The sequence below is a fragment of the Ranitomeya variabilis genome, chromosome 5, assembly GCF_051348905.1.
Source record: "Ranitomeya variabilis isolate aRanVar5 chromosome 5, aRanVar5.hap1, whole genome shotgun sequence".
NCBI classification, from domain to species: domain Eukaryota; kingdom Metazoa; phylum Chordata; class Amphibia; order Anura; family Dendrobatidae; genus Ranitomeya; species Ranitomeya variabilis.
In genome coordinates, this window is record NC_135236.1 from 682,885,065 (window position 1) to 683,006,960 (window position 121,896).

The 121,896-nt window shown below is 46.8% G+C and overlaps 2 protein-coding genes and 1 long non-coding RNA gene across 8 annotated transcripts; 2 read left to right on the forward strand and 1 right to left on the reverse strand.

Annotated features, from left to right (window-relative positions):
- Positions 1 to 8,642: 8,642 nt before the first annotated feature.
- Positions 8,643 to 103,284, reverse strand: LOC143777130 (serine protease FAM111A-like). Of its 3 annotated transcripts, none has more exons than XM_077267183.1 (8): positions 103,214 to 103,284; positions 51,354 to 51,412; positions 51,168 to 51,263; positions 50,572 to 50,622; positions 47,986 to 48,075; positions 46,547 to 46,621; positions 31,448 to 31,543; positions 8,643 to 11,569 (listed from the first exon to the last, which is right to left on the reverse strand). In XM_077267183.1, the coding sequence occupies exons 2-8, from the start codon at positions 51,378 to 51,380 to the stop codon at positions 9,548 to 9,550; spliced, it is 2,457 nt and encodes an 818-aa protein (XP_077123298.1). In that variant the 5' UTR covers positions 51,381 to 51,412; positions 103,214 to 103,284; the 3' UTR covers positions 8,643 to 9,547. The 3 variants fall into 3 exon arrangements, with proteins under 3 accessions (XP_077123298.1, XP_077123297.1, XP_077123296.1); XM_077267182.1 differs by lacking the exon at positions 103,214 to 103,284 and adding an exon at positions 80,181 to 80,225 and having other exon boundaries at positions 51,354 to 51,413; XM_077267181.1 differs by lacking the exon at positions 103,214 to 103,284 and adding an exon at positions 52,981 to 53,315.
- LOC143777132 (uncharacterized) lies at positions 53,171 to 55,121 on the forward strand. Its single transcript, XR_013215976.1, has 3 exons — positions 53,171 to 53,319; positions 54,613 to 54,705; positions 54,789 to 55,121. It is a non-coding gene; the product is annotated as an uncharacterized LOC143777132 (long non-coding RNA).
- A 146-nt stretch (positions 103,285 to 103,430) lies between the features above and the next one.
- On the forward strand, positions 103,431 to 119,975 carry KRAS (KRAS proto-oncogene, GTPase). Of its 4 annotated transcripts, XR_013215975.1 has the most exons (7): positions 103,431 to 103,588; positions 111,368 to 111,489; positions 111,620 to 111,798; positions 112,201 to 112,360; positions 116,985 to 117,108; positions 117,514 to 118,123; positions 118,187 to 119,975. XR_013215975.1 is itself a non-coding variant. In XM_077267184.1 (6 exons), exons 2-5 carry the CDS (start codon positions 111,379 to 111,381, stop codon positions 117,102 to 117,104), a joined length of 570 nt encoding a protein of 189 aa, XP_077123299.1. In that variant the 5' UTR covers positions 103,431 to 103,588; positions 111,368 to 111,378; the 3' UTR covers positions 117,105 to 117,108; positions 117,514 to 119,975. The 4 variants fall into 4 exon arrangements, 3 of the variants coding, with proteins under 3 accessions (XP_077123299.1, XP_077123302.1, XP_077123301.1); XM_077267184.1 differs by having other exon boundaries at positions 117,514 to 119,975; XM_077267186.1 differs by lacking the exon at positions 103,431 to 103,588 and adding an exon at positions 108,904 to 109,055 and having other exon boundaries at positions 117,514 to 119,975.
- Positions 119,976 to 121,896: the final 1,921 nt, after the last annotated feature.

Below are 121,896 nucleotides of genomic sequence, written 5' to 3' on the forward strand. Positions count from 1 at the left end.
AATGCTTTTGTATTACTTTGGCTATGAAAGTGTTGCTGTATGATGAGCGGGGGTGACGTGTTTGATGAGGGGATGGAGAGGTTAAAGGAGCATCTGAAGAGATTAAAGGAGCAGCGCATTTTTTTTTTCCTTCCCCCTTAACTTTGTGATTCCAGCAATCAATCAGGGCACAGAAACCATCTACAACATCATGACACAAGGTCTTCTGTGATTGGCTGCTAAAGTCACATGTCCCTGGCCATCTAAAAAGTGGACATCTTGTTTTGCTGGCGCCATTTGCTCAGTGTCACAGTGCAGCAAGGTCACTCCTGCGCTAGTGCTGCTGCTGAAAGTGAACTTGTCAGTGAAATAAATAAGATCCTGTACTGTGTGAAATTGATCTTCTAGCATTGAGGTAGATTGTGCAAAAACTGTGTGGCAGTCTCCGGAAACCCCATTAGATACTCCAAATCGTTCGTTCTAAAACTGTGTTTCAGAGACAAATCAGAAGGCCAGATTTCCACTTAAAAATCATTAGGCATAACAGTGTTCAGGCACACTATCTAAGAAAATTAATAGTAATTGTTCATTTAGTGACAGGAGACTGACAGCTGTGGGCCTAAGTTTTGTGATGCAGGGTACAAAAGGGGAAGGCGACTTACAACATGAGTGGGGAAAAAGCGAGGTCGGGGTGAAGGGGGAATAGGCTTAGTGTTCGATGTGCATGTGAGTTAGGGTACCGTCACACATAACGATTTACCAACGATCACGACCAGCGATACGACCTGGCCGTGATCGTTGGAAAGTCGTTGTGTGGTCGCTGGGGAGCTGTCACACAGACCGCTCTCCAGCGACCAACGATGCCGAAGGCCCCGGGTAACCAGGGTAAACATCGGGTTACTAAGCGCAGGGCCGCGCTTAGTAACCCGATGTTTACCTGGTTACCAGCGTAAAAGTAAAAAACAAACAAACCGTACATACTTACATTCCGGTGTCCGCCAGGTCCCTCGCAGTCTGCTTCCCGCTCTGACTGAGTGCTGCCGTAAAGTGAAAGCAGATCACAGCGGCGACGTCACCGCTGTGATCTGCTCTCACTTTCCGGCCGGCAGTCAGTAAGAGCGGGAAGCAGACGGCAAGGGACCTGAAGGACACCGGAATGTGAGTATGTACGTTTTTTTTTTTTTTTAACTTTTACGCTGGTAACCACGGTAAACATCGGGTTACTAAGCGCGGCCCTGCGCTTAGTAACCCGATGTTTACCCTGGTTACAAGCGAACGCATCGCTGGATCGGTGTCACACACACCGATCCAGCGATGACAGCGGGAGATCCAGCGACGAAAAAAAGTTCCAAACGATCTGCTACGACGTACGATTCTCAGCGGGGTCCCTGATCGCTGCTGCGTCACGGATCGTACCATCGTAGCGACAAAAGTGCCACTGTGAGACGGTACCCTTAGGTGTAAATGTGAATGAAAGCTCAACTGAACAAACACCGTCTCTTTCTATCAGAAGACCACAGACAACAGCTGTTACTGGCCAGCCTACTCGACTCTTCTTTGGCAGCCGCACTACGGTATGCCTTGTAGATGCGGCTCAGAAAGAGCATGTGCTCCAGTGAATGGCAAGTGCTGCATCAAGTGGCCTCTCCTCCTCTTCCTCCATCTTAACATCACACATAGTACAATCCTCCGAGGTGGCAACCCAATCACCCTTGTTTTTCCCCGTGTCACAAATTTCCAAATACCCAACTGATTGTGGGGAACCACAGGGGGGCCATTCTGAATTCCATGGGCATCAGAGATCTGCTTCAAAGAATCACAGAATCCAGGTAAGGAAAACATCTGCACTGATGCTCAATATGTTTTCATGTTGGATCCGGGGCTCGTGTCAGGCTGTCTCACCGAGTTTACCTTTTGCAGCATTGCTCAGCACTGCTGCTTCTGCAAGTGGTTTACATTTGGCTTTAGGTGGGAGTGTCTGGTCTCTGCAGGAATTTAACACTGCTGTATCCTGCAGAGATTAGGTTCTCTGGCTTATCCCATGCCAGCAGGGTCTATATTAGGCACCTCCTCCCACCACTCTTGGCCCAAAAGTTGGTTACTAGTTACTTCATCTGCTAGTGTCTCGTTTACTGGTTTGTTTGTATTGATTCTCCCATTATACCCATTCTGTCTGACATCTCGCTCCTGACCTTGGTTTTGTACTCCGATCCTGTGCTGCCTGCCCCGATTAGGGACCATCTAACTACGCCTCTGTCTTGCCCTCCTGTACCCCACTCCCACGCCCTCCAGTCAGCTGCTGCAGTCCCTCAGACTGCCCTGGAGTGTTACCTGGTGTCTACTGGCAGCCCAGCCTATCCTCACCATCAAAGGTGTTGTGAATTCTGCTCTTGGGCTCCCTCCGGTGGTTATAAGTGGTAGTGCTGCTGTCTTTGGATCGAAGCATTCATCAGGTGTGTCCACTTATTGCAATTCTGACTGGGCTATTTAGTTTTGCTTGATCCTTTAGTCAGTGCCAGTTGTCCATTGTTTTTGGAGGATTCACATCCCTGCCTGGTTTCTCCTGCTTTGCTGTCCAAATCAACAAAGATAAGTTCTAGCTTTGTTTTTGCAGTCCACATGCTGTGGGCCTTATAGTTCAGTTCATTTCCATGTTTTGTCTTGTCCAGCTTTGTCTGTGTAAGGATTTATTCAGCCAAGCTCGTATCTCTGGAGATGCAGATATATCCTCCATATCTTTAGTTAGATGTGGAGATTTTGTATTTTCTGTGGTGGATATTTTCTAGTGTTTTAATACTGACCGCATAGTACTCTGTCCTATCCTTTCTATTTAGCTAGAGTGGCCTCCTTTGCTAAATCCTGTTTTCAGTCTGCGTATGTTATTTCCCTCTCCTCTCACAGTCAATATTTGTGGGGGGCTGTCTATCCTTTGGGGATTTTCTCTGAGGCAAGATAGTTTTCCCGTTTCTATCTATAGGGGTATTTAGTCCTCCGGCTGTGTCGAGGTGTCTAGGATTGGTAGGTACATCCCACGGTTACTTCTAGTTGTGGTGTTAAGTTCAGGGTCTGCGGTCAGTACAGGTACCACCTTCTCCAGAGTACGTCTCATGCTGCTCCTAGGCCACCAGATCATAACACAAAGGCTCTCGTGAATACACGGTAGACATTTAGCCACGTCCCTCCGGTGTAAGTCCGGCCCATGGTGCAGTGGGTCCACACCAACCAGCGTTGGTTTCACTGTCAGCTCTTTGATGCTTATATAAGCAGTGGTCTTATTCTCCACCATTTAGTACATATAATTGATTGATTAAAGCCTGGGTTGCTATACAATACCAAATAGGAGCTAGATCAAACTTATATGGAGCAGGGAACGGATTCTGTTCTTATTTCACCCCCCTAAAATAAAGCTTTAATTGAGTTTTAAGAGAAGATACATTAGGGAGGGCGAAGGAAGCAAATAAATTTTTTTATTGTAGCATAAGTATATCAGAAATATAATCCTGAAATAAACCATCACTGATTTAACAAGTGACATATCCTTTGTGCATAGCAGAGACATTCACACCAGTCTGGTCAGTTATCACATATACTGTACATGTTTTATTTAAAAAGGATCTGATAATTCTATAAAAGAGCGTTCTGGATTCTAGTAGAGTTTAAAGGATAATCCCATCTTCATATATGGATATTTTGGATAGTTCATGTAAAAACAAGCACTTTTGCAACTTACTGTTTATTAAAATTCTTTTTGTGAACAGCTCATTGCCTAGGGAACAGACCACTGCTGCTATGAGTTTATAAGCACTGCACTCAGGCTGGCTGGAATTAGGAGGCAACTGTGCTCCAGGCCAGCTTCAAAACACTGCCTAAAGACACTTGCTCAAAAGACTATGTAAGCCCTGTGCACAGAGGCATATTGCCCATAGCGACTGACCACGCAGCAGCTATTGGGCAATGACCTGGGGGGCCCAATGCCGAGTGGCACCGCCATCCCCCACCCCCTAACACCAGGCATTCCGAGCCATCGACCATCAAACTGTGCATCTCAGCGCAGCAGGCACGATGAAGTCACTACATCACGCCCACTGTGCGGAGCGCTGGTCTCCACACAGCACAGAACAGGGTTACGTTTCTTCTATTATTTGTCGATCAAAAGGAAGATACTGTGGGGCATAATACTGTATGGGTGACTGTGGAGTCCATCATACACGGTGTGGACAACTGTGGGGTTCATCATATATGGTGTGCACAGCTGTGTGGCCCTTGTACATGGTGGGCGCAGCTGTTGGAGCCTCCTTAGTAATGTGGGAGATTGTGGGGGTCTCATACATGGTGAATGAGGGTGTAGGGACCTCATACATAATGTATGAGAGTGTGCGGGCCTCATATATGGCATAGACAGCTCATACATACATGGTGCTGGGGGCCCCATTCTTGGGGAACTGTGGCATTCATAATACTGTGTGGGGGGCTGTGAGGTCCATCATACATGGTGTGAGTCCATCATACTGTGTAATGGGTTGTGGGTGCTGTTGAAACTATCATATTGTATGGCGTACTGTGGGGCTATCATAGTGTGGGGACCATCATACATGGTGTGGGGGGCTGTTAAGGTCATTATACTGTACAGGTGGCTATGGGGGCCATCATAGATGGCGTGGTGTCCATCATACTATGTGGGGAGACTATGGGTGCGTCATATCCTGTGGAGTGAGCTGTGGGGTCCACCAGTGACTGTGGAGCCATCATACTGTATGGGGGGCTATGCGGTCCATCTCTCGGTTTGTGTAACTGTGGGGGTATCATACAGTGCGAGTGGGCGCACTTGGTTCATAATAATGAGGGGGCGTAATACAAGGGGGGCATGCTGTGGGGTGGCCATATTGTGTTTGGGGGTACTGTGGGGACCAAATTGTGTGGGAAACTCACAATTACATATCATATCGCATGCAAGGGGGCATGTTGGGAGGCATCATACCCTATGGGCGCTATAAAAGGGATATCATAGTGGATTTGAACATCATTCTGTGTACATGCATCAAAACATGTTCCCCTCTTTGTGATTAACTGTGATTAACTCTGTAACTGCGCCTATGTTGATTTTTTTTATTCTTGGGAGGGGGCAATAATATGGACTCTTGCTATTGGACCCCATGATTTCTATGTATACCTCTGACTGTGCATGTTTAGCCAACACTGCTAGACAGCAGAGGTAGTCTGTCTCCAAGGCTACAAGCTGTAAAGAAAAGTGTTAATTTCTCAAGAACGACTGAAAATTTTAATAAGCAGTAATTAGCAAAATTGCTCATCTTTTAAGCACTCTCTGCGACAGTAGCCATTTATGACGTTGGCAGTTTCCCTTTAATGAACACTGAAGGAATTCCTGATGTGCTGTGTTCTGCCTGGTTCAGGGGATCTGGTCCTTGTGTTCTCCGTCTCATGCTCTGCCCCCTCTGACTTGTACGATACTTAGAGGATTATTGTTCCCTGAGTTTTCCATTACATAGATGGCAATTGTAAAGATAAGAAACTTCCTAAAGTTATTTCTGTGCGATGACAATGTGGCGAGTTGTGGGCAGTGATCTCCCAGCACAGGGCAAGGGCAGAATAAAAGGCAGAGCTCCAACCACACTGCGGTCCCATCTACATTACGTGGCTAACATTGTTAAAGGGGTTTTTCTGGGCTCCACATAAATCTCTGGTCACTCTAAGCAGATTTCAGGCTGCTGACTGTGGTATATGTAACTGTCAGGATTTCGCTCTTTTGTCAGCTTGAGCGATCGCACGTGAATTTGCAACTTTTCCTTTCTCAAGTTTCTATTGAGAGAATCAGATGAGAATCTTATCAGAAAGCGACCACAAATATGGAAATGACAGACGATCAGTCACGTGACGACCGATCATAAGGTGCAGACGATGGACACTGTACATACTGCACTCGCAGGATTCGGCAGCCTGTAATCAGATTGAGTGACTGCAGAAATGTATGAAGAGATCAGAAAATCCCTTTACATCAGATACAGGGGGAAATACATCTGCATTTTTCAGCTCTGGTGCACTGCAGCCGGACTCTGCTCTTACTGGTGACATATTGTATACATAGGACTCCATATATATGGAGTAATGCAGTGATAGCCGCCACTTGTGGCCCCTGAGATCTCAGCCTTCAGATGGTGCTGATATTAATACACCACATATAAGAATTGCAAAACCATTATAACATATAAATGAGATATAAAACCATGAAATGCACATGGGGGTTTACAGACAATGATACATCATTATTAATATCCGTTACATTTGCAGTTAAATTATTACAAAATCATATATATTTCCTATAGTAATTCCTATAAGCACACTTGCTGCAGGCCCCTATGACTGCCATCTTGGTACTCCTGTGAAGCCCAGGCCTTCAGATGAGCCTGTGATGTATACTATATACAGCATTACTGTGGTTTTGCAGTATATTGTATCATCAATCCAATGATCGCAGGTTCAAGTCCTCTAAAAGGATTCAAAAAAAGGTTTATTTATTTTTAACCCCTTCATGACCCAGCCTATTTTGGCCTTAATGACCTGGCCGTTTTTTGCAATTCTGACCAGTGTCCCTTTATGAGGTAATAACTCAGGAACGCTTCAACGGATCCTAGCGATTCTGAGATTGTTTTTTCGTGACATATTGGGCTTCATGTTAGTGGTGGTTAGTGGTAGGTCGATAATTTCTGCGTTTATTTGTGAAAAAAAACGGAAATTTGGCGAAAATATTGAAAATTTTGCAATTTTCACATTTTGAATTTTTATTCTGTTAAACCAGAGAGTTATGTGACACAAAATAGTTAATAAATAACGTTTCCCACATGTCTACTTTACATCAGCACAATTTTGGAAACAAATTTTTTTTTGCTAGGAAGTTATAAGGGTTAAAATTTGACCAGTGATTTCTCATTTTTGCAACAAAATTTACAAAACCATTTTTTTTAGGGACCACCTCACATTTGAAGCCAGTTTGAGGGTTCTATATGGCTGAAAATACCCAAAAGTGACACATTCTAAAAACTGCACCCCTCAAGGTGCTCAAAACCACATTCAAGAAGTTTATTAACCCTTCAGGTGTTTCACAGCAGCAGAAGCAACATGGAAGGAAAAAATGAACATTTAACTTTTTAGTCACAAAAATTATCTTTTAGCAACAATTTTTTATTTTCACAAGGGTAAAAGGAGAAACTGGATGACGGACGTTGTTGTACAATTTGTTCTGAGTACACTGATACCTCATATGTGGGGGTAAACCACTCTTTGGGCGCACGGCAGGGCTTGGAAGGGAAGGAGCGCCATTTGACTTTTTGAATGAAAAATTATCTCCATCGCTAGCAGACACCATGTCACGTTTGGAGAGCCCCCGTGTGCCTAAACATTGGAGCTCCCCCACAAGTGACCCGATTTTGGAAACTAGACGCCCCAAGGAACTTATCTAGGTGCATAGTGAGCACTTTAAACCCTCAGGTGCTTCACAAATTGATCCGTAATAATGAAAAAGTACTTTTTTTTCACAAAAAAATTATTTTAGCCTCAATTTTTTCATTTCCACATGGGCAACAGGATAAAATGGATCCTAAAATTTGTTGGGCAATTTCTCCTGAGTACACTGATACCTCACATGTGGGGGTAAACCACTGTTTGGGTGCACGGCAAGGCTCGGAAGGGGAGGCGCGCCATTTGACTTTTTGAATGGAAAATTCGCTCCATTCGTTAGCGGACACCATGTCGCGTTTGGAGAGCCCCTGTGTGCCTAAACATTAGAGCTCCCCCACAAGTGACCCCATTTTGGAAACTAGACTGCCCAAGGAACTTATCTAGATGAGCACTTTAAACCCTAACCCTAAGTGCAACCCTAACCCTAAGTGCAACCCTAACTCTACCCCTAACCCTACCCCTAGTCCTAACTGCACCCCTAACCCTAACCCTAATGGAAAAACAAAAATAAATATAATTTCTGTATTTTATTATTGTCCCTACCTATGGGGGTGATAAAGGGGGGGTTTATTCACTATTTTTTTTATTTTGATCGCTGTGATAGGTTCTATCACAGTGATCAAAATGTACCTGGAAAGAATCTGCCGGGCGGCAGATTCGGCGGGCGCACTGCACATGTGCCCACAGTTTTGGAAGATGGCGGCGCCCATGGAGAAGACCGAGGGCACCGGGAGGGACATCGGAGCTCGGTAAGTATGGGGGGGTGCGATCGGAGCACAGGGGGAGCAGACAGGAGGACGGGGGAGTGGACAGGAGGACGGAGGGGAGCATGGGACATGACAGGACGGAGAGGAGGAGATCGGTGGCGGGGGGGGGGCAGATCGGGGTCTCCAGCCATGGCAGATACTATTGCAGCATTGGCCATGGCTGGATTGTAATAATTCACCAATTTTCATAGGTGAAATATTACAGATTGCTCTGATTGGCTGTTTCACTTTCAACCCTGGGCCACCAACCCTGGGCTGAAGTACCACTCCCCCTGTCCCTGTAGGTCGGGTGAAATTGGAGTTAACCCTTTCACCTGACCTGCAGGGACGCGATCATTCTGTGACACAGCATATGTCACAGGTCAGATTGGCACCGACTTTCATGACGCATACGCTGTGTCACAGGTCGGGAAGGGGTTAAAATATATTTATTTGGACATCAAATGTGACAGACTACTTTAAAAAAAAAACAATAGCAGAGTGGCTTTTTTTCCCCCATTTCGTCCCAATTGGATTTTTTTCCCCATTTTCAGTACACTGAAAGGTGAAATGAATGATGTCATTGAAACTACAACTTGTCCCGCAAAAAACAGTCCTCACTCGGCAATGTCAATGGAAGAATAAAAAAAGTTACGCCTCTTTGAAGTTGTGGAAGTAAAAACAAAAGTACAAAACGTTTTTTAAGGCGTTAAATAAACACAAGAATGCACATTTTTTGGGGTAAAATCCTTTCCAGTTAGGTCTGGGGTCTATTAACAATTAGGGGCCAGAATCCTTTGGTGAAAATAATTATTTTGCATACTTCTACTGTGCAAGGTGCCTAATAAACACCGTGACTAAAACTCTAGGAAGGACATATTTTCCCGAAAAAGCTGATAAATTATTTAGAGGATGTTCCTATGTAGGCAGAATGTTGTTTTCTTCTGAGCAGGAAATCTGTTCAGTTTAGCAGTTCAAGCAAAGTGCATGTGATTTCATCAAAAACTCTGGACACCGTGCATTTAAGGACATGATGAACTGTGCATTTTGTTATTGCTTTTTTCCTTATAGGCTTCTATGTGAAGCCTGGAAAACACAGAATTTCTCTACTAAAGAATACATGAAACAATGTTGCATCAAAGACGCATAAAAAGGGGGGAAATGCATCAAAAAATGTCAGAAAAAACGCGATAATTAGATCAGATTGTTATTGTGTATTTTGGTGCAAACACCAACATGAAACAATGCAGCAGTTTTGCAAGTGGGAACAAAGACTAAGATCAAGATAGCAGGTTATACTTATTGGAAAGTCGGCTGAGTGTATCCCCAAGCTACGGTACATGCCTAGTTCACGAGATTTCCATTGGCGAGTCCGGTATATCATCGACTTCAGGATCCCGCTCCAGTTGGATTTTACTTTCTTCCCCTGGCTCTGTAGGTTGTGTGATGACCGGCTGTATATTTTCTGGGTGCCCCTCAGGATCCGGCTCCAATTGGTTGTCACTAACTTCCCCCAGCTCCATTGATTGTCTGACAACTGACTGCATCATTATCGGGTGGCCCCCAGAACTCGGCTCCTCTTTCTTGACACTTTCTTCACTAGAATTCGGCTCCTCTTTCTTGACACTTTCTTCACCAGAATTTGGCTCCTTTTTCTTGAAACTTTCTTCCCACAGCTTTTGAAGCTGTCTGATAACCGGCTGCATCTTTACCGGATGGCCTCCGGGTTGCAGATACTTTGACAAATCTTCTTTTTTATTTACAAGGTCTCTGAAAGTGTCAGAAAGTTCTTGTAATTTAACGGCCCCGTGGATAATGATGTCCACAGCACTCCTTCCATACTCTATCACACTCTTCTTTTTTAGGGATGTGTTAGCAGGATACCCCCCTATGTGCACCGCTACAAGCTCTCCATGATCATTGAACACCGGAGCGCCTGACGCTCCCCAGTACAAGCAGGAATCGTAGGTCGTCAAGGTCTCGTCAGACATACGTCTGAAGCTGTGTTGTGTCAGTACGTGAACATAGGATCGGTCAGACAATAACGTGCCAAAAATCGATTCAGCTCGCTGAGAAAAGGCGATCACTGAACAGTTGAGATCGATTTGTTTGGGCTCCTCATTGGGATGACCGGTGACGCAGACAGCGCCCTCCTGTGGTGGAGGAGCTAAGTGTCCTAACAAGCCTGGAGGAGATGGGGATATCTCAATCCGCAGAATAGCGCAGTCAAGCTTCTGATCTGACCACAGAACCTTCTTGTATTTGCCATAGAATGGATTTGGATTTTCTTTACTTTCATAATTGAATATAACTTGAACATTTTTAGCGGTTCGTGACTTAATGAGCAATTTCACCACATGGTAACAGGTGAGACCCAGAGTCTCAGTAAGAAGGAAGAGGGTGCCTGAATGTCTCCTGCCATCAGTGTCATATGTGAGTAACGCGACATTGTCTAGATGCTGAGTCAGTAGTCGGAAGGTTGTCGCCGACATTGGATCCTTGTACAGAACATTTTTTCTGTAATTATTTACAAGTTGAGACTCTAGCTCTCGCTCCCCAATGGTTGAAACAAGTTTTTGGAAATCATTTGAAAATTTGAAGCTGAGACGTGAAGAGACAAGTTGGTCAGTGGGGTCCACACATGGCTCAGACCGAGGGGCTGATGTGCCAGGTAAGGGAGATGTGCGGCCCTCCTCCTTATTTTGTACATCTTTCTTTGCCAAGGTTTTCTTTGGCAATTTGTTATTAGGCTCACTAAATGTTTCTCGTCTGAGCATGACAATGGTGTATGTGTCAGATGTAGAAAGCTCAGACAATAATACATCACCGCTATGTCTGGTGCAATGTGAATCTTCAAGGCTGAACTGACCATTTATTGTAAACCTTTTATCGTTTTGAAGAGCCTGACTGATTGTCTGACCCCGGAAGCCAAAAACAGCCATGGGATTGTGGTTACAGTAGTACTGACTGTGCTGGATGATTTTCACTGTTTGCCCCCCATCTGTCTTCCCTTGCTGTTTCACTTTAAAAAATAAACCATTATGAAACGTGGGGTATTTAGAAGTCTCCGGGCCTATAATCTCATCAGCACCTTTCATTTTCTTGAAGCTTAACTCCAGTAGCTCATCTTTTTCCACGGCTCCACATGGTACCCAAGGGTTGACAATTGCATTAAGTTTCTGGGCTAAGATAAAGAGGTAACCGGACTTTTTGGTTTGTGAACGTTTTGCTTTAAGAAGAGTTTTTTTCACAAAGTCAATTATAGGTGTGTTAAAACCTGTAATGTCGTGCTCTTTGCCTTTGTTTTTCCATTTGTAGGACACACAGACTGACCCATTCTGTTCTGTTGTCGTAGGTTCTGTTCTCACTTTCTGCAACAAAACAAATGGAATATAAAATCACGATTCAAATATTATTGTCATCAGGCAGTGATTGTCTGCAGCAGTGAGGGACAGCGCGTCAGAGAAACATCCGATGAAGCAGTGTTCAAGCCACATCACTGCTGCAGTAATATATACACATATATATATATATATATATATATATATATATATATATATATATATATATATATATATATACATACATACACATACACATACATATATATATATATTTATTAACATGATTTATTATTATAGCGCTATTTATTCCATGGCGCATTACATGTGAGGAGGGGTGTACATAATAAAAAACAAGTACAGTAATTGTAAAAGGAACCTGTCACTAGTTTTGGCTAATATAAGATATGGCCATCACCTTTCAGAGCTTATCTACAGTATTCTATACTGCTGTATAGCTGTATATCTGCCCCCAACCTGACCTGCTGGAGAAGAAAGATAACTTTTATAATACTCCCCTGCGGGGCGGTCCAGTCCGATGGGTGTCGCTCTTCCTGGTCCGGCCCTTCCCATCTTCTTGCAATGCCGCCTTCCTGCTTGCTTCATGTGGATGACGCGTCCCTGCTTCATCCTCACAGTCTCCCTGGCATTGGTCTCCTGTGCAGGCGTATTTATCTATCCCATTGAGGGCAGAGTAAAGTACTGCAGTGCGCAGGCGCCGGGCCTCTCTGACCTTTCTCAGCACCTGCACACTGCAGTACTTTGCTCTGCCGTCAACAGGGCAGATAAATACACCTGCACAGGAGCGCAATGCCAGGGAGACTGTGTGGATGACGCAGGGAGACTGTGTGGATCCATCCTTGCCTTATCTCCTGAGTTAGCCCTCCATCTGTTGTCTTCCCCCACCCAGGGAAGAGCGACGCTACTGTGCACCATAGTACACCAACCCGACAAACAAGGCAACACCAACAAGGGTTAACAGAAAACTCCAGGCATACCAAATATTCACTCACGTATAACAAAGGAATGCACCAGGGAATGTAGGTAGTGGAATAAACCAAAATAGAGAAGGATAGGGAATTATCACACATACAAACCAAGCAACAGTCACAGATAACTCCTTCAACTCTCCTTCTCATAAGAACTCTCCCTTCGTTAGCCATGCAGCAAATGCTAGCTCTGACAAGGATTAGTAACAGAGCACAGATTATAAAGGGGAAAGGAGTGACTGACTGAGCTCAGCTGTGAGCACAGCTAAGTTATATATGGAGATGGCTACTCTTAGTTTGCACCTGTTCACACCTGTTCTTTGTTTGAAAGTGACAACCAGTCTTTGATAAATATATATTCACTGCTCAGAAATAACTGTTACTATGCATCAATGTATATAGTCATATGCAGGAAATTTGTGCTACTTTTTTTTTTTCGCAACACGATTTTTATTAAAAAACAAAATCAGTAATCTTGCAAAGTTCACACTGGGCCTCTATTACTGTTACACACCAGGCCTGGGTATCCCGGCTCTTCTTCCTTCCCTGAAGGCCTCTTTCACGTGTCATTGTGTCCGGTACATGTGGTGATAGTTTTCACAAGTACACACATAGACCCATTCAACTGAATGGGTTTGTGCATATGTCAGTGTGTTTCCACGGACCATATGTCCTTGGGCAAAATATGCTGACATGTCTGTTTTTTTAACAGCAGCACAGGTCGCAAAACGTCTCACACATGTATGAGACACGGATGATATCCGTGTGTCATCAGTGTGACAAATACTGGCGCCTGGGAAGCAGCGGTACAATTAGCACTATTCCCCGGCCAGGCGCTGAAGATTGCTCTCATCATTCTCCCCTGCTCTGCCGGCGATCAGCACGAGCAGGGGAGAATGATGATATTCAAGTGATAACAGTGAGAGCAGGCGACAGCTGATGGGACTATTACTCCCATCAGCATACACCTGCTGCCGCTAATAAAAGTGAGAGCAGGAGCGACTGATGGGAGTATTCATCTGCCAGCACCTGCACTATAAATAAATAAAAAATCTGGCGTGGGTTCCCCTGTATATTTGATAACCAGCCAGGAAAACTGACAGCTGCAGGCTGCAACCCTCAGCTATCAGCAAGGCTGGTTATCAAGAATAGAGGAGTCCCTACGCTGTTTTTTTAAATCATTTAATTAAATAATTTTAAAAAAGACGTGAGGTTCCCCCTATTTTTTACAACTAGCCTTGCTAAAGCAGACAGCTGGAGGCTGGTATTCTTAGGTTGGTAAGGGACAATGGATATTAGTCCCCCCAGCCTAAAAATAGCAGCCCGCAGCTGCCCAGAAAAGTCACATCTATTAGATGTGCCAATTCTGGCGCTTTGCCCAACTCTTCCCACTTGCCCTTTGACGGTGGCAGGTGGGATGATATTTGTGGGGTTGATGTCACCTTTGTATTGTCTGGTGACATCAAGCCCACGTGTTATTAATGGAGAGGCGTCTATAAGACACCTATCCATTACCAATCCTATAGTTGTACTGAACTCACTTAGCTGAACTGTGGTGAATTCAGTGACTTTTGCTCCTGCTCTCACTGTTATTAGCGGCAACAGGTGTATGCTAATGGGAGTAATAGTCCCATCAGCTGCCGCCTGCTCTCACTATTATCACTTGAAAATAACTCTCATCATTTTCCCCTGCTAGCGCTGATCGCCGGCAGCGCAGGGGAGAATGATGAGAGCGGTCTTAAGCAATAGGCGCCGGGGAACAGCGCTAACTGTACCGCTGCTTCCCATGCGCCGGTACGTGTGGTACTGATGTGGCACACGGTTGCCACACGTATGCCACAAGTAAGACACACACGGACACAGGCGCTGGTATGTGTCACACTCATGACACAGGGATGTCATCTTTGGGTCATCTGTGTACATGTGTGTGGGACGTTTTGTGGCCCGTGCTGTTAAAAAACTGACATGTCAGCATGATTTTCCCACGGACTCACGGTCCGTGGTAACACACTGACATGTGCACAGACCCATTCACTAATAGATGTGCCTTTCCTGGGCGGGAAGGGAGCAATATCCATGACCCCTTACCAGCCTGAGAATACCAGACCCCAGCTGTCTGCTTTAGCAAGTGGTTGGTTGTCAAAAATGAGGGGGGCCCACGTCACTTTTTAAAATTATTTATTTAAATAATTAAAAAAACAGCGTGGGAATTTTTGTGAATATTTTCTCACGCTCGAGTTCATATGAGGTTATGCCAGCAGGGGGCGCAGCACCGCAAGTCTAGGTAGCTACGTTCCCCTGCTTTCAATTCATTCCCCAGATTTTACAGGCAGGAGCACAGCTGCATTAGCTTGTAAAATTATTTAACCCCTTCAGATGGATTTACATCAAGGGACATGACTGTAACGACGGAAGGTATGGGATATTGTTGTTTTTTTATTTTTCCTTTTTTACAGAACGAGGGTCGTCATTTGGATTAAGAGTATAATAAACTATTACAACACCCTGTGTCTTTATTTCATTAAAATACTTTATTCCTAATGTGTGTGTGTTTTATTAACCATTTACTACTATTGGATTAATAATGGATAGATGTCTTATTGACACCTCTCCATTATTAACCAGGCTTAATGTCACCTTACAATAGCAAGGTGGCATTAACCCTTTATTACCCCATATCCCACCGCTACAGGGGAGTGGGAAGAGAGAGGCCAAGTGCCAGAATAGGCGCATCTTCCAGATGTGCCTTTCCTGGGGTGGCTGGGGGCAGATGTTTGTAGCCAGGGGGGGCCAATAACCATGGACCCTCTCTAGGCTATTAATATCTGCCCTCAGTCACTGGCTTTACTACTCTGGTGGAGAAAATTGTGCGGGAGCCCACGCCAGTTTTCTACGCGATTTAACCCTTTATTTTAACAGAGCCCCCAAATATTGCACACACACTACTAACGTTAGTAGTGAGGAATATGCAAAAAAAAAAAAAAAGGGATATGAAAAGGTTTGCTGTATGTAAACCATGTCTCAGATCATGTCGGGATTGGGAAGGCGATAGCAAAAGCCGGCAATTGAATTACCGGCTTTTCTGCTATCTAGCGCTGCATGAAATATAAATATATGTATATACACTCACTGGCCACTTTATTAGGTACACCATGCTAGTAACGGGTTGGACCCCTTTTGCCTTCAGAACTGCCTCAATTCTTCGTGGCATAGATTCAACAAGGTGCTGGAAGCATTCCTCAGAGATTTTGGTCCATATTGACATGATGGCATCACACAGTTGCCGCAGATTTGTCGGCTGCACATCCCAAAGATGCTCCATACAAGGCAGGATGGATCCATGCTTTCATGTTGTTTACGCCAAATTCTGACCCTACCATCCGAATGTCGCAGCAGAAATCGAGACTCATCAGACCAAGCAACGTTTTTCCAATCTTCTACTGTCCAATTTCGATGAGCTTGTACAAATTGTAGCCTCAGTTTCCTGTTCTTAGCTGAAAGGAGTGGTACCCGGTGTGGTCTTCTGCTGCTGTAGCCCATCTGCCTCAAAGTTCGACGCACTGTGCGTTCAGAGATGCTCTTAGGCCTACCTTGGTTGTAACGGGTGGCGATTTGAGTCACTGTTGCCTTTCTATCAGCTCGAACCAGTCTGCCCATTCTCCTCTGACCTCTGGCATCAACAAGGCATTTCCGCCCACAGAACTGCCGCTCACTGGATTTTTTTTCTTTTTCGGACCATTCTCTGTAAACCCTAGAGATGGTTGTGCGTGAAAATCCCAGTAGATCAGCAGTTTCTGAAATACTCAGACCAGCCCTTCTGGCACCAACAACCATGCCACGTTCAAAGGCACTCAAATCACCTTTCTTCCCCATACTGATGCTCGGTTTGAACTGCAGGAGATTGTCTTGACCATGTCTACATGCCTAAATGCACTGAGTTGCCGCCATGTGATTGGCTGATTAGAAATTAAGTGTTAACAAGAAGTTGGACAGGTGTACCTAATAAAGTGGCCAGTGAGTGTATATGTATGTGTGTGTGTGTGTGTGTGTGTGTGTGTGTGTGTGTGTGTGTGTGTGTGTGTGTGTGTGTGTGTATATATATACACACACTGTATATATGTTTTCACGAATATTTGAGCCCATGGATCCATTCTATGTCCATTTTGCAAGCCGGCGAGAAAATCTTGCAGTACGGATACCATTCGGATCACATACGGAGGATGACATGCGCAAAATACGCTGACACACCCTGCCTACGGATGACATACGGATCACTGTTTTGGGATAATTTCTGCGTATTATGCATGTAAAATACGGACCGTATTTCCCTACGCTGAGTGTGACGCCGGCCTTACTCTCAAGATTCTCCACTGTTCGAGCTGATTGCCGGCAGAGCAGTGGAGAATGATGAGAGTTTTCTTCACCACCCATCGCCGGGGAACAGCTGTCACGATCCATGTTTGGATCTGTGGCAGATCTGGTTTCCCTCTGATTAAAACCTTTTTCCTTTCTGGTCGTTGGCGGTTAATGCAGTTTTCCTCCCCCGGTGGCTGCTGGTGTTATTGCATTTGCATTGCTGCTGGGTCAGCTGATGAGGGTTATGACCACTCCCACCATCCTTCAAAAGGTCACCTGATGCATCAGCTGACTGTTGGTTATACAGGTCCTTTTGGTGACCAACCTGGGAAAAGCAGGAGATTGCTGAGTGCTGTGGTTCTTCATCTGAATTGTTATCTGGTGCCTTACTCTGCTAAGTGTTGTTTTCTTTTACCTTGTTTGTCTTACCTTCCCTTGCCTTGGTGTTTTATTAGTGCAGCGGTGGGACCAGTGCTCTCACTTGCCAATTCCCTACCCAGGGATAGGTGCAGGGCGAGTGAGGGCTGAGGTATCCAGCTCGGTGACAGGTTGAAAGAACCTGTATAGGGACGTCAGGAAGATTAGGGCACATCCTTAGGAGAGTCCAGGAGGAGTCCATTTTCCCCATTCCCTATCGCAGGGCCCACCATTGTTGTGTCCCCGGTGTTCCCTTGTGAGTTTCGCAGTTTTGTGACCAACCATCCGTTGGGGTTTAGTCCATGAGCCAAGAACCAAATTTGACGATATCGGTACCAAGCGGAGTGACTAATTCTCTTTGGTATTTTTAGGTAGATGCATGTCTGTAGTTTATTTTTTGATATGATAGCCCTTACATATACGTAGCTTATTAACCCCTTCAGCCCTAGGCCTATTTGTACCCAAGTGCCTAAGCCAATCTGACCTGTGCCACTTCATGGGCTAATAACTTTGGAACGCTTTCACCTATCCAAGCCATTCTGAGATTGTTTTCTCGTGACATATTGTACTTCACGTCAGTGCTAAATGGGAGTCAATATATTTTACCTTTCTATATAAAAAAATGCTAAATATTCGGAAATTTTGGAAAAATCGGCAATTTTTTAACTTTGAAATTCTCTGCTTTTTACAAAAATACTGATACCCCCCATAATAGTTATTAATTTACACTCCCCACATGTTTACTTCATATTGGCATCATTTTGAAAATGAAACCTTATTGTTTTACGACGTAATAGGGCTTATAGTTTTATGCGCAATTTTTCACATTTACAGCAAAACCCACTTTTCAAAGGACCAAGTCACTTCTGAAGTCACTTTAAGGGGCTTACATAACAGAAACCACCCATAAATTACCCCATTTTGCAAACTACACCCCTCAAGCTGTTCAAAACTCATTTTTAAAAACTGTTAACCCTTTAGGTGTTCCACAGGAATTTTAGCATGAGCCAAGAACCAAATATGACGATATCGGTACCACCCGGAGTGACTAGATGTAGTATTTGTAACAAAATTTAATCCAAGTTATGTAAATACACACTGAACATGTCATGTGCATATATATATATATATATATATATATATATATATATATATATATATATATATATATATATATATATATATATATATATATATATATATATATATATATATGTTACTCCATAATATCTTCAACATCGGACTCTGAATCTGACTGTTGTTCTACTGGCTCGTCTTCAGTACCCTTGTTCTGGCATGTCTGTAATCTGCACATGTCTGTGCACTTCAGGCCATTGCTGAGGCAAGTACACTGAGGAAGTTCACATGACCGCACACACTTGCAGGACAGTAGCTGTATAATAGCTTCTGGTGCTGGTGCCCCTTGCATCCACTTGACAACAAGCTTTCCGTCGTTATCTATCATCCAACCGCAGTCTGTTGGGTTTGCAACCCATGGCTGGCTCTGCAGACTTCTCCTCCAGATCGCAGCCTGGTAGTTTGCACGCAGTGCATGCATGAAAAGGCAGTCCTGGCAAGGAGGGAGTTGACTTGACTCTACCACTCCACGTCTGGCACAGAACAGCTGATAACGGAGCCTGTTTACCTCAGTTGTTTGGGTAGTTGGCAGGTACATGTGGCAGGTGATTTCCTGTAACTTCTCAAAAAGTTCGGTAGACACTTCCCATGAACGACCAACTTCCTGAAAGGCATCCTGGTATGTCTTGTTCATCTTCAACTGCTTGAGTGTCGTCATCTTCCCACGGCCAGCGAATGCACTGACGGTGTCACAGCCTGTAAATGCATGCATACCAATCAATGAATCACATACGCTGCCTCCCAATGTTCGGCTCAGAGTGGTGATATCCAGGAATCTTGTCCGGTTCTGTGTACCGCATTTCTGGAACAGGTGGGATGGGATTTTGTGGCACATGCCCAGACACAGGACCATGACATCAGTATCCTCCGAAGTGATGATGACCGACTTGTAACCAGATTCTGCTGCATGAAGAGCATGGAGAAGGAGGCGTGTGTCTGCTTCTTCTTGATTTGACTTAAGGTCAGCAGCCTCTTCCCACTGTTCTTTGGTGATCTTAAAGCAGAGCTGCTCACATGTGACATACAGCTCCTTCTCCTCAAGCTTCTCCCTGTGGTGTTTCGCCTTCCATTCTTCTACCAGAAACTTTATGAGACTTGCCTTGTTGGAGGAACTACTTAGAAGCTTTTTCCACTGCTGGATGTTGTGCCCATGTTGAATGTTCTTGAAATGGATCCCTGTGCCTTCATATCTGTTGACTCTTTCTGTATCTTTGATGGATGTCTCCTTGTAGACGTCAAAGACAATATCAATGCGCTTGCTCTTAGCACCCTCATGGATAGCGCGACTCATTGCTGTGCCTGCTAGCTGGCCAAATGTTGCATTGTTTCCCTTCAGTTTCTGAACCAGGCTCATCCCATCAATGATGGTTGCAGAGGGCTCGGGGATCACTTCTGCAGGACGAGCATTCCTCTCCAACTCCCTTGCGAGGGCAGCCTTGTTGGTCTTGCGGATAGACCCATCACCATTGGCAAGTGCCCATGGCAATGGACCCAGGGGATGAGTCAAGACATCACTCATTTGTAGCTTTCTGTTCTCAGCTACAAGTATCATCTGGCCAAATAGGTTTCTGTCAGCCTTCAAAATTACCTCCTTGCCAAGACCTTGTCTGCGTGTCTTCATTTGGATGTTAGAGAACGTTTTAAGTTTGTTCTTCGTCATCTTGTCATGAAACAATGTAGTTGGCTTATCGGTACCCAAACGCTCATCCTTGAATGTTTGATATGCATCCTCTCCTATACTGTATGCCCCTTGAAGGTCTTTGGCTACATCTGGTGGTGCTACAGTCGCTGTTGACAAACTGATAAGTTCACCATTATGCTCTTTGTTGAAGGGGTTCACCCAACCTGTCTCCAGCAGTTGAACGAAAGATTGGACATCGGCTTCATCTCTTCTAATCCTAGACACCTGTAGGTCTGAATGGCTGAAGTCAGTATATTGTTGGCCTACCAGGGCCCTCAGCTGCCTCAAGTACATACTGCGGTACTCTGATGTCAGGTAGAACCTGGAAACAGCTCCAACTTTGAGGCTGAAGCCTTTTGTGCCCCCTGGTGTCTGGGTGTCTTTGTTGATTGTCTCTTCAATGGTCTGGTCCACAGGAATTCGTCCAAAAGGATTCTTGCTACCGATCTGGACCGAAAAGCCACCTTGCATGAAGTATTCATGGACCTCTGGGTGTTCTATGGGCAGCCGAGACATTGTGGCATAGTAATAGGTTAGGTATCGGGCATAGTTGACCTTGTCATAGGCAAAACACCATGGTATCATCTGTCGGATTGCTCCTAGGTGAAGCATCCAGTTGCCTTCTCTTGAAGCTCGAACCAGGGCCAGCATGGTCTCGACCATGTCCAAGTATGACATCCAGAATGCTGAGAGTTGTTCATTTCTGAGGGTCTCAAGATAAACTTGAAAGAGCTTCAGGGTAAGTGTGCAAGATTCATTATCCAAGAGCTTTTCGAAGGATCCCTGCGACACACTGATGTTCAGCACAGAACGTGTATGTGTCAGTGTGTGTGCGTGTGTTGGGGCACCTCAGGGTGTCTTCAAATGTGACATAGCCCCCTAGATTTCTTCCAGTAAAATTTGCACTCCAAAAGTCATTTGGCGCTCCTTCCCTTCCGAGGCCTGCCGTTCCCCAATACTGCAGTGTACGACAACATATCGGGTGTTGTTGTGTTCGGGAGAGATTGGTGAACAAATAGTGGGGTGCATTTTTTGCTGGTACACCTCTTAAAAATAAAAAAATGAGCCTAAAATGACACCTTCATGTAAAAAATGCACTTTTTCCATTTTCTCAACCAAGTGTTTCCAACTACTGTGAAACACTGGTTGGGTCAAAGTGGTCACTATACCCCCTAAAAGATTCCTTGGGGGTGTAGTTTCCAAAATAGGGTCACTTTTTGGGGTTTCCACTGTGGGGGTACCTCAGGCAGCCTTCAAATGTGACATGGCCCCCTAGATTTCTTCCAGTGAATCCGCCACCCAAAAACCACATAGCGCTCCTTCCGTGTTGAGCTGTGCTGTGTGCCCATACTTTAGTTTACGAGTACATGTGGGGTGTTTCTATAAACTGCAGAATTAGGGTAACCAAGTTTGGGTTTGCCGTTAACCCTTGCTAGGTTGCAGGTAAAATTGGATTACAATGTAATATCTGGAAAAAAAATGAAATTTTGAAATTTCGCCTTCATTCTGCTAAAATTCCTGTGGAACACCTAAAGGGTTAACAGTTTTTAAAAATGAGTTTTGAACAGCTTGAGGGGTGTAGTTTGCAAAATGGGGTAATTTATGGGTGGTTTCTGTTATGTAAGCCCCTTAAAGTGACTTCAGAAGTGACTTGGTCCTTTGAAAAGTGGGTTTTGCTGTAAATGTGAAAAATTGCGCATAAAACTATAAGCCCTATTACGTCGTAAAACAATAAGGTTTCATTTTCAAAATGATGCCAATATGAAGTAAACATGTGGGGAGTGTAAATTAATAACTATTATGGGGGGTATCAGTATTTTTGTAAAAAGCAGAGAATTTCAAAGTTAAAAAATTGCCGATTTTTCCAAAATTTCCGAATATTTAGCATTTTTTTATATAGAAAGGTAAAATATATTGACTCCCATTTAGCACTGACGTGAAGTACAATATGTCACGAGAAAACAATCTCAGAATGGCTTGGATAGGTGAAAGCGTTCCAAAGTTATTAGCCCATGAAGTGGCACAGGTCAGATTGGCTTAGGCACTTGGGTACAAATAGGCCTAGGGCTGAAGGGGTTAATAAGCTACGTATATGTAAGGGCTATCATATCAAAAAATAAACTACAGACATGCATCTACCTAAAAATACCAAAGAAAATTAGTCACTCCGGGTGGTACCGATATCTGGCCCGGCTCATGGACTAGTTCTGGGCCTCGGCTCAGGTACAGGCTCAACCAGAACCCAAGATATCTCTCCCTGACAGGTTCTCTGGTGGGAGATAAATTTGGGGTTTTTAAGGAGGCCTGCAAACTATACTTCAGGCTCTGCCCTCGTTGATCAGGGAGTGAGGAACAACGGGTGGGAATAGTTTCCCTTAAGGGTTATCCCCTATCCTGGGCTTTCTCTCTGCCGATTGGTTCACCATCCCTACGGTCGGTGGACGAGTTTTTTACGGCTCTGGCGCTGGTTTATGGTGATCCTGATGGCGTCTCCCTGGCGGAATCCGGACTCCGTAAGATCAAGTAGGGGGGCCGGCCGGCTGGCTGAGTATTGTTCAGAGTTTAGGAGGTGGGCCACAGACACACAGTGGAATGACCCTGCCTGTAGGAGCCATTTTAGGCAGGGTCTGTTCCCAAGCTTGCAAGATACTCTGGTGCAGTACGCCGCCCCCAGGTCATTGGAGGCCGCCATGTCCCTTGCCATCCGGGTGGATAGACGCTTGAGGGAGAGGCATACACCAAATGTGCCCCCTGTAGTCCTTGCTAGGTAGGAGGACACACCTGGGCAGGTGGACGAACCTATGCAGGTGGGAGGAGTTGGTTCCCAAACGGGGTTGCCTGTGGTTCGCCGTGGAGTGGGGGCAAGTTTTTACTGCGGGCAGACCGGTCATTTTATCAATGTCTGCCCAGCACGTGCCAAAGTACCTGCACCATCTAAAGAGCCGCGTCCCCCCTGGTCGTATGGAGGGAGGCGACCAGGGTGTGTATATTTCCTCCATTTTCTCGTCTCTGTGTACCTTACCTGCTGAGGTGGTTGTTGGCGGGGTAACTGAGAATTTTCCGGTGCTTGTGGACAGTGGAGCAGGAGTCAATTTGGTGGATGCTCATTTTGTCCAGACCCATGGCCTGATGAGTAGGACGCTAGCAAGACCCCTAAGTGTCCAGCAGGGCCGGTTTTAGACAAAGTGGGGCCCTAGGCAAAAATTTAAAGTGGGGCCCCAAATGCTAACATTGTAAAATCACACATTTAGGTTACATTACATGAGCAGGATGCGGATACAGTTGGTGGAGGGGCCTGGAGCCAGTGCTCACACTGTGGCCCCCATATTTAGGGGCCTTATATCGGCCAACAGGTCAGCCACTGTTAGCTGTATGCAGAGGCGTTGCTAGGGTCAGAAAAGATTGGGGGCCCAAGCCAGAGTTGCCCCCAACCCCCTCTTAATTTTTTTTTTTTTGTAACACCACAGATAATACAGTGATAACTCTCTGAGTACAGATAATTTAGTTTATATCACATGCAGTACTGTGTAACACCACAGACAGACATAGCGTTTCAGAGTAAGACTATGTTCACATGCAGCATTTTTTTTCAGTAGCCAAAACCTTTTCTATTAGCAGTAAAAACGTTGCGTTCAAAACACCTGTTTTTCCGCTTGTTTTGTGGTGTTCTTCACACTTTTTTCAGCTTTTTTTTGGAGTGAGGATGTTTGCTTTGTCTACAGTATGTTTAAGACCACATTCATACGATCAGTATTTGGTCAGTATTTTACATCAGCATATGTAAGCCAAAACCAGGAGGGTGAGAAATACAGAAGTGGTGACGTGTTTCTCAGGGTATGTGAACACGTTGCGGATTTTGCTGTGGCTCTGCAGCAGTTTTCCATGCATTGTATAGCATCATGTAAATGTATGGAAAATAAAATCCGCCGTACACATGCTGCGGAAAATACCACGTGGAAACGCTGCGTTGTATTTTCGGAAGCATGTCAATTCTTTGTGCAGATTCCGCAACGTTTTACACCTGCTCCATAATAGGAATCCGCAGGTATAAAAATGCTGTTGAAAACCGCACAAAAAAAACGCGGTAATTCCGCCGTAAATCTGCAGGTAAAACGCAGGACGTTTTACCTGCAGATTTTTAGGAATCTGCGTGGAAAAATCCACGGCAGATTCTGCAACGTGTGCACATAACCTCATTGTTCCACTGCTGTTTCTGCATTACAAATACTGAACATGTGAACGAGACCTAATAGTTTAATTCACCAAAACCACTTAAAAAATTGCAGTGAAAAATGCAGTTGCAATATCTGCAGCATTTTATTCTTTCATTGCTTTCTACTGGTGAAAACACACTGAAAGAAGTGACACGCTACAGATTTAAAAAGTGCTCCAGTTCTGAAATCTAGTCAGAAAAAAAACAAGCGCCTGCAGGAGATTTCGGAAATCTCCTATGTTTTGCTGGCACTTTGAAAAGCAGCTTTTCGCCATCTTCCTATGCAGAATTTTTGCAGCTTTTTCTTCTGCAAATAAGAAGTTTACAGCCAAGCAAAAACTGAGATTTTCAGAAATCTCCTGCACACCCTTTTATTTTCCGTTGACTGAATTTCACAACTGCAGCGTTTTTTAAATCTGCAGCGTGTCACTTCTTTCAGCAATTTTTTTCACCCGTAGAAAGCAAAGAAAAAGTTTAAAAAATGCTGCAAATGTTGCAACATTGTTTTTCGCTGCGTTTTTTGTGAATAACACTAACTTTATTAAACATGTACTGTAAATGCAGACTGTAAAGAACAAACAGCAAAAGCTCTAAGGGTGTGTGTCCACAATCAGTAAACGCTGCGGGTCGGCTGCTGTGTACTTGTGCAGCGTCCAAACCGCAGCGGCCAGATGTTACAGTGTAGTGGATGGGATTTCAAGAAATTCATCTCTACTATGCGCGCACCGACACCCGCACCTTACCCGCAGAGACGGACATGGAGCGCGTCTGTCCAGGCTGCAGCATGTCCATTTATATGGCGTAGACGCGAGTCTCCACAAGACAAATCTCTCCCCTGCAATGTATAGGACGCTGTGATTCCGCACAGATCAATGAACACATGCAGAATCACCTGTGTTCAAAAGATTTCAGCACTTTGGACGCAGCACATGTCCGCTGCATCCAAAGGGCTGCCATTTCCGGATCCTCTGCACATACCCTAAAAAATGAGTGTTGTGAAAGCAGTGATTTTACTGCCAAGAGAGCAGGTTTTGGCTGCAAAAAAAAATTGCACCAAAACCGCTGATTCCTATGCACACCTGTACTATATGTGTATAGTTTACCCTTATTATTTCACGTGGGAATTCATGTATTTCTATATAATAAATGCCCTGATTCAGCAGACAATATTCCTGTCTTGTGTCATCCAGACAGTAGTGACAGCAGGTCGCCCTGTCAGATTACAAGCAGTGACTGTGGTCAGAGCCTATGCTGATGGCTGCTGTGACTGTGAAACCTGATCCTACAGCAATCCGCACAGAGCTCAGGGACCACAGTGAGTAAATCACTGCACTGGGGGGTCTCAAGGGGGGTTTGGGAGACACGTTCTGGGACTACAGAGCAATGCACAGCATTATTCACTGCTGAAAACTCTCTGAGGACTTCATACAGGGGTTGCAGATGCAGGGGGCCCCCTTGTAGGTGGGGGCCCCAGGCGTCTACCTGGTCTGCCTGTGCCAGACGCCGGCCCTGGTGTCCAGGCCATTGACTCTGCCCCACTCAGCCAGGGGAGCATTATCCAAGTCGTAGACAATACACATTTACGTATAGGGGCTTGTCATGAAGAGTCCCTGTCATGCTACATCTTGGAGGGCATACAAACTTCCATGGTTTTAGGACACCCTTGGTTGAAAAGACATAACCCGGTCATAGACTGGCGGTCCAGGGAATTAGTCAGCTGGGATCAGTCATGTCAGGACTGCTTTCCTGGAGCTACGATCTCTGCCGTCCTTCTACAACCTACCCCTTCTACTCCAGTGGCAGCAGCAGAGGTGCTGCCAGGGAGTAGGGGCAAGACTCTACCCTCACTACATGTTAAACTGGTGGGTCAGAGACCTATTAGGAGGAGGGGTCAGGGGAGGGTGGTGGTTCCCTCTGTGCGTAGTGGGGGGGGGGTGTGACTTTGGTGACACAGGGGGACGCCTCTGTTGTCGGTTCTTTAAAGAATTCATCATCTTGTGGCAGACGTATGCGTGAAAATAAACGTTCACATCTGGACCTGTGTGTGAATGAATACGTATGGGTGTCCACCAAAAATCAGGTGGAAGTGTGGTACTGGTATCTGGAGTTCGAGGGTAATCGGGCCATATCGGGTGTCGGCCATTGTCAGCCCGAGGACTTACCAGTTGGAGTTACCCTCAGTAATGCCCATACACAACTCATTCCACATGTCGGCGCTCTGGAGATTTGTGCCACCAACATTCTCATCTCCATCGTGGTGCGTTCACCGTAAATCTGAGAGTCAGGTGACTGCCGAGGTGAACTCTGGTGGATCAAGGCGTCCTCACCATAGGTTGTTTACTGGTGAGGTCCGGTGTTGAGTGTCCAGAGGCCCCTCATTGAAAGGGGGGTACTGTCACAATCCATGTTTGGATCTGTGGCAGATCTGGTTTTCCTCTGATTAAATCCTTTTTCCTTTCTGGTCATCGGGGTTAATGCAGTTTTCCTCCCCCAAGTGGCCACTGTGTTATTGCATTGCTGCTGGGTCAGCTAATGTGGGTAGATAATACAGGATCCACCATTCACAATAGGTGATGTCACAGCTCACCTCCTCCTCCTGTACAATGACTGATAACACCTCTATATACAGTAGATAACACAGGATCCACCATACACAATAGGTGATGTCACAGCTCACCTCCTCCTCCTGTACAATGACTGATAACACCTCTATATACAGTAGATAACACAGGATCCACCATACACAATAGGTGATGTCACAGCTCACCTCCTCCTCCTCCTGTACAATGACTGATAACACCTCTATATACAGTAGATAACACAGGTTCCACCATTCACAAAAGGTGATGTCACAGCTCACCTCCTCCTGTAAAATGACTGATAACACCTCTATATACAGTAGATAAAACAGGATCCACCATTCACAATAGGTGATGTCACAGCTCACCTCCTCCTCCTGTACAATGACTGATAACACCTCTATATACAGTAGGTAAAACAGGATCCACCATTCACAATAGGTGATGTTACAGCTCACCTCCTCCTCCTCCTGTACAATGACTGATAACACCTCTATATACAGTACATAACACAAGATCCACCATACACAATAGGTGATATCACAGCTCACCTCCTCCTCCTGTACAATGACTGATAACACCTCTATATACAGTAGATAACACAGGATCCACCATACACAATAGGTGATGTCACAGCTCACCTCCTCCTCCTGTACAATGACTGATAACACCTCTATATACAGTAGATAACACAGGATCCACCATTCACAATAGGTGATGTCACAGCTCACCTCCTCCTCCTGTACAATGACTGATAACACCTCTATATACAGTACATAACACAGGATCCATAATACACAACAGGTGATATCACAGCTCACCTCCTCCTCCTCCTGTACAATGACTGATAACACCTCTATATACAGTACATAACACAAGATCCACCATACACAATAGGTGATGTCACAGCTCACCTCCTCCTCCTGTACAATGACTGATAACACCTCTATATACAGTACATAACACAGGATCCATAATACACAACAGGTGATGTCACAGCTCACCTCCTCCTCCTGTACAATGACTGATAACACCTCTATATACAGTAGATAACACAGGATCCACCATACACAATAGGTGATGTCACAGCTCACCTCCTCCTCCTGTACAATGACTGATAACACCTCTATATACAGTAGATAACACAGGATCCACCATTCACAATAGGTGATGTCACAGCTCACCTCCCCTCCTGTACAATGACTGATAACACCTCTATATACAGTAGATAACACAGGATCCACCATTCACAATAGGTGATGTCACAGCTCACCTCCTCCTCCAGTACAATGACTGATAACACCTCTATATACAGTACATAACACAGGATCCATAATACACAACAGGTGATGTCACAGCTCACCTCCTCCTCCTGTACAATGACTGATAACACCTCTATATACAGTAGATAACACAGGATCCACCATTCACAATAGGTGATGTCACAGCTCACCTCCCCTCCTGTACAATGACTGATAACACCTCTATATACAGTAGATAACACAGGATCCACCATTCACAATAGGTGATATCACAGATCACCTCCTCCTCCTCCTGTACAATGACTGATAACACCTCTATATACAGTAGATAACACAGGATCCACCATTCACAATAGTTGATGTTACAGCTCACCTCCTCCTTCTGTACAATGACTGATAACACCTCTATATACAGTAGATAACACAGGATCCACCATTCACAATAGTTGATGTCACAGCTCACCTCCTCCTCCTCCTGTACAATGACTGATAACACCTCTATATACAGTACATAACACAAGATCCACCATACACAATAGGTGATGTCACAGCTCACCTCCTCCTCCTGTACAATGACTGATAACACCTCTATATACAGTAGATAACACAGGATCCACCATTCACAATAGGTGATGCCACAGCTCACCTCCTCCTCCTGTACAATGACTGATAACACCTCTATATACAGTAGATACCACAGGATCCACCATTCACAATAGGTGATGTCACAGCTCACCTCCTCCTCCTGTACAATGACTGATAACACCTCTATATACAGTACATAACACAGGATCCATAATACACAACAGGTGATGTCACAGCTCACCTCCTCCTCCTGTACAATGACTGATAACACCTCTATATACAGTAGATAACACAGGATCCACCATTCACAATAGGTGATGTTACAGCTCACCTCCTCCTCCTGTACAATGACTGATAACACCTCTATATACAGTAGATAACACAGGATCCACCATTCACAATAGGTGATGTTACAGCTCGCCTCCTCCTCCTGTACAATGACTGATAACACCTCTATATACAGTAGATAACACAGGATCCACCATTCACAATAGGTGATGTCACAGCTCACCTCCTCCTCCTGTACAATGACTGATAACACCTCTATATACAGTACATAACACAAGATCCATAATACACAACAGGTGATGTCACAGCTCACCTCCTCCTCCTGTACAATGACTGATAACTCCTCTATATACAGTAGATAACACAGGATCCACCATTCACAATAGGTGATGTCACAGCTCACCTCCTCCTGCACAATGACTGATAACTCCTCTATATACAGTAGATAACACAGGATCCACCATTCACAATAGTTGATGTTACAGCTCACCTCCTCCTTCTGTACAATGACTGATAACACCTCTATATACAGTAGATAACACAGGATCCACCATACACAATAGGTGATGTCACAGCTCACCTCCTCCTCCTGTACAATGACTGATAACACCTCTATATACAGTACATAACACAGGATCCATAATACACAATAGGTGATGTCACAGCTCACCTCCTCCTCCTGTACAATGACTGATAACACCTCTATATACAGTAGATAACACAGGATCCACCATTCACAATAGGTGATGTTACAGCTCGCCTCCTCCTCCTGTACAATGACTGATAACACCTCTATATACAGTAGATAACACAGGATCCACCATTCACAATAGGTGATGTCACAGCTCACCTCCTCCTCCGTACAATGACTGATAACACCTCTATATACAGTAGATAACACAGGATCCACCATTCACAATAGGTGATGTCACAGCTCACCTCCTCCTCCTGTACAATGACTGATAACACCTCTATATACAGTACATAACACAAGATCCATAATACACAACAGGTGATGTCACAGCTCACCTCCTCCTCCTGTACAATGACTGATAACTCCTCTATATACAGTAGATAACACAGGATCCACCATTCACAATAGGTGATGTCACAGCTCACCTCCTCCTGCACAATGACTGATAACTCCTCTATATACAGTAGATAACACAGGATCCACCATTCACAATAGTTGATGTTACAGCTCACCTCCTCCTTCTGTACAATGACTGATAACACCTCTATATACAGTAGATAACACAGGATCCACCATACACAATAGGTGATGTCACAGCTCACCTCCTCCTCCTGTACAATGACTGATAACACCTCTATATACAGTACATAACACAGGATCCATAATACACAATAGGTGATGTCACAGCTCACCTCCTCCTTCTGTACAATGACTGATAACACCTCTATATACAGTAGATAACACAGGATCCACCATTCACAATAGGTGATGTTACAGCTCGCCTCCTCCTCCTGTACAATGACTGATAACACCTCTATATACAGTAGATAACACAGGATCCACCATTCACAATAGGTGATGTCACAGCTCACCTCCTCCTCCTGTACAATGACTGATAACACCTCTTTATACAGTACATAACACAGGATCCATAATACACAACAGGTGATGTCACCCACCTCCCATCACAATGACTTCTGCACACAGTCATTAGATTCTTCAATGTAAAAAATACAGTCAAACTCATTTAAAAAATTCCTGAAACAGAAAGTAGGAGTCTAAAGAAGCCACAATGGGCAATGTGAAAATTGTAAGATTTCTAATATTATAATAAAAATGTATATTTGTATAGCGCTGAAAGATTCAACAGCACTTTACAATTCAGAGGTAATTTGTACAAACAAGATAAGACATTACAGAATAACACATAATTCACCAAATACATAGAGGGGTGAAGGACCTAATCACAAGCCTGTAATATAAAAAAAAAAATGCTAAAAAATGAAATAGAAAATTAAATTTAAAGGGAACCTCATTTATGTTGCCCATACATCCCAGCGCTGCTCTAGCTGATGGACAGGTATCTGCGGATACACAGACACGTACAGTCATCTGCAGCAGCGCTGGGAGCAGACGCCCAGGGGTGGAGGTGGATTAGTCTGGTCTCCGGCTGTGGTCTCTGGGCCGGAACTTTATAGCATATTTTATCTGAAACAGAACTTTTCAACAAAAAATATACTGGACTACAATTGTGTCTGACTCTGATGCGTGTATCTTCCGTGAAAGAGAACGGCAGCGCTACATTTTACTTTTGCCCTATAGACATAAAAGTAATTTTGCTCTGCCGATGACTGGGTGGATCGTTTTCAGTCCAGTTAGTTTGGGGGTCTGGTGTGCTCCGGTTACTATACAATATAACGGCTCTACCTTTTCCGTAGGTTCTTGTTTATTCACAGTCTTTTCCTCTATGCCAGGACTAGGATGGCCTTGTTCCGTGCTTTTCCTCAAGTTTGATTGATGACCCTAACATAAAAATAACAAATTTACAATATTGGAGGTATAGAATTTGGAAATCCTGTGATGTTAAGGCTTTATTGTAATAGTTTAAGACACATAAATAATTCCTGATTTTTTCCCAGACTGAGCTACAGTCATATGAAAAAGTTTGGGCACCCCTATTAATCTTAAGCTTGTTTTATAAAAATTGTTTTTTTTGCAACAGCTATTTCAGTGTCATCTATCTAATAACTGTTGGACACAGTAATGTTTCTGCCTTGAAATGAGGTTTATTGTACTAACAGAAAATGTGCAATCTGCATTCAAACAAAATTTGACAGGTGCATAAGTATGGGCACCCTTATCATTTTCTTGTTTTAAATACAGGTCCTTCTCAAAAAATTAGCATATAGTGTTAAATTTCATTATTTACCATAATGTAATGATTACAATTAAACTTTCATATACTATAGATTCATTATCCACCAACTGAAATTTGTCAGGTCTTTTATTGTTTTAATACTGATGATTTTGGCATACAACTCCTGATAACCCAAAAAACCTGTCTCAATAAATTAGCATATTTCACCCGTCCAATCAAATAAAAGTGTTTTTTAATAACAAACAAAAAAACCATCAAATAATAATGTTCAGTTATGCACTCAATACTTGGTCGGGAATCCTTTGGCAGAAATGACTGCTTCAATGCGGCGTGGCATGGAGGCAATCAGCCTGTGACACTGCTGAGATGTTATGGAGGCCCAGGATGCTTCAATAGCGGCCTTAAGCTCATCCAGAGTGTTGGGTCTTGCGTCTCTCAACTTTCTCTTCACAATATCCCACAGATTCTCTATGGGGTTCAGGTCAGGAGAGTTGGCAGGCCAATTGAGCACAGTAATACCATGGTCAGTAAACCATTTACCAGTGGTTTTGGCACTGTGAGCAGGTGCCAGGTCGTGCTGAAAAATGAAATCTTCATCTCCATAAAGCATTTCAGCCGATGGAAGCATGAAGTGCTCCAAAATCTCCTGATAGCTAGCTGCATTGACCCTGCCCTTGATGAAACACAGTGGACCAACACCAGCAGCTGACATGGCACCCCACACCATCACTGACTGTGGGTACTTGACACTGGACTTCAGGCATTTTGGCATTTCCTTCTCCCCAGTCTTCCTCCAGACTCTGGCACCTTGATTTCCGAATGACATGCAAAATTTGCTTTCATCAGAAAAAAGTACTTGGGACCACTTAGCAACAGTCCAGTGCTGCTTCTCTGTAGCCCAGGTCAGGCGCTTCTGCCGCTGTTTACCTGGGGAATGCGGCACCTGTAGCCCATTTCCTGCACACGCCTGTGCACGGTGGCTCTGGATGTTTCCACACCAGACTCAGTCCACTGCTTCCTCAGGTTCCCCAAGGTCTGGAATCGGTCCTTCTCCACAATCTTCCTCAGGGTCCGGTCACCTCTTCTCGTTGTACAGCGTTTTCTGCCACATTGTTTCCTTCCAACAGACTTACCATTGAGGTGCCTTGATACAGCACTCTGGGAACAGCCTATTTGTTGAGAAATTTCTTTCTGGGTCTTACCCTCTTGCTTGAGGGTGTCAATGATGGCCTTCTTGACATCTGTCAGGTCGCTAGTCTTACCCATGATGGGGGTTTTGAGTAATGAACCAGGCAGGGAGTTTTTAAAAGCCTCAGGTATCTTTTGCATGTGTTTAGAGTTAATTAGTTGATTCAGAAGATTAGGGTAATAGGTCGTTTAGAGAACCTTTTCTTGATATGCTAATTTATTGAGACAGGTTTTTTGGGTTATCAGGAGTTGTATGCCAAAATCATCAGTATGAAAACAATAAAAGACCTGACAAATTTCAGTTGGTGGATAATGAATCTATAATATATGAAAGTTTAATTGTAATCATTACATTATGGTAAATAATGAAATTTAACACTATATGCTAATTTTTTGAGAAGGACCTGTACTCCTACCTACTTTTTACTGACTTACTAAAGCACTTTTTTTGGTTTTGTAACCTCATTGAGCTTTGAACTTCATAGCCAGGTGTATGCAATCATGAGAAAAGCTACTTAAAGTGGCCACTTGCAAGTTGTTCTCCTGTTTGAATCTCCTCTGAAGAGTGGCATCATGGGCTCCTCAAAACAACTGTCAAATGATCTGAAAACAAAGATTATTCAACATAGTTGTTCAGGGGAAGGATACAAAAAGCTGTCTCAGAGATTTAAACTGTCAATTTCCACTGTGAGGAACATAGTAAGGAAATGGAAGAACACAGGTACAGTTCTTGTTAAGGCCAGAAGTGGCAGGCCAAGAAAAACATCAGAAAGGCAGAGAAGGAGAATGGCGAGATCAGTCAAGGACAATCCTCAGACCATCTCCAGAGAGCTGCAGCATCAACTTGCTGCAGATGGTGTCACTGTGCATCGGTCAACTATACAACGCACTTTGCACAAGGAGAAGCTGTATGGAGAGTGATGCGAAAGAAGCCGTTTCTGCAAGCACGCCACAAACCGAGTCGGCTGAGGTATGCAAAAGCACATTTGGAGAAGCCAATTTCTTTTTGGAAGAAGGTCCTGTGGACTGATGAAACCAAGATTGAGTTGTTTGGTCATACAAAAAGGCGTTATGCATGGCGGCAAAAAAACACAGCTTTCCAAGAAAATCACTTGCTACCCACAGTAAAATTTGGTGGAGGTTCCATCATGCTTTGGGGCTGTGTGGCCAATGCCGGCACCGGGAATCTTGCTAAAGTTGAGGGACGCATGGATTCCTCTCAGAATCAGCAGATTCTTGACAATAATGTTCATGAATCAGTGACAAAGTTGAAGTTACGCAGGGGATGGATCTTTCAGCAAGACAATGATCCAAAACACTGCTCCAAATCTACTCAGGCATTCATGCAGAGGAACAATTACACTGTTCTGGAATGGCCATCCCAGTCCCCAGACCTGAATATCATTGAACATCTGTGGGATCATTTGAAGAGGGCTGTCCATGCTCGGCGACCATCAAACTTAACTGAACTGGAATTGTTTTGTAAAGAGGAATGGTCAAAAATACCTTCATCCAGGATCCAGGAACTCATTAAAAGCTACAGGAAGCGACTAGAGGCTGTTACTTTTGCAAAAGGAGGATCTACTAAATATTAATGTCACTTTTCTGGTGAGGTGCCCATACTTATGCACCTGTCAAATTTTGTTTGAATGCAGATTGCACATTTTCTGTTAGTACAATAAACCTCATTTCAAGGCAGAAACATTACTATGTCCAACAGTTATTAGATATATGAAACTGAAATAGCTGTTGCAAAAAAAAACAATTTTTATAAAACATTAAGCTTAAGATTAATAGGGGTGCCCAAACTTTTTCATATAACTGTATGTAATAAAACCACAGGCCATGTGCACCAGGCGTCCTTTAGACCATGGCGCAGTCGCCGAGGTTGCCTGGTGGTCATTTTCCTGACGTGGCTTCACCAGAGGGTTTGTCATAGTTCTAGTGGCATCTTTCCCTCTGTGCTGTGAACAGAAGCCGTCCCAAGAATGAACATGTCACGTCTTTCAACGTTTCTGAACAAAGAAGTGATGTGAGACGGACATGTGCACAGTCATTTTCACATACTGAATATAGATAGCTAGAGGGCACTACAATATTATATATCATATATAATAAGCAGATACAGGTGCTTCATCACGTAGACAAAGGACAATGTATATACAAAAGAGAAAAAAAACACTACATAGTGATGAGCACAGCTGAAGTAAAAAAACAAAACCCAAAAAGATCAAAACAAGATCTAAAAAGATTTAAAAAGACACATGCAATACACGCCAACACCAAAATCCTCTGATTTAAATATAAAGATTACAATATTAGTAACAGCAATATTGAAAATAAGTGCCGATATTGCAGTTAAAGCTGTAATATCCCACACAATAGATCACCGGTGGACGAGTTCACAATAAACGTGACCCAATGTAAATCATAGTAACAGTATGCCTTAATTACAACATTATGTTAGAAAAGGGTGTTCCACCTGGAGGAATGTTAACAGCTCCTATACAGATACTGTCATTCCATATGATGTAGAGACCCCCATGATCATAACAACTCCACTCTAAGGCAAAGGGCAGAATGTAACCGCACATAGGCTGCACCTCCAATACTCCATACCCCCTAGCTGCATGAGAAGATGGTACTGACAACCACTTGATTTTATGCATATATAAAACATGGTATCATTGATATACATTAAATTACAAAAGTCTAGCAGTGAGTCGTGAAGACAAGTGCTATATTCAAAAGGTGAGACCCATGATAGGGTATGGAGCCTCAGGAAACCTGTGCAAAAAGATGGAATATTACTTAGGCTACGTTCACACTAGCGTTGTGCGCCGCTGCGTCGGCGACGCAACGCACAACGCACGCAAAAACGCGTCAAAACGCACGCAAAACCGCTGCGTTTTGCGACGCATGCGTCGGTTTTTGCCGAAAATCGGACGCAAGAAAAATGCAACTTTTTGCGTTTTCTTGGTCCGACGCTTGCGGCAAAAAAGACGCATGTGTCGCACAACGCAACAAAAAAAAACGCATGCGTCCCCCATGTTAAGTATAGGGGCGCATGACGCATGCGTCGCCGCTGCGTCGCCGACGCAAACCCGACGCACATTAGCTTAACGCTAATGTGAACGTAGCCTTACTGGCACCTATGATGACAAGAACCTCGCAAGCAGGAATGAGCTAAGTAAGATAACAGCGGTATGGTGAGGCATGGATGACCCCACACGTATCGCTGTGACATGCACAACTTAGTCAGGGGAAATGCAGTCCATGCAACCCACACAACTTTAAGGTAACCTTCATGTCTTTGCAGCATGTAAACTGTCCCCAGTGCATTGCTAGTGATGCAATGTGCATCACTAAAACATGATTTTTTCATTAAAATGGCGGTCTATTAATGTGCAAAAAGCACTTTATATAGTTATCAGTACATGCTCATTTAGTCATAGGGGTGTGCTTCATTTCATTCAGTCATTGCTGTCGCCACCCATGAAATTGGAATGATGTTCCCGGGGATGTGCGGATGTCACCAAAATCCACTTTGAAAATTCCTGTGCTTGCGCAGTGTATCGTTGAGCCTGCGCAGTGTGGATAGGGGAGCTGCGTATGCGCTGTGACGAGCATCTCCCTGCGTGTGCGCGCTGAAGCTGTGTGTAGCACCCAGCTTCACTGACTATGCGGCCGGAGCCACTTGTCACGGCGCATGCGCGACTCCCCGATCGACACTGAGCAAGGGCGGCTCTATGATACACTGCGCAAGCAAGGGATTTGTTGTGTCCATAATATCATCGCTGGACACTTTAAGATTGTAAACTGGCTATACTTACAGCAATATCTGTTATAATAACTAGCGAGTCTGTGTTATATTTGGACCACTGACTAGCACAATGTCTGATTTTTATGATCGACCATTCTGAAGCATACATTTCTGCATGATCACATTATTGATCTATGCAGACATGACATGGGATCGGGGATCCTTTAGGCAGATCAAGGCCATCTATGATACTGTTATTGACAACTGTGACAAAGTCACTGCCAAGGTGCTGGAGGGGAGGTATGTTTCGCTGAGGTTAATGGCTCAGTAATGTAAAACCCAGATGTTTTCCTCCAGTACATTAAGTGTTGCAAGGGGTTAACTAGCCGATTTGTTTAAGGACTGGGTTTTTGCGGACAACCATAGAGTCCACCTTACGTCCACACTAGGGTTGGTCTGGGGCTTAATGCAACACGGTTCCCGGAGGCGGTACCACTTAGGAACACCTCAGCCAGGAGTATAGCCCTGCTCTTGTCCAAGGTAATGAGTTACATAAAGCCCTCCAGATTACCCAATTCAGGACATGTATGTACTATCCACAGACGGACAGCCTCACAGAAAGGTCCAACGAGACCTTAAAGTCTATGCTTAAGAAAGTTGTGAAGGATGGCCGGGACTGGGCTTGCCTATTACCATACCTTCTGTTCTCTATTACAGAAGTCCCACAGGCCTCCACGTGGTTCTCGCCATTCAAGCTGCTATATGATGGCACCCTCGGGGACTTCTGGACATTGCAGAGGAGACCTTGGAAGCGGCGGTAACACCCCACCAAAGCATCATTGAACATGTGGCCCAGATGCAGGACAGGTTTGCGAAAGTGATGCCAATTGTGAGGGAGAGCCTTCTTCAAGCACAAGAGGCCCAGGCAAGGGTCTACAATCAGTCGGTGAGACCAGGTGTTGGTGTTGAACCCCAAAGTGGAAAGTAAGCTCCTAGCCAAGTGGCAAAGGCAAGACGAAGTGGTCAAAAAACTGACTGATGAAAACTACAAGGTCGACCAGCCAGGGAGAAGAAAGCCGTATCAAGTGTACCGCATCATCCGGTTCAAACCGCGCCGAGACAGGGAATCTGTGGAAGATACATGCCTGGGGGCTAGTCCTGAAGCCAGGGTCGAGGATGTCAAAGTGGCAGAGAGAGTGTCACTGGCCCAGAAAAAACAGTGCCATGAGCTGCGTCAGCAGAACCGGGACCTGTTTAAGGAGTTACCAGGATGTACACAGGTTGTAGAGCAGCAAATCCTGACTGAGCCACATGTGAGGGTGAACTAAAAGCCATATCAGATTCCTGATGCCCGCGCGAGGTGATCTCCAAGAAGGTGAGGGGAATGTTGAGCGTAGGCGTCATCGAGGAGTTACAGAACGGCTGGTCACCTGCAGAAGGTCCAGGCGGTGCTGGATTCACTGAGGAAGGCAAGGTTTACCATAAACCCAAAGAAGTGTGTCTTGGGGAAAGAAAAGGCAAAATACTTGAGCTAAGTCATTGGAAGGGGCGAGATAAAGCCACAAATAGATGAGGTCGAGGTAATCCACAAGTAGCCGCAATTCGCCTCCAAAAAGCAGGTTAGGGCTTTTCTGGGAATTGTGGGATACTACTGTCTATTTATCCTGAATTTTGCCACGATAGCCGCCCCCTTGACTGATCTTCTCAAGGGCACAAAGATGTCGATGGCCAGATGGTCCTCTGAAGCAGAGATGGCATTCTAGGAGTTGAAGCTCACCCTATGCAATCAGCTAGTCTTGGTCGCACCTGACTTCACTAACAAGTTTGTGTGCCAGACGGGACGCCCCCGATGTCGGTTTGGGAGTTGTGTTGTGCCAGGAAATAGATAGGGACGAACATCCAGTCCTATACTTAAATAGAAAACTACTTTGAAAAGAACTATGCCATTGTAGAGAAAGAGTGCTTGGCCATCAAGTTGGCAATTGAAATCCTGAGATACTACCTGTTATTACAGAAGGTCAGGCTAGTGTCAGATCATGCGCTCCTGAGATGGCTGAGGGAAAAGAAGGGGAAGAATGCCTGCGGACAAGGTGGTTTCTAGCGCTCCAGGGCTTTAGTTTTCATGAGGAGCACAGGCCAGGGAAGTTACATGGTAACGCAGATGCCCTGTCCAGACTTCGCTGTTTAGTGAGTGAAGGTGCCAAAAGCCCCAACTTTGGGTAGAGGGGGAGGGGACAAGTGACAAAGTCACTGGCAAGGTGCTGGAGGGGAAATAGGTTTTGCTGAGGCTAGTGGCTTCAGTGATTTAAAACACAGAAGTTTTCCTCCAGCACATGAAGTGTTGAGGGGTTAATTAGTCATTTTGTTGAAAGGCTGGGTTTTTGTGGACAACCACAGAGCGGGTGGGAGGTTGTCCACCTTATCTCCACCCCAGTGTCTGGTACAGGGCTTAAATAGCCGGCCTCCAGAGGCAGTCAGTGTTCAGTAGGGCTGGAGAGAGGAACTTCAGCGTTTTGTGTCCGGAGGAGGAATAACTGAACCTGTGGATGCCAAGTTCTCCGGAGCTGGCAGATTGCCGCAGATGTAAGACTGTATACCATTTCATTTTGCTTTTCCTCCTTTGCCAGAAGGGCTGTGCCTCTTTTCACCTCACGTTGGTTTATGCTGCCTGTATAATAAACCAACACAAGATGTAAAGAGACAGTGTTCCCGTTTCCACCTCCGTGTACCACTGAGTGAGCTGATCTACCACACCTCTATGTGGATACCTTCTACACCAGCACCCCTCTCTGAGCGAGCTACCACAGCTTGTTGTACTGTGCGTAGAAACCAGGGAGGCCTCCCTAAGCCGCTAATTGAGCGACGGCTCAGAAACGGTCAGAGCAGAGCCCAATGTAGCGACATCATGCTGTGGTCAAAAACAAAAGGGATGTCCTTACCTTGCCCACAATACATGGAAATGGCAGCATCCCCACCACTGTATGAGGTACATCTACACAAGTCCTCAAGTCAGAATGTGCCCTGGGGTATAATAATAACTTGGAGGGAGTCGATTTCTTTGATCGAGTGCCATGCAGATAACAAAAGTGTGATACAAGCAGCCGGCCATGCACATGGTACAGATGGCACTGTATACCAATCATATGCTATCACAATGTGCAGGCCAGACAGGCACAGTACTTCAGTTTTAGGAGGTAGTGATCACCGTCCTAATATTTGCCAATCAGGAAGGGGTGGGCCACAGTACTTCTGGAACTGAAAGTGACTGTATAGTATCAGGAATACATTTCTTCAGAGAGGTCCCCAATTCTGAAAGAAAAGGAAGGTTGCAAAAAAGATGCAAATTGTGTTACAGTTATTCCTGATTTACCCTGTTATTACACCATCCTATTACCCCCGATGTACTCTGCACAACCTACAGGTGCCACCACATTATACATCCAAATAGCAAAACTCTATTTAACCCTTTCACCCCCAAGACTATTCACCTTCATGACCAGGCCAATTTTTACAATTCTGAACACTGGCACTTTATGGCGTAATAACTCTGGAATGCTTCAATGGATCCCACTGATTCTGAGACTGGTTTTTCGTGACATATTGTACTTCATGAAAGGCACAACATTTCTTCGATAAGACTTGCGTTTATTTGTGCAAAAAACAAAAATTTGTCGGAAAATTTTGCGATTTTCAAACTTAATTTTTATGCCCTTAAATCAGTTACCGTATGTCACACAAAATAGTTAATAAATAACCTTTTTTTTGGTTGGGACAGGGACAGTGACAGGTTGGGATAAGGGTTAATATTTGACCAGTGATTTCTCAGTTTTCCCAAAAAATTTACAGAACCATTTTTTATTTTAGGGACCACATCACATTTGAAGAGGGGCCCATATGACGGAAAATACACAAAAATTAACACCATTCTAAAAACTGCCCCCCTCAAGGTGCTCAAAACCTCATTCAAGAAGTTTATTAACCCTTCAGGTGCTTCACAGGAATTAATGTAATGTGGAAGGAAAAAATAAACATTTAACTTTTTTTCTCAAAATTTTTTTAATTTAGACCCATTTTTTTTTTACTTTCACAAGGATAACAGGAGAAATTACACCAAAAAAATTTGTTGTGTAATTTCTCCTCAGTGCGCCAATACCCCATTTGTGAGGGAAAATTACTGGTTGTGCGCACGGCATGGCTCGGAAGGGAAGGAGCACCATTTGACTTTTTGAATGTAAAATTTGCTGGAAAAATTAGCTGACACCATGTCGCGTTTGAAGAGCCCCTGATGTACCTAAACAGTGAAATCAGCCTGAACACATGTGGAGATTCCCTAACAAAGAGGCAATCCCTGCAAGTATTCCAGGCTGTCTAACAGCTGCAAATCATGCAGCCATGGGGACTCGAACATAATATACGAGCACGCCCAAGATAATCGGATAACACTCGAGCATGCTCGGATAAGACATAATCCGAACACGTTCGCCCATCACTACTAATTTTTCATTACTTTTTTCCAGTTTGATATTATGCTTGTGCAGCACCTTGAGCATTAACAAACTTCTTAAATGCGTTTTTAAATATCCAGAGGGGTGTCGTTTTTAAAGTGGTGACTTGTTTCAAGGTTTTATGACATATAGGACCCTCAAAGTCACTTCAAAAGAGAAGTGGTACCTTAAAAAATATGATTAGTAAATTTGTTGGAAAAATGAAAAATTGCTGTTAAACTTTTAACCCTTCTAACTTACTAATAACAAAAATAGGTTTCAAGATGACACTGACAAAGCGTACATGTGGTAAATGTTATTTATTATTTATTTAGTGCAGTATGACTGTTTTGAGGGCATAAACATTAGAAGTTAGAAAGATGCAGATTTTTCTAAATTGTCATCAAATTTCTCATATTTTCATATACACAAATCATGTCGACCTAAACTTACTGCTATTAGGCCAGTCTCACACGTCCAGATAATTCCGGTACCGGAAAAATCGGTACCGGAGTTATCCGTGTCCGTGTGTCCCTGAGCTCACGTGGGACATCAGTGTGGCACACGTGCGGCAGCCGTGTGCCGACTGGGTACCACACGGACCGTGCAGGAGACAGCGCTACAGTAAGCGCAGTCCCCCCAGCGTGTGGTGCTGAAGCCGCCATTTATTTCTTCTCCCCAGCAGCGTTCGCTGGAGAAGCAATGAAAAATCAATGTTTTTTTTAATTATTTTTGTGGTTAAAATAAAGATCCTTGTCCCCTCCCGCCTCCCACCCCTGTGCGCCCGCCCGCTGCCATTAAAATACTCACCCAGCTCCCTCTATGCTTCCTCTCAGCGCCGCAGCTTGTCCTGTGTGAGCGGTCACGTGGTGCCACTCATTACAGGGATGAATATGCGGCTCCACCCCTATAGGGGGTGGTTTGCACGTTAATGAGCGGGCCAATTTTTACAATTCTGACCACTGTCCCTTTATGAGGTTATAACTCTGAAGCTTCAACGGATCCCGGTGATTCTGACATTGTTTTCTCGTGACATATTGTACTTCATGATAGTGGTAAAATTTCTTTGATATTACCTGCGTTTATTTGTGAAAAAAAAAACAGAAATTTGATACATTTTGAAAATTTTGCAATTTTCCATCTTTGAATTTTTATGCCCTTAAATCACAGAGATATGTCACACAAAATACTTAATAAATAACATTTCCCACAAGTCTACTTTACATCAGAACAATTTTGGAAACAAATTTTTTTTTTGTTAGGGAGTTATAAGGGTTAAAAGTTGACCAGCAATTTCTCATTTTTACAACACCATTTTTTTTTAGGGACCACATCTCATTTGAAGTCATTTTGAGGGGTCTATATGATAGAAAATACCCAAGTGTGACACCATTCTAAAAACTGCACCCCTCAAGGTGCTCAAAACCACATTCAAGAAGTTTATTAACCCTTCAGGTGTTTCACAGGAATTTTTGGAATGTTTAAAAAAAACCAAAATGAACATTTAACTTTTTTTCACAAAAAATTTACTTCAGATCCAATTTGTTTTATTTTACCAAGGATAACAGGAGAAAATACCCCATATGTTGGGGGGACCACCGTTTGGGCGCATGGCAGGGCTTGGAAGGGAAGTATTGGTGTTTTGGAATGCAAACTTTGATGGATTGGTCTGCGGGTGTCATGTTGCATTTGCAGAGCCCCTGATGTGCCTAAACAGTAGAAACTCCCCACAAGTGACCCCATTTTGGAAACTAGACCCCCCAAGGAACTTATCTAGATGTGTGGTGAGAACTATGAACTCCCAAGTGTTTCACTGAAGTTTAGAACGCAGAGCCGTGAAAATAAAAAATCATTTTTTTCCCCACAAAAATTATTTTTAGCCCTCATTTTTATTTTCCCAAGGGTAACAGGAGAAATTGTACTGCAAAAGTTGTTGTCCAATTTGTCCTGAGTACGCTGATACCCCATATATGGGGCTAAACCACTGTTTGGGCGCACGGCAGAGCTCGGAAGGGAAGGAGCACTGTTTTCCTTTTTCAACGCAAAATTGGCTGGAATTGAGATCGGACGCCATGTCGCGTTTGGAGAGCCCTTGATGTGCCTAAACAGTGGAAACCCCCCAACTTAACTCCAACCCTAGCCCGAACACACCCCTAACCCTAATCCCAACCCTAACCATAACCCTAACCCTGACACACACCTAACCTTAATCCCAACCCTAATGCCAACCGTAAACTTAATCCAAACCCTAACCCCATCTCTAGCCCCAACCTTAACTTTAGCCCTAACTCTAACCCTAATGGGAAAATGGAAATAAATAATTTTTTTAATTTTATTATTTTTTCCCTAACTAAGGGGGTGATAAGGGGGGTTTGATTTACGATTTATAGCGGGTTTTTGTTTGGCAGCTGTCACAGGCTAAAAGATGCTTTTTATTGCAAAAAATAGTTTTTGCATCACCACATTTTGAGAACTATAATTTTTCCATATTTTGGCCCACAGAGTCATGTAAGGTCTTGTTTTTTGCGGGACCAGTTGATGTTTTTATTGGTACCATTTTTGGCACATGACATTTTTTTATCACTTTTTATTACGATTAGTGATGAGCGAATATACTCGTTACTCGAGATTTCCCGAGCACGCTCGGGTGACCTCCAAGTGTTTTTTAATGCTCGGAGATTACGTTTTTTTTATTTCCGCAGCTGAATGATTTACAGCTATTAGCCAGCTTGATTACATGTGGGGATTCCCTAGCAACCAGGCAACCCCCACATGTACTTATGCTGGCTAAAAGCTGTAAATCATTCAGCTGAGGCGATGAAAACTCAATCTCCGAGCACTAAAAAATACTCGGAGGACACCCGAGCGTGCTCGGGAAATCTCGAGTAACGAGTATATTCGCTCATCACTAACTACGATTTTTGGGAGGCAGAATGAATAAAAACCAGCAATTCATGAATTTCTTTTGGGGGGGCGCTTATACCATTCCGCGTTTGGTAAAATTGATAAAGCAGTTTTATTCTTTGGGTTGGTACGATTACAGCGATACCTCATTTATATTTTTTTATGTTTTAGCGCTTTTATACAATAAAAACTATTTTATATGAAAAAAATTATTATTTTTGCATCGCTTTATTCTGAGGGCCATAACTTTTTTTTATCTTTTTGGTGATGACGCTGTATGGCAGCTCGTTTTTGTGGGATAAGATGACGTTTTCAGCGGTACCATGTTTACTTATATCCGTCTTTTTGATCGCGTGTTATTCCACATTTTGTTCGGCGGTATGATGATAAAGCGTTGTTTTTTGTCTCGTTTTTTATTTAACTTTTTAACGGAGATTCATTGAAGGGGTTAATAAGTGGGACAGTTTTATAGGTTGGGTCGTTATGGACACGGCCAAACTAAATATGTGTACTTTTTCTTTATTTAGGAATTTAAAAATATATCTTTTTACACATTTTTTTTTTACTTTTTTACATTGTCCCAGGGTGGGACATCACTGTATAAAGTGAGATCGCTGATATGACACTTTGCTTAGCACTGTGTCAGGTCAGCGATGACAGGCAATGCAGGAGGCTTGCAGGAGCCTGCTCTCAGGAGGCACTGACAAGCCACCTCCCTGCAGGACCCGAAGAACCCCGCAGCCATCTTGGATCCGGGGGCCTGCAGGGAGGAGACTCTCGGACCAACACGATCATATCACGTTGTTCTGAGGGTCCCAGGGAAGCACGCTCCCTCTGCGATACTTCCCAGTGCCACTGGAATGCTGCGATCTTGTTTGATCGCAGTGTTCCGGGGGTTAAAGTGCCGCGATCGGCCGCGCTCTCCCCGTGATCGCATATGACGTACGTATCTTGTCCATGGGAATTAGGTCCCAGGTCACATGGATGGGATAGTACGTCCGATGGCAGAAAGGGGTTAAGGAATTTGAACCTGTGATTGACTGTTTGCTCTGTGCACTGTAATATAAATGTAATACAGTGAGTAGAGAAAATGACGGTCTCCTATGAAGCCAAACCATGAGCCACAAGCTGGTCTTCTCAGAAGCTGAATTGCCCCAGGCAGCTGTGACAGCCCATCACAACCCTGTGATCACTTCTTTTAAATGCCGTAGTCAGTGATTGACAGCAGAATTAAATGGCTGTGCAACACCCCAGATAACCGCTTGTTGCAGTGATGTTGCCTTCCTTTCCAGGAGGGTGATGTCACGCTTGGAGGCAAGGAGGATTCTCTTGACCAGGCAAGGCACTCACATACAACATATTCTGAATCCAGGCCAGAAGGGGGGAGCTCAGGACCCGGATTCAGGGGAGCTTCCTTAGACTTTATGTATCCTGGCCTGGAGGAGGAGCTAGTTAGTCTCCAGGAGGGAGAGATAGAGGAAGGACGTCTGGAGCAGACAGAGAGGCCTAGCAGCCATGTGGGAGCTGCAGCCTCTGGGAAGAGAGATAACCTGAAGGGTTGTATGTGGTGGATCTACAGAGGAAAGGAGCAGAGGAGAGATAAAGGGCTCAGAGGGGAACTGTGACCGGGCACCCTCAGAGCCAGAACGCAGCAACCGGGCACCGGGAGCCCGAGGCTTTAGTGGGACTCTAGGACGCATAGCAGAACCGGAGGGCTAAGAACTTTAGGTGATCGGCCCGCACCACGCCTGAGAAGCAGCAGCACCTGAAGAGCCTGGGTCATGATAGAGACCCTGTAAAACGGCTCAAACTGCATGTCATGCATGTACCTGTTCTAGGACAGGGTAAAGAGGACACCGTGACATGCCCTTTAAGACCGGACCCGGTACCGAGTACCCCACGGCACAGGTGGGCGACCCAGTTGCACTGCAGCAATCAGAGCAGGCACCGTTCACTGCAGTAAGAGGCAGATGCTATGTAACACAGGTGGCACCTGCCAGCTCAGAATCTGAGAAATCCGCAAGTATAACGCCCTGCGTTTTACCGTGGTTTTTATGCGGATTTCACCTGCGTTTTTACACCTGCAGATTCCAATTATGGAACAGGTGTAAAACACTGCGGAATCCACACAAAGAATTGACATGCTGCGGAAAATAAACCACAGGGTTTCCGTGTGGTATTTTCCGCAGCATGGGCACTGCGGAGTTGGTTTTCCTTAGGTTTACATGGTACTGTACACTACATGGAAAACTGCTGCCAATCCGCAGCGTCAAATCCGCAACGTGTGCAGATAGCCTCACACTTTTTACCTTTCCTGCTGCTTTTGCTCCTCGTTCTGCAGTCCACAGCTTTTTTCTTCCTGGGGTTTTCTTCACATTTTGAGTCTTTGGATAAAAAGATTCATGAGAATGAGTAGCCGGATATCTCTACTCTGTCAGCCAACAAAGATGATATTCACCATTTTTATCATATTGGTCATCATGTAAAATGGGCAGACAACAAATACACAGATCATGAGGATAATAAACAGTGAAATAAGGTGAAACACAAGGTGTATATAAACCGCTGTATGTATGGTAAGTGTGACAAATCTCTAACATATTATTCCTGCGCTTCATGTGAGATAAGTCTTTGTACTTCCATCCCCATAACACTCCTTGCCCTGCAACAGGGCCTTGTACAAAGATGGCAGATATGGCCGCCTTTATTGCACTCAGATTTGTGAAGTAAAACCACCTCGCTACATTCTCTAACTCACACAATTCTCAGTACGTTCCCACTTTGTGAATACATGGATTTTTCTTCTGTGTATTTGCATGTAGAAAACCCTTAGCATACTTCACACAAGGCAGAGAAAATCCGCTGCGTAAATTTGACTGAAATTGTAGTGACACAATGTAACATTGGCTGTACTGTTTTCCTGTGATGTCCCATTCCAACGTGTGACGCCAATGTTTCCCAATGTGTTAGACCTCTTTCACACATCAGTTTTTTGCCATCAGTCACAATCCATTGGCTCGACGAATTCGTCGTAGATTGTGAAAAACTGATGCGACGGATCAGTTTTGTCACCGGATCCGACTAGCTGATCCGGCTAATTGGATCCTAAAAAAATCGGAGCATGCTCAGTTTAAAAAAAACGGAATCCATCGCCGAATTCCATCATTTGACAGATCCAGCACTATAGGCTTCCATTCTAGCAAACGACGGACGGCGACGGATCCGTCGCTGTCCGTTTTTTCAACGGAGACAAAAAAAAGTTACTTTGTCCGTCATCTCTGGCCGCTGGATCGACAATTTTCGACGGATCCAGCGAACGATGGATGAAACGTGAGGCGATCCGTTGCAATCCGTCACTAATACAAGTCTATGAGGAAAAAACGAATCAGGCAGCATCAGTCGCTGGATCTGTTTTTTTTCAAAATATCGACAGATTGCAACTGATGGCAAAAACCTGATGTGTGCAAGGGGCCTAACGCGCTGTGACAGTCGCAGGTCACACACACTTGCCATAGACTACAATACAAGTGGCATGCGACTTATCTGTAACTTGGCCATTTTATTTACCCCAGAATCATAGCTATACAATAGTCAGGTGACGACACGGCGCAGACGGTTGCACAGTTGCTTTCGTCAGAGCACTTCTGTCTCCGTGTGGCCGTCGCCTGCAGTGAATCTCTCTCCACGTCCTGAATGTCGCCATGTGCAGTGAGAATCCACCGCCGAGCTCCTGCTGAGACCATTTTACCTTTTCGCTCTTTTTCTGTGCACTCTTCTTTCCCAAATCAGTTAACCACTTCGAATCATTTGGTCTTCCATCGTTGAGTTGTCCAGACACCTGAGGGGGTATTAAATAACAAAAGGCATTTGTACTGGGTGGTGTGGTCCTATGAACCGATAATAAATGCATAGGTACCACAATCTGGGGTTATTATTCCAGATGTTTTCCCAAAAGTAAAAAAAAAAAAAAAAAAAAAAAAAAAAACCCTCAAAAAACAAATACATCTTTTCCACCCTCTTCCGCTCCATGGAGCAGGTGTGTAGAAGCTGGTGACAGACGTAATCAGCTGTAGCCACTTCATTTATCTAGGCTGTTATTCACACACACGGTCATCCTGCAGATTTACAGCCCAGCAGTCCTGTGCTGCCGGAGTGTTTCCACTGGTTTCCAGCACAATCACTTAATGATGCACGGAAATGGCTTTTATATGATTCAGTTATTTTGCAGGAAACAGTGGAAAAACAGTGGTGTCAAAGGGCTGCTGGGCTGTAAAGCCGTAGCATGAGCACTGCGTGTGAACACCGCCTTAGGCCGGCGTCACACTCAGCGTATGAAAATACGGTCCGTTTTTTACGGCCGTAATATGCAGAAATGTTCCCAAAATAGTGATCCGTATGTCATCCGTAGTCAGGGTGTGTCAGCGTATTTTGCGCATGGCATCCTCCGTATGTAATCCGTATGGCATCCGTACTGCGATATTTTCTCGCAGGCTTGCAAAACCGACATCTATGGATTTTTGGGCTCAAATGTTCGTTAAAACATATATACAGTAATATATATATATATATATATATATATATATATATATATATATATATATATATATATATATATATATATATATATATATATATATATATATATATATATATATATACACACACACACTGTATTTATATTTCATTCGGCGCTAGATAGCATAAAAGCCAGTAATTCAATTGCCGGCTTTTGCTTTCTCCTTCCCAAACCCGACAGGATATGAGACATGATTACATACAGTAAACCATCTCATATCCCCTTTTCTTTTTTGCATATTCCACACTACTAATGTTAGTAGTGTGTATGTGCAAAATTTGGGCGTTCTAGCTATTAAATTAAAGGGCTAAATTGCAGAAAAAATTGGCATTGGCTCCTGCGCAATTTTCTCCGCCAGAGTGGTAAAGCCAGTGACTGAGGGCAGATATTAATAGCCAGGAGAGGGTCCATGGTTATTGGCCCCCCGTGGCTAAAAACATCTGCCCCCAGCCACCCCAGAAAAGGCACATCTGGAAGATGCGCCTATTCTGGCACTTGGCCACTCTCTTCCCACTCCTGTGTAGCGGTGGGATATGGGGTAATGAAGGGTTAATGTCACCTTGCTATTGTAAGGTGACATTAAGCCAGATTAATAATGGAGAGGCGTCAATTATGACACCTATCCATTATTAATCCAATAGTACGAAAGGGTTAATAAAACACACAGACATTATTACAAAGTACTTTAATGAAATAAAGACACAGGGTGTTGTAATATTTTATTAGACTCTTAATCCACCTGAAGACCTTCGTTCTGTAAAAAAGGAAAAGTAAAAAATCAACAATATCCCATACCTTCCATCGTTCTGGCACGTCCCACGATGTAAATCTATCTGAAGGGGTTAAATCATTTTACACCCAGGAGCTCTGCTAAAGCAGCTGTGCTCGTGCCTGTAAAAATATGGGGAATGAATGGAGTGCAGGGGAATATCCTATAGTTACCTCGAGTCGCGGTGATGCGCCCCCCTGCTGGATGAACTTATATGAACTCGAGCCTGGGAACTCTATCTATCTATCTATCTATATACACACACATTTATTCTACCTATTCTATTCTGTCAGTGTGATTTTACTGTACACTGCACTGAATTGCCGGCTTTTCTAACATCGGTGCGTATTTCTCGCAAGTCACACTGCTGGTCCGTGTGTAATCCGTATTTTTCTCGCACCCACACACTTTCATTGGCGATTTTTTTGCGCAATACGGTGACAAACGCAGCATGCTGCGATTTTCTACGGCCATACAAGACCGTATAATACGGATCAGTAAAATACGGCAGATAGGAGCTGGGACATAGAGAATCATTGTACCGTATGCAATCCGTATTTTCTGCACCTCTCATACGTCCGTAAAACTCGCTAGTGTGACGCCGGCCTAACATGGAGGATGTGTAATTGTTGGCATCAGTATAGGGAGGGTCTCAGACTGCGGCTTCCCCATGACGACTGCTCAGTTTGCAGTAGCCTCTTTGTTGAGTACAGGATGTTGGGGCTGAATATTAATGATGAGCCCGTATATCTTATACAGAGCGACTGCCCAAGCCTCTGTGTCCCACATAGTCAGGTGCCTGGGGGGCGAGAACACGGCCCAGTGATTGTCCGTGGTGGTCTCTGACTCCCTGCTCCATCCCCTCAGGACCTGCACTTGGTAGAACACATGTTGTCCACAGCATTTTATTCAATGTTGATCTGTAATAATTCCTCAAATTAGCTTTTATTTCCTGATTATGTTATTATTTTTCTGACTTGTAATTGTACCTTTCTTGTAGATACTGGAGAGTTTGCCACCACATTATATGATTGACTGTCCTATGGAAAGACAAGAAATGTGATTATTGAGTGCAGGATCCTAAAGAAGATTCTACCTGTGGATTTACACTGACTGATGATTGGGGACCAATGTTCCTGGGAACAATCTTTTCAAACTATCAGCCTGGATAAAAAGGTCACAAATCACCCAACAAATGAGCAAAACACTTGTTCTTCAAGTAAAATGATTTTTAATTTTGTTTAATAGTTCTCGGCAGCGCATCCTCTTATGTAAACATGTGCTGCCGAGAGCCTGATATTCTATGAGCACGTAACGGTCGCACATCGTGGACTCGGCAGTGCGATCAATGTGTATAAACGGCCTATTATATGCCGCGGGCATTGATGGCACATTTCAATATGCGCAGTATTGAAAGCGGGCTTCCATTAAAATTGCATTGTGATACAGCATGATGCGGAAAGTTGAGCTTCCCACATGAGATCACTGCGTAACAAAAAAAAACACATTTCAGGTGATATGCCAATGTGGAACCCTGGTGTAAGTCAGTGAAGGTGGAATCCCCATTTACAGTGGAGAACTTTACCTGCAGTGGAGTTAGTATTGGCATTAATGTCCGATTGGTTTGGTTTAGCTCCACTGAATTTGACCGGTTTTCCTTATCTAGGTGCGCACTTGGGTCCTATTCATGCATGAAAATAAACAGAATCATTGTCTTGATCATGTCCGTATATTATAATTTATAGATAAATCATATCTAACAAAGTCTCACCAGGTGGTTGCTGATCTGCTCGGCCATGAGGAACCTGTAAACTTTATTTGTGATGAAGTCTGGAAAAGAACAAGTAGATGATGTCAAGTCAAAATGGAAAAAGAACCAGGCACAAATGAAAAAGTTACAATGTTACAAATAACAAAGTCCAAATGCAGTGTTCATCCGGAGAGCGTTCATCAACTGAACTGACTGCACCATTATGAATATCATAATGCAAAAAACAGTGCGATGTCCAGGCGTTAAGTTACATCACACTAAGGTCATGTATATATATTATACAGTAGAGCGGCACAACCTGAGGATCACTATGTAGAGAGGCTGTGTGGGGGGATATTATGAAAAAGGGGCAGTTTAGGGGGCTATTTTAGAGAGGGGCAGTTTGTGAGGAATATTATCGTGAAGGGCAGTCTGTGGGAGAATATTATGGAGAGGGGCAGTGTGGAAGAATAGTATGGAGAGGGAGAATGTGGGGGAAATATGGTGAAGGGCAATGTGTGGGGGAGAATATTATGGAGAGGGGCCATGTGGGAGAATAGTATGGAGAGGGTGAGTGTGGGGAAATATTATGGTGAAGGGCAATGTGTGTGGGGATATTATGGTGAAGGGCAATGTGGGGGGGATATTATGGTGTGGGGGGATATTATGGTGAAGGGCATGGTGGGGGGGAATATTATGTGAAGGGCAGTGTGGGGGGAGAATAATATGGTGAATGGCAATGTGTGGGGGAGAATATTATGGAGAGGGGCAGTGTGGGAGAATAGTATGGAGAGGGAGAGTGTGGGGGAAATATTATGGTGAAGGGCAATGTGTGTGGGGATATTATGGTGAAGGGCAATGTGGGGGGGATATTATGGTGAAGGGCAATGTGGGGGGGATATTATGGTGTGGGGGGATATTATGGTGAAGGGCATGGTGGGGGGAATATTATGGTGAAGGGCAGTGTGTGGGGGAGAATATTATGGAGACGAGCAGTGTGGGAGAATAGTATGGAGAGGGAGAGTGGGGGGATTATGGTGAAGGGCAATGTGTGGGGGGATATTATGGTGAAGGGCATGGTGAGGGGGATATTATGGTGAAGGGCAGTGTGGGGGGCAGGGCCGGCTCCAGGTTTTTGAGGGCCCCAGGCGAAAGAGTCTCAGTGGGCCCCCCTTTAACACATACCACGAATCATGATCGCATATAACACAGCCATATAGTATATAACACAGCCCACATAGCATATAGCACAGACACGTAGCATATAACACATCCATGCAGTATATAACGCCCACATAGCATATAACACAGCCACGTAGTATATAACACAGCCCACGTAGCATATCACAGCCACATATTATATAACACAGCCCATGTAGTTTATAGAACAGCCATGTAGTATATAGCACAGCCCACGTAGCATATAACAGCCCATATAGTATATAGCACAGCCACATAGTATATAACATGCCCACGTAGTTTACAGAACAGCCATGTAGTATACAGCACAGCCCACATAGCATATAACAGCCCACGTAGTATATAACATGGCCCAAGTAGTATACAGCACAGCCCCCCTCCCACCAAGAATGGCCCCATAGTCCAGTACTCACTATTATAGTTACAAAAAAAACAAAACACTCCTCACCTCTCAAAGTTCCCGCGTCGCGCTGCTCCCTCCCTGTTCCGGTGGTAGAGGCTAAATCCAATGTAGAGGCTAAATCCAAGTCGGCTAAAGGACCTCTGCCGACGTCATGCCCATGTGACCGGAGGGGGCGGTGCCTCTTCCTCCATAGAACAGACAGAGCAGACACGAGGAAGCTGTGGATGTCATGGCGGGATTTCGTGCAGGATTTGGATTTGGAGTGTTTTGTGCAGGATTTGCCTCTTCCTCCATAGAGCAGACAGGAGGAGGCTGTGGATGTCATGGTTGGATTTCGAGCAAGATTTGTGGTATTTTGGGGTCATTCTCCAAAGTCACAATCAGGTAAGTGGGAGTCTGCCTGGGGAGAATGGGGTGATGTTGCTTGCATGGGTCTGCCTGGGGAGAATGGGTGATGTTGCTTGCATGGGGCTGCATGCTGGACGGGGGGTCCGCCTGGGGAGAATGGGATGATGTTGCTTGCATGGGGCTGCATGTGCATGCTGGTGGGGGTGTCTGCCTGGGGAGAATGTGGTGACGTTGCTTGCATGGGGCTGCATGTGCATGCTGGGGGGGGGGCTTCCTGGGGAGAATGGGGTGATGTTGCTTGCATGGGTCTGCCTGGGGAGAATGGGGTGATGTTGCTTGCATGGGGCTGCCTGGGGAGAATGGGGTGGTGTTGCTTGCATGGGGCTGCCTGGGGAGAATGGGGTGGTGTTGCTTGCATGGGGCTGCCTGGGGAGAATGGGGTGGTGTTGCTTGCATGGGGCTGCCTGGGGAGAATGGGGTGGTGTTGCTTGCATGGGGCTGCCTGGGGAGAATGGGGTGGTGTTGCTTGCATGGGGCTGCATGTGCATGCTGGACAGGGGGTCTGCCTGGGGAGAATGGGATGATGTTGCTTGCATGGGGCTGCATGTGCATGCTGGTGGGGGGGGGGTCTGCCTGGGGAGAATGGGGTGATGTTGCTTGCATGGGTCTGCCTGGGGAGAATGGGTGATGTTGCTTGCATGGGGCGGCATGTGCATGCTGGACGGGGGGTCCGCCTGGGGAGAATAGGGTGATGTTGCTTGCATGGGGCTGCATGCTGGAGGGGGGGTGCCTGGGGAGAAGGGGGAGATGTTGTTTGCATGGGACTGCATGCTGTAGGGGCCTGCCTGGGGAACGGTGACTGCAGCCTGGGGGTCTCAGTGGGAAGGGGGTCATGTTCCTTGCTAGCGGTGCTGGGTGTCTGTTGGGAAGGGGGGCTGCAGGTCTCTGGGGAAGAGAGGCCGTGTGCTGGAGTCTGTTGAGAAGGGGGTCATGTTGCCTGCGTGGGGGATCTGCGTGCAGGGGGGTCTACCTGCAGAATGGGGCTGATGTTACTCGCATGGGTCTGCATGGTGTGGGGGGCTGATGTCACGTGCTGTGCAGGTCAGTGTGTGTGATGTCACTTGCGGTGGGGGGTGCAGGGAAGTATAGTGCTACGTGTGTGGGGGCGAACAGGGGAGGGGATGAATGATGATGGAGATCTGAGGGATTGATATTACTTGGCATGAGAATCTCTGCCTGATGGTAAGGAGTTGGTCCTGTGTTTTTTGTTTTTTTTTTCAATACATAAAACGTTTTCTCATTAATATTATTGGGGACACCTGCTGTCAGGTTGATGACTGACCTATGACCTCTGGGAGCGAAACAGCTTTACAACAATGTCTCCAGATCCCTGACTTTATTCTCCCCTCGCACGCTGTGCTGGTCAGTATTAGCCCGGTGGCCACTGGTGTCAGCCACTACTTGTATCCAGTTTTCTGCATGATTTTTTTTTTGTTTTATTCTAGGTATTGTGACTTTTCCCCATCCTGTGCCCCCCAGAGCAGTGACCTCCCTGCAGATGTCATTTCATCACTGGACTTCTTTTCACCAAGTGGAATGGCGGTGCCCCCACAATCCATGTGAGGACCCAAAGGGATGACACTGTGGGCGTCTGATAATGTCAGATAGATGAGTATAATTACTAAAAAAAAACACCTTTTTCTCGATTTGCTCTCCCTCTGTCTCCCCGCTCTCCCTCTGTCTCCCCGCTCTCCCTCTGTCTCCCCGCTCTCCCTCTGTCTCCCCGCTCTCCCTCTGTCTCCCCGCTCTCCCTCTGTCTCCCCGCTCTCCCTCTGTCTCCCCGCTCTCCCTCTGTCTCCCCGCTCTCCCTCTGTCTCCCCGCTCTCCCTCTGTCTCCCCGCTCTCCCTCTGTCTCCCCGCTCTCCCTCTGTCTCCCCGCTCTCCCTCTGTCTCCCCGCTCTCCCTCTGTCTCCCCGCTCTCCCTCTGTCTCCCCGCTCTCCCTCTGTCTCCCCGCTCTCCCTCTGTCTCCCCGCTCTCCCTCTGTCTCCCCGCTCTCCCTCTGTCTCCCCGCTCTCCCTCTGTCTCCCCGCTCTCCCTCTGTCTCCCCGCTCTCCCTCTGTCTCCCCGCTCTCCCTCTGTCTCCCCGCTCTCCCTCTGTCTCCCCGCTCTCCCTCTGTCTCCCCGCTCTCCCTCTGTCTCCCCGCTCTCCCTCTGTCTCCCCGCTCTCCCTCTGTCTCCCCGCTCTCCCTCTGTCTCCCCGCTCTCCCTCTGTCTCCCCGCTCTCCCTCTGTCTCCCCGCTCTCCCTCTGTCTCCCCGCTCTCCCTCTGTCTCCCCGCTCTCCCTCTGTCTCCCCGCTCTCCCTCTGTCTCCCCGCTCTCCCTCTGTCTCCCCGCTCTCCCTCTGTCTCCCCGCTCTCCCTCTGTCTCCCCGCTCTCCCTCTGTCTCCCCGCTCTCCCTCTGTCTCCCCGCTCTCCCTCTGTCTCCCCGCTCTCCCTCTGTCTCCCCGCTCTCCCTCTGTCTCCCCGCTCTCCCTCTGTCTCCCCGCTCTCCCTCTGTCTCCCCGCTCTCCCTCTGTCTCCCCGCTCTCCCTCTGTCTCCCCGCTCTCCCTCTGTCTCCCCGCTCTCCCTCTGTCTCCCCGCTCTCCCTCTGTCTCCCCGCTCTCCCTCTGTCTCCCCGCTCTCCCTCTGTCTCCCCGCTCTCCCTCTGTCTCCCCGCTCTCCCTCTGTCTCCCCGCTCTCCCTCTGTCTCCCCGCTCTCCCTCTGTCTCCCCGCTCTCCCTCTGTCTCCCCGCTCTCCCTCTGTCTCCCCGCTCTCCCTCTGTCTCCCCGCTCTCCCTCTGTCTCCCCGCTCTCCCTCTGTCTCCCCGCTCTCCCTCTGTCTCCCCGCTCTCCCTCTGTCTCCCCGCTCTCCCTCTGTCTCCCCGCTCTCCCTCTGTCTCCCCGCTCTCCCTCTGTCTCCCCGCTCTCCCTCTGTCTCCCCGCTCTCCCTCTGTCTCCCCGCTCTCCCTCTGTCTCCCCGCTCTCCCTCTGTCTCCCCGCTCTCCCTCTGTCTCCCCGCTCTCCCTCTGTCTCCCCGCTCTCCCTCTGTCTCCCCGCTCTCCCTCTGTCTCCCCGCTCTCCCTCTGTCTCCCCGCTCTCCCTCTGTCTCCCCGCTCTCCCTCTGTCTCCCCGCTCTCCCTCTGTCTCCCCGCTCTCCCTCTGTCTCCCCGCTCTCCCTCTGTCTCCCCGCTCTCCCTCTGTCTCCCCGCTCTCCCTCTGTCTCCCCGCTCTCCCTCTGTCTCCCCGCTCTCCCTCTGTCTCCCCGCTCTCCCTCTGTCTCCCCGCTCTCCCTCTGTCTCCCCGCTCTCCCTCTGTCTCCCCGCTCTCCCTCTGTCTCCCCGCTCTCCCTCTGTCTCCCCGCTCTCCCTCTGTCTCCCCGCTCTCCCTCTGTCTCCCCGCTCTCCCTCTGTCTCCCCGCTCTCCCTCTGTCTCCCCGCTCTCCCTCTGTCTCCCCGCTCTCCCTCTGTCTCCCCGCTCTCCCTCTGTCTCCCCGCTCTCCCTCTGTCTCCCCGCTCTCCCTCTGTCTCCCCGCTCTCCCTCTGTCTCCCCGCTCTCCCTCTGTCTCCCCGCTCTCCCTCTGTCTCCCCGCTCTCCCTCTGTCTCCCCGCTCTCCCTCTGTCTCCCCGCTCTCCCTCTGTCTCCCCGCTCTCCCTCTGTCTCCCCGCTCTCCCTCTGTCTCCCCGCTCTCCCTCTGTCTCCCCGCTCTCCCTCTGTCTCCCCGCTCTCCCTCTGTCTCCCCGCTCTCCCTCTGTCTCCCCGCTCTCCCTCTGTCTCCCCGCTCTCCCTCTGTCTCCCCGCTCTCCCTCTGTCTCCCCGCTCTCCCTCTGTCTCCCCGCTCTCCCTCTGTCTCCCCGCTCTCCCTCTGTCTCCCCGCTCTCCCTCTGTCTCCCCGCTCTCCCTCTGTCTCCCCGCTCTCCCTCTGTCTCCCCGCTCTCCCTCTGTCTCCCCGCTCTCCCTCTGTCTCCCCGCTCTCCCTCTGTCTCCCCGCTCTCCCTCTGTCTCCCCGCTCTCCCTCTGTCTCCCCGCTCTCCCTCTGTCTCCCCGCTCTCCCTCTGTCTCCCCGCTCTCCCTCTGTCTCCCCGCTCTCCCTCTGTCTCCCCGCTCTCCCTCTGTCTCCCCGCTCTCCCTCTGTCTCCCCGCTCTCCCTCTGTCTCCCCGCTCTCCCTCTGTCTCCCCGCTCTCCCTCTGTCTCCCCGCTCTCCCTCTGTCTCCCCGCTCTCCCTCTGTCTCCCCGCTCTCCCTCTGTCTCCCCGCTCTCCCTCTGTCTCCCCGCTCTCCCTCTGTCTCCCCGCTCTCCCTCTGTCTCCCCGCTCTCCCTCTGTCTCCCCGCTCTCCCTCTGTCTCCCCGCTCTCCCTCTGTCTCCCCGCTCTCCCTCTGTCTCCCCGCTCTCCCTCTGTCTCCCCGCTCTCCCTCTGTCTCCCCGCTCTCCCTCTGTCTCCCCGCTCTCCCTCTGTCTCCCCGCTCTCCCTCTGTCTCCCCGCTCTCCCTCTGTCTCCCCGCTCTCCCTCTGTCTCCCCGCTCTCCCTCTGTCTCCCCGCTCTCCCTCTGTCTCCCCGCTCTCCCTCTGTCTCCCCGCTCTCCCTCTGTCTCCCCGCTCTCCCTCTGTCTCCCCGCTCTCCCTCTGTCTCCCCGCTCTCCCTCTGTCTCCCCGCTCTCCCTCTGTCTCCCCGCTCTCCCTCTGTCTCCCCGCTCTCCCTCTGTCTCCCCGCTCTCCCTCTGTCTCCCCGCTCTCCCTCTGTCTCCCCGCTCTCCCTCTGTCTCCCCGCTCTCCCTCTGTCTCCCCGCTCTCCCTCTGTCTCCCCGCTCTCCCTCTGTCTCCCCGCTCTCCCTCTGTCTCCCCGCTCTCCCTCTGTCTCCCCGCTCTCCCTCTGTCTCCCCGCTCTCCCTCTGTCTCCCCGCTCTCCCTCTGTCTCCCCGCTCTCCCTCTGTCTCCCCGCTCTCCCTCTGTCTCCCCGCTCTCCCTCTGTCTCCCCGCTCTCCCTCTGTCTCCCCGCTCTCCCTCTGTCTCCCCGCTCTCCCTCTGTCTCCCCGCTCTCCCTCTGTCTCCCCGCTCTCCCTCTGTCTCCCCGCTCTCCCTCTGTCTCCCCGCTCTCCCTCTGTCTCCCCGCTCTCCCTCTGTCTCCCCGCTCTCCCTCTGTCTCCCCGCTCTCCCTCTGTCTCCCCGCTCTCCCTCTGTCTCCCCGCTCTCCCTCTGTCTCCCCGCTCTCCCTCTGTCTCCCCGCTCTCCCTCTGTCTCCCCGCTCTCCCTCTGTCTCCCCGCTCTCCCTCTGTCTCCCCGCTCTCCCTCTGTCTCCCCGCTCTCCCTCTGTCTCCCCGCTCTCCCTCTGTCTCCCCGCTCATCAATGGTGAGCTAAGCCCACCAGCATCAGGGGCTTCTCTACAGCATTCTGTAATGCTGTTGTTAAGCCTCCAATGTATCCTAAAAGATGAGAAAAAGAGGTTATATTATACTCACACGGGCGGTCCGGTCCTGGGCCTCCCATCTTGATAGGATGACATCCTCTTCTTGTCTTCACACTGCGGTGCGCAGGCGCCGGGAAAGGTCAGAGAGGCCTGGGGCCTGCACACTGCAGTACTTTGTGCTGGAGCCGCAGCGTGAAGACACGAAGAGGACGTCATCTGATGAAGATGGGCATCGCGGGCTAGTCTGGCGCCTCCTATCGGACAGGACTGGGACTGTCCCAGGGTGAGTACAATATAACCGCTTTTTCTCATTTTTTAGGATACATTGGGGGCTTATCTACAGCATTACAGAATGCAATACAGAATGCTGTAGATAAGCCCCTGATGCTGGTGGGCTTAGCTCGCCCTCGATTTTGGGGGTGACAGGTTGCCTTTAAGCACCACAATGCAATTTTTGCAGCTAAAGCACGGGGACTTTGGTACAAAATGTGTTTTTCTTTTTTGTCATTAATCTGTCTTTAATGTTTAATTCATTGTTTTGATTTCTAAAACTCTTAATTATTGATTTGTATGTATGCATACTTACATATTTCTTTTTTATTTCTAACTATTAGACTTGTAATAAACTTGTTTGACGGCTATGAGTTGAAGTTTCATTTCCTTGCGGATTTACATTCTATGGGATAATGGGGAAGAGACAAAAGGTCGGGGGTGCAGCAGCTCGGGTGGTGGTGAGGGGCAGAATGGTCATTGCAGGCTGTAGGCTTTCCTGAAGAGGTGGGTTTTCAAGTTCTGTCTGAAGGATCCAAGGGTGGTGGATAATCGGACGTGTTGAGGCGTGTAATTCGAGAGGATGGGGGATATTGGGGAGAAATCTTGGAGGCGGTTGTGTGAGGAATGAATAAGTGTGGAGGAGAGTAGGAGGTCTTGGGAGGATCGGAGATTACGTGAGGGAAGATATTGGGAGATTAGTTCAGAGATATAGGGAGGGGACAGGTTGTGGATGGCTTTGTAGATCAGTGTTAGTAGTTTGAACTGGATTCGTTGTGGAGGGGAGAAACGGGAGTAGCGAGGAGAGAGGTGGACTAGTCGGGCAGCAGAGTTGAGGACAGACTGGAGTGGTGCAAGAGAGTTAGCGGGGAGGCCACAGAGGAGGGTGTTGCAGTAGTCGAGGCAAGAGATGAGGGCATGTACAAGCATTTTAGTAGATAGAGGGCAGAGGAAGGGACGGATTATGGCAATATGTTTTGAGTTGGAGGCGACAGGAGGTAGCAAGAGTTTGGATGTGCTGTTTGCTGGACAGGGCGGAGTCGAGAGTTACCGCGAGGCAGCGTATTTCAGGTGTGGGAGAGCGTGTGATGCCGCTTACCACAATAGATAGATCAGGTAGGGGGGATACGTGAGATGGGGGAAAGATGATGAGTTCGGTATTGTCTACATTGAGTTTTAGGAAGCGAGAGGTGAAAAAGGAGGATATGTCTGCGAGACACTTCGGGATTCTGGAGCAGAATCAGAGGTGAGAGAGAGAGGTGACATCTGGGCGAGAGAGGTAGATCTGAGTGTCATAAGCATACAGGTGATACTGGAAGCCATGGGACTTTGAGTTATCCTAGGCCAAGGGTATAGATGGAAGAAAGTAGGGGCCCCAGGCCAGAGCCTTGAGGGACTCCAACAGAGAGAGGGCGGAATGAGCCAATACAGTCTGCTGTGCCTGCGCAACGTCCGCAGAGTTGCCCAGATCATACCCCTACTGATTACTGGGTGGCCACCCTGCTGCGAAGACAAAGTACCATTATTACTTCCGTCACTGGAGCGGGATGGCAAAATGTGTGAGTACAAGCACATGCTGGTAGGGGCACTACTGACAGCATTCCCACCTGCCAGAAGAAACACAAGGCAGAGGAGGAGGAAGTCGCCAACATAGCTGGGGCACGACCTCGGAAGGGACGGTTAACATGGCTAAAATGTGAAAAACAATTCATCAGCATGACACATCATCCAGCACCACCATCTGATACGGTCTATACAACCAGGTGCCAGCGTTATAACAACATGGTGGAAGAGTACATGTCTATGTCCACACGTCTGCATGTACTAAGTGATGGGTCTGCCCATTTAACTTCTTGGTTTCCAAACTGGACACATGGCCTAGGCTTGTACTTTTTGACTTAGAAGTGCCGGCATGCCCCGTGGCAAGTGTAATGTTGGAACGTGTGTTTATCACAGCAGGGGATATAGTCACACATAGGCTCATCAACCTGTCCAAAGCCAACGTGGGCACTCTCGCATTCATTAAAAGAAACCAGGAGTGGAGTCCACAGGACTTGTCTGTACCTTTGGCAAACCAGACAAATGTACCATCTGCACCCAGACATTGTTATATTTTATTTGCCATTTGTTTTATTTTGGGGCCTTACCAAAAAGGAAGAGAAATAAAATCCACAAAAATAATGTTGGATACCATCAGGCCTGCCTCTTCCACCTACACTGCAATGTCCACCTCCTGCTAGTCCACCTACACCACCTCCTCCTCCACTAGGACATCCGACTACTGTATCTACATTGTTCTTTTTTTTTTAATTTTATTTTATACTATGTTCTTCTAAGTGCTGTCCCTAAAAAAAAAATAAAATAAATTAATAAACCACCCCCCCCCCCCAAAACAAAAAAAAACTTGGATACCTCATCCCCTGCCTCTTCCACCTTCATCGCCACATTCGCCTCAAGCTCATCCACCTACTACACCTCCTCCTACATTTTGACCTATGCCTCTTTTTTCAAGATTATTATTATTACTTTTTATTCTCTGTTATTTTATGTGATTTTACTATCCACATTTGTTTTCAGGGCTATTGTCCTGCTTTCCCCCTTTTTGTTCCATTTTTCACCTTTACCGCTTACTACCACCATTTTACAGCACGAAAGTTCGAGACCACATTGGCTGTGAGCTGGTCTCAGTATGCTGGGAAGGGCCCAATAAACATTTACCTTTTCAGCCTATTAATCAGTGCACAGCTGTCTGCTTTTTCTTAGCTGGTTATTAAAAAATGGGTGGACTCACCCAAAAAATTAATTGGGGCCCCCTCCATTTTTAATAACCAGCTACGGCAAAACAGACAGCTAAGGGGTGATATTAAAAAGCTGTGAAGGTCCATGGATATTGGCCCCTACCAACACTAATAACACTAGTCCTCAGCCTCACGAGAACTGGAGCATCTATTAGAAGCGCTAATTCTTGAGCATCGACTCAGCTCTTCCTGATTGCTTTTGTGCAGTGGCAATTGGGGTAATATATACAGCTCTGGCCAAAATTAAGAAACCACCACATCAAAACCCTGCCATGGGCAGCCCATTCTCCAGACCTGAACCCCACTGGAAACCTCTGGAATGTAATCAAGAGGATGATGGATAGTCACAAGCCATCAAACAAAGAACTGCTTACAGTTTTGCGCCAGAAGCAGTGTGAAACACTGCTGGAAAGCATGCCAAGATGCATGAAAGCTGTGATTAAAAATTATGGTTATTACACAAAATATTAATTTCTGAATAGTGATGGTCGAGCACTAAAATGCTCGGGTGCTCGTTGCTCAGGTCGAGTAAATTGGAATGCTCGGGTACTCGGCCAGAACAGCGAACCCAATATAAGTCTATGGGAGACCTGAGTATTTTTACCGCGATCCCCCCCCCCCCCCGGGGGTCCTTTTAAGGTCTAAGGCTACGTTCACATTTGCGTGGTGCGCCGCAGCGTCGGCGCCACAACGCAAACAAAAACGCGGCAAAACGCATGCACAACGCTGCGTTTTGCGCCGCATGCGTCCTTTTTTCTATTGATTTTGGACGCAGCAAAAATGCGACTTGCTGCGTCCTCTGCGCCCGGACGCGGGCGCCGCAGTGACGCATGCGGCGCAAAACGCAAGTGCACCGCATGTCCATGCGCCCCCATGTTAAATATAGGGGCGCATGACGCATGCGGCGACGCTGCGGCGCCCGACGCTGCGGCGCACACCGCAAATGTGAACGTAGCCTAAAAACATCTGAAAATGATGGAAACACTGCTCAAAAGACACAGGAACATCATGGGGATCGCCCCTGGAAGAATTCCTGACTCCTAGTGCACAGCCTTAATCATTTTTTTCCGAGATTCATGACATTTTTCCCGGTGCCACAAAAAACACATTAAAACGAAACCAAAACGGGTTTTGCTGGGAAATATGTCAAGGTACATCCTTTGCAGATTAATGACTTGCCTGTAAGGCCAAATATTTAACCCCAGACCAAAAATTTCCTCTCCCTCTTAGGCTTAGTTCAGACGCAGCGTTTTTGAAGCGTTTTTCAACTTTAACATTGCTTTCAACCACTACAAATGCATTCACTGGGAAATGTCATTGTAACATTTAACAACCCTAGCTGGCCATGTGGTGTGTGACATGTAACCCCCCTAGCTGGCCATGTGGTGTGTGACACATAAGCAGACCCATCTTGTTTCATTTACAAAGGAGGGACTCTTAAAGTCACAGGGCCTATTTTTACTGGTGCATCAGGCGGCATTAATCTTCTTAAAGGGCCAATATGAAACAGTGGGTCTCCTAAGCTGTTGTATCCTATGCTGTGAGTGGATGGGCTGCCAAGAATTACGACGCACCACAGTACCCATGTCATAAGATGTCCAGGGGGGACTCCTGAAAAAGTGTTGCATTGAATTCAAGGCCTGCCCTGCTACCAATTCATATGCACCCCAATAAGCCTTTGAACCCACATAGTGGATGGGACCATGAAAATCCACTTCACAATATGCATTTTGTACTCTACTCCTTTGTTTTACACATTGGCGGCGAGGCCAGCCCTGCTGCATAGTCATATGCACCCCATTAGGCCTTGGAACCCACATACTGGATGTGCCCATGAAAATCCACTCGTATTTTTTATGGTATGATGGTTCCCTCTTTGCAGAATTATTTACAGGAGAATTTGGCAATTGTGTTTGCCATGTTTTTAACACTAAGGTTCAGATACTGCTTTAAAAAAGTCTAATCCTTGCAATACAAAGCAATTTCATTGCAAACTACAAAATTCAAGGAATATTAAGATTGAATAGTGTGAGTGCGTACATTTTTGTATATGTTACCAATAACATACAAAAGTTAATGATTACATATAAGGATTACATAAATATACTGATTACGTATATATGAAGATTAACTTCATACAGTCTACTTAGATCATCACCAAGAGGCTTTTAAATATCATCTGTCTGGAATATCCGAGAAGCAACACCAAGACAGAGAACCCCTGGGAGATTACCTACACTGCATGGGCGTCCCCAATTCTGGTATCGGCACACTGTACATGTACAGGTACCCCAGTTTTGGCATCTGTCTTAGTCATGTTTCTCTGGTCTTATATAGTGATTTACACTATGTAGTAACTCTAGTTTCACCCAGACCTTCAAGTTGCCAGCTTTCAAGGTTGTATTAAACTGAGATATCATGGAGTCATCAGACGAGGGGCCATAAACCTCTAGAAAATAAAAGCAACAAGGATTTAGATCAAACCACCACAGGCAGAGTTTCAGTAAACCTTAATGTTTTACAATGACAAACAGCAAACATATAGAGGTTTTGAACTGTTTCTGAAGTGAGAAAACAAACATTTATCAAGATTGTGTCACTATGAGCATTGTCTGTCACATCTCTGAATGTTTTACCAGACATGCAGCTATGTGATTGTCTGAATGCATTCGGTGTACAGTATTTCAATCTTGTTTACAAATCGCCATTTGTATATTCGCCATTTGTACATTTGAGGCAGCCAAAGTTATGGCTCTCAAGGAGAGAAACTAATATAGTGGACAAAGAAATATTTGTAATAAACTACTGAGGCAAACTAAACATCATTGCATTATCAAATTTATATGAAGTGTATTGTGTCCAATTTGCGCAACCAGGCAACACAAAAAGGAGCTTTTCCAGTGAGCTCTTTAAGGTACACAAATGTGAAGTGTTTGCTATCAAGGATGTGGTTTCACCAATGGGGGGTACCTTTTTTAAAAATATACTATTGCCATCAGAGCCACCCATGCCCAAACTTTACGGGCCTATAACAATACAAAGCATGTTCACCCAGGTCATGTCGTCGGAGATAAGGAAGAGACATTGCAGGAGACAGAGTTAAGAATTAGGGCCAATGTAGTGGTGTGGGTCTCTGAGACTTGTAATGCAGTGCATGATCTGCCAAACAATTCCCCAATGGGGGTACGTTTTTTAAAAGTACACTAGTGCCATCGCATGCCCCTAGCCCAAATATCAACGGCCTATAACAGTACTGAGCACGTTTACCCTGGTGATCTAGTGGCAGGAACATTTTAGATGGCAGGAACATTTTAGATTGCAGGAGACCGAGTTAAGAAGTCGGCCCAATGGAATGTCATGCCCAATTCCCCAATGTGGGATCCTTTTTTAAAAAAATAAGAGTGCCATCACAGCCCCCTTGGCCAAAATGCACCGTACAGAGCACGTTCACCCTGGTGATCTACTGGCAGATACAGGACAGATTGCAGGCGACCGAGTTAAGAAGTAGGCCCAATGTAATGTCATGCCCAATTCCCCAATGTGTTGTCCTTTTTGGACTTAAAAAAATAGTGCCATCACAGCCCCTTTGCCCAAAATTCACTGGCCTATAACAGTACAGAGCACGTTCACCCTGGTGATCTACTGGCAGGTACAGGACAGTTTGCAGGAGACCGAGTTAAGAAGTAGGCCCAATGTAATGTCATGCCCAGTTCCCCAATGTGTTGTCCTTTTTAAAAAAATAAGAGTGCCATCACAGCATCCTTGGCCACAATGCACCGTACAGACCACGTTTACCCTGGTGATATATTGGTTCTGGATGAGGAGGATGAGGATAAGGAGGAGGATAAGAACAAACAGACCAAATCTGTAAGCGTATACCCACGTGGGGTTGTGAAGAGGTGCATGAGAATACGCCTCCCCAAAAGAGAGAATGTATTTGAGGTTATGTTTTGCTGTTTTCACTTGGTGGTGTACAGAAGTCTTTCCCAATCCAGGCCTTGTTCATTTTTATAAGAGTCAGCCTGTCAGCATTTTCAGTTGACAGGCGGATGCGCTTTTCTGTTATAATTCCACCAGCGGCACTAAAAACTCTCTCTGACAGAACGCTAGCAGCAGGGCAGGCCAGGACCTCCAAGGCATAGAGAGCCAGTTCATGCCACATGTCCAGCTTGGATACCCAATAATTCAAAGGCACATAGGAATCACGGAGGATGTTTGTACGATCTGCAAGGTACTCCCTCACCATCTTCCCAAACATTGCACTTTTTGTGACAGCACCCCTAGCCTCTCTGCCGCCACGATGGGAGTGTCTGAGAAAACTGTCCCAGAACTTGGCCATTGTTCCCCTGCCTGAGCTGGATTGTACTTCTGTCTCTCGCTTGGAGTCCTTGGTTGTACAACAAACTCTGACGTCTGCTGCCAGCGTTCTCACATGGGAATTTTCTAAGTAATTCCGCTACAAGGGCCCTGTGGTACTGCAAAATTTTAGTACACCTCTCTGCCTCAGGCAGAAGAGATTGAAAGTTCTCCTTGTAGCGTGGGTCTAGAAGTGTCACCAACCAGTAATGAGTGTCACCCAAAATTTTGATAATCCGAGGGTCACGTGAAATGCAGCGCAACATAAAGTCAGCCATGCGTGCCAGACTGCTAACAGGTAAGACTTCCGTGTCCTCATCAACAGGACGACTGACCATGCTGTCCTCCTCCTCCTCCCTGTCCTCAGGTCATCCCCGCTGAACAGAAGCTAATACAGATGTGTTTGTAGTACCGTCTATAGCACATGAAAGTAGCTCGTTCTTCCTCATCCTCCTGATTGCCTACCAATCCACATTGAGAAGACATGAGGCTGGGCTGAGTGTAATCCCCCTGTATGTTTCCTTGCTCCATGTCCTCGTGCTCTGCCTGCAATGCATCCTCTTTGATTGTGAGCAGAGAGTTTTTCAGAATGCTGAGAAGCGGGATAGTGATGCTAATTATGGCATCATCGCCACTCGCCATCTTAGTGCAGTCCTCAAAGTTTTGGAGTATGCTACATATGTCTGACATCCATGTCCACTTCTGAGGTCTTATGTGTGTTGTCTGACCTGAAATTCGACGGCCTTGTTGATGTTGGTAGTCACCAACGGCCCTCTTCTGCTCACAAATCCTTTCCACAAATATGCAGCGTAGAGTTCCAGCGCGTGGGGATGGGGACATCACACAATAGTCAGTGAGCTGGAATCTGAAAATGCTGCTGAAGCACGGCAAGGGCAGGTGAAGCTGTAGCTGACTTTCTAAAATGGTCAGACAGACGGCGTACTTTCACTAGTAGATCCGGCAGCTCCGGGTAGCTTTTCAGAAAATGTTGAACCAAGAGGTTAAGCACATGGGCCAAGCAAGGTACGTGTGTGAGCTCACCTTGCCTCAGAGCTGCCACCAGGTTACGGCCATTGTCACACACGACCATGCCTGGCTGTAGGTTCAGCGGTGTCATCCAAACATCTGACTGCTCTTTCAGCGCTGTTCACAACTCTTCTGCATTGTGCGGTTTGTCACCTATGCAGATTAGCTTCAGCACAGCCTGTTGCCGCTTGGCTGAGGCAGTGCTGCAGTGCTTCCAGCTTCTGACTGATGTGTTGATTTCAGAGATGGAGGATGAAGAGGAGGAGGAGGTGCAGGAGCTGTAGACTGTGGGGGCAACCCTAATTGACATAGGGCCTGCAATCCTCAGCGTGGGGAGGATGTGTTCCATCCCAAGGTCCAACTGGGTCCCGGCTTCCACTATGTTAACCCAGTGTGCCGTCATTGAGATGTACCGTCCCTGTCCACAAGCACTTGTCCACGTGTCCGTGGTTAGGTGGACTTTCCCGGTAACAGCATTGTTGTAATGTTGTGGGACACATGCTGGTGTAATGCCGGTACGGCACACCGGGAGAAATAGTGGCGAATGAGGACCGAGTACCTTGGGACGACCGCCCCCATCAGGTTGCGGAATGCTTCCGTCTCAACAAGCCTAAAAGGTAGCATTTCTAGCACAAGCAGAAGAGAAATATTAGAATTGAGGACTGTGGCCTGTGGGGCGTTGGCTGGGTATTTCTGCTTGCGTTCCAAAGACTGGGTTATAGACAACTGAACGCTGTGTTGGGTCAAGGACGTTGACGGGCTTGCTGATGGTGCTGCTTGACTGTGGGCCACAACAGGTGCAGGGCTAGAGGCATCTTTACATGCACGGTGTACTGGGGATTGGCTTCTATGCAAAACAGTGGAAGAAGCAGTGGTGCGACCAGCAGGCAGTGGTCCTCGAGCCTGGGGTTCAGCCCACAAAGTCAGGTGCTTTGCTTGCATGTGCCTGATCATGCTGGTGGTCAGGCTGGTTGTTTTGCTACCCCTGCTGAAGCAGGCATGGCAGGTGCTGCAAATGGCCTGTTTAGGGTTATCGGCAGAGTCTTTAAAAAATAGCCAGACTCGGGAAGATCTCACAGGTGGAATGGCAACTTCACTCATGTTGGTGTTACAGGGAACGGATGCATGCCTTCTGTCTGTGGCCACCACACTGCTTCTTCCTGCCTGTTGGGGGATATGCCTCCTTCCCCATTTGTGCTGCTGTCCTCGCTACGCATGTCCTCCTGCCAGCTTGGGTCAGTTACTATGTCATCCACCACCTCGTCTTCCACATCTGCACCCTGCTCCTCCTCCTGACTTTCAAGAAATTGTATCTCATCATGGTCCACCTCTTGTGACACTTTCCCACCATTGCCTTCGTGTGACTGGGGCTGGTCAAAGCTTTGGGCAGCTCTACATGCGATCTCATCTTTCCCCACTTCAAGTTGACAGGGAGAGATTTCTGAATCTTGAAATGGAAAACTGAACAGCTCTTCAGAGTGTCCAAGTGTGGGATCAGTTGTCTCAGGGCACTCCGCATGGTGGGAGGAAGGAGGATCAGGGTGAGGAATATCCTGGCCTCACTCACGGCTACTCAGACTTGACCGTGTGGAAGACAAGGTGGTGGTGGTGGTGGCTAAGTGACTGGAAGCATTATCCGCTATCCAACCAAGAACCGTTACACACTGCTCTGGCTTCAATAGTTGTGTGCTGCGGTACCCTAGAAACTGGGACAGGAATGTCGAGCGAGAAGATGTGGGTCTTTGTTGTTGCCCACTTTCACCTTGCCTACGGCCTCATCCTCTGGATGCACCATCAGCATCACGTCCACTTCCCCATCCCTAACCCCTTGCCTTAACCATTTTAAATGGACTACTGCACTATTTCAAATGCTCAACACAAATGTCTTTATTAGTAGCAAAATAATATGTGATCAGTATGCCTGCAAATCTATGATTTTTCAAACCCAAACACCAGGCAGGCCTCAGCCTGACCTAACAGACTCTATTCAAATTTTTTTTTTTTTAAGTTAATTTATGCAAAATAGTGCTGTATAGAATTTGAGTATCACACAGCCAAAAAATAAGTACACCGGCCTCCAATGCCCAAACTTGGAGCACAGAGATATATGACGGCTGTAACGGAAATACCACACTGGCAAATCTGTGGCCTTTGAATTTTGTTGATACGAAATAGTGCTGTATAGAATATGACTATCACACAGTCAAAAAATAAGTACACCGGCCTCCAATGACCAAACATGGACCACGCAGATATATGAGGCCTTTTTCAGTGAATTTAAAACACCAAACAAAAGGGAGCACAAGGGTCGCACGGACAACTATGCTACGTATGCCTGACAAACTATTACTTTTCAACAGGCCTCAGTCTGACAGAACAGACTGCATTTTTTTTTTTTTGGGGGGGGGGAATTTTTGGGAAAAAAAAAAGAAGGAAAAATAGGTATATAGACAGTAAATAAACTGCAGCAGGCAGTTATGGAGCTTTGGGAGGGATGCAGTGGGACTAATGTACTCACATACAGTGCCTGCAGGCCTTGCACTGATGTGGATATGCTGTGCCCTGCCTGCCTAGCGCTGCAATCTCGGGGCCCACAAATTAGCCCTAAAAAGGACTTTTGGTTTCTGAGGAGTTGTGGATGTAAGAGTTGCAGACCTACACTACCTCTAAAACCACGATTCTGACCCGATCTCGGCAGCAGCTCTCCCTATTCTCGCTGAAACAGGAACAGAATGCGGCGAGCAGGGCGGCGCCAGGTCTCTTATACTCGGGATGATGCTGTACGGCCCAGCCAATCACTGCACGACACAACAAAGATGGCTGCCGTGTTTCATGGCCTGGCAGACAATCCCTGCACCGTGATTGGGTCTCTAAAGTCCGCCAAAACTGCTGGGTGGAGACTGCAGTTACCGCCGAATAGTACCGGAAATGCTCGCTGCTCGCCGAGTACCCCGATACTCGGGCGAGTAACGAGTAGTGGCAAGCACGTTCACTCATCACTATTTCTGAACTCTTCCAAGGTTAATAAATTAGTACTGTTGTTTCTAAATGATTATGAACTTGTTTTCTTTGCATTATTTGAGGTCTGAAAGCACTGGGTTTTTTTTATTTTGACCATTTTTCTTTGTTAGAAAAAAATACTAAATTTATTGCTTGAAAATTCTGAGACATGTCAGAAGTTTATAGAATAAAAGAACAATTTACATTTTACTCAAAAATATACCTATAAAGAGAAAAATCAGACAAACTGGACATTTTGCAGTGGTCTCTTAATTTTTGCCAGGGCTGTAAGTATAATTACAACTGTGATTTGTCAAAAATCACAGCTGACATCAAGCCCAGGGTTAGTAATAGAGAGGTGTCTATGAAACACCCCGATTACTAACACTGTAAGTAAAAATAAAGAAACACAGATTAAAAACATGTAATTAAAATATAAAAACAGACACCCTCTTTCACCCATTTACCAAAAGAAAACACCTGCAGGTTCAATGAGATCCACAAGGTCCAGCGTAATCCACATCAAGGTCCCAAGACGATCCCCTGCTCCAATACATACAGAAGCCACAGTGACATCATAAAACGTGACCCCTCCCCGTGTCCGCCGTACACACTAAGGGCGGCATGGAAGCCGCCACCTCTGAGGTCACTGGAGATTACAGTTTGCGGTTATCACAGCACCCGCTGAGCTGTCACTGGAGGTGAACTCAAGAAGCACAGTGACCGGCAATACGCATAACCTGGCGGAAACATTGTAGTAGGTTGGATTGCCGGACTGCCCCCAGCGTGACACAGGGGCACTACAGTACGGAAGTCCGACAGTGAACCAGTGGAATCATTACAGTGCATCAGACTGGTGAATCACTGGTGGACTGCGCTGCCCACTAGACTTTGTTATATACAACAAGCAAAATCTAAGCGGAAGGACCTGGTGTTTTAGCTTACTAAGTCTGGTATTAAGCCACTCACAGGGACCTGGTCCTTTATCTCACTTGGATTTAGCTTTCTCACAGAGAGCAGGCTAAATTCAAGTTGGCAGAAGGACCTGGTCCATTTGGCCAATAATTATAGTATTAACCCCTTCGCAATACATGATGCAGTTACGTCATATATCATAGAAATATAAGAAAAAAAAATATTGCTTTTGCTCAATTAAAAAAATACACAAATTTGGAATTGACGTGATCAGAAAGGTCTGACCAATCAAAATGTAAAATAATCTGATCAGTAAACGGCATAACGAGAAAAAAACTCGAAACGCCATAATTACTTTTTTTGGTCGCCGCAACATTGCAATAAAATGAAATAAGAGGTGATCAAAACATGGTATCCGCGCCAAAATGGTATCAATAAGAACGTCCCGCCAAAATAAAAAAAAAACCAATGGCGATGTGGATGGAAAAATAAGTTATGGGAAGGAAAAAAAATTTTACAAAACGGAAAATCGCCCGAGGGTTAAAACACTCCTATGTGCATGCATCGAAAAAAATCTGTGGTTGTGTGATCTACAAAAATGATCACCAGTAAATAAAACGGGATGAGGATGAGATTGGTGCAGAATATTGTACACACTGGGATTAACGGGAAAATTCATGTATATAATTGTCACATATAAATAAATGTGTAATCAGATGTCATATCCAGGCTGCGGCTCAATATTACTGCAAAAAATCACATGACAGGATTCATATATATCTATATACAATAAGGGTCCTTCTATCTACTGGGATTTAGCATTCTTATATAGAGCAGGCGAAATCCAAGTCAGCTAAAGGACCTGGTCCCTCTGCCGACTTGGAAATAGCCGACTCTGTGTGAGAAAGCGAAATCCCAGTGCACAGAAGGACCTGGGCCTTTAGCCGACTGGGATTTGGCTTTCTCTATACTGAGCCGGCTATTTCCAAGTCAGCAGAGGGACCAGGTCCTTTAGCCGACTTGGATTTAGCCACAACCCTGCTCCAGTCTTGGCGGCTGCCGCTGCACTGCCTGACACACAGCGAGTGCGCGATGACGTAATCGCGCACCCGCAGCGGCAGTGTCAGAGGCAGAGCGGGGAATGATGGGAGAGGGAGCGTCAGGTGACGCTCTCTCCTCCATCATTTGCTTTGAACTTTACCGGCAGACGCCGGTAAAGTTCAAAGTGGCGGCGGGGGAGTTGGCGCTTGCGACAGGCGGGCCCCCCTGCCTCACAGGGGCCCCATAGCAGCTGCATGATGTGCCGCTAGCTGAGGGCCCCTGGGGGAGCAGGGGCCCCAGGCACTGGCAGCTGCCTGCCCCTAACGCCGGCCCTGAACGGGCCCCCCTGTCTCACCAGGGCCCCGGCACTTGCCCGGGTACGCCGGGTGCTGACGCCGGCCCTGGTGGGGGGAGAATAATATGGTGAATGGCAAGGTGTGGGGGAGAATATTATGGAGAGAGGCAGTGTGGGAGAATAGTATGGAGAGGGAGAGTGTGGAGGAAATATTATGGTGAAGGGCAATGTGTGTGGGGATATTATGGTGAAGGGCAATGTGTGTGGGAGAATATTATGGAGAGGGGCAGTGTGGGAGAATAGTATGGAGAGGGAGAGTGTTGAGGAAATATGGTGAAGGGCAATGTGTGTGGGGATATTATGGTGAAGGGCAATGTGGGGGGGATATTATGGTGAAGGGCATGGTGGGGGGGAGAATATTATGGAGAGAGGCAGTGTGGGAGAATAGTATGGAGAGGGAGGGTGTGGGGGAAATATTATGGTGAAGGGCAAGGTGTGTAGGGATATTATGGTGAAGGGAAATGTGTGGGGGGGATATTATGGTGAAGGGCATGGTGGTGAATATTATGGTGAAGGGCAGTGTAGGGGGAGAATATTATGGAGAGGGGCAGTGTGGGAGAATAGTATGGAGAGGGAGAGTGTGGGGGAAATATTATGGTGAAGGGCAATGTGTGGGGGATATTATGGTGAAAGGCAATGTGTGGGGGAGAATATTATGGTGAAGGGCAATGTGTGTGGGGATATTATGGTGAAGGGCAATGTGGGGGGGATATTATGGTGTGGGGGGGATATTATGGTGAAGGGCATGGTGGGGGCAATATTATGGTGAAGGGCAGTGTGGGGGGAGAATATGGTGAATGGCAATGTGTGGGGGAGAATATTATGGAGACGAGCAGTGTGGGAGAATAGTATGGAGAGGGAGAGTGGGGGGTTTATGGTGAAGGGCAATGTGTGGGGGGATATTATGGTGAAGGGCAATGTGTGGGGGGATATTGTGGTGAAGGGCATGGTGGGGGGCATATGGTGAAGGGCAGTGTGGGGGAGAATAATATGGTGAAGGGCAATGTGTGGGGGAGAATATTATGGAGAGGGGCAGTGTGGAAGAATAGTATGGAGAGGGAGAGTGTGGAGGAAATATTATGGTGAAGGGCAATGTGTGTGGGGATATTATGGTGAAGGGCATTGTGTGTGGGGGATATTATGGTGAAGGGCAAGGTGTGGGGGGATATTGTGGTGAAGGGCATGGTGGGGGGCATATAGTGAAGGGCAGAGTGGGGGGAGAATAATATGGTGAAGGGCAATGTGTGGGGGAGAATATTATGGAGAGGGGCAATGTGGAAGAATAGTATGGAGAGGGAGAGTGTGGAGGAAATATTATGGTGAAGGGCAGTGCGGGGGAGAATATGGTGAATGGCAATGTGTGGGGGAGAATATTATGGAGAGGGGCAGTGTGGGAGAATAGTATGGAGAGGGAGAGTGTGGAGGAAATATTATGGTGAAGGGCAATATGTGTGGGGATATTATGGTGAAGGGCAATGTGTGGGGGGGATATTATGGTGAAGAGAATGGTGGGGGGAATATTATGGTGAGGGGCAGTGTGGGAGAATAGTATGGAGAGGGAGAGTGTGGGGAAATATTATGGTGAAGGGCAATGTGTGTGGGGATATTATGGTGAAGGGCAATGTGGGGGGGATATTATGGTGAAGGGCAGTGTGGGGGGAATATTATGGTGAAGGGCAATGTGTGGGGGAGAATATTATGGAGAGGGGCAGTATGGGAGAATAGTATGGAGAGGGAGAGTGTGGGGAAATATTATGGTGAAGGGCAATGTGTGTGGGGATATTATGGTGAAGGGCAATGTGGGGGGGATATTATGGTGTGGGGGGATATTATTGTGAAGGGCATGGTGGGGGGGAATATGGTGAAGGGCAGTGTGGGGGAGAATAATATGGTGAAGGGCAATGTGTGGGGGAGAATATTATGGAGAGGGGCCATGTGGGAGAATAGTATGGAGAGGGAGAGTGTGGGGAAATATTATGGTGAAGGGCAATGTGTGTGGGGATATTATGGTGAAGGGCAATGTGGGGGGATATTATGGTGTGGGGGGATATTATGGTGAAGGGCATGGTGGGGGGAATATTATGGTGAAGGGCAGTGTGGGGGGAGAATAATATGGTGAAGGGCAATGTGTGGGGGAGAATATTATGGAGAGGGGCAGTGTGGGAGAATAGTATGGAGAGGGAGAGTGTGGAGGAAATATTATGGTGAAGGGCAGTGTGGGGGGATGTTATGGTGAAGGGCAGTGTGGGGAGAATATTTTGTGCAGGAAGCACAGTGAGTTGCAATTATTTATTCAGGGGTGTAGAATGAGAGATATTTTTACTTAAGGGGCAATATAATGATACATTTATTTTAAGGGCATCGTGTCAGGATGTTCTCCTGGATAGAAGAGGGGAGTTTGGAGAGATAAGCTGTGGGAGTGAAACCTCATTATGGCGTCTGTGCTACATGGAGACAAAAGGGATGGGAACAAATGTAATCAAAGAAGACGTCACCTATTAGGTACCTGGATGCAAATACTTATTTGTGATACTGTCTGCATCTCAACAGTGCTGTGGTTCTTTTATGGTCCACAGTCAGATGATGGATGGTAACAACCCCCAGTATCTCCTTACTACTGTTAACTGGGAGTTGTAGGTTCAAGCAATACAATTATATATTGATCGCTGTACTCGGCTTGGTCCAGTATACATGTACTGATGCTGGTGCCTCCATGTACTAACGTTTTTTTTCTGGCAGTATATTCATGTACTGATGGTGGTTCCAACACTGCCTTCATGTATTTACGGTGGGTCTGGTGCTGCATTCATGTACTGATTGTGGTTCTGATGCCGCATTCATGTACTGATTGTGGTTCTGGTGGTGCATTCATGTACTGATTGTGGTTCTGGTGGTGCTTTCATGTACTGATTGTGGTCCTGATGCTGCATTCATGTACCAGCAGTGGTTCTAGTGCTGCACTTGAGAACTGAAAGTGGTTCTGGCACTGCATTAATGTACTGATTCATGTAGTGATGGTGGTTCTAATTTTGTACACATAATGTACTTCATGGCAATGTTAAAACTTAGAAATCCTCAAAACTTAAAGATTTGAGATAATAAGGAGGATTTGGCAAGTTTCTGCTTCAAAAACTCAGTTTAGGTTAGCATGTGTTGATGCTGATTTTTTTGGAGTAGAAACTAAGTAGAAATGTTACAAATCCTTCCCAAATATTCAAAACTTGTCAGAAACTGCAGAGCATTGCAGAGTGTTTAGTATGAGGCAAGGCTGCAGCAGACCTGTCAGTGAGTGGCCATGCTAAGCTCTATACACCATCAAAACTACCTACATGCACATTATGACCATGGAGCAATGAAAAAAGGTGGCTTGGTATAATGACTCCCGGTCTCCATCATGTGCACAGTCAGGGGAGTGGGCATCACTTACTTGGGAAAGAGATGAAACCAGGATGCACTATGGGAAAAAGAGAAGTTGATGGAGACAGTGTGATGGGGCGACGTTCTGCTGCCATCATGTGGAGGTGACACTAATGGCAGCACCTTTCAGCAGGGGATAATGGTTGGTCAAATTTTACTGTAAAGATTGTTATTCAAGTATACCTTGTTATTCTTTAGGAAGAATGGTAGAAATTTGTCACATCCAAACGGATGGATGTGCCGAATTTTTACCACTCTTCGTACTACTGCTGATCACACAATAATAATAATAATCTTTATTTATATAGCGCCAACATATCCCGCAGCGCTTTACAGTTTAAGGCCATGTGCACACGTTCAGTATTTTTCGCGTTTTTTTCGCGTTTTTTCGCTATAAAAACATGATAAAAACGCGAAAAAAACGCTAACATATGCCTCCCATTATTTTCAGTGTATTCCGCATTTTTTGTGCAAATGTAGCCTTTTTTTCCGCGAAAAAATCGCATCGCGGAAAAAAAAGCAACATGTTCATTAAAATGCGGAATTGCAGGGGATTCCGCACACCTAGGGGTCCATTGATCTGCTTACTTCCCGCACGGGGCTGTGCCCACAATGCGGGAAGTAAGCAGATTATGTGCGGTTGGTACCCAGGGTGGAGGAGAGGAGACTCTCCTCCACGCACTGGGCACCATATAATTGGTAAAAAAATAAGAATTAAAATAAAAAACAGTCCTATACTCACCCTCTGATGGCCCCCGAAGTGTTCCCGCCTCTGTGCTGCACGCTGGCTTCGGTTCCTGACTTCCTGTAGCTGGTGTGCGGTGAAGGACCTTGCCGAATGACGTCACTGTCCTGTGATTGGCCGAGACCGCTCACGTGACCGTGAAGTCATGGAAGGCCCTGCGCGCACACATCAGCTATAGGAACGGACGCCGGTGAGGAGATCTGATGTCTGCGGGTGAGTATAAGCATTTTTTTTATTTTTTTTATTATTTTTAAACATTCTATCTTTTACTATAGATGCTGCATAGGCAGCATCTATAGTAACAAGTTGGTCACACTTGTCAAACGCTATGTTTGACAAGTGTGACCAACTTGTCAGTCAGTTTTCCAAGCGATGCTACAGATCGCTTGGAAAACTTTAGCATTCTGCAAGCTAATTACGCTTGCAGAATGCTAAAAAAACGCAAAAAAAACGGAAAAAAAACGCAAAAAAAAAAATGCGGATTTCTTGCAGAAAATTTCCGGTTTTCTTCAGGAAATTTCTGCAAGAAATCCGCAACGTGTGCACATACCCTAACAGTTTCAAACACAACAGTCAATACAATAATAAAGCACAATAAGCTGCCCCTGCTCGTGAGAGCTTACAATCTACAATGAGGTGGGGGAGATACAAAGTGCAGGTGTGTATTTACAATGATGTATTTACAGTGATGGTGCAGCCATCTTCAGGGGGTGGGGGGTAGATGGAGATAGTGAATGGGTTACACACAAACATAAAATGACTTTTATTAGGGAAAGTGATAGGCCGCTCTGAACAATTGTGTTTTGAGCGAGCGTCTAAAACTATGCAAATTGTGGATGATCCTAATATCTTGGGGTAGAGCATTCCAGAGGATTGGCGCAGCGCGGGAGAAGTCTCGGAGTCGGGAGTGGGAGCGAAATTCCAGGCACCCAGGGCAGTTCATTCACCTATCCAACAGTCATACAAAGAAGGTGGTAAGCTCTGCCTTTTTCTATATTTACACTGCTTGTTATTCTTTACCCTTCCCTTAATCCCTTCAGACTTTCCTTTTGTTGTTTGGTTCCCTAATAAAGCATAGCAGGAAACTACCTGATCCCTTTCCTATATTTCCCTAATTCCCCTTCCCTATCCAGTTTTGTGTGCTAAAATTTAAAAAATGTTAATAAAGCGTATTTGAAAAAAGAATGGTCTGAGGAACATGACAATTAAGGAGATGACTTGTCTGCAAATTCCCAGATCTCAAGCCGATCAGTCAGCTGTGTGATTAAACATTTAATTACGGTTTGTATCTTAATTTATATGAATTTAACAGATTTGTCTATAAAAATGTTAAATATGTAAACTATTATACACAGAAAAAAATGCTGCAACAACCTGTGAACATACACCAAATGTTTCTAGCTGATCTATATGACATAATGCAGAGATCGTGGAGGAAGGCAGGTTTTTGTACTCCTGTAACTTACTCTCATGATAGTCGGTGCTTGTAAATATTTTAGGCTATGTGCACACGTCAGGATTCTTTGCAGAAATTTCCTGAACAAAACAGGACTTTTTCCGCAGGAAATCAGCATGCGTTTTTTGTTTGGATTTTTCGTGTTTTCTTCCGGAGCTTCCCAATGCAATAGCGGGAAATCCACGAAAAATCCGCAAAATTAATGAACATGCTGCATTTTTTTCGCCAAAAAAATGCAACATATGTACAAAAATTGCGGATTGCATTCTATTAATAGGATGCTTAATGGATGCATTTTTTCTTTTTGCGGTTTTATCGCGTTTTTATATCGAAAAAATGCGGAAAATCCGGAACGTGTGCACACAGCCTTAAAGGGAACCTGTCATCATGATTTATTCCTAGAAGTTAATAGGACTCTTTATCAGCCTCCTAATACATTAACATTACATTTAGTGTTTAAGGCTAATACAAGTATCACAGAGTGTATTAGAAGGCTAATAAACGCTTTCCAAATACATTCTAAGGTTAAATCTTGATGACAGGTTCCATTTAAATTAGTTTTTAGTTAAATAAGAACATATCTCCAGGAAATGAGAGTATGGAAAGGGGTAAAGTGCAAGAACACAGTGAGTACACTGCAGAACCAGGGCCCAATTTATAGCTCACATTGAAATGAGAAATAAAGCTTTGTGATGTGAGCTCCCTCTAGTGGCGGCTGGAGATAGAACGCAGTACGCTCCCCCTAGTGGTGGCAGCAGGTAGAGTGCAGTGAGAATCTCCCCTAGAGGTGGCTGCAGGTAGGATAATGTCTATTCTAAACTCTGCTGCCCGACTAATCCACCTGTCCCCCCGCTATTCCCCGGCCTCTCCCCTCTGTCAATCGCTTCACTGGTTCCCCATTACCCAGAGACTCCAGTTCAAAACCCTAACCATGACATACAAAGCCATCCACAGCCTGTGTCCTCCATACATCTGTGACCTCGTCTCCCGGGTCTTTCCTTCACGCAACCTCCGATCCTCACAAGATCTCCTTCTCTACTCCCCTCTTATCTCCTCTTCCCACAATCACATACAAGATTTCTCTCGCGTATCCCCCCTACTCTGGAACTCTCTACCACAACACATCAGACTCTCGCCTACCATCGAAACCTTCAAAAAGGACCTGAAGACCCACCTCTTCCGACAAGCCTACAGCCTGCAGTAACCACCGATCAACCAACCGCTGCACGATCAGCTCTACCCTCACCTACTGTATCCTCACCCATCCCTTGTAGATTGTGAGCCCTCGCGGGCAGGGTCCTCTCTCCTACTGTACCAGTTATGACTTGTATTGTTCCAGATTATTATACTTGTTTTTATTATGTATACCCCTCCTCCCATGTAAAGCGCCATGGAATAAATGGCGCTATAATAATAAATAATAAATTATGTTTCACATTATGACACTTTATTATTTGATTATTTCTGACAGCAGAATCGCTGGGATTTTCAGCTCTGTATCCGCTCTAACTCCTACATATGTTATGCAGTTAACCAAGGAAAACCTTTGGAGGTGCAGTTTAATAGTTTATCATGAAGACTATTTACACTGTCATCTCTCCGTGTGATAGCCTCAGGCTCTGGCTTCCGTGCAGTCGTCTCCTCTCCCGCCTGATCTATCACACACTCCTTACAGTGATCATTCACCGTAGGTGACCATCGCCCCTTCCCGACAGCAGTGTAATGTATACGCTCTTTTCACGCTGATCTCATGGTCGGATCATACACCAGAAACCAAAGTGCTGTCCCAGGTCCATCGTACAGTCATGAATACGCCCTGTGGGACCCAGTTTGGGATTCTAGACGTTTTTATGGTAAGAATAATGCCGCAGGCTGTTGTTGCCATCAAACGTGACATAAAGCCCAACTCATTGAAGTGAACTGAGCGCAGTGAGGACGCCTGACCCCTTTACCTACAAAAAAGAAAACTTATTTCCCACTCCCCATTAAAAGTAGCAGAAGCTGCGTGATTATGGGGAGGTTGGGAGGAGGAATGGACCGCAGATATTTATTAATCTTACCTGCCGGGAGTTTTGACGCTGTCTGACACAAGTCTGTATAGGCTGAGATCCCGCTGCATCTCTCAGTCCTTCTTAGGGTATGTGTCCACGTTCAGGATTGCATCAGGATTTGGTCAGGATTTTTCATCAGTATTTGTAAGCCAAAACCAGGACTGGAACAATTAAAGGAAAAGTATAATAGAAACATATGCACCACTTTTGCATTTATCACCCACTCCTGGTTTTGGTGTTGTGGATTCTGTTTTTGGGCTCCCTCTGGTGGTTACAACTGGTACTGGGTGACTTTGGTGGGTTGCGGTCTCTGGTTTCCACCTGTCCATCAGAGGCTGGGTGTTTCCTATTTAACCTGGCTTTCCTGTCATTCCCTTGCCGGCTATCAATGTATCAGTGTGTCTCTGTTACCTTTGCTACCTGCTCCTAGGCCTTCAAGACAAGCTAAGTCTGGATTTCCCTGTTTCATGTTTGCTTTCATGTTTTTAGTCCAGCTTGCAGATATGTAATTCTCTGCTGCTGGTTGCTCTAGTGGGCTGAAATTACCACTCATGTACCATGAGTTGGCACGAGTTCAAGTAATTTCAGGATAGTATTTTGAAGGGTTTTAAGCTGACCGCGCAGTTCACCTTTTGTATCCTCTGCTATCTAGCTTAAGCGGGCCTCATTTTGCTGAATCTGTTTTCATAACTACGTTTGTGCCTTCCTCTCATTTCACCGTCATTATATGTGGGGGGCTGCTATTTCTGTGGGAATATTTCTCTGGAGGCAAGATAGGTCTGTGATTCTTCTGATAGGGGTAGCTAGATCTCCGGCTGGCGCGAGACGTCTAGAGTCCCCCCAGGAACGTTCCCCGGCTGCTGTTAGTTGAGTGTTGAGGTTCAGGATCGCGGTCAGCTCAGGTTCCATCACCCTAGAGCTCGTCCTGTTTTTGCCCGTGTTATGTGTTTAATTCCCTGCCATTGGGAACATGACAGTATAGCCGGCCCACAAAGTGTTAATTGTTTGGGCTGAAGCAGGAGAAAAATAAGTGTTGAAGGGAAATTTTTTTTTTTTTTTTTCCCTCAGAGTTTTGCTGCCTAGCCCTTAATTGCTGTCTAGCTGCTTCTTACCTCCTCTTAACCCTTGAATGGCTCTGACCTTAGCTGTTTAACATGGATGTCCAGAGTTTGGCTTCCAGCCTGAATAATCTTGCTGCAAAAGTTCAAAACATACAGGATTTTGTTGTTCACACTCCTATGTCTGAACCTAGAATTCCTATTCCAGAGTTTTTTTCTGGAGATAGATCTACCTTCCTGAATTTCAGGAACAATTGCAAATTGTTTCTTTCTTTGAAATCTCGCTCCTCTGGAGACCCTGTTCAGCAGGTCAAGATTGTAATATCTTTCCTGCGGGGCGACCCTCAGAATTGGGCATTTGCATTGGCACCAGGGGATCCTGCATTGCTCAGTGTGGATGCGTTTTTTCTGGCACTGGGATTGCTCTATGAGGAACCTAACCTGGAGATTCAGGCTGAAAAGGCTTTATTAGCCCTCTCTCAGGGGCATGATGAAGCGGAAGTATATTGTCAAAAATTTCGGAAATGGTCGGTGCTTACTCAGTGGAATGAGTGCGCCCTGGCTGCAAACTTCAGAGATGGTCTTTCTGAGGCCATTAAGGATATTATGGTGAGGAGTGGCGTCATTGGCTTGAGGGTGCTAGACATCGTGTGGTGGTCTTGACTGATCACAAAAATCTGATTTACCTTGAGTCTGCCAGGCGTCTGAATCCTAGACAGGCTCGTTGGTCGTTGTTTTTTTCTCGTTTCAATTTTGTGGTTTCATACCTGCCAGGTTCAAAGAATGTGAAGGCAGATGCTCTTTCCAGGAGTTTTGTGCCTGACTCTCCTGGAGACTCTGGGCCTACTGGTATCCTTAGGGATGGGGTAATATTGTCCGCCATCTCCTCAGACTTGCGACGTGCATTGCAGGAGTTTCAGGCGGATAAACCTGATCGTTGTCCACCAGAAAGACTGTTTGTTCCGGATGATTGGACCAGTAGAGTCATCTCCGAGGTCCATTCTTCTGTGTTGGCTGGTCATCCTGGAATATTTGGTACTAGAGACTTGGTGGCCAGGTCTTTTTGGTGGCCTTCCTTGTCAAGGGATGTGCGCACCTTTGTGCAGTCTTGTGAAGTGTGTGCTCAGGCTAAGCCTTGCTGTTCTCGGGCCAGTGGGTTGTTGTTATCCTTGCCTATCCCGAAGAGGCCTTGGACGCACATTTCCATGGATTTTATTTCAGATCTCCCTGTCTCACAGAAAATGTCCGTTATCTGGGTTGTGTGTGACCGCTTTTCTAAGATGGTTCATTTGGTACCCTTGCCTAAGTTGCCTTCCTCCTCTGAGTTGGTCCCTTTATTTTTTCAGAACGTGGTTCGTTTGCATGGGATTCCGGAGAATATCGTTTCTGACAGGGGATCCCAGTTTGTGTCTAGATTTTGGCGGACGTTTTGTGCTAAGATGGGCATTGATTTGTCTTTCTCGTCTGCATTCCATCCTCAGACGAATGGCCAGACGGAGCGAACTAATCAGACCTTGGAAACTTATTTAAGGTGTTTTGTTTCTGCTGATCAAGATGACTGGGTTGCCTTTTTGCCACTGGCCGAATTTGCCCTTAATAATCGGGCTAGTTCTGCTACTTTGGTTTCTCCTTTCTTTTGTAATTCGGGGTTTCATCCTCGTTTTTCCTCTGGTCAGGTGGAGCCTTCGGATTGTCCTGGAGTGGACGTGGTGGTGGACAGGCTACATCAGATTTGGAATCAGGTGGTGGACAATTTGAAGTTGTCTCAGGAGAAGACTCAGCAGTTTGCTAATCGCCGTCGCCGCGTGGGTCCCCGACTTCTTGTTGGGGACTTGGTGTGGTTGTCTTCTCGTTTTGTCCCTATGAAGGTCTCTTCTCCTAAGTTCAAGCCTCGGTTCATCGGTCCTTATAAGATCTTGGAGATTCTTAACCCTGTATCTTTTCGTTTGGATCTCCCAGCATCGTTTGCTATTCATAATGTGTTCCATCGGTCGTTATTGCGGAGGTATGAGGTGCCCGTTGTTCCTTCGGTTGAGCCTCCTGCTCCGGTGCTGGTGGAGGGAGAATTGGAGTATGTTGTTGAGAAGATCTTGGATTCTCGTGTTTCCAGACGTAAACTCCAGTATTTGGTTAAGTGGAAGGGTTATGGTCAGGAGGATAATTCCTGGGTGGTCGCCTCTGATGTTCATGCGACTGATTTGGTCCGCGCCTTCCATAGAGCTCATCCTGATCGCCCTGGGGGTTCTCGTGAGGGTTCGGTGACCCCTCCTCAAGGGGGGGGTACTGTTGTGGATTCTGTTTTTGGGCTCCCTCTGGTGGTTACAACTGGTACTGGGTGACTTTGGTGGGTTGCGGTCTCTGGTTTCCACCTGTCCATCAGAGGCTGGGTGTTTCCTATTTAACCTGGCTTTCCTGTCATTCCCTTGCCGGCTATCAATGTATCAGTGTGTCTCTGTTACCTTTGCTACCTGCTCCTAGGCCTTCAAGACAAGCTAAGTCTGGATTTCCCTGTTTCATGTTTGCTTTCATGTTTTTAGTCCAGCTTGCAGATATGTAATTCTCTGCTGCTGGTTGCTCTAGTGGGCTGAAATTACCACTCATGTACCATGAGTTGGCACATGAGTTCAAGTAATTTCAGGATGGTATTTTGAAGGGTTTTAAGCTGACCGCGCAGTTCACCTTTTGTATCCTCTGCTATCTAGCTTAAGCGGGCCTCATTTTGCTGAATCTGTTTTCATAACTACGTTTGTGCCTTCCTCTCATTTCACCGTCATTATATGTGGGGGGCTGCTATTTCTGTGGGAATATTTCTCTGGAGGCAAGATAGGTCTGTGATTCTTCTGATAGGGGTAGCTAGATCTCCGGCTGGCGCGAGACGTCTAGAGTCCCCCCAGGAACGTTCCCCGGCTGCTGTTAGTTGAGTGTTGAGGTTCAGGATCGCGGTCAGCTCAGGTTCCATCACCCTGGAGCTCATCCTGTTTTTGCCCGTGTTATGTGTTTAATTCCCTGCCATTGGGAACATGACATTTGGCTTACAAATACTGATGAAAAATCCTGACCAAATCCTGATGCAATCCTGAACGTGGACACATACCCTTATAAGACCCAGAGCTAAACTGCACGAGCGGGAAGTTCAGATTCATAAGAAAGCCACACCTGCAAACACTGTCATGTAAATTTCCATGACGCAGCGACTGCTTCTGAATATGACAGGTATAATCCCGTTTAACCTCATATTATCCTACACTGTTTAGACTCCCGGTACTTTAAGACACGTCTTCCTTTTTCTGTAAATGCTGCAGCCCTGAGGCTCTATGGTGTTTGCAGAACTGGTTGTATTTTTCACCATTTTGAGGTACCTACAAGTTCTTCTCCCAAAATTAGATTATCAAAAAGTGAATTTATTTCAGTTCTTCAATACAAAAAGTGAATCTCCTATATTCTATAGAGTCATTACTCACAGAGTGATCTATTTCACGTGTTTACTTCTGTTAATGTTGATGATTATGGCTTACAGCAAATGAAAACCCAAAAGTCATTATCTTAGTAAATTAGAATACTTTATAACACCAGCTTGAAAAATGATTTTAAAAGCCGAAATGTTCCCTACTGAAATAGATGATCAGTAAATGCCCTCAATACTTGGTCTTTGTTCCTTTTGCATCAATTACTGCATCAATGCGGCGTGGCATGGAGGCGATCAGCATGTGGCGCTGCCGAGGGGTTATGGAAGCCCAGGTTGCTTTGATAGCAGCCTTCAGCTCGTCTCCATTGTTGGGTCTGGTGTCATCTTCCTCTTGACAATACTCTATAGATTCTCTATGAGGTTAAGGTGAGGTGAGTTTGCTGTCAATCAAGCCCAGTGATACTGTTGTTTTTACACCAGGTATTGGTACTTTTGGCAGTGTGGACAGGGGCCAAGTCCTGCTGGAGAATGACATTTCCATCTCCAAGAAGCTTGTCGGCAGAGGGAAGCATGAAGTGCTCTACACTGTCCTGGTAGACGGCTGCACTGACTTTGGTCTTGATAAAACCCAGTGGACCTACACCAGCAGATGACATGGCTCCCCAAACCATCACTGACTGTGGAGACTTCACACTAGACCTCCAGTAGCTTGGATTGTGACCTCTCCACTCTTCCTCCAGACTCTGGGACCTTGGACCACTGACAACAGTCCAGTTCTTGTTCTCCTTGGCCCAGGTAAGACGCTTCTGGCGTTGTCTATTGGTCATGAGTGGCTGACACAAGGAATGCGACACTTGTAGCCCATGTCCTGGAGACCTCTGTATTTGGTGGCTCTTGAAGCAATGACCCCAGCAGCAGTCCACTCCTTGTGCATCTCTCCACATTTTTGAATGGCCTTTTATTAACAATCCTTTTCAGGCTGCGGTTATCCCGGTTCCTTGTGCACCTTTCTCTACCACACTTTTTCCTTCCACTCCCACTAGACGGGATTCAGACTAAATTTGGCCACGAAGTGAACTACCATAAGAAGATATATATGGTTATAGGTTCTACACTAGTATGTCGCTAGATGTAAACAAAAATATATATATTCACCCCTTAATGACTGAGCCAATTTTTACAATTCTGACCACTGTCACTTTGAGGTTATAACTCTTGAACACTTTAACAGATCCCGCTGATTCTGAGATTGTTTTTTTCGAGACATATTGTACTTCATGTTAGTGGTAACATTTCTTCGATATTACTTGCGATTATTTATGAAAAAAACGGAAATATGGCGAAAATGTTTAAAATTTTGCAATTTTCAAACTTTGTATTTTTATGCCCTTAAATCAGAGAGATATGTCTCAAAAAATAATTAATAAATAACATTTCCCACATGTCTACTTTACATCAGCACAATTTTGGAAACAAATTTTTTTTTGTTGGGGAGTTATAAGGGTTAAAAGTTGACCAGCAATTTCTCATTTTTACAACACCATGTTTTTTTTAGGGACCACATCACATTTGAAGTCATTTTGAGGGGTCTATATGATAGAAAATAACCAAGTGTGACACCATTCTAAAAACTGCACCCCTCAAGGTGCTCAAAACCACATTCAAGATGTTTATTAACCTTTTACGTGCTTCACAGGAACTGAAACAATGTGGAAGGAAAAAATGAACATTTAACTTTTTTTTGCAAACATTTTACTTCAGAACTATTTTTTTTATTTTCACAAGTGTAAAAACAGAAATTTAACCATAAATTTTGTTGTGCAATTTCTCCTGAATACGTCGATACCCCATATGTGGGGGTAAACCACTGTTTGGGCACACCGCAAAGCTTGGAAGAGAAGGAGCGCCGTTTGACTTTTTCAATGCAGAATTGGCTGGAATTGAGATCGGATGCCATGTCACGTTTGGAGAGCCCCTGATGTGCCTAAACAGTGGAAACCCCCCACAAGTGACACCATTTTGGAAACTAGACCCCTTAAGGAACTTAACTAGATGTGTGGTGAGCACTTTGAGCCCCCAAGTGCTTCACAGAAGTTTATAACATAGAGCCGTTAAAATAAAAAATCGCATTTGTTTACACAAAAATGATCTTTTCGTCCACAAATTCTTATTTTCACAAGGGTAACAGGAGAAATTAGACCACAAAAGTTGTTGTGCAATTTCTCCTGAGTACGTCGATACCCCATAAGTGGGGGTAAACCACTGTTTGGGCGCACTGCAGAGCTTGGAAGAGGAGTGCCGTTTTACTTTTTCAATGTAGAATTGGCTGGAATTGAGATCGGACGCCATGTCGCGTTTGGAGAGCCTCTGATGTGCCTAAACAGTAGAAACCCCGCACAAGTGACCCCATTTTGGAAACTAGACCCCTCAAGGAACTTATCTAGATGTGTGGTGAGCACTTTAAACCCCCAAGTGCTTCACAGAAATTTATAAAGCAGAGCCGTGAAAATAAAAAATCATTTTTTTTCCTCAAAAATGATTTTTTAGCCTGCAATTTTTTATTTTCTCAAGGGTAACAGGAGACATTGGACCACAAAATCTGTTGACCAGTTTGTCCTGAGTACGCTGATACCCCATATGTGGGGGGGGGGCACTGTTTGGGCACTCATCGGGGCTCGGAAGGGAAGGAGCGCCGCTTGGAATGCAGACTTTGATGGGATGGTCTGCGGGCGTCATGTTGCATTTGCAGAGCTCCTGATGTACCTAAACAGTAGAACCCCCCACAAGTGACCCTATTTTGGAAACTAGACCCCCCAAAGAGCTTATCTAGATGTGTGGTGAGCACTATGAACCCCCAACTGCTTCACAAAAGTTTATAATGTAGAGCCATGAAAATAAAAAAAATCATATTTTTTCCACAAAAAAGATTTTTTAGCCCCCAAATTTTTATTTTCACTAGGGTAACAAGAGAAATTGGACCCCAAAAGTTGTTGTCCAATGTGTCCTGAGTACACTGATACCCCATGTGTGGGGGGACCACTGTTTGGGCGCATGGCAGAGCTCGGAAGGGAAGGAGCGCCAATTTGGAATGCAGACTTTGATAGAATGGTCTGCGGGCGTTATGTTGCGTTTGCAGAGCCCCTGATGTACCTAAACAGTAGAAACCCCCCACAAGTGACCCCATTTTGGAAACTAGACCCCCCAAGGAACTTATCTAAATGTGTGGTGAGAACTTTGAATGCCCAAGTGCTTCACAGAAGTTTATAATGCAGAGTTGTGAAGATAAAAAATATTTTTTTTTTCCACAAAAAAAGATTTTTTAGCCCCCAAGTTTTTATTTTCACAAAGGTAACAGGAAAAATTGGACCATAAAAGTTGTTGTCCAATTTATCCCGAGTACGCTGATGCCCCATATGCGGGAGTAAACCACTGTTTGGGTGCACGGCAGAGCTCAGAAGGGGAGGGAGCACCATTTGACTTTTTGAGCGCAAAATTGGCTGTGGCGTTTGGAGACCCCCTGATGTACCTAAACAGTGGAAACCCCCCAATTCTAACTCTAACTCTAACCCTAACCCCAACACACCCCTAGCGCTAATCCCAACCCGATCCATAATCCTAATCACAACCCTAACGATAATCCCAACCCTAACCCCAAAACAACCCTAATCCCAACCCTAACCATAACCCTAATCAGAACCCTAAATCCAACACACCCCTAATCCTAATCTCAACCCTAACCTCAAACCTAACCCTAATCCCAGAAGTAACCCTAATGCCAACCCTAATCCAAACCCTAATCCCAACTCTAACCCTAATTTTAGCCGCAACCCTAGCCCTAACTTTAGCCCCAACCCTAGTCCTAACTTTAACCCTAACCTTAGCCCCCACCCTAACCCTAAATTTAGCCCCAACCCTAAATTTAGCCCCAACCCTAAATTTAGCTCCAACCAAACCCTAAATTTAGCCCCAACCCTAACCCTGAATTTAGCCCCAACCCTAACCCTAATTTTAGCCCCAACTCCTCTAGCCCGCTGGCCGGCAGATCATGGCGGGTGCACTGCGCATGCGCCCGCCATTTTCTTCCTGGATGAAGCCAGCAGGCAGAAGGGGACGCAGGAGGACCCAGGGACACCGGTAAGTATAACAGGGCTCCCGAATCCCCCTATTTCTCTGTCCTCTGATGTGCGATCACATGAGAGGACATTCACATGTGAATTACACATTGCTTTTTTTTGCGGTCGCTGGTAAACAGTTAATTACCGGCAATCGCAAAACAGGGGTCGGTAAAAGCCGACCCTGATCATGTTTTTTGGAGTCTCGGCTACCCCCGCCAGCCGAGACCCCAAAGATCTTCCAGGTGCCGGCTGGCGGGCACACGGCGGTGCCCATCGGGAGCCACGAGGAGCACCGGGGCAGACAGGTGAGTATCGGGGGGCGATTGGGGACCCCATTTCTCTGTCCTCTGATGTGCGATCACATCGGAGGACAGAGAAATTAAATGGGAAATCACGGGTTTTTTTGCGACCGCCGGTAAACGGTTAATTACCGGCGAGCGCAACCCGGAGGTCGGTAAAAAAAACCCCGAATCATGTTCTCTGGGGTCTCGGCTACCCTCGGTAACCGAGACCCCAGAGAAAATCCGACTCTGGGGGGCGCTATTCACTTTTTCCAGAGAGCCGTTAATTAACGGCTCTGTGGTTTCAGTACCCTTAACTGCCGCCATTAAAAGGCGTATCGGCGGTCGTTAAGGGGTCCGCTGGGGTGAGGTTATGGCAGCTAGATGGTATACCTTCCCACAGGTGAAGTATGTCCCCAGGGCTTCCCAGTGTATAGATGGTGGATGGTGTGAGGCGCAGTGAAGAACGAGGACACAAGGTTGCAGTCTCTTTACCTTTTTACTGAAGGCTTCAACATCCGCAGTCCAGAGCACCAGATCACAGGGCAGGCAGAGTCCGGCCGGTTTGGAGGCAAATCCAGAGTCCCCTTATCCAGGTGGAAATCAGTAGCCTTCCTCCAGCGCCTGGGTGTTGTAGTACCTTACTCTCTACAATACAGTTCTCTGTTCGTGTCCTTTCTTAGGAACTGCCGCACGTGGGGCAGGCGCAGTTCCGTGACCTTCTGTCTAGGCCTCTGACAGGATCCCACCCCTGTCAGGGACCAACTACCTGAGCCGAAGCCCAGCCAGCAACTGTCTAACTTCCTCTCCAGGCCACCAGTTTTACCTAAGTTTGAAGAGTGCCCTAATAAATAGGAGCATAGCTCCCCCTGGTGGACTGGAGTATGAAATGTGTTGTATGTTTGTGGTACCTGGTAAAGAGATCTCCTTTATTGCCTCCAAACGTAACATCATTCCCCCTAGAGGAAAATGACATTATTGCAACGACCAGGACCCTGGGGCGCTGCACATATTCATTACGTTAATGAGCCGTGCCACATGATCGCTCAGCACAGTCAGAGTTGCCGGCGCCGGGACCAACGGAAATGCAGCAACGGCATGGAGGAGGGTGAGTATGATGTCTTCTGGAAACCGGCAGCTGCAGCTGTCACTGCTATAAGAGAAATGAATATTCATTTCTCTTTAGCAGCGGCACAGTTACAACCGCAGCCGCCGGCTCCTGCCACTCCCCCTTTCTAGACGATGACTCGTGTATAAGCCGAGGGGGGGGGGGGGGGGGGTGTTTTCATCACACAAAAATGTGCTGCAAAACTCGTCTTATACACGAGTATATACGGTAATCTGAACAGGTGCACAAAAACAGCTACTTTTACATGTACAATATAGGAACATGGTTGGACTCAATCGTGTTAAAGCATGTTAATGTGAAATCTAAGAAATGAGAATAGCAAAAAAGGATTTTGAATATTAGGAAAAATACATGAGGCGCTTAGCACAAGATTTGGCCAAATAATGCATGCCCATCAACCATCGTCAAGGTGGTCTCATGAGTCTGATGGGTCCCTGACCTGTATGACCACCTCTCTAAGGCCGGGGTCACACTTGCGAGTGTGATGCGAGAAACTCCCGGCATCAACACCCGGCATTCGGGACCGAAGAGTTCAGCTGCATAGAAATACATGCACCGCACACTCCGGTCCCGAGTCCAGGCGGCAGTGCCGGGTATTGATGAGAGACACTTGCGCAAGCTTCTCGATTGACACTCGCAAGTGTGACTCCGGCCTAAGGCTAATGTCTGAATGCATGGGTGACTGTGAACAAATCTCTCAGTAAAGCCTACATTTATGGGTTGGCAGGAACCAGCTGTAATTAAAATCACATCATGGTGAAGGACGGAGTGCTCAGTCAGAAAGATAGCATATAAATAACAGAAAACTGACTTGCACATCAAGAACTAATCTGAACAGGTGCATACCAAAAAACAGCTAATTACATGTATAATATACGAACATGGTTGCACTCAATCGTGTTAAAGAATGTCACAAATTTATTGTGGTGAACCACTATTGTTCTGATGCTGTCTGGCACAGCTTATGGATCTGAACTCGCTCTTTCCTCTGTCTATGGGTGCTCTGACTCTACTACCATGACTTATTTAACCCTGACACAGGGGAAAATGCCAAACCCTTCCATCCTCTAACCGGATGCCTCCCAGCTGGTATCTATGCCTAACTAATCCTCATTAACTGTAGCATATATTATAGCATACATACATATACATACATATACATTTATTATGGACCGATATGTATACATGCTGCCTCTTGTCTAGGGATATAGCGTCATTGTTATTGCCTTCATTTGATTATGGTTTGATTCGTTTCAGGGGGTCTTATGCTGGAATATTGCTGCTCTGTCTTGTACCATGTGATTTGGTTATTGTCTATATCCAAAATGTTTAATTTTCACAAGGGTAATAGGAGAAAATGCACCATAAAATTTGTTGTGCGATTTCTCCTGAGTGCGCCAATACTCCACATGTGGAGGAAAACTACTGTTTGGGTGCACGGCTCCGGAGGGAAGGAGCACCGTTTGATTGGCTTTGACAAAGATCGTTCTGATCTGTTTAGGCATTTGTTCAAGGGAGAGCATGTTACCACATGCATTTTTAACATGACCCAATAAAGAATATTTTTTAAGGAGCTGGAACCACACATCATTTTTCATGGTCTCAACATTCGTCTGTACGGAGTTCCAATCACCTGTGGTGGTTACTGGTGAGCTGGCTAAAACCCCTTTTTGTTTTCACTCCAGTTTCCTCCCACACTCCAAAGACATACTGATAGGGAATTTAGACTGTGAGCCCCAGTGTCTCCCAGTGGGAGACAGTGATGATAATGTGTGCAAACTGTAAAGCGCTGCGGAATATGTTAGCGCTATATAAAAATAAATATTATTAGTGATGAGCGAGTGTACTTGTTGCTCAGGTTTTCCAGAGCACGCTCAGGTGACCTCCGAGTATTTGTTAGTGCTTGGAGATTTAGTTTTCATCATAGCAGCTGAATGATTTACAGCTACTAGCCAGGCTGAGTACATGTGGGGGTTGCCTGGTTGCTAGGGAATCTCCACATGTAATCAAGCTGGCTAGTAGCTGTAAATCATTCAGCTGCCCAATGAAAACTAAATCTCCGAGCATTAAAAATACTCGGAGGTCACCCAAGTGCGCTCAGGAAAACCCGAGCAACGAGTACACTCGCTCATCACTAATTATTATTATCATTATTATTAGATAACATTTATGATCACATTTATCCAGCGCTCTACATTGAGCATTTACATTCTGGTTTTCATCTAAATTTCCGAGTAACGTGATTCAGATGAAACCCCCGGTGGATCCATTCACTATAATAAAGCAGCAGTTACTCTGGACTCCGTCTGGCCTCTGTTCAGAGGTTTCCTTCTTTTCAGAGGTGCACAAAACTGGTGGATTCTGCTTTTCTGTATGACTAAAAAGATGGACACCACCAGATCACAGGTCAGTGTCCACAGTGCCTCCATCTGCCTCATTATAGGGAATCTTTCGCCGGGGGTTTTGTCCGAATGATGTATTTCAGAGATTTACACGGAAACCCCGCTGTAAGCGCAGAGAATTACTGTGATCTTTGGGAGGCAGAATGAACAAAACAGCAGATGAAGAATGTTTTATTTTTTACGCCGTTCCTCGTGCGGTATAAAGGATAAGGCGACTTTATTCTTCTGGTCGGTGTGATTACAGCGAAACCAGATTTATATTGGGTTTTTATGTTTGGCTGCTGTCACACAATAAAAGACGCTTTTTTTTATTTTTACAAAAACAAGTATTTTACCATATTTTTAGAGCTATTATTTTTGTCCATATTTCGTCCCACAGAGTCATGTGATGGCTTGTGTTTTGCGGATTGAGTTGATGTGTTTATTGGTACCATTTTCGGGTACATGGCATTTTTTTTATCGCTTTCTATTCCGATTTTTGGGAGGCAGAATGAACAAAAACCAGCAATTCAGGATTTTTTTTTTTTTTATTGCCGTTCCGCGGGTGGTAAAATTTATAAGGCAACTTTATTCTTCAGGTCAGTAGCTCATTTATATAGGTTTTTTTTAATGTATTGCTGCTTTTACACAATAAAAACTGTTTTATAGAAAAAAGATTTTTTTTGCATTGCTTTATTCCAAGAGCTATAACTTTTTTATTTTCCCGCTGTTGGAGCTGTATGGTGGCTTGTTTTTTTGCGGGACAGGATGACGTTTTCATCGCTACCATTTTTATTTTGATTTGACTTTTTGATTCTGTTTTATTCTTCTTTTTGTTCGGCGACATGATGACAAAGCAAAGGTTTATGCTCAGTGTTTTGGTTTTTTTAAAGCGAACCTGTCATCAGGTTTGGCAGATATAAGATGTGACCACTGCCTTTCAGAGCTGATATACAGCATTCTATAATGCTGTAGATAAGAAAAATAAGTTTTATTATACTCACCTGGGGAAGGCGGTCCGGTCCGATGGGTGTCGCAGGTCCAGGTCCTCCCATCTTCTTGTGATGCCGACCTCCTGCTTCTTCATCGCTCCCCGGCATCGCGATCCTGCGCAGGCGTGCTTATCTGCCCTGTTGAGGGCAGAGTAAAGTACTACAGTGCGTAGGGGCTGGGCCTCTCTGACCTTTCCCGGCACCTGCTCACTTATGAATGTGTGGAAATGGTGACTTTTATTCAGTACTACCAGTGGGATGGGAGGGTATATGTGCTATTGTTAAATTTTTGATACTACTCCAGATTGTGACTCCAAATACAGACAAGTTCCACGAATATCCAACGGAAAACCAGATGCCAGGATTCCTACTCTTTTTGACCCTGTACATTGACGTTATTGGAGTCCCAAGAGGAGTACCAGAATAGTTCTAAGCCAGAGATCGAGTAATACCAGGATTAGAATCACTATTCCTCATCGTTACAGTGAATAAAAATGTGGACTAGATAAATTATATCTACTATGACCAACTATTGGATGCCAACTCTGACCAGCACATGTATGTGGCACCTGTATAGTTTCCTTGCTTGTTGTGGCTTGTGTCCACCCAATGGTATAACAGGCAGACAGATCCGGAGAATCTAGTGAAGCGGTGTAGGAAGACCGGTTTCTTCTGTTAGCAGGCACGTCTCAGAACGTTCCACACTATGTGGCGACAACTAATGGGACTACTACTCCCATTTTCAATGTGATTCAGCACTGCAGAAGTACACCACAATCAGATTAGGCCTTTTTCTACTCTTACGTGGAATGAACTGTGAGCTCTGATCCCCTATGCTGGAAAAGCCTAAAATGGCGCTGCATGGCCAGCCACCATGTTTTATACAGGCTTTAGTAGTCCAGAGTGGACAGCTCCTGAACAATGATAGAAGGCTCCTACAAGGCTTGTAATGCAAACAAAGGTGTCCGGCCGTATCTTATTTAAAACGTCAGTTTTAAACGTCAGTTAATAGCCTCTGTGTCTGTACTGCTACATACTTAGGCTGTTAACTGGTTCATGCAGCTTTACATGAACACCCGAGCCTTACACTATGGCTGGTCCAAATAACTAAAGCAATTGTTAGCATCCACCTCTCGTGTCTCCCCTTGTCCTCATAGTTTGTAGCTTGCGAGCAGCAGGGCCCTCATTCCTCCTGGTATCTGTTTTGAACTGTGATTTCTGTTATGCTTTAATGTCTATTGTCTGTACAAGTCCCCTCTATAAGTTGTATAGCGCTGCGGAATATGTTGGCGCTATATAAATAAAAATTATTATTATTATTATTATAGTTATTTATTAGTAACTGGTTAAAAAGGTTCCAGGTACATTAATAGATAGCATCAAAGCGTCGACCGACTTGTCTTGGCTACAGAACTGTCCTTTATCACTGTGTTATTAGAAACAAGATATCAATAAACTATAATAGCCCTATAAAGCCCACCCTGATATTCTGCGCTGCACCACGTGGTGTGATAGTGGCAGGGCATTATGGAGACGCCGGCGTAGCTGCACTTTACATCAGTGCTCACTGAGCCTTCAGCAGTGCCTGAAATGGAGTCGCACACTCTTTTTTTGTGATCCTAGAAAATTAATCATCTCTACTCCTGACTAATCCTCTCCTCCATTATTTACCTCACTGCTCCACTGTATCATCACTTTCCCCCATCATTTACCTCACTACTCCACTGTACGATGGCTTTCTCCCACTATTTGTATAACATGTAATCCCATAAAAGTCAAAAACTTTAATTTATAATATTATTAAAAAACACCCTTTCCCAGTGCAGACAATAACACATATAATAAAAAAGTAGGTCTATATACAATAACCTGACAATTTCCCTGTACTTCACTGCTGTCCCTTCCTATCAGTGGAGGATAGGATATGATGGGGGGAAAGGGAGTGTAGGATAGCAACATACGGTACAATACACACAAAAACAAGTAAAACATCATGACATATGCTGATGGCTATAGGTATCGTGGTAGGTTTTAAACAAATTGAACTTGCTGGTCAGTAGCTTATTACAATGGTAAGAGCATCCCCTCTTGGGGAAGAGAATGACGGGTTAGGTTGCTTAATCTGTAAGGCTAGGTTCACATTGTGTTAGGGCAATCCGTTTAGCGCTAGCGGATTGGGCTAACGCAATGTTTATTTAGGGGCCGCGTTAACGTCCCCGCTCTCGCAGATCCCAGATCTGCGAGAGCGGGGAACGGACCTCGGGCGCGCCGCGGACGCTGCAAGCAGCGTCCGAGGCGCGCCACAGAAGAACGGCACATCGCTAGCGTGAGCCAAAAAAGGCACGCGCTAGCGATGCGCTACAGGGAAACTTCACATTGCTGTCAATGGGTGGGCTAACGGACCCGTTGCACGGCGTTAATTGCGACATTTTCGCCGTGCAACGCTGTCCGTTAGCGTGCACACATTAATGCAATGTGAACCTAGCCTAAGAGAAAGTATCCGCAGAACAATGGCATTAACATTAAGTAACTATATAATTAAATGCTAGCCCGTCCCCTTGGAACACCCTAAGCGTTACAAGGGCATATGGGCGAAAATATCTGGCTCATTATCAAAGCTAACTATTAGGAAGAAATACATTTGTAACTTGTAAGAGGCGTAATAAAGACAGATGCTAATATGTGTAGGACAGGACTACAAGTCAAGTAGGACCTTTGGAGGCTCTAGAAGGTTTCAGTCCATGTTGCTGCAGGAAGGATAAGCCTTCCTCAGGGATTGCAATATGTGCGATCCCGGACATGAATTTTACCAAAAGAGTAGAGGAAGTAGACCATGAATAGGCAAAGTGAGACCTCTGGAGCTCCCATGTAACTGATGAGAAATCTTGTCGCTTTTTCAAAGTGACTTTAGATAAATCTCTAAAGAATGTTAGGTGGCCATATGGGGAGAGCAGGAAGTCTTTTTTGGAGGAGAGGTCGAATAGCTTACCCCTAACCCAGGCCGGGAAAAAGGAGACAATGATGTCTCTTGGCACGTCCAGTGAAAGGGACAAGGGTCTTTTAATTCGGTAGACGCTTTCTATGATATTAGTTTCGTTGATATCAGAAATGAGTTGAAAGATCATTTTGTGGATATATTTTTTCAAGTGGGGGGGTTTAACAGGCTCTGGAACTCCTCTGATTTTCACGTTGCTTCTCCGCCTATGGTCTTCGACACTTGCCAAGTTACACCTAAGTGAATCTATGTCTCTTTGCAGACTTTCCAGCAAAGCTGTGGATATAGGAGGAGTCGGTGTTAGATCCGAATGAGGAAGGTCGAAATCCCCAGGGGGAAAATCTTCCATAGGCTACGTTCACATTTGCGTTGTGTCGGGCGCAGCCGCGGCGACGCATGCGTCATGCGCCCCTATATTTAACATGGGGGGTGCATGGACATGTGTTGTGTTGTGTTTTGTGACGCATGCTTTTTTTGGCCCAAGCGTCAGGGCGCAGAGGACGCTGCATGTTGCATTTTTTTTTTGCATTAAAAAAATGAACGCACGCGTCACAAAACGCTGCGTTTTGCATGCGTTTTGCGTTGCGTCGCCGACGCATCACACAACAACGCAAATGTGAACGTAGCCTTACTGCTGTCTGAAGAGTTTACAGAGGGTGCGTGAGTCATGTGTTGATGAAGAGTAGCGCAGAGGGAGGATCTTGAGGAAGATAAGGACGAGGAGGAATCGAGGCTTTCCGCAATGGATGTCAGTGCGTCCTTTATGCAAGACTCAGATGCTGTATTCGTACAAGATGGTCCAGTGATTGACAGATTGAAAGAAAGGAACGAGTATTTGTCAATTAATAGGGAGTAGTCATCCATTTTCTTGTTTATAATGTCGCAAAAACCCTTCAGCATATTGTCTATAGCTAACTCAGTGGGTGGTCTCTCAGCAGCTATCACCCCTTCTGTACTGGGGAAGGGTCAAGTTACTGTGGTGGAGTTCCCCCCCGACTGATACAGCTGCTAGGTCTCTGTAGCGGTGCAGCTTGTAAGCAGCGATTTGTCTGTGACGCTCCATCTGGTTTATCCGGCGTTGCTCTAGGACCTGTGAACCGATGCTTCTCCATCACCTGAGGTCTGAGCTGAGGTATGAACGCAGGGGCATCATACCTTAAGGGTATGTGTCCACGTTCAGGATTGCTTCAGGCTTCGGTCAGGATTTTATGCAGGTAAAATTCTGACCAAAAATGCACCTGAGGTCACTGGCAGGTCACCTGCGGTGTTCCTGCGTGTTTTGCTCATTGTAGCAACATGCTGCGTTCTGGAAAAACGCACCGCATGTGCGTTTTTGCGGGAAAAACGCATGCGTTTTTTAATGCACAGTGGAGACGGGATTTCATTAAATCCCCTCCACTATGCTGTAACATCTGGACGCTGCGTTTTTGACGCTGCGGCTCAACGCTGCGTCAAAAACGCAGCGTTTCCTGAACGTGGACACATACCCTAAGGCACGGCTGGCAATCTGTCTCCTCGCATCTTTAGCAGCGGTGCCGCTGTGGGTGGAGTTGTGGGTGTGGTTTCGTCCTCTCTCCTGCTCCCCAGCCCCGCCAGCATATGCAGGGCCGCTTTGAGTCTAATCCCGGAGGTTGCGCCGGCCCGAGAGGATGGAGCAGAGGGTCCCGGGGACCCCAGAGAGGGAGCCGCTTGTGGTAAGAGCTTACCTGGGGCTCCTCTTGCAGCCGGGTCGGGGTACATTTCTTTGGGAGCGGGGCCGCCGCGCGCTGTGGGCGGAGTTGTGGGCGGGGTTTCGTCCTCTCTCCTGCTCCCCAGCCCCGCCAGCATATGCAGGGCCGCTTTGAGTCTAATCCCGGAGGTTGCGCCGGCCCGAGAGGATGGAGCAGAGGGTCCTGGGGACCCCAGAGAGGGAGCCGCTTGTGGTAAGAGCTTACCGGGGGCGGGGCCCCTCTTGCAGCCGGGTCGGGGTACATTTCTTTGGGAGCGGGGCCGCCGCGCGCTGTGGGCGGAGTTGTGGGCGAAGTTTCAGCTTTTATCCTGCTTCCCGGCCTTGCCGACTCAGGCGAGGCCGCGGCGTTGGGCCTACTTACGGAGGTAGCTCCGGTTTGTGTAAAAATAACGGAGGGTCTCGTGGATTTCAGTGCTGGAGCCGCTGTGGATGAGAGCTTGTCCGGGGGCCTTCTTGTAGCCGGATCTGGGCTGGGGCCTGAGAACTTTGTTGAGTCCAGTCCTTTGTCCTCTTGTGTGTGCAGGCCTGTAGTAAGGCCGCAGCTGGAGCTTACATGTCTTGGTGCTGTTTTTACTGTCTTTAAAGCTCGTTTTTTCATCTTGCGTCCTGTTCTTGATCGCTTTAAACAAGGCTTGGAGGTATTTCTTCCAAAAAAGTATGCAATATGCAGCTAATAATGAGGGATTCTTTAGGAGCTCCTGTATCCCAGGTCTACTCCTAATCCCCAGCAAGCCACGCCCCCCAGATATGCTTTTTCTTCATTATTCATCAATGGTCATAGAATTGGCTTATCTTTATATCCTGATGTGAATTATCATGATTTTCTTGTCTGAACCAGGCGTGTTGAATTTATGATCTCTCCTCCTCTTGAGGTACAGGTCTTGTTTGTGGATGAGAGTATTTTTGTACAATGATCATTTATAATAAGTTCTTTCCTTTCATTTCTTTACACTGCTTATTGTTTTCCCACCTATAGCAAAGTAGGATAAAAACAGGGGTAGGTTGGGACAGCCGCCATTGAGTGGGGGCGCCAAACCGTATCTTTTAGGGTGCCGACCTCCACTGATAGGAAGGGACAGCACTGAAGTACAGGGAAATTGTCAGGTTATTGTTATAGACCTACTATTGTATTATATATATATATATATGTGTTATTGTCTGCACTGGGAAAGGGTGTTTTTTAATAATATTATAAACTTGTTATACAATTGATTATTTTTCCCGTGTCTCGCATTATATGCTTTTTTCTGTTAGTGATTTCTCCCACTATTTACCTCACTGCTCCACTGTATGATGTCTTTCCCCCATTATTTACCTCACTGCTCCACTGTATGATGACTTTCCAACATTATTTACCTCACTGCTCCACTGTACCATCACTTCCCATTATTTACCTCACTGCTCCACTGTATGGTGACTTCCCCATCACTTACCTCACTGCTCCACTATATGACTTTCCCCCATTATTTACCTCACTGCTCCACTGTATGGTGACTTTCCCCCATTATTTACCTCACTGCTCCACTGTATGGTGACTTTCCTCCGTTATTTATCTCACTGCTCCACTGTACCATCACTTTCCCCCATTATTTACCTCACTGCTCCACTGTACCATCACTTTCCCCCATTATTTACCTCACTGCTCCACTGTAGCATCACTTTCCCCCATTTTTACCTCACTGCTCCACTGTACCATCACTTTCTCCCATTTTTTACCTCACTGCTCCACTGTACCATCACTTTCCCCCATTATTTACCTCACTGCTCCACCGTACCATCACTCTCCCCCATTATTTACCTCACTGCTCCACTGTATGGTGACTTTCCCCCATTATTTACCTCACTGATCCACTGTATGGTGACTTACCTCCGTTATTTACCTCACTGCTCCACTGTACCATCACTTTCCCCCATTTTTTACCTGACTACTCCACTGTACCATCACTTTCCCCCATTATTTACCTCACTGCTCCACCGTACTATCACTCTCCCCCATTATTTACCTCACTGCTCCACCGTACCATCACTTTCCCTCATTATTTACATCACTGCTCCACTGTACCATCACTTTCCCCATTATTTACCTCACTGCTCCACTGTACCATCACTCTCCCCCATTATTTACCTCACTGCTCCACCGTACCATCACTTTCCCCCATTATTTACCTCACTGCTCCACCGTACCATCACTCTCCCCCATTATTTACCTCACTGCTCCACTGTACCATCACTTTCTCCCATTATTTACCTCACTGCTCCACCGTACCATCACTTTCCCCCATTATTTACCTCACTGCTCCACCGTACCATCACTTTCTCCCATTATTTACCTCACTGCTCCACCGTACCATCACTTTCCCCCATTATTTACCTCACTGCTCCACTGCACCATCAGTCTCCCCCATTATTTACCTCACTGCTCCACCGTACCATCACTCTCCCCCATTATTTACCTCACTGCTCCACCGTACCATCACTCTCCCCCATTATTTACCTCACTGCTCCACCGTACCATCACTTTCCCCCATTATTTACCTCACTGCTCCACCGTACCATCACTCTCCCCCATTATTTACCTCACTGCTCCACCGTACCATCACTTTCCCCCATTATTTACCTCACTGCTCCACCGTACCATCACTCTCCCCCATTATTTACCTCACTGCTCCACCGTACCATCACTTTCTCCCATTATTTACCTCACTGCTCCACCGTACCATCACTCTCCCCCATTATTTACCTCACTGCTCCACCGTACCATCACTTTCTCCCATTATTTACCTCACTGCTCCACCGTACCATCACTTTCCCCCATTATTTACCTCACTGCTCCACCGTACCATCACTGTCTCCCATTATTTACCTCACTGCTCCACCGTACCATCACTCTCCCCCATTATTTACCTCACTGCTCCACCGTACCATCACTCTCCCCCATTATTTACCTCACTGCTCCACCGTACCATCACTTTCCCCCATTATTTACCTCACTGCTCCACCGTACCATCACTCTCCCCCATTATTTACCTCACTGCTCCACCGTACCATCACTTTCTCCCATTATTTACCTCACTGCTCCACCGTACCATCTCTTTCTCCCATTATTTACCTCACTGCTCCACCGTACCATCACTTTCCCACATTATTTCATTATTTCACGGTGGAAAATGAAATGCTAGGTGACAGCCCAAGAAACGATGAAAACCCTATATTAAGGGTCACCAATCTAACCCAAGAAGAGGTGCGAAACCGGCTAAATAAGATTAAAATAGATAAATCTCCGGGTCCGGATGGCATACACCCACGAGTACTAAGAGAACTAAGTAATGTAATAGATAAACCATTATTTCTTATTTTTAGGGACTCTATAGCGATGGGGTCTGTTCCACAGGACTGGCGCATAGCAAATGTGGTGCCAATATTCAAAAAGGGCTCTAAAAGTTTCCCTGGAAATTATAGGCCAGTAAGTCTAACCTCTACTGTTGGTAAAATATTTGAAGGGTTTCTGAGGGATGTTATTCTGGATTATCTCAATGAGAATAACTGTGTAACTCCATATCAGCATGGGTTTATGAGAAATCGCTCCTCTCAAACCAATCTAATCAGTTTTTATGAAGAGGTAAGCTATAGGCTGGACCACGGTGAGTCATTGGACGTGGTATATCTCGATTTTTCCAAAGTGTTTGATACCGTGCCGCACAAGAGGTTGGTACACAAAATGAGAATGCTTGGTCTGGGGGAATGTGTGTAAATGGGTTAGTAACTGGCTTAGTGATAGAAAGCAGAGGGTGGTTATAAATGGTATAGTCTCTAACTGGGTCGCTGTGACCAGTGGGGACCGCAGGGGTCGGTATTGGGACCTGTTCTCTTCAACATATTCATTAATGATCTGGTAGAAGGTTTACACAGTAAAATATTGATATTTGCCGATGATACAAAACTATGTAAAGCAGTCAATACAAGAGAAGATAGTATTCTGCTACAGATGGATCTGGATAAGTTGGAAACTTGGGCTGAAAGGTGGCAGATGAGGTTTAACAATGATAAATGTAAGGTTATACACATGGGAAGAAGGAATCAATATCACCATTACACACTGAACGGGAAACCACTGGGTAAATGTGACAGGGAGAAGGACTTGGGGATCCTAGTTAATGATAAACTTACCTGGAGCAGCCAGTGCCAGGCAGCAGCTGCCAAGGCAAACAGGATCATGGGGTGCATTAACAGAGGTCTGGATACACATGATGAGAGCATTATACTGCCTCTGTACAAATCCCTAGTTAGACCGCACATGGAGTACTGTGTCCAGTTTTGGGCAGGAAGGATATAATGGAACTAGAGAGAGTACAAAGGAGGGCAACAAAATTAATAAAGGGGATGGGAGAACTACAATACCCAGATAGATTAGCGAAATTAGGATTATTTAGTCTAGAAAAAAGACGACTGAGGGGCGATCTAATAACCATGTATAAGTATATAAGGGGACAATACAAATATCTCGCTGAGGATCTGTTTATACCAAGGAAGGTGACGGGCACAAGGGGGCATTCTTTGCGTCTGGAGGAGAGAAGGTTTTTCCACCAACATAGAAGAGGATTCTTTACTGTTAGGGCAGTGAGAATCTGGAATTGCTTGCCTGAGGAGGTGGTGATGGCGAACTCAGTCGAGGGGTTCAAGAGAGGCCTGGATGTCTTCCTGGAGCCGAACAATATTGTATCATACAATTATTAGGTTCTGTAGAAGGACGGAGATCTGGGGATTTATTATGATGGAATATAGGCTGAACTGGATGGACACATGGCTTTTTCGGCCTTACTAACTATGTTACTATGTTACTATTTACCTCACTGCTCCACCGTACCATCACTTTCCCCCATTATTTACCTCACTGCTCCACTGCACCATCACTTTCCCCCACTATTTACCTCACTGCTCCACCGTACCATCACTCTCCCCCATTATTTACCTCACTGCTCCACTGCACGGTGATTCATCATTTTCTGACAGTCCTGTTTCCCGCGCTCTGGCTTTTTTGCAGTCATTGCAGATGTCTACCAGCAGGGGGCGCATTAGAAGGCGTGGTTTCCCCTCCAGAGGGCGGGTTTTCACGCCGAGAGATCCCTCCCTCCGACCAATCGCTGGCCGTATATCTCCGTGACGTCACGCGGAGCGGCTGTAGTATTTATAGATCGTATTTAAAGAGCCCCTGGGAGTCTCCGGCTGCGCGGCCTGGTGACTGGGCGTCCGGACGCGGCCTCGCTGTACCTTGGCCCGGGGCTGCGCTCGCCGGGAGTAGTCGGCTCTGTCAGCGAGAGGAGCATGGACGTGTAGCCGGAGAGCGGTGAGTGTGCCGGGGCTGAGGGCGGGTCAGTGCGGGGAGCGCCGTGCTGCAGTGTGTGGGCGCAGGGGCTCTGCTGCAGTCTCCCTCCTCGTATGGTGCGGGGAAGGCCGGAGCGCAGGGGCCGCTGACTGCAGGGTGGGCGGCTCTGTGTGCTGAGGGCGATCATTATCCTGTCTGACTGGGAGATAAATGATGATCCCCGATCTCTGGGGTCTGACTGGGAGATGAATGATGATCCCCGATCTCTGGGGTCTGACAGACCTGGGTGATGATCCCCCGATCTCTGGGGTCTGACAGACCTGGGTGATGATCCCCCGATCTCTGGGGTCTGACAGACCTGGGTGATGATCCCCCGATCTCTGGGGTCTGACAGACCTGGGTGATGATCCCCCGATCTCTGGGGTCTGACAGACCTGGGTGATGATCCCCCGATCTCTGGGGTCTGACAGACCTGGGTGATGATCCCCCGATCTCTGGGGTCTGACAGACCTGGGTGATGATCCCCCGATCTCTGGGGTCTGACAGACCTGGGTGATGATCCCCCGATCTCTGGGGTCTGACAGACCTGGGTGATGATCCCCCGATCTCTGGGGTCTGACAGACCTGGGTGATGATCCCCCGATCTCTGGGGTCTGACAGACCTGGGTGATGATCCCCCGATCTCTGGGGTCTGACAGACCTGGGTGATGATCCCCCGATCTCTGGGGTCTGACAGACCTGGGTGATGATCCCCCGATCTCTGGGGTCTGACAGACCTGGGTGATGATCCCCCGATCTCTGGGGTCTGACAGACCTGGGTGATGATCCCCCGATCTTTGGGGTCTGACAGACCTGGGTGATGATCCCCCGATCTCTGGGGTCTGACAGACCTGGGTGATGATCCCCCGATCTCTGGGGTCTGACAGGGAGATGAATGATGATCTCCGATCTGACTGGGAGATAAATGATGATCCCCCGATCTCTGGGATCTGACTGGGCGATAAATGATGATCCCCCGATCTCTGGGGTCTGACTGGGAGATAAATGATGATCCCCCGATCTCTGGGGTGGGGTCTGACAGACCTGGGTGGTGATCCCCGATCTCTGGGATCTGACTGGGAGATAAATGATGATCTCTGGGGTCTGATCTGTATTCAGCTGTGGGTTCTGTAGCCAAAAATCCAGGTGGAAAATCCGTCACGGTGATGCAGGCCCCTCTGCCGAGGGTGACTGCGGGCCCCTCTGCCGAGGGTGAGGTGACTGCGGGCCCCCCCGCTGTCGGTAAGGCAGGTGACTGCGGCCCCCCCGCTGTCGGTAAGGCAGGTGACTGCGGCCCCCCCGCTGTTGGTAAGGCAGGTGACTGCGGTCCCCCCGCTGTCGGTAAGGCAGGTGACTGCGGTCGGTAAGGCAGGTGACTGCGGTCCCCCCGCTGTCGGTAAGGCAGGTGACTGCGGGCCCCTCTGCCGAGGGTGAGGTGACTGCGGGCCCCTCTGCCGAGGGTGAGGTGACTGCGGCCCCCCCGGTGTCGGTAAGGCAGGTGACTGCGGCCCCCCCGGTGTCGGTAAGGCAGGTGACTGCGGCCCCCCCGGTGTCGGTAAGGCAGGTGACTGCGGTCCCCCTGCTGAGGGTAAGGTGATTGCGGGCCCACCTCCCCCCTGCATTTCCCGTCATTGCTGCAGATCTTCTGTTTGCGTTTATGATGGTCTCTTATGGGCCGAGGAACGCTGACCACCTCCACGCTCTGTGGGTGATTTCTTTCAGAATGTCGCCTGTGGCGTGTTCCCCTCTGATTTTCTCTGAGGTGGACACAATCGACAAGAAACTCCTGTGATCATGGACCTTGCTGTGGATTATCTGTGGAGCAGCAGCAAAACCCATAAATCCAGCAAGGCTGAAAATGTAAGAGACCTCCACACAGTCCGCTGGCCTCTACAGGAAAAGTCCGGGCTTCCAGAGATGCCAGTCCGAGGCCGCAGTGGTCATGTCATTGACAGAGGCCAGGTTCACATTGCTGCGGAAGCAGAAGGGTACATATGTGACGATCTCAGGCATTCACTAGGCCCCTTGAAGTTGTCACATGCATCAACAATGCTGGCTTCAAAAATGAAGACCGGACTGGACGTAAGTGTGATTCTACAACGTTGGAATAATAGCACCCCCGTTCTGCAGGTTGTGGGCAGTTGTCGTGCACCTGACGATTGGGCGACCCTAGAGATTGTCTTGGTGGATTTTTGATAAGCCGTGCAGCTTGCCGAGTCCAAAGGCCAGAGGCCCACGATCCGGGACTAGCAGCACTTTGAACACCGTGTATATTCGCTGCTTACAAAGTGATGCCGTCTATTGAGCACCTGTAAATCCGGCTTGGGCCACTGAACCGTGCGGATTCAATACATTCTATAGATGAAATTGACATGCTGCGGTCAATCTGTGGATGTGGGATTTTTTGAAATCCCATCCACTATGCTGTAGCAGCTGGCCGCAACGGCTTTAACGCTCCACAAGTACACGGCGTCAAACTCCAACAACTCCGGATCGTGGTCACATACCTAACAGTATGTAACATAATCTCTATTCTGCTCTGCTTACGAGACTGAAGGGAACTTCCATAACTGCGGTCAAATGCCAACTACATTCTTAGCCGCTTCTGTGTTGGTTCCTTACTTGCAATCGCGTCCTGACAACTGGAACAGGCAATCTGAGCCGAATCCTAACTGTGCATATATTGCACACCTTTTGGGATTTGACAAGCGGTAATGTCCAGATCTGTGGACCGTTTATCACGTCTGTGTTGTGAGGTCCCAGGTCCTGACGATGATGCAAGGAGCGGCCCCAGATCTCCTGCCACAAGCTCTACAGCAGGGCCTAGGGGGTAGTCTGTGCCTCAAGGCCTACGTAAGGACTGGTTTACACAGCAGTGTTCAAAGTGCAACATTTGTGATTGGTAAATCTGTGTCGGGACTTTACAGACTTGTCTTTTTATGTAAGTAGTAATAATCTGACGAGCTTCCTCCGACTTGGATTTTCTGCTGTTCGGCTAAACCTTGAAAACGATGGGGACTGATGGCGCATGTTGTGGTGCTGTCTCCTGCGGTTTTGACCTAATCTTGTAGATCCCTAAAGGGGACAATGTGTTGGCATAGAGAACACGGTGTAAAATGCACGATCTCTGGTCTGTTGCCTTATTAGCCTGATCTACGTGGACGTCCCAGTGGTGAGCTCTCAAGGCTACCAGGCTTGTGCCAAGCACCGCAGTGAATGCCTCCGATGCGCTGCTTATGACCTGGCGACACCATGCTGATATGTCATTCTCAGACTCGATGTGGACCCGTTGGTCAGATCCTCCCGGATCATAAACTGGAGTATCTGAGTATTCCGCTGCTACGATAACAGGTGATGATGGTTCATTCGTGTGTTTGGAGCATAAGGCGCCGTATGCGTCAGGAGGATTCCCCGACGTGTTCCTCCGACAGATGCCAACATGCGAGAACACCGTGACAGATGCTGACCGATGTCCTTGTTTGGCTGTATATATTCTGCCATAAAGCTGAGTAACATATCCCCTCCATGGGGTGAACGGGACCCTATGGATGTGTCCGATGTTGGTGCCAAGAGCTTTTCTGTAACATGCTGAAAGTGTGACTACACTCAGATCCACAGGAGACGGAAACACTTTGTATTTATGCAGGTGGAATATAGTAGCGCCAAGTGGATGAACGCGTAGTAAACCCGTGCAATTTTACCTGTGGTCCGTCTCCACTTCTCTGGTGGACTTTCTCTGCAAGTGTCCTCCCAAAAATACAGAGTGGTAATCTGCCTTTATTATTTTTTGCACTGGAAAGAAAAATGCAGCTTTTGTTATGCGGGAAACAGACTTTTTAGACGGGGCGGCATCCTCGGGAATCCAGACAGCCATCATAGATGCTGAACTATTAGATGCTCTTATATAGAGGGACTTGTACAATGTGTACTTGTAATATCTTTCTGCTTGGCATAGACGAGACCCGAGATGGTCCTCCTCCAGCCATTGCTGGATTGTTGGGCAGTAAACTTGAAAGAGACTGACTGTCCTGCATGTTGTATTAGCAGAATTTCTGTATCAGGTGTTTGGTTAGTAGAATCGCTGCAGGTAAGACCTGGTCAGGTTTTATGCTGATGATCAGCTTTTCAGACTAGCCTCCCCAAACACGTTGGGTCCGGCCAAGCATGAAAGTATCCTCAATCGGGACCTTAAAACAAGAGAGATGGCTTTCTAAAGGAGCCAATATTGCTGGAACCTGGTGTCCGTACACCTGTCCCTCCTTGTGACTCTTTTCTACTCTGCAGGACCCCCAAGAACTGATCCCTCAGATCTGACTCTGCCAGACAGGGGGCTGGGAGGCTAGATGTGCTGCTGGCCAGCTCTTTGGTGTGTGCATCATGGGTGTGTGCATCATGTGTCTGTGCAGGTGACCGGTTCACTCGTGGTCCATTATGAACATATAGCACTAGTGATCTGTAGTATGCAGAGATGTGATGGTTAGTTACAGTGTCATTTCAGAGTCCTGTTTAGTTCGGAGAATTATCTAGGCTGCGTACAAATGTAACAACCCCTCAGCTGTGAGAAGTACCGCGTCGGCACAGGATTTCTGGACCTAAACACTTGACTGCAAACAGTGCTGGTGAGATTGAAAGCCCGCTGTGTAGTACTCAGGCGGGACTCGGCAGTGTGCTGCGGGACTCGGCAGTGTGCTGCGGGACTCGGCAGTGTGCTGCGGGACTCGGCAGTGTGCTGCGGGACTCGGCAGTGTGCTGCGGGACTCGGCGGCAGTGTGCTGCGGGACTCGGCGGCGGTGTGCTGCGGGACTCGGCGGCGGTGTGCTGCGGGACTCGGCGGCGGTGTGCTGCGGGACTCGGCGGCGGTGTGCTGCGGGACTCGGCGGCGGTGTGCTGCGGGACTCGGCGGCGGTGTGCTGCGGGACTCGGCGGCGGTGTGCTGCGGGACTCGGCGGCGGTGTGCTGCGGAGGACTGACCCTGGCTTCTGCTTGCAGCCGATGCTATGGCACTGCCGTGGGTATACTGCCCTGTGTGTGTATATGGAGGTTTCTGGCTTCGGCCGCGGCTCGTGTTGCCAGTGTACATAAACCGCATAGTCTTCAGTGTGTGCCGGAGCCTGCTGAACAGGTTACCACGCCCGGCCTGCACCTGTCTGCCGCTCTTCCTGGTGGAGCCTGGAGTCGCAGGTCTATACATCATGGTACGTTTACCCCTGGAGAATCTTCAGTAAATGTCACCGACAGGTGGAGTAACCAGCAAGCCTCCAGAATCCGGTCACCATGAACTCCGGGAACCGATCATTGCACGTTCCACTTCAGCTCTGGACTTTGTAACTGCACTTTCAGAAAGTTTCCAACGTGTCCAAGTGATGTAATAAGTTCTGATCCGAGGGTTCTGACATTGAAGCAGACGCGCTCGGCAGTGGCTGGTCTTCTGGAAAAGAGCAGCACTCGGGTGAGTGACTTGTCAGAAGTTTTACTTGATGGTGGTCCATATTAATTTGAGGGTCCAGAGCATCTACCTGGACTATTCGTAGGCGTCCTGAAATATGAACTTCCAACCAATTCCAGCTTCTGACATGTTAAGCTTTCAGAAAGTCCATTTACACTTCAGAGGTTTGTTTTGAACATGCAAAGTTTTCTTCTTGGATCCCCAACAAATCTGCACCTCGGGGAAAGTTTTGCCTGTAGATTTTATTTTTCCTGAGTTGTGTAGATTAGGTTTGGTACTTACTATCAGGATTGAAAACTGCACAACCTGTCTGCTCTGTGAATACACTCTTTCAGGGGCTTCTTGTATGACCATCGCAGCTAATTACTGCCCATAAAGCGACCTCCCCAGGGATCAGGATGGCAAGGATCCCTGGACAATGGGGCACAGGAATTACTGACGGCAAGCGGAGCGTGCATGAGGAGCATTAGCTGCTTTTTGTACAGAATTATGGCTATCCCCCCTTGGCTCCTGCCTGTCCTGGTGATGGCCCTATAATCTGCGCCTCCACCGCTCACGTGTGACCTTTGTGTCTGGGATCACGTGCGCACGGCGGAGACTTTGGAGTCCCCTACGGACCGGCTGCGGGTGGATAAGAAGCCTCAGGTGCTCGGGTTAATCTACAACGAGGGTTATCGCTAGTCTCCACCATCTTCACTCCTGACCTAGGCCTGGCCGCACTCTCAGGCCATGTGCACACGCTCAGTATTTTTCGTGTTTTTTTTCGCGTTTTTTCGCTATAAAAATGTGATAAAAACGCTTAATATGCCTCCGATTATTTACAGTGTATTCCGCATTTCTTGTGCAAATGTTGCATTTTTTTCCGCGAAAAAATCGCATCGCGGAAAAAAAAGCAACATGTTCATTAAATTTGCGGAATTGCGGGGATTCCGCACACCTAGGAGTGCATTGATCTGCTTACTTCCCGCACGGGGCTGTGCACACCATGCGGGAAGTAAGCAGATTATGTGCGGTTGGTACCCAGGGTGGAGGAGAGGAGTCTCTCCTCCATGGACTGGGCACCATATAATTGGTTAAAAAAAAAAAGTTAAAATAAAAAAATAGTCATATACTCACCTTCGATGGCCCCGGAGTCTTCCCGCCTCTCAGGTGCATGCTGCCACTTCCGTTCCTATAGATGGTGTGTGTGAAGGACCTGCGATGACGTCGCGGGCTTGTGATTGGTCGCGTGACCGCTCATGTGACCGCGACGTCATCGAAGGTCCTGCACACACACACCATCTATAGGAACGGAAGCCGCTGAGGAGATCGGCTGCCTGCAGGTGAGTATAACCATTTTTTTTTAAAAATTATTTTTAACATTCTATCTTTTACTATTGATGCTGCATAGGCAGCATCTATAGTAAAAAGTTGGTCACACTTGTCAAACACTATGTTTGACAAGTGTGACCAACCTGTCAGTCAGTTTTCCAAGCGATGCTACAGATCGCTTGGAAAATTTTAGCATTCTGCAAGCTAATTTCGCTTGCAAAATGCTAAAAAAAAAACGCAAAAAAACGCAAAAAAAAAAAAAACTGCTTTCTTGCAGAAAATTTTCCGGTTTTCTTCAGGAAATTTCTGCAAGAAATCCTGACGTGTGCACATACCCTCAGACTCCAGGATATCTGGAATGACTTGTTATTTAGTGAATTGGGTTGGGGCTATCGGTAGGGTCCGGCCTGGAGGCACTCGACGTCGTGGGGTGATAGTGTTGCACTATTGTGTTGATATGATGCGCTTTTAAAGTGGTTGTCCAGGACTTGTGATATTGCTAACCTAAGGATGTCACGGCCAGTGTGAAACACCACCTCCACCATCCAGTGGCTGCACTCCTAATGCAGTTATGTGAAGTTGCAGTACTGGAGAGCGGCCACTGCAGAGTGTGGCGCTGTGCTGTAAGGCTACTTTTACAGAGCTGATCGGTGACTGATCAGGGGCCCGAACAAGCCTAGGCTGTTATCCACGTCTCCCTCCACCCGTCTCTACGGTCAGTGTAGGACCCTCTGCAGCCGTCGCCTCACACTGGGCCCATTGATGGCTTCTCGCCCCTCCCCGCTGTCCTGTGTACTCGGCCGCCGCTGATTGCCGGGTGCACGTCGTCTGCTTTCTGGATTTACAGACGATAATTGCAGCTGCTCCACACTTCCACCTCTGTTGGCAGTGACGGCCCCGTACACCGCACCATGGGCCGGGGCTGTATTAATAGAATGCGTCTTCCTGTTTTTTAGTCCTAAATTTACAACAGATTATTAATAACTTTATTTTTATTTTTTCAGATTGATCAAAAATGACAGAATATAAACTGGTGGTGGTCGGGGCTGGAGGCGTCGGGAAGAGCGCCCTGACCATACAACTCATTCAGAACCATTTTGTTGACGAGTATGATCCCACTATAGAGGTGAGAGGTGCTGCCTATAGAAGGACTCGTTATCTTGTCTTTTCCTCCAGAGCTGCGCTCACTATTCTGCTGGCAGCAGGACGCGTTCTTGTTGTTGACTTCATCTTTAGTCTTGTTGTTCTCTCGGCAGGACTCGTACCGGAAGCAGGTAGTCATCGATGGGGAGACGTGTCTCCTGGACATACTGGACACTGCAGGTCAAGAGGAGTACAGCGCCATGAGAGACCAGTACATGAGGACGGGGGAGGGCTTCCTCTGCGTCTTCGCCATTAATAACACTAAATCCTTTGAGGACATTCACCATTATAGGTAAGGATGGAAGAACATGAGGGAAGGTCCTGGACCCTGCGCGGCTCTGTCGTGGGTCGGCGGGTCCTGGACCCTGCGCGGCTCTGTCGTGGGTCGGCGGGTCCTGGACCCTGCGCGGCTCTGTCGTGGGTCGGCGGGTCCTGGACCCTGCGCGGCTCTGTCGTAGGTCGGCGTGTCCTGGACCCTGCGCGGGTCTGTACTGGGCGGCGGGTCCTGGACCCTGCGCGGGTCTGTCCTAGGCGGCGGGTCCTGGACCTTGCGGGGGTCTGTCGAGGGCGGCGGGTCCTGGACCCTGCGCGGCTCTGTCCTGGGCGGCGGGTCCTGGACCTTGCGGGGGTCTGTCCTGCTGTGGCGGATCCTAAGCATGTTGTCCATCACCTTCTGTATTCTCTTTCCCTGCAGAGAGCAGATTAAGCGGGTGAAGGACTCGGAGGACGTCCCCATGGTCTTAGTCGGCAATAAATGTGACCTTCCTTCGAGGACAGTAGACACCAAACAAGCTCAGGACCTTGCGAGGAGTTACGGCATTCCCTTTATTGAGACCTCTGCGAAAACCAGACAGGTAATAAGCGGGGCTGATGGGTGGCTTCCAGGTACAGGGAGTGGGGCGAATCCTAATAAAGGCGAATGACCCTCGCCATGTGTGCGAGGCAACTGACACTCAGCACATCTGTAGATGCAGATCCTGGGAGACATCAGTCTGCATGGGAGCTGTGTACACAAAACGATGGGAACCTGATCAGTGAGGGTGGGATTAGTTATACGATGCATTGGAAGTACTTTCCATTGGACCTCGTTTTAGCTCCTCATTATTTCCTTCTCTGCTTGTGGTTTGATCAGTGGAGGTGCAGAGATCCCCAGCAGACCTACAGAGGGGGAACAAGCTGCAGACTGATTTTACAGATGTTTTATCAAACCAGTCTTCAGTCTCTGCGGAGAACAGAGCTCTGCTGGGGGCTTCTGACCTGCCATCTTAGCGGTAGGGGGTCTCGTGCTCTGCTGGAGATTCTGACCTGCCATCTTAGCGGTAGGGGGTCTCGTGCTCTGCTGGGGGGTTCTGACCTGCCATCTTAGCGGTAGGGGGTCTCGTGCTCTGCTGGAGATTCTGACCTGCCATCTTAGCGGTAGGGGGTCTCGTGCTCTGCTGGGGGGTTCTGACCTGCGATCTTAGCGGTAGGGGGTCTCGTGCTCTGCTGGAGATTCTGACCTGCCATCTTAGCGGTAGGGGGTCTCGTGCTCTGCTGGGGGTTCTGACCTGCCATCTTAGCGGTAGGGGGTCTCGTGCTCTGCTGGGGGCTTCTGACCTGCCATCTTAGCGGTAGGGGGTCTCGTGGGGCCATTACTGGATGTCGTCTCCCTATATTTGGCAGACTGTGGGGGATCCTGATGCTACGTTCCCCCGTAGTCTCCAGGGATAGTGGGGGAGACATCCATTCATTGCAGTGTGGGACAATGTGGGGTCTTCAAAAGATGAGGGTGGGTCTCTGCTCTGGCTAACAGGTGGCTCTCCTTGTGGTGATTGTCCCCAGAGAATCCTTAGCTTTCCCAGCTTTTGTCCTCGCACGTCTCCTCGGTGTCCTGACATCTCGGTTAATGTGTGGACTGATAACCCAGCGTCCTCATTAATGATTGGAGGGAACTGATAACCGTGCACGGGGCGGCCGCTGGCCGAGGCAGGATAGTCACTGGGTGAGGATCTCTTACCCGCACTGACCCAGTGCAGGCTACTGGTGGACGGCCACAGACCGTACCTGCCACAGGAGCTAAAGGTGTCCGGCCAATGTAGCTGGGAACGGGTTGGGGGGGGGACTGCAATACGGCACCTCAGTAACTGAGTATATGGGGGGGGTTTACAGGTCTCCATTATATGGTCCAGCCCTATGTAACGGCTTGTGTTTCAACATCTCTGCTTGCTGTGGATTGGCACTATGCAGGAGGGGGGTGGTCTTCACTCCAGCCTCTTATCCAGAGCAGAGACCTGCCATGTCCATGCAGTATTGGGGCCTTGCTCACTTACTATCAGGTTTCCCGGCTTCTTTAACATTCAGGTTTGGTCACAGCTGAAATCCCCTTTTTGCTGGATTTGCTGTGACCCTGACAGATCACTTTGGCCCCCAGAAGGCTCCGGCTTCTCTGTGTGATCTTGTCTCCTGATATGTAATGGGGGCTGGGGTCGGACCACTTCTGTGCAGATGCACCTGCCCTCCATTTCTGTATTGTGATTTCTGCTCCGGGGGCGTCTTCTCTCTCATTCTATTCTACTCTCGGTGTGTTTGTGGCTCATTTTTAAAGGGGAAATCCACCACCCACCTGGGGCAGCTGTTGGGGTCTCAGAAAGCAGACGCATGGGTCAGATGCAAAGGGGACGCATGAGCTCCACACATACTACTGAGGGTCTGCACCCCTTCTTTGAAAAATATCTACATACAGACCGTTTCTCTCCTGGTGGCAGCATAAGAGCTGACGGGTGGCTGACTTCACTAGCTAAGCCAGCCTCCTCTTCACATCAGCCGGGACACAGGAGGAGGCTGGCTTAGCTATTGAAGTAAGCAGGCAGCCAGACCCCTTGATACCTCTCTTGTCAAGCAGCTGAGTGGCCATAACCAGGGCAGGAGCGGCTCAGGTGGATTTCCCCTTTACGAAGATCATAACTGATCTGTTTCTTCATCATTGTGACCTCTGCTGGGAATAATCGGGGGGTGACAGTGATCTTGGCTACTGATTGCATGACTGTGTAATCATAATTCGGGGTGCCCAGCCCTGTCTCTGCCCCTCACCGGTGGGCACCTACATGTGGGGTTTAGGGGCCTCTTCCCTTGTGGAGCCTCGGAGGTGACACAACGGTGGGCTCTGCACTCTTGTATACTGATGATTTGCTTTGGCTGCACCTCCCATAATTCGCTGGGGTGATCTGATCGCGGCTCTTGGTGTTTGGTCTCTTCCTCTGCTCTTCTCTCTGCATTGATAAAACACTCTGCTTCTCAATGATCCCAAGTCATCGAATCGCCAGCAACCTCGTGATTATCACTGGACCCTCCCGACACAAGCGGCCATGCACAGGGGAGACTGCTGCATCGGAGCTTCACCACTGCACAAGGAAAACTTCTGGAACTTCCAACGTCGTCTGTCATCTACAGTGGCACGTAAAAGTCTGGGCACCACTGGTCAAATATATTGTGAACAGTTAAGCAAGTTAAAGATGAGATCACATTTCCTTTGCATTTTAGGGGAAAAAAAATTATAGATAGATAGAGATATCTCTCTCTTTGTAATTTTTAAAATGTAAAAAAAAAAAAATCGACTGATGCGCAAGTTTAGGCAGCCTAAGAGATTAGTGTACTCTGATATCTTTGACCAAGGGTTCAGACCTTAATTGGCCTGTTAGGGTTATGACTTGTTCACCATCATCGTTAGCAAAGGCCAGGTAATGCAAATTTCACCGGTTTTATAAAAACCCAGCCTCCTCTAACCTTGCGCCAAAAAGCATCAGCCATGGGTTCTTCTAAGCAGCGGCCGAGCACCCTGAGAATGTCGGAGGCCCACAAAGCGTTTACAAGTTGCCCTTTCCTTAGTTCAAAATATAGATCATGGCATTTTCTTATAAGGAACTGTGGAGGTCAAGATGAGGTCTGGAAGACCAAGCAAAATTTCAGTGAGCGCTGCTCGTAGAATTAATAGAGAGACAAATCAGAATCCCTGCTTGACTGCAAAAGACCTTCATAACGATTTATACAGACTCTGAAGTTGTGGTACGTTGTCCTACTGTTCAGAGACACCTGCACAAATATGGCCTTCATGGAAGAGTCATCAGAAGAAAAACCTCTATTGGGTCGTCACTGTAAAATTCAGCATCAAAAGTATGCAAGTGAACATCAAAATATGTCTGATGCATTGTGGAAAAGTTCTGTGGAGCGATGAGGGTAAAATAGATAAAATCCTGTGGCCACAATGATTAGATGTATGTGTGGAGAAAAAAGGGCCAGGATTTCAAGAACATCACGCCAACCATTAAGCATGGGGGTGGATCAATGAGACTTTGGGGCTGTGCTGCAGCCAATGGTACGAGGAACATTTCATGGGTAGAGGGAAGAATGGATTCAATGAAATTTCACCAAATTCTTGATACAAACCTAACACCATCTGTAGAAAAAAAAAAAAAAAAAAGCTGAAGGTGAAAAGAGGAAGAGGATGGCTGCTACACATGGACACATGGAGAATGACCCGAAACACACGTCACAATCAACAATACATGACCTGAAAAGGTGCAAGATGAAGGATTTACAATGGCCCTCACAGTCCCCAGATCTAACATTGAAAATCTGTGGTGAGACCTCAAAATAGCAGAGGAAGCAAGAACGGCCAGGAATCTCACAGATCTGGAGGAATTCTCCGAAGAAGAACGGAGGAAAATCCCTCAGAGGCGAATAGGAAGACTCTTATGTGGCTACAAAAAGTGTTTACAAGCTGGGATACGTGCAGAAGGAGGGGCGGCTAGGTATTAAGAAACTTTTGCAGTGGCCCATTCTTATTTTTGTCATTTTTAATATGTCCTCTGTAACTTTAGGCCTTTTAGATCATTTCATTGTCAACTTTCATTACTTTTCACAATAACATTACTTTTGACCATGGGTGCACATACTTTTCCATGCCACTGTCCATCATCTCTGCAGTAGCCCAGCGGGTGTGAGATCCTTCTGGGGACGATAGCGCATTGCTTTATGTAATGAAATGTTAACAGGTGATGACCAAGTGCTGTGGAGTTACAACTCCTGCAATATAGCCGGTCCGGGGCCCTGGTTGTCAGACACAGCCGGGGCCACAGGGGCCAAGATGAAAGCGGTTTATCACCACCTCTATCCCCCCTCTGCGGCTGCACTGACACACAGGAGAAAGTTGCAGAAGTTTCCATTCTGCTGTGATGAAGCTTTTACACGCTGGGGACTAGAGCGGCCGCCCTTTTGGATCAGCTGCCCTTTTGGATCAGCGCTTGTTACAGACTGTCCATAGAGGGGGCTGCCGCTCAGACGCGGCCTGACTCCCCCCCCGATCGCAGGATCGTATTTACACCCCCCAGAAGAGTGGCCCTTTATGTGCTAGGGCAGCAGGGTGCCGTCCGGTACGGCCGCCCCCCAGGGAGGGACCGGTGCCCCCCATGTGAGTGACAAGAGTTGTGTTTTACAATGCAGAGAGTGGAGGATGCTTTTTATACTTTGGTGCGAGAAATCCGACAATACAGATTGAAAAAGATCAGCAAAGAAGAAAAGACGCCCGGCTGCGTGAAAATAAAAAAATGCCTTGTAATGTGAGCCGGTAAGTGTGTATATCTGGGGGTGCGGGGAGGTCGTTGGGGGGGCTGCGGCGGCCGGTCCTGTGATACCCGGTAGATTTCAGGGGCTGCCTTCTGCGTGAAGTGGCGCCACCCCTGTCCTCAGGGTGTATGTGGTATTACAGCTCTGTACGCTTACTCTGCTGCAATACCAGACAGGACGGGGGGGTGGCGCTGTTCCTGGAAGCAGGCAGCCATGTTTCTCCCAATCCTGGACTATCCCTTTAATGACTGGATACTTTTGTGATAGGACAGTGGGCTTTGGACAACCAGCCGTGGCACAGCCCCTTTAAGAGCTGCTTTCCGTCTGCTGTCTTCAGCCATACACCAGGTTCGGGGGTCTCTGGTTTTTGCCTTTTGCTGACGCCCCTTTTTCTGCCTTTTTTCAGGGGGTGGACGATGCTTTCTACACGTTAGTACGAGAAATCCGAAAGCACAAGGAGAAGATGAGCAAAGAGGGCAAAAAGAAGAAGAAAAAGTCCAAGTCCAAGTGTCTGATCCTGTGATGGGGGGCCGCCGCGTCCCTCCGTGCCCACCTTGTACATTACACACTAAATTATTAGCATCTGGCCGCCCCCCGCGTCTGACGCTGACGCCTGTGCCAGCACCGTGGTGTCCGGGCGGCGGGGGCACCAGCAGACCTCTGTGCATGCACCGGGTGGCGCTCTGCTCGCCCTCCAGCTTCACTCCGGGATGGACTGAACCGAGACTTTATATCACCTGATGTCGACGCCATCTCTGCTTGGGGGCTCATTGCTCGAGACGTCTGGGACTTGTAGTGCTCCATCAGTTCCCTGCACGCCACCACTACAGCTGCATTGGTGACCTTTATAACTTTACTAAATGTTCCCTCCCTGTACCCACAATGTGACACTGCGGTGCTAACGGCGATGATGGAAGCCTCGGGACTGATGCAGGACGGCGACACTTCACTCCTACAAACGTCGCGGCATTACTGACCCTATTATATGCTCCAGAGCTGCACTCCTTATTCTGCTGGTGTCACTGTGTACATACATTATTCTCTTCACAGTGACTTCACCAGCAGAAGACTGAGCGCAGCTCTGCAGTAAAATACAGAATCGGTAATGTATGTACACGTTGACTTCACCAACAGAATAGTGAGCGCAGCTCTGAAGTATAATCAGTAATATATGTACACAGAGACTCCCATCAACAGAACAATGAGTGCAGCTCTGGTGTTTAATACAGGATAATGTATGTATACGGTGCCATCACCAGCAGAATAGTGAGCGCAGCTCTGGAGTAAAATACAGGATCCGTAATATCTGTACCCAGAGACTCCATCAACAAAATAATGAGTGCAGCTCTGGTTTTAATACAATATAAACAATGTATGTATACGATGACTTCACCAGCAGAATAGGGAGCGCAGCTCTGGAGGATAGGACAATTACACATATACAGCTATGTAGGAGAGAGTTTCGCTCTGGATTATAGATGATCCCGAGCATCTTGATGAGTCTGTGATCTAATCTTACATCCATGTAGTCGGGGGTGACCAGTGGCAGCGCCTCGTTATGCCCGGCTGTAGTGGTAGATCGGTCACTTAGTGTCTCTAGAGATTTCTTGCTTTGGGCGGGGTCCGGTCCATCACGTCTTCCAGGGTCGCCTGTTGATGTTGCTCTCTCCCCTCCATCCGCTGTAGAGGCTGCAGCTGGGATGATGACCCCTCTCGTTATATCACATGTGGTGCCATTGTCAGCGGGGGCCGCGTGTCCTGCGCTCTGCCGGGGGCCGACTCGCTGTGGGATCGTCTGCCCTGTATACACTCGCATCCAGGGTGCAAAACTACCACTCCCAGCATGTCCTGACCTCCACAGGCTCCTGAACTGTAGCCGGGGGTCTGCATCTACCTCACTGTAAGTATGACTGAGCGCATCCTCTTAAAGGGAAAGTCATCAGTACATGCCGCCCAGCTCAGGGCCAAGCTCACCAGCTCTAGCTAATCTTCATGATGGCGGCTCACCAGCAGAAAGCGTGCGCTGAGCTCCTTCCAGAGGCGGCTGCTGCTCTCGCACCTCCATGCTTTACACTGCAGCCCTCCTTTATACAGGAAGTCTGCACACCTCCATCCTTTACACTGCAGCCCTCCTTTATACCGGAAGTCTGCACACCTCCATGCTTTACACTGCAGCCCTCCTTTATACCGGAAGTATGTAGCCCTCCATCCTTTACACTGCAGCCCTTCTCACCAGTACATCTAGAGCTGATCACATTACAGCAGGTACAGAATGATCATAAACTGAGCGGAAGGAGGTGATCAGGCCTGAGAGACGATCACAGATCATATAGTGGGTGGAGTCTGGAAGGCGGGGACTTGAGTTAAAGGCACGGTAAACTTTAACTTTTTTTTTTCCTCATTTTCTTTATTAGCCTGTTAATCCAATAACTTTATGAATCGGGGACAGCAACTAATGGCGGCACTAATCTACCCACAGCCGATGTGTTTGTCGCCACAGATTACGGTAAATTCTGCACGCGAGGACGGAGCCGCCGGGTGATACGTTGCAGGGAGTAATAACTCGCCGTGTCTCATCCCCCTCTGCGTTTCGCCGTGTCTCATCCCCCTCTGCAGATCCCGGACTCCGTTTTCTTGGAATGTATTGATCTATTTTTGTATAGAACGTGCACATTTTGTACATTTGTGCTTTTTATTATCTGTGTTTTCATACGTCGTGGCTTCAGCACGATGGAACTACAGCCGGACAATGACCACTGTTTGTAGGGTTTTATAGGAGTTTGTTCCGTGGACGTCGTCATTTTATTTTGTCATTAACTGTAACGCTCCTATTTATTGTAAAATAATAAATGATCTCTGGTGACAGCGGCCGTGACTGTGGTGGTGACTCTGCGGTAATGGCCGGATGGGGGCATATCCATCACAATGGGGCAAAGTGTACAATGCGCTCCACTGATACAGTGTAACAAGCTGCACACAGGAGAGATGGCCACCGCTGATACACTGTAACAAGCTGCACACAGGAGAGATGGCCACCGCTGATACACTGTAACAAGCTGTACACAGGAGAGATGGCCACCGCTGATACATTGTAACAAGCTGCACACAGGAGAGATGGCCACCGCTGATACAGTGTAACAAGCTGCACACAGGAGAGATGGCCACCGCTGATACACTGTAACAAGCTGTACACAGGAGAGATGGCCACCGCTGATACATTGTAACAAGCTGCACACAGGAGAGATGGCCACCGCTGATACACTGTAACAAGCTGCACACAGGAGAGATGGCCACCGCTGATACACTGTAACAAGCTGCACACAGGAGAGATGGCCACCGCTGATACAGTGTAACAAGCTGCACACAGGAGAGATGACCACCGCTGATACACTGTAACAAACTGCACACAGGAGAGATGGCCACCGCTGATACACTGTAACAAGCTGTACACAGGAGAGATGGCCACCGCTGATACACTGTAACAAGCTGTACACAGGAGAGATGGCCACCGCTGATACAGTGTAACAAGCTGTACACAGGAGAGATGGCCACCGCTGATACACTGTAACAAGCTGCACACAGGAGATGGCCACCGCTGATACACTGTAACAAGCTGTACACAGGAGAGATGGCCACCGTTGATACACTGTAACAAGCTGTACACAGGAGAGATGGCCACCGCTGATACAGTGTAACAAGCTGTACACAGGAGATGGCCACCGCTGATACACTGTAACAAGCTGTACACAGGAGAGATGGCCACCGCTGATACACTGTAACAAGCTGTACACAGGAGAGATGGCCACCGCTGATACAGTGTAACAAGCTGCACACAGGAGAGATGGCCACCGCTGATACAGTGTAACAAGCTGCACACAGGAGAGATGACCACCGCTGATACACTGTAACAAGCTGCACACAGGAGAGATGACCACCGCTGATACATTGTAACAAACTGCACACAGGAGAGATGGCCACCGCTGATACATTGTAACAAGCTGCACACAGGAGAGATGGCCACCGCTGATACATTGTAACAAGCTGCACACAGGAGAGATGGCCACCGCTGATACACTGTAACAAGCTGCACACAGGAGAGATGGCCACCGCTGATACAGTGTAACAAGCTGCACACAGGAGAGATGGCCACCGCTGATACAGTGTAACAAGCTGCACACAGGAGAGATGACCACCGCTGATACACTGTAACAAACTGCACACAGGAGAGATGGCCACCGCTGATACACTGTAACAAGCTGCACACAGGAGAGATGACCACCGCTGATACATTGTAACAAACTGCACACAGGAGAGATGGCCACCGCTGATACATTGTAACAAGCTGCACACAGGAGAGATGGCCACCGCTGATACATTGTAACAAGCTGCACACAGGAGAGATGGCCACCGCTGATACACTGTAACAAGCTGCACACAGGAGAGATGGCCACCGCTGATACACTGTAACAAACTGCACACAGGAGAGATGGCCACCGCTGATACACTGTAACAAGCTGCACACAAGAGAGATGGCCACCGCTGATACACTGTAACAAGCTGTACACAGGAGAGATGGCCACCGCTGATACACTGTAACAAGCTGCACACAGGAGAGATGGCCACTGCTGATACACTGTAACAAGCTGCACACAAGAGAGATGGCCACTGCTGATACACTGTAACAAGCTGCACACAGGAGAGATGGCCACCGCTGATACACTGTAACAAGCTGCACACAAGAGAGATGGCCACCGCTGATACATTGTAACAAGCTGTACACAGGAGAGAT

What these genes read in the sequence shown, in the direction of transcription:
- LOC143777130 (XM_077267181.1), bottom strand. Translation starts at nt 53,260, where the DNA reads ATGACATCCACAGCCTCCTCCTGTCTGCTCTATGGAGGAAGAGGCAAA. An exon ending in CGACGCGGGAACTTTGAGAG is followed by an intron (nt 51,413 to 52,980) that starts GTGAGGAGTGTT and finishes GTTCTTTTCCAG; the next exon opens with ACTTCATCACAAATAAAGTT. An exon ending in GAGCAAAAGCAGCAGGAAAG is followed by an intron (nt 31,544 to 46,546) that starts GTAAAAAGTGTG and finishes TTTTTATGTTAG; the next exon opens with GGTCATCAATCAAACTTGAG.
- KRAS (XM_077267184.1), top strand. Translation starts at nt 111,379, where the DNA reads ATGACAGAATATAAACTGGTGGTGGTCGGGGCTGGAGGCGTCGGGAAG. An exon ending in AGTATGATCCCACTATAGAG is followed by an intron (nt 111,490 to 111,619) that starts GTGAGAGGTGCT and finishes TTCTCTCGGCAG; the next exon opens with GACTCGTACCGGAAGCAGGT. An exon ending in GAGGACATTCACCATTATAG is followed by an intron (nt 111,799 to 112,200) that starts GTAAGGATGGAA and finishes CTTTCCCTGCAG; the next exon opens with AGAGCAGATTAAGCGGGTGA.